The sequence below is a fragment of the Hibiscus syriacus genome, unplaced genomic scaffold (assembly GCF_006381635.1).
Source record: "Hibiscus syriacus cultivar Baekdansim isolate YM2019G1 unplaced genomic scaffold, ASM638163v2 tig00111388_pilon, whole genome shotgun sequence".
In the NCBI taxonomy this organism is placed as follows: Eukaryota; Viridiplantae; Streptophyta; class Magnoliopsida; order Malvales; family Malvaceae; genus Hibiscus; species Hibiscus syriacus.
In genome coordinates this window covers 1,499,427-1,601,068 of record NW_024063076.1, presented here as the reverse complement: position 1 = coordinate 1,601,068, position 101,642 = coordinate 1,499,427, and the positions used below count along the sequence as shown (strand labels likewise).

The window sequence follows — 101,642 nt, the reverse complement described above, 5'->3', positions numbered from 1 at the left end:
AATAATAATAATTTTTATTATTAAATTATTTTTGATTATTTAAATTTTTATTTTTATAAAATTGAGGTAATTGATAAAAATAATAAAGTTTTAATACTTTTATGCTTTTTCTTTTTACTAATATCGTATTTTAATAATTTTCAACAATTAGAAATATATAATATATATTTATCATTCTATATTTTTAATTATTTATTTATTTTCAACTTTTGTACAAAATAAAGTAACTTACTCAACATTAATAATAAATAAAATAACTATGTCAGATTAATATATTCGTGATTTTTTTATCAATTCTTTTAATCTTATAAAGATATTAAAGTTTAAGAGTTAAAAATGTAAAAAATTAAGAGCTAAATCATTTTATTAAAAGTTTGAGAGCAAAAAAAATAAAATCTAAATAAAATTAAAATAATTTTAAAGTATAGTATTTAATCTTCCTATACTTAATATAATTTTATTTTTTTAATTTTATAATTCAATCTCACATTTAGGATATGTATAAATTTAGTCAATACTATTCACTTAATAAATTTAAAGTGTAATTAAAAACTTAAATTATTTTTTAAAACATATTTTTATTATTTAAAGATAATAATTAACATTAGTATTCATGGTGTTGTATAGAGCTGCTGCTGTGTTGTTTTTCCCAGGTTTGCAGAGACATGATGATGCTGTTTTATGTGCATATCTTGTGGTGTTGCCGGTTTTTGTATGCTTTTTATCTGCTACCCATCGTAACTAATTGGGTTGTATGTGTTGATTTTTTTTATGCTGGAATGGGGATGGTTGATGGAATGGTGTATGGATTGTTTTATGTATGAGTGGTATGGTTATTTGATCTTTACTACCTCAAGGTACACTCTTTTTTCTCCATTTAAGATTAAGGAGATTTTTTTAATGAGATCCTTGAGGTGATGTACTTTGTAATTCATATAATACAAAGTACGCTCTTTCAAAAAAAAATAATTAACATTAGTATCAATTTAAATTTACTAATAATATTAGAAAATGAAAATTAAACTATACTAAATTAAAATAGATAGATTAATTTTCAAATTTCAATTCAATAAAAGGACTAAAATAACAATTAGACCGTTTTTAATTATATTTGGTTTGGTGAGTTGTAAACCCGTTCATTGGGATCGTGTGAGTTTGGCACAACACGAAAGGACCAGAAAAGAGGCAGTGCCTAAGAAAACATCATTTAATATTCTTGTATAAAGGGGAGATGCAGTTGTATATTCCACGTGGCATCCAATCAAGAGACTTATTGCCACTAAGACTTTCCATTCATCTACTCAATTTCATTATTCAATCCGTATTATACACAAAATTAGAACTATTCTTTTCTGTCAATCTAATTATATTTAATTCACATCAATCAACTAACAAATTTTAATTATCTGAACTCATATATAATAATAATAATAATAATAGAAAACTTAAAATATGTCAAATTAAAATAGCATTTAAAGAAATTGAATTTTCAAGTTTAAATCTTGTGGAATGAAAACCATTATTTGTATCTTTTTTTCATTTTACAAAAGTTTGCGGGTTAATAATAATCATAATAGACTTAATGGTTCCTAAGATTCTTAAAGTTTTGAAGAAAAAAAGCAATTCAACTCTTGATTTTTTTACTTAATTAAACCTTTAAATTAAAAAAATTAATGTGATTTTTTAATTGATGAAAATTATTATCGACTGATATAACAATAACGTGATAGTTTTTGTAAGAGCTCAAAAATATTAATTAATGTGACCCTTTGATTGTTGAAAATTATTATCGACTGATATAGTATTAACACGATTGTCTATATGTAATGATTGCTTGATAGAATAATTTAATTGATTTTTCTACAATTTTTGAAGATTTTGTTTAATATTTTAAAAAATAAAAAAAATAATTCAAAAATCAAATGTAAAAATTACCAAATTATTATAAATATAAATGTTAGAATTTTACTAAAAATTAAATTACTACTTAAAACTTAAAAAAAATATTAAAATCATATAAATTGTTAAAATTGAGGTGTTCTTCTCAATCGTCTAAATTACCAATGCGAAAATCTTTAAATGATTAGACATTTTCAATTTCAATTCGTCTTAACAACTTAGATAATAGAAAAGAACACCTCAATTTCCTATTACACAATTGAATACTTGCAATCTGTAGTAGGTTTGAAAAAGAATATTTGTTGTTTTACTTATTCGAATAAAAATTATTCAAAAATAATAATAAACTCAAGTTGAAAACTTTTTTTATGGGAGTATTTATTTTTTAATACTTTATAAGTACATTAATTTTTTTATTTCTTAATTATTAATAGTTTAACACTTAAAATTTTTGGGTATTTTTTTTAAAAAGTAACGGTGTTTATTTGTCCTCCTAATTTTAAGGCTTCGCCTTAATTAAAAATTTAAATACTTGTAATATTCTTTTAAAAGATTTCAATACTTTTAAATACTTTTATATTTTTACTTAAAAATTAAATAAACCTCAAAAATTTTAAAATAATCAATAAAGTCTTTTTATGATGTCATTACTTATGGTCAATAACAGTTTTTGTTCCCGAAAGGATCACATTTGTTTTTTTTTTAAATTTTTTTAAAAATAATTAAATAAAAATATATTTTTAAAAAGTTTGAAAGCCTCGAAAAATATTAGCCCGTCGTAATATAAAAAAATTCTAACATGTTAAAGGATTCTATTTGTTTTATGGTAGCATTTTTGTTTGATGAATCTAAATTTGTACTTATAAATGACATTTAGCTGCATATTAATCTTTATATAATTATAGTTCATGGAGAGATCGGTTTGAAAATTTCAACCATCAGAATGAAGTACTATTAAGTTTTATAGAAATGCGAACCTATAATAATAATAATAACATGATTATACAGTTCCATGTAGTATGTATCATAAACCCACGTCAGCTGCCCAAAATATTACGTAAATACATCCATCACTTATTTAAATCTTTATACATTATATGTTCATTTTAGGGTTTCATTTATTAATAAATAAATTACTTTTAAAATATATTAATCAATAAATATAAATATAAATATAAATATAAATATAAATATAAATATAAATATAAATATAAATATAAATAAATATAAATATAAATATAAATATAAATATAAATATAAATATAAATATAAATATAAATATAATATAATAAATATAAATATAAATATAATATAAATATAAATATAAATATAAATATAAATATAAATATAAATATAATATATAAATATAAAATATAAATAAATATAATATAAATATAAATATAAATATAAATATAAATATAAATATAAATATAAATATAAATATAAATATAAATATAAAATAAATATAAATATAAATAAATATAAATATAAATATAATATAAATATAAATATAAATATAAATATAAATATAAATATAATATAAATATAAATATAAATATAAATATAAATATAAATATAAATATAAATAAATATAAATATAAATATAAATAAATATAAATATAAATATAAATATAAATAAATATAAATATAAATATAATATAAATATAAATATAAATATAAATATAAATATAAATATAAATAAATAATATAAATATAAAATATAAATATAAATATAAATATAAATAAAATAAATATAAATATAAATATAATATAAATATAATATAAATATAAATATAAATATAAATATAAATATAAATATAAATTAAATATAAATATAAATATAAAATAAATAAATAAATATAAATATAAAATAAATATAAATATAAATATAAATATAAATATAAATATAATATAAATATAATATAAATATAAATATAAATATAAATATAATATAATATAAATATAAATATAAATATAAATATAAATAAATATAAATATAAATATAAATATAAATATAAATATAAGCACGAACTGATTGACTCAGTGATTAAGGGACTTATAATTCTCTCTAGAGATCACAAGTTAGAGCACTGGTAAGGGTATGAGCGTTCATTGTCAATTGGGTGAGAGTATTTAAACAAATATTGCCTTGTGTTTACCTCAGATGTATATAAAATTATTATTAAATTTTGATAAATAATTAAAAAAATATTGAAAATCGTTTGAATATCTGATAAAGTTGTTAGATCATAATAATAGCCATTAGTACTAAAAGAAATAATTATATTTTATCAATAATCAATTGATTAATGGTATGAGACGTTGGATTTCTTAAAGAAAATTAAATAATTAAATTTTAATATTTATGAATAAATAATTAAGTTAAAATAAACATTACATAATAAATCTATATAAAATTTTATTTAAATTAGTTGATCAATAAGTTAATATGAATAGTAAAAAGATATATTTTAATAGATTATTTAGAGTCATCAAATAGCAAATGAAGACAAAATCTCGTTTATATCGGGAAAATACTTCCATGAAACGGAATATAAAATGATGCATGACAACACAAAATGCTTCCTACTTGAGAAAGTCCAACCAAAATATAATTAAAAATATAAATAAATAATGACGAGATGTGCATAAAATTGGAGGTAATGCCGTCAATGATACAACTGAAAATGATTGACACTAATGTGGGTCACTATTGACCTCCAATTATTTATAGATATTATTACAAAAATTTATATTGTTATCGGCATTTAATTTATTTAATGATATTAATGTTTTTAAAAATTTTACAAGTTTAAATTATAATATTAAGAATTAAATAAATTAATTAAAGATATCGTTTATTTTCACCCACGAATATGTATAACATAATAAAAATATATGATACGAATACGTTGTTTGACCTAATTAAATGATCAGATGACGGGAAAATACAAGGAAATAAACTAGTAATTGTTTCTCATTCAGAGATGCATAAATTACAAGGAAGGTGGTAACGTATTTGGAAAGAAAAAAAAAAGGATTGTTGTCAATATAAATAAAACAAGTCTTTCCCCCTTCAATTATGTTCACCTACCTACAAAGAGTGCCTATCATCACTTTGATTTATTTTAGATTCGGGTGATCTCATGGTAGGAGTAATCTCTAATTTTAAATATAAATAAAACTTTTATATGGGAGATTTAAAATAATTAGAATCTAGAATAATTTAAATTTAAAGGATTTAATATTTAAATCTAAAAACGACATGAAATAAAATTCATTAAACGACTTTAGTGATAAAAGGGAGTGTTGTTTTTCCTAGATATCTCGAATTCGAGTAGCTGTATCTCTAGAGCATGTGTGCATTATCAATAGCTTAGAAAGATTATAAACATATATTATTGTGTAATTAGACTATTAAAAAGAACTACATAAAATTAATTTGATTCAGAGACGACTCAACTTTGTCTATTGATCCATTACTACTTTGTGTTAAACTTCTACCTTTAATAATATGTGTTGAGAGGTTCGAAAGGTGGTATCATGGATTATTATTAATTTTTAAATAGTTTAAGATAATTATAAAATGTTATCTATTAATAATCTTTTTTCTTTTTTTAGTCATTGACAATGCACATATACTTGAAGATTCAGTTACTTAAACCCAAAGTATTCAAGAAAAATTAACATCCACTTTAACCACTAAATCATTAATGAGTTTTGACATCATGGATTGAAATATGGTGCAGTAGTAGTTTTATATTTGAATTGAATTGTGAATTGCTTTCATTAGGTGAAATTTTGGTCGAGTGGGAAAGGGAGATAATCGTATGATTGCTGCATTTTAAAATTATTTGATTTTTTAGTGATGTTAGATTCGAAGTGATTTTAATTCGTGATATTATTAGTTAGGGATTGAGACTTCAAAATTAAATCACATTAAACTAAATTCGAATATGAGATGATTGGATCAAATTTTTATTAGATCGGGTAGATAATGAGAAGGTGAGAAGTGAAAAAGGTGCCTAATTTAGAGGTGTCAAACGGGTTATTCGGATTGGGTTCGGTTGGGTCATTTTGGTTTGAGAATTGATTTGGGTCGGATTTGGATCGGGTCGAGTCGAGTCGTTTTGGGTTCGGTTTTAATTCGAATCAATGGTAAGTTGGGTCGGGTCAATACCAGATCGGTTGATTTCGAGTCGAGTCGATATAGGATCAATCGATTTTCAGGTCGGATCAATATCGGATTGAACAGTCTCGGATTGGGTAAATATTTAGATTTTCAAGTGAATTTAGGTTGATTAAGTATGAGTCCAATTAAGTATATATAAATTATTGATATATTCTTATAAGAAAATATATATTTTTGTTTGTCAATCTTATTATTTAGGTTAAAGTTCAACTTTCAACATTCAATGTTTCAACTAACGCTATCATTTATTGATGACAATTTGACCCGAACCTATAAGACATTAGATTTTGTGACTTGAATTTCATATTGATCTAATCTAAAAAGTTTGTGGTACGACCCATTTGGTGAAGAATTAAGTTTTAAATTATAAATTTTATTCTCAATTAAAATTTTTAATTAGGTTTTTGATGTTTAATTATAAATATAATATTTATTGAATTTAAAAAATAATATAAAAATTATATTTAAATGAATATTGATATAATTTTTAAATAATTTAAAAATTATTAGATCAAATATAAAGTATTTTTTTGAAAAGGGAGTTTGTATTATTGAATGAAATACAAAACACGACAAATAAACAGACCTCCTTAAAAAATCTCCTTAATCCTAACTAGAGGAAAAAGAGTACATCATATAATTGTCAATACAATAACCAATAACCAGAAGACATTACACCAGTCCAAACACTTCGACATCACTGCAAATTGGTAAGCACTAAACCCACCTCACATGGAATTAATGTGCTGCAACCAACAAAAACCATAACAAAATGCAAGTCCCTACATAATATCTTCCTGCAACCTAAAACCTTTAAAATAGATCAAACCAGGGACTACTGCAAACCGACAATCCTTAAATCCACGCTACATAGTTGCAATGGAGAAAATGCTGGTTGTTATTAACAGCTATAACGTTCGGATTCGACGAGGAACTCTACAACAGTACGCTTGCAGAAGGAACAAAACCACTGTCTAAAATTCCCGATTGACACAACAAATTCTAGTCTTCAACCAAAAGCAATTAGATAAAATAGAGTAATCCCACGGTCTACCACTAAGACACAAGACATAATCAGGGTAGAGCACAACCATGCATCACTCAAAAAGGAATTCGAATCAACCCAAACCTCAAAACAGACTCTACATAGAATCTGTTAGGTTAGCAGCACCTAAAGCTCACAAAAACATCCATGCCAACTAACTTCACCCAGAAGAGCAATCAACAACTTCAAGCCTGCAGGATAGAAATGAAACAAAGCTATGGAAACTCACCCAGAAAAAAAAAGCTGCCAATACAAATGCCAGCCCACATTAAACAAATCCTAGAAGCACTGTCAAGAAGATTAACTACACCAAGTTGTTGAAGTTGAAAGTCAAGCAATGCAAATCAAAGTTTGGCACCGGACAATGGGTTGAAAATTCAAAGGTAGGCACCGAATTCGGTGCCCAATTTTGTTGTTGAAAATAGTAATGAAAAAATTACATTTTAGTCCATGTACTTTAGGATATTTACAAGATTAGTCCTTAAGCTTCAACTATAAATACTCTAACCCATTTAGCTTCAAAATCATCCCAACTCATTTCTTTCTCCCAATACTAGAGACGTAGGCATAATTGGCTGAACTCCGTTATCAATTTCGGGTATTATTTTTCCGCTTTATTTCGCATTCTCACTAATCTGGTTATAGGGAAATTACTCGTTTAATTCTCAACAACTGGTATCAAGAGCTTTTGGTGGTGAATTTTTTTTTAGTTTTTACGAGGTACTATTCACGTGAATAGTGAATTTTGTTAATAGTAAAATTTGGTTGGCGATACGAGTTTGTCGATAGAGGTATTCTAATACGCGGTGGTTCGCAAGAATTATCAGAAACAATCCAAAAAAAGCCAGATTCGAGTGGGAATAATGGCTGCAAACCAAGGGAAGATGAAAATTGAGAAGTTTGATGGTGCAGACTTTGGCTTTTGGAAGATGCAGATTGAAGATTTTCTGTACCATAAAAATCTATATCAACATCTCTCAGGAAAGAAACCAGAGAGCATGAAGAATGAAGACTGGACTCTTCTCGATAGACAAGCCCTCAAAGTTATCTGACTGACGTTATCCCGCAATGTTGCTTTCAACATAGCAAAGGAAAAGACCACAACGAGTCTTATGGCGGCTCTCTCCAGTATGTATGAGAAGTCATCGGCCTCAAAAAAATTTACTTGATGATGCAATTATTCAATTTGCGGATGGCGGAAGGGGCATCAGTGGCTCAACACCTAAATGAACTCAACACAATCATAACCCAGTTGAGTTCCGTGGAAATTGAATTCGATGATGAAGTTTGAGCTTTAATTCTCTTATCATCTCTACCATATAGTTGGAATGCTACTGTTACAACAGTTAGCAGCTTTTCGGGAAACAATAAATTAAAATTCGACGATGTTCGAGATCTGGTATTGAATGAAGAAATTCGACGGAGAGAATCGGGTGAAGCATCAAGCTCCTCACCCTTGTATATGGAGTATAGAGATAGAGTTTCAAATCGTGGCAGATCGAAAACCAGAAGGGGAAAATCAAGAAAGGAAAAAGAAATATTATAACTGTTATAATTGTGACAAGAAGGGTCACTTCAAAAGAGATTGTCGAGCACCAAAGAAAGATACCGGCGTACAGGAATATGCCAACATGACAGAGGAGACAGGTGATGCCATGATTCTAAGCATCAACAACCCGATTGAATCATGGATCTTGGATTCAGGGGCATCTTTCCACTTTACCCCATGCCAAGAAATCATGGAGAACTATGTTAGTGGTGATTTTAGGAAGGTTCATCTAGCTGATGATGAAACCTTGAAGATCGTCGGAAAAGAAGACATCTGATTAAAGTTGCCAAACCAGACCACCTGGAAGCTGAAAGAAGTGAGACATATTCCTGGCCTCAAAAGAATTTTGATTTCTGTAGGACAACTTGATGGAAAAGAATAAAGTACAACATTTTCAGACTGTGAATGAAAGATTACCAAATGAGCACTCGTCATTGCTCATGGTAAGAAGACTGATACTCTTTATGTAACCTCAAATTTAGAGAATATCATTGCATTAGCAGATGCTGATGGAAAATCAAACCTATGACACCAAAGGCTTGGCTATATGAGCGAGAAAGGGATGAAGACACTTTTGCCAAAAGGGAAGCTGCCGGATCTAAAGAATATAGATATCGGACAATGTGAGGATTGCATCTTTGGCAAACAAAAGAAAGTCAGTTTTACAAAGATTGGCAAGACACCCAAGGCTGAAAAAGTTAGAGTTGGTTCATACTGATGTATGGGGACCATCTCCCGTTTCATCTCTTGCAGGCTCACTATATTATGTCACATTCATCGATGATTCTACAAGGAAGGTGTCGGCTTATTTTCTGAAGAAGAAATCAGAAGTCTTTGATACCTTCAGAAAATGAAAAGAAATGGTGGAAAATGAGTCTGGTTTGAAAGTCAAGCAGTTGAGGTTTGACAATGGAGGAGAGTACAAAAATAGTAGATTCAGAGAATTTTGCACAAACAATGGGATCAAGATAGAGACAATAGTTCCCATGAAACTGCAACAGAAAGACGTAGCAGAGCGCATGAACAGAACTCTGAATGAACGTGCCAGAATCATGAGGATACATGTTGTCTTTCCCAAATTGCTATGGGCTGAAGCTATCAATACCGCAGCTTACCTGATCAACCGTGGGCCCTCAGTTCCCTTGATAGAATACCAGAGGAAGTTTGGAGCAAGAAAGAAATAAACCTTTCACACTTAAGAGTGTTTGGCTGTATTTCTTATGTACACATAAATTCTGCTGAAAGAAGTAAACTTGATGCCAAGTCCAACAAATGTGTCTTTGTTGGTTATGGTGGTGATGAGTTCGGTTACCGGTTTTGGGACTATAAAAATCGAAAGATCATCAGAAACAGAGATGTCATTTTCAATGAGAATGTGAAGTACAAAGACAGGTGATTACTCCGTAAAAGGTCACACTTTGGGACCTTTTCACTTAAGTTATTAAGTGTCTAATAGCTCATTTAGGACCATGTAGATACATTTAGAAGTATTTAGTTGCATGTGGTGGAATTCAGTTTGCCATGGCATTTTATTTTTAAAGCGGTGTTGCTTTATGGGAAAGGTGTTTGTTTGATGATGTGCATAAATTGAAAGTAATGAGAAAAGGAAAGAAAATGCCGTGACATAAGGAGATTGCTGAGCAAAATAAAATTGCCAAGTTCGACTGGTATTTCGATAGCGCTTAATGTACGAAAAGATATTTTTAAAGCCAGCTATCTCCGACATTCCGAGATCTCTGCCCGAGAAATCTGCCTCGAAAATCCGCCTAGAGGGGTCGGCGCTGCTACAACCGATCCTGCTGACCACGCCGCTTGCTCTGCAGATCCTGTCTGTCCTTGGGTGTCTGCAGCGGGATTATGTCGGGTACTCAATTTGCAACCCAGACTGGATCACTGCTATGCTCTGCCCGACTCCCAAGCACTTTACTATGGTTTTTGGGGTTTTTTAGGATAGTTAACACCAAGTCCTAGGGTTAATTTTCCCCTATAAATAGATGATGAAGCCACAATAAAGAAGACTTTGGTTCTACCCAGATTTGAGCTTAAAAAGTTAGAGAGAAAATGTCTCATCTTTCTCCGTCAATCCTACTTGCCATGGCATTTCTCCGTGACAAGCCTGCGGGAGTGGCGTTCTAGGCATCCGAGAGGAGCTAGTTCGCTAGGGGCAGTTAGTGGTGGCCGAGGGAAGCTTCGACAATGCACGTCAAATGCTTTTTCTCATTCCCTTAGTTCTTTGATTTCATATTTTGTTATTTGGGTTGTAAGGAACGGATAATCTTGCTTTGTGCTTGCTTATTTCGAACCCCACCATGAACTAATCCTATTTGGTCAGAGTTCATTTTGGATGTTTAAGTTTTATTTCAATGAATGGTTGATTTTTCTATGCTATAATCTGTTTTGTTTATGAAATTTAATGCCTTAAGGTTGTAGGAGCTACGAGAGTAGTCATTCCTTAGGAGATTCTTAGGGTTCGAGAAAATACCTAGGTAACATATCCTTAGTGTTCGAGAGAAACTAGTGAGGAACTACATAAACAAGGGGTTCTAGGTAGTAACTAGGCCTAATCCCCCTTAGAGATAAGGCTAGGATTTCATTCGACTAAAAGGAGTTGTGCATGAATGATAGGTTAGATGTTAATGATGTCCCAAAAAGGTATTGTTTAGACATATCCTTTTATCTGGTCCAATAGGATCACTGAAGGGGTTTACGCCAATCGGTTTTGCTAGGACATCTTTAATTTGTCAAGTCCCTTACTAGAGATATCATAGGGCACCTTAGTAGACTCTGTCGGGCAGACTAGGTATAGAAGAAAGACCATTCGGAGAAGTAGACTTAGATTTTCCTTAGTGACTCCTATCACTCACTTCCATAGTTGCTTGTCGTGTGAGAAAGCCAAAGTCTTATTAATCAAATCATATATTTACATTTTATTTTGCCTTAACATTTTTATTTGTTTGCATGCATCACAATTTAATTTGCCACGACATATCCATTTGCTACCTCATTACCATCGTTCCACTTCCACATCAGTCATTCCATTTTGCCCCTGCATTATCATTTGTATATACCATTACTAACTTTACTTAGGTGACAAAGTAAAGTGCCTTAACAAACTTATTTAATTTCCTCCAATTCCCTGTGGAGACGATACTCTACTTATCACTTTATTACTTGTTCGATTGTGTATACTTGCATATATATCCGCACTCATTTATAGTACTCACAAAGAGCGGACAAGTTTTTGGCGCCGTTGCCGGGGAATTGGCAACTATAAGTTAATTTGTTTTATCATGGCATTTGTATTTTACTTGTTTATTTTTTTTGTATAGTTTTACTCGTTATTTTCCTTTCCTTTTTCAGGCTTTTATTTTACATACTCAACGTGCTCAAGCAAAGATGTACTAAATTGGAAATCAAAGAATAGGTCAAGTGGAAGATCAGAATGCCGAGGTAATTCCAAATGTTGGGAATGCAATTAGGCCTCGTACTATTTGAGATCATTTAAACCGTATCATGGATGACCTACATCCTGGAATTGTGGCACCCATGATTCAGACAGCCCACGTCGAGCTCAAACTGGTTATGTTCGACATGTTGGACTTTATTGGACAGTTTGGTGGTACTCCTCATGAGGATGCAAGGCAACATGTTCGAATATTTTTGGAGGTTTTGTGACTGCTTTCGATAACAAGGTGTGCATGAAGATGTACTGAAATTGAAGTTATTTCCATATTCTTTGAAAGATCACGCCAGGGTATGGCTCAATGGATTACCTTCCGACTCGATAAGGTCTTGGGCTGACTTGTGCAAAACAATTTTGTTATGGCATAATCAACCCGATATGAACAACCATCTTATAAATGCCATAGCATCTTTTCACCAAGGCGATGAAGAGTCTATGTATGACTGTTGGGATTGATACAAAAGTTTGCTTCACAAGTGGCCCAATCATGGATTCCACGACTGGACTCAAGTTGTGATGTTCTATAATGGAGTTAAGACACCCACGAGGATGATGCTAGATGCCTCGGCAAATGGGACGTTACTTGACAAATCACCAGCAGAGGCATTTGACATACTGGATAAGATTTCCATTAATGATTATCAGTTTCCATCCACAAGGCTTGGAGTTGGGCGAAAATCTCATGGAGCTTTCGAGCTAGACTCTAAAGATTCGGTTTCCGCCCAACTTACTACTATCACCTACATGTTGAAAAACTTGCAAAGGCCAAGTGAGGTGAGAGAAGTGAAGGCAGCTCATTCAGCTTGTTTATTTTGCCATGGCAATCACAACGAGATTGATTGCCCGACCAATCAAGAATCTATCAACTTTGTAGGCAATTATAATTTAGGCAATAACAACCCCTATTCTAACACATATAATCTTGGATGGCATCAACATCCAGACTTTTTGTGGGAAAATCAAGGAACCATCAACTCTAGTCAGCCCGCTAGGCAGCAGAACTTCAGTGACTCCCAGGGTTTTCAAACGAATATGTCATGGCATAATTCTAACGATGGAGTACCATCTTCATCTGACACAAGCTCTTTGGAGGCTATGATGCAAGATTTTATCGCAACAACGAAGACCATGTTGCATGACCATGCGATTTCTATAAAAAGCCAAGAAGCTTTGCTTCAAAGTCACAGCTCGTCTTTGAGGGCCTTGGAGGGTCAGGTTGGCCGAATTGCCACGGCATTAAATTTTTGCCCATATGGAAGTCTACCTAGTGATACTGAAGTCACTAAGGCTCAAGACAGGGAACATTGTGGTACATTCACCTTAAGGAGTGGCTACAAAGATGTTATGTTTGGGGGAGAGACACTCGGAGAGCCCGGTTATAAGATTGTCACGAAGATCCGAAGGTGCAAGAAGATTTACATTTACTAGAAAACAATGATAAGGGTTCGAAGAGTACAACAATGAAGATAAGAAAAAAATTTCCACTGCAAAAGAAAAGCCCCCATCAGTAGGAGTTGATGACCAAAGGAAAGTTGCAGAATTTTGCCACAACAAATTTTTATGCAGTGATAATCACTTCAATCTTGATGAAGAAGACGAAGAGGAGCTCGAGGATATTCCAAAGGAGATGAGTAAGTATAGCTCACCCATAGCTAGAACGGGTATGAAATTTGAACCTTTGAATTCTATTAAATTTACTCATCCTAAACCCCAAGTAGCTACTCATTTTTCTAGGCTAGAAATTGTGAAAGGGCTAAGGAATGAAATGGATATTAAGAAAAAAATTCCCTAATGAGAAATTATTATTTGCCGCGGTAATTTTTTGGTATGCAGACATTGTCAATTTTCTCGTTAGTGTTGTTTTACTTCCTTACTTGAACAGCCTAGGAAAGAACAAGGTCATACACGATGGTGGCTACTGTCATAGGGATAACCTCAACCTCTCCAACGAATTTGCTGCCCAAATGATTTCAAGTTGCCACAACAAATAGGAGAAAAAAGAGATCTCATTCCACTACCATTCAGCTTCAGGAAAAGAGCATTGTGAAGAAGAGAGGACTACTGCAAAGGTCATACAAATCAGATGTGAAAGACACGAAATGTCAGGGCAAATTATTTTGAAGGCAGAACTATTATATGTGTGGGGCATTTTGGTCTATACTGGTGCTCCGGTCGAGCGCGACAAATCTACACTTCTCTTACACGATGTCAAAACTGGCTAAGCATCTTGAGGATACCGTTACATTTGGGATTTACTCCTATGCATAAATAAATGTTTATTTTATTACTGTTTTTATTCAGCTTCATTTAAATTGATTATTTTGTTTTTGTTTGCAAGGTTAGGGTCTACACAACCTTCAACCGTACCAGCATCTGACTTTGAACACTCCAGCCCCGCCAAACTGAGAAAGCATACTCATCGTGCGACTGCTGCACACCACCTGCATGAAGTCAAGGTACCTTGCATTGCATTACATTTCATATCATATAGTTTTATTTTCATTAGTTTTTAGTAAGCATTGAGGACAATGCTTCTCTCAAGTTTGGGGGAAATAGGGTTCTTGCATCATTGCATGATAGTAGTAGTAAAATAATTATGCCATGACATGAGTAAATGTTTGAATAGTTTTCCGAATTAGTTAAGGATGCCCTATGATGATGAATCTTGATGGCTAGGATAAAATGTACATGACTGGTTGATGATGATAGAACTAACTTTAGGACTTGCTTCTTTAAAATCTTTGAACACACAATTGTATGTTTTCCATGCTTGAGAAACTTAGAAATTTTTTATAAGAGAATTCTTAAAATGTCGTGGCATAAAATTTTGAATGATGAAAAACCCACTTAAAAAATGATGAAAAAATTGGAAAAAAAATTGAAGAAGAAAAGTTAAAAATAAATGCCTCGGCATATCTGTGGAGGGACACTCCGCTATGCTGTGGCATATGAGTGAATAAAAGTAGTCACAGGATGACTATACCTGACTAGCTCGAGGGTGGAAGGTATGCTCCCTTTCACCTAGAGTGTGGGATGGTAAAGTGATAGGCTGAAATAAATAAAAAAACAAAAAAACAAAAAAAAAAACAAGGTGGGAGTAAAAATTTCTAAATGTCATGGCAAATTAAGAAAGCTTACTTAGAAAATTTTTGTGTTTGTTAAGCATGGATTGGATACAAACACGCACTGACTCACACAAAGAATCTTGCCCTAGGGGACAGTACTAGATTTCTCAAACTAGTCAAGCATGTTGAAGCTAAATGTTGAGGGCTGAAATTTTATCCCATAGAACTATTCTGCTTCTGAAATTGTCATGGTATTTTTATTTTGCTTATTATTATAAATTGCTTGAGGACAAGCAATAACTTAAGTTTGGGGGTGTGATAACTCCGTAAAAGGTCACATTTTGGGACCTTTTCACTTAAGTTATTGAGTGTCTAATAGCTCATTTAGGATCATGTAGATGCATTTAGAAGCATTTAGTTGCATGTGGTGGAATTCAGTTTGTCATGGCATTTTATTTTTAAAGCGGTGCTGCTTTATGGGAAAGGTGTTTGTTTAATGATGTGCAGTAATTGAAAGCAATGAGAAAAGGAAATAAAATGCCATGACATAAGGAGATTGCTGAGCAAAATGAAATTGCCAAGTTCGACTGGCATTTCGATAGCGCTTAAAGTACAAAAAGATATTTTTGAAGCCAACTGTCTCCGACTTTCCGAGAAATCTGCCTCGAAGATCCGCCTGGAGGGGTCGGCGCTACTACAGCCGATCCTGCTGACCACGCCGCCTGCTCTGCAGATCCTGCCTATCATTGGGCGTCTACAGTGGGATTATATCGGGTACTCAGTCGGCAACCCAGACTGGATCACTGCTATGCTCTGCACGACTCTCAAGCACTTTATCATGGTTTTTGGGGTTTTCTAGGATAGTTAAAACCAAGTCCTAGGGTTAATTTTCCCCTATAAATAGATGATGAAGACACAATGAAGAAGACTTTGGTTCCACCCAGATTTGAGCTTAAAAAGTTAGAGAGAGAAGGTCTCATATTTCTCCGTCAATCCTACTTGCCATGGCATTTCTCCGTGACAAGCCTGCAGGAGTGGCGTTCTAGGCATCCGAGAGGAGCTAGTTCTCTGGGGGGCAGTTAGTGGTGGCCGAGGGAAGCTCCGACAGTGCACGTCGAATGCTTTTTCTCATTCCCTTAGTTCTTTGCTTTCGTATTTTTTTTATTTGGGTTGTAAGGAACGAATAATCTTGTTTTGTGCTTGCTTATTTCAAACCCCACCATGAACTAATCCTATTTGGTGGGAGTTTATTTTGGATGTTTAAGTTTTATTTCAATGAATGATTGATTTTTTTATGCTATAATATGTTTTGTTTATGGAGTTTAATACCTTAAAGTTGTAGGAGCTACAAGAGTATCCACTCCTTAGGAGATTCTTAGGGTTCGAGAGAATACCTAGGTAACATATCCTTAGTGTTCGAGAGAAACTAGGGAGGAACTATATAAACAAGGGGTTCTATGTAATAACTAGGTCTAATCCCCCTTAGAGATAAGGCTAGGATTTCATTCGACTAAAAAGAGTTGTGCATAAACGATAGGTTAGATGTTAATGCTGCCGCAAAAAGGTATTGCCAAGACATATCCTGTTATCTGGACCAATAGGATCACTGCAGGGGTTTACGCCAATCATTTTTGCCAGGGCATCTTTAATATGTCGAGTCCCTTACTAGAGATAGCATAGGGAACCTTAGTAGACTCTGTCGGGCAGACTAGGTATAGAAGAAAGACCATTCGGAGAAGTAGACTTAGATTTTCCTTAGTGGCTCCTATCACTCACTTCCATAGTTGTTTGTCGTGTGAGAAAGCCAAAGTCCTATTAATCAAATCATATATTTACATTTTATTTTGCCTTGACATTTTTATTTGTTTGCATGCATCACAATTTAATTTGCCACGACATATCCATTTGCTACCTCAATACCATCGTTCCACTTCCACATCAGTCATTCCATTTTGCCCCTGCATTATCATTTGTATATGTCATTACTAACTTTACTTGGGTGACAAAGTAAAGTGCCTTGACAAACTTATTTAATTTCCTCCAATTCCCTGTGGAGACGATACTCTACTTATCACTTTATTACTTGTTTGATTGTGTATACTTGCACATATATCCTGTAACATCCTCAATACCGGGTTAGTGACTAAATTGTAAAGTCTCAGAATTTGGTGGTTAAAATAAAATGAATGAATAATATAAAGATTTACATGTAAATTATTGTGTAGGATAGAATTGAAAGGAAGAAGGAATGAAAGGACAATAGAGTAATTGCAAGGAAAAATAATTAAAGAAGAGATAAGTATGTATATAAGGATACACGTGGGTGGAAGGGGAGAAAACACCCAAGACTTCCAGAGTTCTCTTCTTCTTCTTTCTTCCTTGTGCGTGTGAACCAAAGCAAAGGTAAGATTTCTGATATTGAGTTTCTTGTTAAATTTAATATTGGGTTTTGATTATTAGATGATAACTAAGCTTAAGGAAAAACTTAAGTTATCTTAACATCAAAGGATGATGTAGTTAGGAGAGATTTAAGATTTGAAGTTCTTAAATGAAATCTTGGAATAGAGTTCATAAGTAGAATTGAAAGTTAAATTTGACTTGTCATCAATCTAGTTAAGATATACGAAGTGTTAAAAGTGGAATTCAAACATGTTGAATTATTGATGTAATTCTTAAATTACATATGAAGGATAGAATTTTGGAGGTTTTAGATGAAATAAATGAGTATAAATTGGTTTAAGGATGTGTACTATAGTTAAGAATGAAAAAGAGGATTAAACATGAAGGATTTAATCCAAAATGAATGAATTTTCGGGTTCAAAAAGAGGATTCTGGGCAGAGTGCATCGATGCATATTCATAGTGCATCGATGCATCAAGGTTAAAACCCAGAAAGTGTTTGAAGGTGTATCGATGCACAGGTAGTGCATCGATGCACTCTTTTAAAATAAAAAGATCGAATGCAATTAGTGCATCGATGTATAAGGCATGCATCGATGCATCCCATTAATAATAAAACATCGAATGCATTTTATGCACCGATGCACAAGTAGTGCATCGATGCATACCTTCATTAAAAGAGGAAATTGGCATTTATCTTAATCTAAAGAGTGAACCATTAGAGTATATTAGTTATAATACTGATATAGATCCATGTGTGATTATGTAGATACTAAAAGTAAGCTTATTCCGGAATGATCAATGGATTAGAATCGAATCAAAGCAAAGCTAAGGTGAGTGCATACTATATGTATAGTATAATGGAATAAGACTTGAGATAAGTCTAATTCCTATATTGATTTTCATAGTACAATAGTTGTGAACATGCATACATGATAATTATTGTAATATATGCATAAGGCATATATATGTTCATGTGATTGGATAAATGATGTATATATATGAATAGCTTCAAATACATATGTGATATGATATGTGATATGAGAACATGACATGAGCTACATGATCACAAGAGAAATGACGTGAGCTATATGATCATAAGAGAAATGACATGAGTACATGAACATATGGAATATAAGAATAATGCCCATAGTATACGATATGAGAGCTATAGGTGTAATTGGCATGCCAAGAGTCGAGGGTATAATAGTCATTCGGGACGTAGTGGTCCTACGGGATATATATGACAGTCCTTCGGGATGAATACTGAACTAAGGTTCGGTGCCCCATGAGGGAATTGATACGAGCTGTGGTGACAGCATTAGTGCACAACCTCAATGCACTCACATACCTCTATTCTCAATAATATACATGGCAATTGAAATACAAAGTAAAGTGAAAATGGTACAAGAAGGTAAGTTTTGTACATGCATGATATGATTATATATGTTATTGTGTAGTAGATACATGCATATTGAAATGTCGTGAAGAAAATGGTAATAATGCATATTCATGAAGATATTGTTGCATATTCCTTTATTGCCTCACTAAGTCTATGACTTAGCGTGTAAGTGATTTACACGTAGGTACCGAGAAATAAGAAGATTCAGAATAGCAGTGGCACGAACAACAACATTACTAAGAAATCAGATCATAAGTAATTGAAAAAGTAGGTATTTTGTTGTGTATAAAGTGTTGGTATGTAATAAGTGGTTAATTACGAATGCTCTGATCGATTTTGTATTAAGTGGTCTCTTTTATGTAAATTAAAGTATTTTGTTTTAATGAAAGTTTTAAATTCCCGGGATTTTTCTTTAAGAATCAAAGTTTGAAAAGTCAATGTGATATCTCGGACTTGTATTCGGGTCGAATATGAGTTAGGGGTGTTACATATCCGCACTCATTTATAGTACTCACAAAGAGCGAACAACAGGACAACCATAGAATCAAGTAGCTCCAACATCGAAGTTGAAACAAAGGAATTTACTGAGTTTGAGGAGATTTCTAGAAATGATGTTCAGATCAGTCCTGAAGAAGTTCAAGAAGAACCAGACACATAAGAACTGAGACGCTCCTTCAGAATTCCTAAACCAACCCAACGTTATTCGCCTTCTTTGCACTACTTGTTGCTGACTGACAATGGTGAACTAGAGTGCTATGATGAAGCAATGTAGGTGGAGGATTCAGTCAAGTGGGAGTCTTCCATGAAAGATGAGATGGACTCGCTTAGGTCAAATCAGACATGAGAATTAGCTGAATTACCACCAGGCAAGAAAGCACTCCATAACAAGTGGATTTACAAGATCAAAGAAGAGCACGATGGGAGAAAATGCTACAAAGCAAGATTGGTTGTCAAAGGTTTTCAACAAAAAAAAAGGTATTGGCTACAATGAAATTTTCTCTCCAGTCGTGAAGCTGTCTACAATCAGACTGGTGTTGAAAATTGTAGCTGTAGAGAATCTACATCTTGAGTAGTTAGATGTGAAGACATCTTTCCTTCATGGTGATTTGGAGGAAGAAATCTATATGAGACAGCCAGAAGCCTTCATAGAGGCAGGCAAGAAAAACCTGGTATGTAGGTTGAAGAAGAGCTTGTATGGTTTAAAACAAGCTCTTAGACAGTGGTACAAGAAGTTCAATAGTTTCATGGGTAGCATTGGTTTTACCAGATGTTAAGCAGATCATTGTTACTACATCAAGAAGTTCGACAAAAACTTCATTATTTTATTGTTGTATATTGATGACATGCTCGTTGCAGGCTCATGCATGCAAGAGATTATAAAATTGAAGCAAAAATTGTCGAAGCAGTTTGCAATGAAAGATCTGGGCATTGCAAAGCAGATTCTTGGGATGAGGATTAAGAGAGATACAAAGTCGGGGACTTTGATGTTATCACAGGCTGAGTACATCAACAAAGTACTCTCCAGGGTCAACATGCAAGATGCTAAACCAATAAGTACACCTTTAGGTGTTCATTTTAGACTCTCCAAAGAACAGTCACCAAAGACGGAGGAAGAACGTGCATACATGGTGAAGGTGACGTATGCCTCAGTAATTGGAAGTCTGATATATGCCATGCTTTGTACCAAACCAGATATTACTCAATCAGTGGGAGTTGTTAGCAGGTATATGAATAATCCGGGCAAAGTACACTATGAAGCAGTCAAATGGATCCTCAGATATCTACGGGGTACCACAAACAAATCACTTTATTTCAAAGGTGGAGATACAATACTGACAGGTTATGTAAATACTGACTTAGCCAGAAATATTGACATCAGAAGGAGCACTACAGGTATGTCTATACTCTATGAGGTACTGCAATGAGTTGGGTTTCTCAACTACAGAAGATAGTTGCCCTCTCCACAACTGAAACAGAATATGTCGCTGTTACGGAAGCCAGCAAGGAGATGGTCTGGCTCTAAAGTTTCTTGGAAGAGTTAGGTAATAAACAAGAAAACAATGTCTTGTATTGTGACAGTCAAAGTGCTATCCATCTAGCAAAGAATCCGTCTTTTCATTCCAGGACGAAGCACATACAATTGCGATATCATTTTATCCGGTCTCTTCTGGAAGATGGGATTTTGAAACTTGAAAAGATTAGTGGAGCTCAAAATCGGGCAAACATGTTAACAAAGATGGTGACTACAGACAAACTGAAGTTGTGTTCAGCTTCAGTTGGCATACTAGAGTAATAAGACTAGGAAAGCTGTTGTATTGATCGAGGTGTGAAGACAAATTAAAATCAGTCTTCAAGTGGGAGATTGTTGAAGTTGAAAGTCAAGCAATGTAAATCAAATTTTGGCACCCGCACAATGGGTTGAAAATTCAAACATAAGCACCAAATTCGGTGCCTAATTTCTGTTGCTGAAAATGGTAATGGGGAAATTGCATTTTAGTCCCTACACTTTAGGATATTTATAAGATTAGTCCTTTAGCTTCAACTATAAATACCCTAACCCATTTAGCTTCAAAATCATCCCAAATCATTTCTTTCTCCCAACACTAGAGAGTTTTCTTGTGAGTTTTGAGTGTTTGTAAACACCTGTAAATTTTCTCTCTTTATTAAAATATCTATAGCAGTCCGGAGACGTAGACATCATTGGCTGAACTCTGTTATCAATTTCGGGTATTATTTTTTTGCTTTTATTTTGTGTTCTCACTAATCTGGTTATAGGAAAATTACTCGTTTAATTCCCAATACAAGCAACCAAGCAACACACATAGAAAACTCAAAATATCCAAGGCTAATTCGGCACCAACCACACTACGATAAAAAGATCCGAAGCATTCACACAAACAGCTTAATTTGACATTCTTCATACAGAGTTCACACCCCATTGAAAATCACCTCGAAGGGACACCTAATGAAATCCTGAACAGAGGGTATAAGTGAAGGCCATTTACAATTTGCCCATATTCCTATTTTTAGCAACGCCTGATCGAAAATGATTTCTTCAGAACAGTGACAACCCTTAAAAATTGCTTCGTTCCTGTAGGACCATATTGAACAAGAAAAACTGGAAAAAAAAACTCGAGCGCCAAATCGGTTTCAATGGCCTTCTAATTATTTGGTTATTCCACAGTAAGAACATCGATTTTACTTCTTCTGGAAAGACTATGTAAACCTTCCACGGTGAACAATGCTGCCACACACTCCAAACAATCTCACAGTGACAAAGAAGGTGGTTTGTAGACTCTGGTAGATTATTGCAAAAAACACAGAATCGAATCCATACCATTTGCACCACGTTTTGCCAGTTCTGTTTGAACAAGAATTCTCTGGAGAATCGCCTTCCAAACAAAGGCTTCGGCTTTTGGGGGAGCAAGATTTGCCCACACTAATTTCCTGATTCTTTCTTCATTAGCTCCCACAGAAGTTGTTGTCACGCAGAATTGTTTTGGAGTAAACTCCTCATTCAGGGCAGCTAACCATAACAATGAGTCTTTCCCATTCGGATTACATTGAGCTTTTCTAAGGACATTTACAAATTCACTCCACACCCTTTTTTCCTACTCGAATAGAGGTCTTCGAAGCTCAATGTTCCACTCCCACTGGTCGTTTCTTCTGGAACCAAACTCTTTAACTTTGCTAGTTTTGAGGGTTGCGATCCTGAATATCCTGGGGAAAGCAAGTTTTAAAGATGTGACTTCCGTCCAGTGCTCATCCCAAAAGTCGATCCTATATCCATCACCTAACAAACATTTGCAGTTTGACATGAAGAGGTAATCCTCTTTGGCTAGCGGGTCTGTTATGTTTCTCCAAAGCCAAGACGATTTTCGCCCATGCGGAATTGAGGGAAGAAGCGAATCCCGATGTAAGCCATATTTTGCATAAACCATCTTCTTCCAGAGGCACTCATTCTCAACCCCAAATCTCCTAAACCATTTATTTAGCAAGGAGCGATTCTGACATGGAAGAAACCCAAACCACCGAGAGACTTGGCTTACAAATGCTATCTCATTTGACCTAATGGATTGATCTTCCTTCTTTTGCCCCCAAATAAATTTGGCAATGCTTCTATTAATCCGTTCGGCCACAGCCGAAGGCATCAAGAGGTAGTAAACCGGTAGGTTTGCGAGGACGGATCTTACCAAGGTTAAACGCCCACCAGACGAGAGTAATTTTCCTTTCCATCCATTAAGTTCGAATTGTACTTTATCCAACATGGGATGCCAAAGTTCTATGGAATTCCTTTTCTGACCCAATGGTAGACCCAAGAAGCGAGTCCCAACTACACCGAATATCTGTAGCCCACTCCTTAATCCGATTAGTCTCGGCATTCACCCCGAACAACTTTGTTTTCTTTGAATTCAATTTTAATCCGACAGCCAACTCAAAGATTCTGAGTACTCTTTTAATATTCCTTGCCATCTCTAAATTAGCTTTAGAGAATATGATCAGATCATCCGCAAATTGGATGTGAGTTATGGACAGCTCATTTTTTCCCACGTACACACCAGAGAAAAGGCGCACATTAGTGAACAATCAGTAATTTGTTTTCCGGCAATGAAGGCGAACTGGCATTCCCCCACAACCTCTCCAATGCACGCTGCTAATCTCCTTGCGAGAACTTTTGCCAAAATTTTGTACAGACTACCAACTAACGAGATTGGCCTGAAGTCCTCGAAGTGTGCAGCCTCTTCCTTCTTCGGAATTAAAGTGATGAATGATTTATTGAAAGACCAACCTTAACCCTCCCATTGAAAAAATCAGCGAAAAAGGCCATAACGTCTTCTTTTATGAACCTCCATTTTTTTTTTACATAAAAATCTAGATTAAAACCATCTGGCACAGGAGCTCGAGACCCATCCGCTGAACAAATTGCATGCCAAATTTCCGATTCTGAAAAGGGATCTTCAAGCGATCTTCTAGATTCCAATTTCAGCTTTTTCAGAGGAACATGAAAACTTTGTAATGGTAGTGTGTTCACTTCATTGTACCCACTCTTAAAATAATCATGGAAAGCGGCTTTCAATTCTTCTTGTCCCCTCACCTCAGAATTTCCCACTTTTAGCGACGATATACAATTCGATTTCCCTCTCGCTGTAGCAATAATATGGAAATTTTTTGTATTTTATCTCCTTCTTTGAACCATTTTAGGCGGCTTTTTTGTAACCACTCTCGCTCTTCCCGTCTGTAAACCTTCCAGAGTCTCGCCTTTAACTCTTTAATTCATTAAGCACCAAGTAATTGCTGCCATTTGCAATGATCGACTTCTCCAGAGCATCAATTTTATTTTCCAGGAACTCCACTCATTGCTCCTCCCTCTACTTTCCTTTTCCCATCTTTTCGTAGCAGATCTAATCTCCATTAACCTGGCCATTGCACCTTTTCCTCGTTTTTTGGCACAAATAGATTTAATCAACTCCATGTACTTATTGTCACCCCAGTGATTAAACCATTTGAAGGTTCCATTAACTTTGTCAAGCACCTCCTCCTTTAATAACACAGGGTTGTGATCCGAGAGATTCCTGGCTAAAGATAATTGAGCAAGTTGTGGGAATTTATTAAGCACTTCAACTGAAACGAGAAATCTGTCCAGTCTACTGGCAGATACTGCGGCACCTCCCCTGAACCATGTGAAAGAAAACCCCTTTGGAGGCAAGTCAATGAGATCACCATCCGAACTTTTAAAAGAGGAAATGTTATATTCAACCATTCAATTATTAATAAAGTTGATAGACTAATGATTAATTAGTAGTATAATACAAAATGAGAATAAAATATGAATCATTTTATTATTTATTAAATTATTAAAAATAGATAATAATAATAATAATAAATTATTCATTTACTTACTTTATTATTGGGTTAAAATCGGGTCGAAGAGTGGTTCGGATCAAATATGGGTAAATTAAATTCGGGTTGTTTTCGGTTCGAGTTGCTTTCGATACAGGTCTATTTCGGTTTGGGTTGCTTCCGGTTGGGTTGTTTTCAGTTAAACTAAAATTTGGGTCTTTTTTGCTTTGATTTGGTGCATTTCGGGTTTCATATCAATTTTGGATCATCATATTTAGATCTATATCGAATCTCTAATCGGGTAAATTGATTCGGGTAATTAGGTACGGGTCAACTTTACCAGGTCTACTCTCATCTAACTTGCTGTCATGCAAACAATTATATACCCAAAAGCATATCGGCATCAAACAAGTCATGAGATTTACCAATCTCATCCTTTTCCCCATTTATGTTTCAAAACAATCTTAGAATTGAATGTTAATTAATTATATATAGTTAATTTCGACATAAAAGATTTTTGTTTTGGCTTCAAATTTAAAGCAGAAAAAAGATCTTATACATAATTACCAATTTGGGTTGTTTGAGCTATTTCCTATATTTGGTATCCAACTGTCTTGTTTATAAAAAACATGTTAATTACCTTAATAAAAGACCTGACACAGGACAAATCTTGATTAAGAAAAAAGTAGTTTCTATTCAAACACCAATTTGTAGTGTTTGGGGGGTATTGAGCTATATTTTTGTACGGCCTATGATAGAATATTCCACAATTGATTGAGGTGATGAATTATTATTAGCCTTGCTGGATGGCAATGATTAAAAAAAAATTAAAACTAGATTTAACCCAATCAGCCCAATTAACAGGTCTACTACGAAACCTCCATTATTGTTCATGCCTAACAGTTGTATCAAAAGTATAAATGAACTTGTACTCCAAAAACACCACACTTTCCACGGCCTTGGTTTATAATCCGATTCAGCTGAATCAAAAATATCTTCAAAGCAAAAAGTTTCGGCCAGCCCCGGTCTAGGCCGACTTGGCATTAAATAAACCGAACTTGATCGCCTTATCTATAATTGAAATGACTTAATCAAGCATATGCAACAAGATCGAACTAATGAAACCTTTAGCAAATAAACAAAATCTGCATAATCGAACAAAACATGCAGAAGTGCAATCAAATGGGACTGTTCATGAAATCTCATTCTGTAATGTTGCTTGCGTGCAATCATATATACATACATACATGCATGTCGAAAACTAGCCTAATAATCAAACATAATCACTTTACATATTCGGAAACAAACAGTAAACAAAAATGCATGGAAAACAACGAAAAGGAGCAATGAGAATAGCTGTGTAATACCACAATTTATTACTATCAAATAATATATACAATCCAACTTAAGTTGACTTGAAGACAGAAAGGGAAAAGACAAAGCTAGGGTTACTTCAAAATAATTCCAAAAACAAGTCAATTTTTACATTTTGATTTTAATGTCATTCAAGCCACATTACATGATATATGAACAGACGAGATACTCAGATTTAAGTACTCTCCTCTAGAGCATAAGTGTGGAAAAGTACTGCTCGGATTCTCGATCAATGGTAGGTTTCCTTTTGGTTTGTGGAGCCTCTACAGTACAGTATAAATGAAGGAACCCCAAATCAACAAGTGACCACATGGACATTGTATGAGCAACGCATATATATTTTCGAAGTCTTATGAACTACCTCGGTCGACGCTCCATCGTCCAGATGAAAGAACATAAACGTTTGGATTCCCCCCGTCAGAGTTGAGGATTTCTTCTATTTCCTTATCTTGGTATTGCTCTATGGTGTAATTTCCATATCCTGAGTAGATGTAATCTACGTCGCTAGTCGCTATCGCTACCATACTCGGCAAGCGTCTCCTCGAGATTCTCAGCTAGTCTGGAATCAGCTGTTTCAGGCTCGTCACCAGGAGAAGATAGTACATCCGTTTCCACACTGCTTGATGCAACAGTTGTACCATAAGAATGGGAACCTTGGGAGCTGGATCCCTATTGGATGACGAGGAGGAAGCACTCTTATGTAGCAAATACTTGGCATTGGCATGCATAGACATTGCAGTGTCCAAAACTTCAGCAAAGCTATTGCTATCTTTTGTCGACTCAGTTTCGGATACATCATAAACATTCCCTCCCTTTCCTTTGAAAGTGCAGGGACTTAACCCATCTACTTCTGCAATGCTGCCTAAGGAAGCAGGCTTCGGTGATACGCTTTGCTTCCGATATCGATGCTTCGATAACGGCAAGTCCAATTACTCGTCCTCTAATTTCCTTTTCTTGTTTATGTCTACAACGATGAATGACTGATGCTTCGATAACGGCAAGTCCAATAACTCGGCCTCTAATTTCCTTTTCTTGTTTATGTCTACAACGATGAATGACTTGTCGATAAAGCCGAGAACGATAATAGAAATGGGAATAAGAAAAAGTGAGAAGACAACCTACATAGAAAGATCAATGATCTTTCTCATCAGCTAAACAAAAGTCATAACATAGAAAAAATATCTAAGACGCCTTGGACATTGATTATTTTTTGGCCTCATTGAGGTTTTAAACTAGAGCAACAAATTCAGGTACTTAGAATCCAGTACGATAAACCTCTAAATGATCAGCATGAGCAGAAAGAATACCATCAAAGGACTAATAATATTTTTCCTTTATTTTAAACATAGTTAATTGTTACCTCAAAACATATATTGAATGGACCCGTCGATCATGATCCGAACCAAAAACAAAAACCCGGATCCAAAAATAACCTGAAGAAAATGACTTAACCTGAAATGTCTTGAATAAGTAACTAAAATGACATATACCGGATAATGGAAATGATCTGACCGGAAAAACTGAGCTAGCAACCCCAATTATCCAAACCCAAAATGACCGGTATATGAAATAGCTCAATCTCGAAACAACCCAAACCTGCAACGACCCGACTCAAGTTGGTCTAATCCAGAACCAATCCGGCCCACCTAATCAGGGACTGACTTAATATTTTATACCATGCGATAAACTTATAAAATTTTATAGAAGAAAATAGATTATCAATAATAAATAAATAAAATACGAGAATTTGAAATTGTTTATAACCCCGCCAATACCTTCAGTCCATCCCTACACCTAACTGACAGGTCTAACTGAGAAACTAAGAGTAAAACCCCATCAAGCAAGGAGAAGCCATAGCTGTTAAATGACAGTTGCAGAGCTAATAAACATCAAAGGATGTAACACTAACAGTCATAAATCATTACTTCAATACACAAAACCCTCTCAATTTAGTAAAGATGTTAGCTGATTCACAAACAAAAAGAAAACAACTTGAAAAGAATGCTGTGAGCTCAAAACAGAGATCCCATGAATCGAAAGAAAATTAACTAATAGGTACATGTCACTGAAAAAAAAGGTAATAAAATTAAAGACCCAGAAACCGAACCTCTTAATCCGAGATGGGTTGGGTTTTTTATTATCAATTTCCATTTTCTGACAAACACCGCCGGAAAAAATCTTCGGTTCTCAGGTGAAAGTAAAGAGGAAACTTTAAATAAAGTACTACCTTTTTCTTTCCCTTGTTCCCGGATATCCGATATTAAATCCGCCATTTTTGTTCACTTATCATACAGTTGAAAATTTCACCGATTCTCGGAAACATTAGCCAATCATTTTTCGACACGTTGTCCTTGTTCATCTCATCGTCCAAGCAGCAAATGAACTGATGAATGATGATAACTCAGATAAGGATCATGCTGAGGGCAAGAGAACTTATCGGCGGTGGCACGATGTGAAAAAAATAGGGTAAACTACAATATTAGTCACCCAACTATTAATTCTCTCCTAAAATACTGTGACCTAGCTTCTTATTGAAAAATGAGGAAAATATACGGGTTCGGTAGGGATCTAAATTAAGACCTAGGCGAAGTAAACATATGAGTTTGTATTTATCTCAAATTTATCAAAAGCAAAATTATTAGATCAAATTAAATAATTATTAAAATATTAATAAAAAATATTTAAGTTAAATTTTATTTGAAGTTAATTATATTATTTTTAATCAACTTATAGTAAGTACAAATTAATATTTTTTCAAAGATAACTCTTAAGCCTTTTAATATTAAACGCTCACACCCCTAACATTATTGATGCTCAAGCCCGAGACCTTAAGAAATAACAACAATTCATTTACTATCGAGGTCACAAAGATTCATGCTTGAATAAAACATAAATTATTTTTTATAATTAAAACGGATATTTTAATAAAGCCAATGTTTGATGATTGGTCAAATTATATATTTATTACATTATTAATAAAAAATATTTAAAATAAATTCAAATTGAAACCAATTAACAAGGAAAATATGGATAAAAATAATTAGTTTTTTAATAGTATGAGATGAATATGATTACAAGGTATTATTTATTCACAACTTTTTTAATCAATTGACAATACATACAGTAATGTAGTTGTTCGAACTTAAGACATCTGCAAAAGATAACATTTCATTTTACCGCGACGTCACTTGGTGAATTCTAATGAAAATCAAAATTAAAACATAGAATAACATAATGTTTAACGGCTAGGAGAAATTGAGTTAGGAAGATTGTCGTTACTTTTGCAATACTCGATTCAAATTAATCAATTAATATATCAAAAACCAATAATTATAAAAAAATAATAATATTAAAATAAAATTATCATATTAAAAGGTAAAATCTTATTATTGGTCTATTTAACTTTTTTGAATGTCAACATTTTCTAAAGTAGTTGAAAAATATTAAAAGTTGAAACCGGAGAAAGAGGGGCATAATGGCAGAAATAATACATCTCTACATATTTAATTCCCAAAATAATGTACTTTTCATATTATTTCCCCATATGAGGTGGAAAAAAAAACAGTATTGAGCCAAAGATTCCAAGCTTACTTGGCTTCTTCAAGTCAACTACAAATATTTCAAGCTTATTTGGCGTCTTCATGCAAAATAAAAAGACTCTAAGATTACCTGGCGTTTTCATGCAAAATAAGAAGACTCCAAGATTACCTGGCGTTTTCAGGGTGGTCGGTTACCTCCGACTGGGAAACAAGTAAATAATAATGGCACCATTAATTATCCATTAATAACTCGAGTAGGTTGGTGGTTGGTGATTGAATGAGAAAGTATATTAAATACCCGGTATGTTATAAAATATGGTGTTTTGGTTGAGAATTGGGGAGTAAAGCAGTGGTGAGGAAAGGGGATAAGAGGCAAAATTTGGAGAAGAATTGAAAGAGTGAGCATCCGGGAAGAATATTAGAGAAAATTTTAAACGATTTTTTCTTTCAATTTTTAATATGTAAGTATTACTCGAATAAAATATCTCTATTTTATCTTGTAATATTTAATATTAAAATATTAATTATAATATATTGTTGCAGGTAAAAAAGAAGTGAGTAAAAAATTCGAAAATGTTTTTTTATAACATCAACTTGTCGGAAGAAACACTCAAGTAAGTATAAAAAAAATTTATTTAAAGTATTTTACGATTTTTTGTTAGTTACATATTGACTTAGTAAATATCAGTTTACGATTTATTGTTATGTAAATATCATTATTATAATTTTAACATTATTGATTTAGTATTTGTATTATAAATGTTAAAAATATATTTATAATGAAGAAAAATAATATTTATTACAATGATGAAATATAATGACACCATTAATTATCTATTAATAACTGTGTAGGTTGGTGGTTGAATGGAAAAATATAATGAATAGTCTGAGATGTTATAAAATTGGGTGTTTTGGTTGAGAAATTGGGAGAAATAAATTCGAAATAATCATAAGTAGTTATAAAAAATTCAAAGTAATAAATTTAATCATTATTATATGTAATCATAATATTTAATCATTATTTTTATAAAAATATTGTTAAATATTTATATTTTTTTTGCAAATTTAAATAATATTGTAGTAATTAATTTAATTTAATTTTAATTATAAATTTAATTTTTTACCTTATGAATCATTAGTATAATTTGAATAAGATTGATTTAGTATTTGTAGTAAAAATGTTAAAATAATTAGATCAACATTTGATTTAGTATTTCTAGAAAAATGTTAAAAATATTGTTAATATATTTACATTTTTATAAAAAATATTGTTAATATATTTACATTTTTTTGAAATTTTAATAATATTTATTATAATTAAATTAATAATGTTTTAGTAATTAATTTATTTTCATTTTAATCCTAAATGTAATTTATCGTCATTACTATAATTTATTTTTATTTATTCTAAATGTCTATATTTTGATGTGTAGAAAAATGAGCAACAAAATTTTTACGATTGTCCATTATAATATACATATTATGAAAAATGAGGTTGAAGTTATTTTCAGTCTGAATAACTTATAAATATGATGTTTAAAAGTGACATTACATTTGTAGAAATTAAGGAGATAATAGAAAGGAAAATCCAAACTACAGTTGATGGTTTGAGGTATAGGTTTTGGTATGTCCCAATCTAGTCATATATGCTACAATACCACTTGAAGAAGATGATGATATTACAATTATGATTCAATTACACGACTCAACAAATATTTCAATTATTGAGTTATTTGTTGATGTGTGTAATATATCTGATGTGTCTGAGTCATCAAGAAATATGCTTGACACTTCATGTAACACCCCAACCCGTATCCGATCCGGATTCGAATCCGATGTGTCACATTGACTTTTCAAACATTTTTCTTTACAAAATTACTAAAATTCAAATTCATAATTCAAGAAAATGATTTCTTTGCGTTAATTAAAATCAATTGATTTTACAAAACATATCAGAGTGTATTCAACTCAATTCTATTAGTACATGTCAACTATATTCAATATAACAAAATACATAATCATATCCATTTTATTTCTGATCTAAACTTCGTAAAAGAGATGATGACTTGTCTGGCTCCTCTTACCTTCTCTTCTCACTTTCCGAAACCTACGTGTGAAACACCCACACGCTAAGTCTAGTGAGGCATATAAAACATCTAATATAAACTATAACTTCTAACAATGAATTCATGTTTCATGCTATCATATCATATAACCTCATATCCATTTTCATAAAATAAATTCATACATTCACATATATCATCATATCATATATGAGTGTTTACTATTTCATATTCTTATAATCATTTATTTTACACCACTTAGCTTATATCACATTCTACTGTCATCATTTAAGTCGTTTTATTTACATAATTCCTAATCATATAATTCTTATCACAAATTCACATATCTTATCTCTTATTTTCATATGTTTCTATTTAACATTTAACACATAAATTCTTGTTACATATTCTATATCATATTCTTGTATACTAATTTCTTATATTTTATTAATTAATTTTTCACATAATTTTGTTACATAAACATATATTTGCATAACTTATTGTTATTTGATTCCCCTAATGTTCTCATATGATTTCTTAAATCCTTATACTAATTTCATATCACTTAAGAATTTAACAAGTTTATATCACAGTTCTATTTAAACGTATAGACCTTCTTATACAACTTATCTAAAATACTCTTATACTTATTTAAATACTTGTTTCCTAGTTAATATACTATATATTTTATCTCAATTCTCATTAATCATATAGTCCACCACCTCATTATCTATATATATATACTTATAGAGGTCACTATATTTCTCATGTAATTACTTATAACATATCATATAAGTTTATTATATTCTCTTATATTCAAATATATCAGACAAACATATTTCACATAGAAAATATAACATAAGGCAACTCATATACTCATATCCAAGTGTTCAATCATATATAACAATCATATCATAATTTAGTCATGTCACACATATGATACAATATAAGCAATAATAATATGATAACATATACTCATGTAAATACCTTTGATATCTTTTATAGGCCCATGTTGTAACATCCCGAAATCTGAGTCAGTGACTAAAATGAGAAATTTTTGAAATTTGGTGATAAAAGTAAAATAGTTTAATAGTTTAATGACTTATTGGAAATATAGTTGAAGGTTGTTTGGTAATTATTGAATGAATTAAAGGGCAAATTGGTCATTTGATAAGAAAGATATTTTCCCCTTTTATAAGAATGAAACACGTGGGGGAAAAGAAAGAGTTATCTGGGAAACTCTCTTCTTCTTCTTCTTCCTCCCGTATCTCCAAGCTCAAAGGTAAGTTTGTGAATTCTTGATTATTTGTTGATTTAAAGGTTGGGTTATGATCACTAGATGATAATTAAGTTTAAGGAAAGTTTAATTTGTTCTTAAACAACAAGATGAAAGATATATGAGAGATTAAAGATTTTGAGTTCTTGAATGAAATCTTGGAATAGAGTTCATTACTCATATTGGAAGACAAATTTGACTTGTCATCCACTTAATTAAGGGATATGAAGTGATAGAATTGAATTTAGAACAAGTAGAAAATTTAGTATGATTCTTGGATTTCATATGGAAGATATAATTTTGAGTTTAAAGAAGTGATTATGGAGTAGAAGTGAGTTTAAGTATGTATATGAAAGTTAGGAATATTAAAGGAGGTGAAAGATGAAGAATTAAGCTGAAAGAGAGTGAATTCGTGTTTTAAATGTAAATTCTGGGTTGTGTGCATCGATGCATCTTCAATGTGCACCGATGCACTCTCAAATAAATGAACATCGATGCATAAGGAGTGCATCGATGCACCTTCTTAAAATACAAACATCGAATAGGATTTATGCACCGATGCATGAATAGTGAATCGATGCACCTGTCAAGGGATGTATCGATGCATGGTGTAGTGCATCGATGCATGCCTTCATTAAAAGATAAAAATAGCTTTCTTATTAGCCTAAGGAATGATAGTTTAGAATATATCAATTAGTATACTGATATGTATCAATGTATTAATATGTAGATTTAGAACGTGATCTCGTTCCGGAACAATTGAAGGATTAGAATCAAGTCAAGCCAGACAAAGGTGAATACATATTAGAAGTATGGTACAATGGAATAAGACTTGTGATAAGTCTAATTCCTATGTTGATTTTCATAGCACAATAGTTATGAACATGCATACATGATAATTATTATGATACATGCATAAAGTATATATATGTTCATATGAGTTGATAAATGATATATGTGAAAAGACCCAAATGCACATGTGATATGATAAGTGATATGAGCTATGTGATTACAAGAGAAATGACATGAACACATGAAATATAAGAATAATGCCCATGGTATACGATATGAGAGCTATAGAGTCGAGGGTTCTACGTAGTCATTCGGGACATATATGTATCCTTTGGAACATTTACAGTGTCTTTTGAGACAGATCTGATCCACTGGAATATGTATATGGTTCTTAAGGAGTGTTCATTCGGGACAAATACAATCATAGGTCATTCAGGACAAATTTCATAGCCCCTAATGGGAGACCTATACGAGCTGTGATGACAGCATAGTGCACAACCTCAATGTACTCGAATACCTTGAGTTCTCAAAAATGTACATGGGCCTATAAAAGGTTATCAAAGGTAATTACATTGTTATAGTTATAGGTTATCATATGATTATTGTTTACATTGAATTGTATACGACAGGATTGAATGTATAGATTGCATGTTCATATTCATACTGGATGCATTATTGTTATATTTATATGTCTCACTAAGTCTATGACTTAGCGTGTAAGTGATTTACACGTAGGTACCAAGAATCAAGAAGAGTGGAAATAAGGTTGCAAGAACAGCAGCAATGCTAGAAGATCATATCAGAAGTAACGGATAAAGTATGTATTTTGTCGTGTATATGGTTGGCATGTAAGAAAAGTGTCTGTTACAAATGCTCTGATATGTTTATTCTTGTTTTGGTTAACTTGTGTAAAGTAACAATGTTATTTTAATGAAAGTTGTAAATTTCCTTGATTTTTTTTCGTCAATAGTCAAAGTTTGAAAAGTCAATATGACACCTCAGACTAGTATCCGGGTCGGGTACGGGTTGAAGGTGTTACATTTAACATTACTGAGAACTTAAGGTATGCGAGTATATTGAGGTTGTGCACCTATGCTATCACCACAGCTCGTATAAGGGTCCACTGAGTGGCATGTGAAATATGTCCCGGAGGGCCTATGAATTTATCCCGAATGACTTATGAAACCCTCGACTCTTGGCATGCCAACTATACCTCTAGCTCTCATAACATATAACATGGACATTCTCTTTTATATCATTTCCCATATTCATATAGACATATGGTTCACTTTCACATATCACATATACTTTTCTTCATGTATCTCATGATTCTTTCACATATCTCATTATCACATTTTCATATCATATGTCTTATAATAGATTCTTATATCATCACTTGTATCATTTATACTCATTCACAATTACACTAACATGTACTCACACATATCATTTAACATATGGAATAATCTATAACATACATGTATTAGATCAAACATATGCTCATATTAATGAATTCATGCATTCTACTATAGAAAATAGACTTGTCACAAGTCTTCTTTCCATTACACATCATATAACTAATATGCACTCACCTTGGTCTCACTTAGTTTCCAAATCCACCTCTATGATTTCCTTCTTTGGATCGAAACCTAATTCGGTGATCGTTCCGGAACTTGCTTACATTCGATGTCTACATAATCATACATTTATATATATCAGTATTCCAAATAACATGCTCTAATTTCTCATTTCTTGAACTAAAGGAATGGCTAAATTTCATTTTCTATTTAAAGTAGTATTGGTACCCCCTATAGGGTATCGATACATTCCCTAATTGTGGTATCGGTACCATGCCTAGGAATCGATACCCATATTGCATTCTGTAATTCTCGTTTCAAGATGATATCGATATCGTCCTAAAGGTATCAGTACCATTGGTATCGATACTATTATTCAGGTATCGATACCTCATGAATGTCTTCCTTATTTTTACTCCTGAAGTATCAATACCGATACCCATAGCCCAGAAATCATTTTTTAAGCCCGGAAATTCACTCATTTCAGCTCAACATTCCATGTTTCATCCCCTTTCATATTTTTAACTCACATACACATACTTAAACCCATTTATACTCATTTATCACATCTTTAACCTCAAAATCCTATCATCCATATGTAAATCAAGAATTACACCAAATTTTTAACATGTTATAATTCCAATTATATCATTTTATATCTCTTAATTTAACTATTAACAAGTCGAATTTAGCTTCCAATTCTACTTATCAACTCTTTTCCAAGATTTCATTTAAAAACTCATTCTCTTTAATCTCTCCTAACTTGTTCATCTTTATGTTTAAAGCCCCCTAAAGCTTTCTTTAAACTTTCTTACCATCTCTAGAATCAAAATCAACTTAAAAATGAAAGGAAATCTTAACTTGAGACCAACTTACCTTATTCATGGTGCCACGAGAAGAAGAAGAAAGTTCCACCCATCTCCAGACTTTTGTTTCATTTTTCCTCTTAATCCCCACGTGTTATATAGCCCACAAAGGAAAGATAAAAATCTTTCTTGTCAAATGACCAATTAAATCTCTAAACTTTTAACTTATTTCGAAATTGAGCATAAAGTTTCCAAAATTTACATTTTAGTCACCAACCCTGTATTTGAGATCCTACACTTCATCTCAAATGGCTTTCTAAAGTCAGATTGAGAACCCGACATATAAGTCTATAAACAGTTTCGTGGCGATGTTGGAAAGTGCAAATGAAGTCGGTGGAACATCTGTAGCCGCAGAGTATGGGGCAAAAAGCATACATCATATACATTCGACTATTGATGTTAATGCTAAAATCTGCTAAGGATAAATACTTGATGATTCCAGTGAAGATGAAGAAACTAAATAACCCGTTTTGGCTGAGGATAACAATATTTTCGATGGTGATGAACCTGATATCAATGTTGATGAATATATGACACCGTATCAACCTACCCCTCACATGCACAAGATAGATTATGATGCGATGTGGGCGCCTGAATTCCCAGATATGCCACATTTAACTTCAGGCTACTTGATTGAATCATCCGAAAACTCTGGTGAATTATCAATTATTAAGCAATATAGAGGAAGAAAAGAAGTTACACTGACGGTTAAAGAGTATTGCATAAAAGCCCATGTAGATTGCAAGGTTGTAGAGTCGAACCAGAAAACTCTATAAGCGAAGTGTGTTAAATATGAGCCCGAGTGTAAGTGGTTGATCAGAGTATCCAAAATGTAGAGGAAAGATGCTTGGGTCATCACAAGGTACAATGGTCCATACACATGTTTTTGAAAACTCTATCGAACAAGACCACTGACTACTAGATTTTGATGTAATATGTCAAAATGTGAAGGTGTTGGTTAAACAAAATCCAAAGATCCCTTGCTCGATGTTAGTTACATCTATTCGAGACCAGTTCAGATACAATGTAAAATACAAACTCATTTGACATGCGAATGAGAAGGCAATGAGGTTGATATATAGCGATTGAGATACATCATACAATGAGCTACCTGATTTGTTACAAGCTATGAAATAATTCATACGTAAATCCATCGTGAAGTCTCAGACCATGCCTATATACAACCCAGAAGGTTAACTTGTTAAAGGAAAGAGAATATTCCATAGATTTTTTGGGCATTCAAGTAATGCATATAAGGTTTTCCATTTTGCAAACATATGGTCCAAATAGATAGTACATGGTTATACAGTCAATATAAACCTTGAATTATAAAGCCACATCCTCCAAAGTGATCATACATTCACCACACGGAAGATGAAATATATGAGTTTATTGTCTCCACCGTTCAATTAATGCACTGATCAAACTGGGGACCAACTTATATTCTCTTACAAATGTTACTTCGTAAAATCCCACCTTTTGCAAATTATGGACAATAAGTTTATCTAGCTTATCACAAATGTTCACTCGACTATGAAGGACTCGTTGTTCATCATCCTACAATTTATTAATCAATGTAATTAGAATTAATTCATCGTTCTCAAATAAAATATATAATTCGATCATAATACAAGTGCTCCCAAATGACTATAAATATGTCGATCATTTAGTCTCAAAAGAACGTTTTGTTCTGCCATGCTTCAACAAATCTATAAAAAAAAATTAAATAATTCAATTTATACTATTAATCATAATTAAAGAAAATTTAAACAAAAAATATGTTAAATCAAAATAAATAGTCTAATTAATTTATATTTACAATAAAAACAAAAATAAAACAATAAAATTTAAACTAAACTTACCAAACTACTCAAATTCGATTTAATATGTAAAATAAAAATAAATAGTCCAATAATTTATATTACTCAATAAAAAGATAAAAATATAATTTAAACTAAACATACCAAACTACTCAAATACAACTTAATATGTGAAATCAAAATAAATATTCTAATAATTATAATTTAAATTAAAAACAAAAAACATACTAAAAATTACACAAAAATTATTTTTTAACTTACCAAACCACTCGAATACAATTTAATGTGTAAAGCAAAATAAATAATCTAATTAATTTATATTTACAATAAAAATAAATAAATGTTAAACTAAAGTTACCAAACAACTCAAATACGATTTAATATGTAAAATAAAAATAATTAGTCTAATAATTTATGTTACTCAATAAAAAAAAATGTAATAATTTAAACTACACTAATCAAGATTTACTCAAATACAACTTAATATGTAAAATCAAAATAAATAATCTAATAATTTAAATTTAAATTTAAAAAAATTACACTAAAAATTACACGAAAATTTAAATTAAACTTACTAAACCACTCGAATACAATTTAATATGTAAAATCAAAAATAAATAATCTAATTAATTTATATTTCAAATAAAAATTAAAAATGAAACAATAAAATTTACACTAATTTTATCAAATCGCTTATCAGACCACTCAAATTCTTTCTTCCTTCAATCGAACTCCCTCGCAAATGCTCTCCCGTAAATGCTATCTTTCTCTGAGCCTCACTCTGATTTAACCCAAATGCTCTCCCTCATATTTCACCCAAAATCCAACTCCCCCTTTTATAACATTTCCCGGTGCTCCATTATTGATCTAATAATGACACAATTATTAGATCTGCTCCCCAATGCCATGCATGCACTTCTGTAGATTCCCACGCCATGCAGCAACTTTAGTTTAGAGTCAGGGCTGCAGTTGAAATAAAGTTGAAGATGATACATATTCTCGAAGTCTTTTGCATGGACCGAAGATCCCATGTAAATTTGGAGTCTTCATATTTTGCTAAAGACAAATAAGGTTAGAGTCTTCATGGTTGACTTGAAAACTTAAGGTAAGTTTGGATATTGTAAATTTTACCTTAGATGAAAAATAATCTTGAACCTACATTATTTTGGGAATTGAACACGTGAGAGAATTATTTCGGCCATTTTGCCGAGAAAGAGGATTTAAATGCCACGTCTCGCTTACTTGTTGTATTTGATTTATACATATTCATTCAAATTCAATGCATATTGTCACGGGCCGTGATTGACAATATGCTCTGGTCCACTCCCACGATTTTTTAAAATAGTGAAAATAATAAAATAATTTAATTTAAATATATTTTTTTAATTTCAAGAACTAAAATGTTATTTTAATTTTAAAATATATTTTTAAAATGATAGGAAGGTCACATAAACAAATTTAATAATTATTATGATGTTTTAATTATTAAATGGAAATAAAATAGCTAGAATTCTGAAATAATATTTTTAGAATGATTACAATTGATTAAAATCTGAAGTAATAGGAACTTATCGGGTTAGAGTGAAGCATGTTGAGTTGTCACAAAATAAAAGCAGCTGTTGCTTGCAAGCAAAAACAACTAAACTCCAGTAGTCGTTTACGCATAGATTTCTTCTCTCTTTTAAACGTTTTATATATAGAAAGTTAGTTTCCCAGCGATCAGGATATTATCTTCTCCTTCATTTTGCTTATCTTATTACACACACAATCTTCTCGGACTCTATCCGGAATCTTCGTTCATTTTGGCTGCATTATCTCTTTCACATATCCCAAAAGTTTCGCTTTCTTGTTATATTTAGCTGCTGAAGTATATCATTGCAATAGGGACTTTTCTGCTTTTCTTTTCCCGGGTTTTCCTTTGCGAATGTTGGATTGCCAAAGGAAAAACCCTTGATTTTTTAGTTGGTCATGCAAGTGAAATTTGATATTGCAGTCAAACTTTCAGGCCTTTTTGACTTTCTGGGTTTCGTTTCGTTTAGGTTCTTGATTCTCTTGTGTTGATGGGAATTAGAATTCTGGGTTTTCTTTGATTTTTTCTTTTTTTGTAGATATTAAGAGAATTGGGTTCTTGTTGGTAATTAGAGTCTGACGGTTCTTCTTTGATTTTTTTTCTTTTTCTAGATATTCAGAAAATTTGTCGGAAACCAGGAGCTGAATGATGTTGGGAACTATTACTTTTGTCCCTTTACTGCGTCATACTATGTTAAAATAGAATTGCCTTTTTTCTGCGGACTTTCTATATATTCGAAGAAAAAATCTTCTCCTTCTCCTTTTCCTTTTCCTTAGTTTAAGCTTTAAGCAAGTATACAACGGCAGGAAGTGAAATTAGGCTTATAGGAGGATCAGCTTCTCTTGTTCTTTAGTGATTCTGAATTCAATTTGGTGCAAAACAAAACCAATACTGTCTTCATTGATCTTTAGTGATTCTGAATTCAATTACTTAGATCGACGTTCTCTGTTTCCGTTTTTGTTATCCGGTCCTAGTTCTTGGCTGTTACCAAATAGAAAATCATACCAACACAGAAAAGAATTTCATTGTAAACTAGCTATGGATATAAGTAACGAGGCCAGCGTTGATCCATTTTCAATTGGTCCCTGGACGATCATTGGTCGGACAATTGCTTTTAGGATCCTGTTGTGTAAGTCAATGTCACATTTCAGGTATCGAATATTTCACGTGTTGTTGGATTTGTTCTATAGATGTAAGGACTTCTTTTCACCTATTATATCATGGTTGCATCCACGAAATCCACAGGGGATAATGGCATTGGTGACAATTATTGCTTTTTTGTTGAGACGATACACAAATGTAAAATTGAGGGCTGAAATGGCTTATAGAAGGAAATTTTGGAGAAATATGACGAGAAATGCATTGACATATGAAGAGTGGGCTCATGCTGCTAAGATGCTTGATAAAGAGACCCCAAAGATGAATGAATCGAATCTGTATGATGAGGAACTTGTGAGAAACAAGCTTCAGGAGCTCCAGCGTCGTCGTGAAGACGGATCTCTGAGGGATATAATCTTTTGCATGAGAGCTGATCTTATCCGAAATCTCGGTAATATGTGTAACCCTCAGCTTCATAAAGGAAGGCTTCATGTGCCTAATCTCATCAAGGATTATATTGATGAGGTCTCGACTCAGTTGAGAATGGTTTGCAACTCTGATACAGAGGAGCTCTCCTTGGAAGAGAAACTTGCTTTTATGCATGAAACAAGGCATGCATTTGGTAGAACTGCTTTGCTTTTAAGTGGGGGTGCTTCTCTTGGAGTATTCCATATTGGTGTCATTAAAACACTAGTAGAGCATAAGCTTTTACCCAGGATAATCGCTGGTTCTAGTGTAGGATCCATTATGTGTGCTATTGTTGGCACCAGGTCATGGCCTGAGCTGCAAAGTTTCTTTGAAGACTCTTGGCGCTCGTTGAAGTTATTTGATCAGCTGGGTGGAATATTTGCTGTTGTTAGGAGGGTCATGAGACAAGGGGCTGTTCATGATATCAGGTACATGCAATGGATGTTAAGACACCTCACAAGTAATCTTACATTTCAAGAAGCTTATGATATGACTGGACGGATTATTGGGATAATGGTTTGCTCTCCAAGGAAGCATGAACCACCTAGGTGCCTTAATTACTTGACTTCACCTCATGTTGTCATATGGAGTGCAGTAGGCGCTTCTTGTGCCTTCCCTGGCATTTTTGAAGCTCAGGAGCTAATGGCAAAAGATAGGAGTGGAGAACTTGTTCCTTATCATCCTCCCTTTAATTTGGATCCTGAAGAGGGTTCTGGTGCATCTGCACGTGCACGCCAGTGGAGGGATGGCAGCTTGGAGGTTGATTTACCTATGATGCAACTGAAGGAGCTGTTCAATGTCAATCATTTCATCGTGAGTCAGGCAAACCCTCATATCATACCATGGTTGAGGATGAAGGAGTTTGCAAGAGCCATTGGTGGTAACTTTGCGGCAAAGGTATGTGTATGTGGTTAAGAAAGAAAAAAGAATCCTTTTATCTGGGTTCATATTTTCTTTTCATCATTGTTTTATATACTTATCGTTGTCTATTTCTTTTAGTTGACTATCTTACATGTCTGTGTTCAGAGTTGAGACATGAATGAAAATCTCTGACCTTAACTGCACATGGCCTTCTAGTTTCTCTCTGATGCATAGACATGCACCCACATATAGAAAAGTAACTAATCTTACAGTTTAAATAGTTATATCAGGCAATTTCACTCAAATGCTGTTTTATATGGTTGAGTGGAGCTGTGGAGTCATTCTTAGAATGTCATTTTGTTGTAGTGCATTTTTGTAGGAACAAAATGATCTGAATGTACAGTATTACATTTTATTTTGAGGTTCTGTCATGGTTTAATAAATAGAGCTGAAACAAAGAAGCTTCTGAAAGAATGCTTATGCGTGTATTTAAAATACTTGATCTATTATGAATCTTGCTAGTCATTACAATATCTGTCTGTTTGCTTTTCCTATTATCTGCATGCTGAAATGAAGTAAACTAGTTTTATTGTTTCAAATTGTAGCTTGCACACCTAACTGAGATGGAGGTTAAACATAGATGTGGTCAAATACTCGAACTAGGATTTCGGATGGGGGGACTTGCCAAGATATTTGCTCAAGATTGGGAAGGCGATGTTACTGTTGTTATGCCAGCCACAGTTTCTCAGGTATGTTCAAAATTATTTTAAGGCTTGCCTTTGGTGACATTCAAATTAGAAAATGGTGAAAGCTTGAGCACTGGCATTCAGTGGCATTCAAACCTAGATTTGTAGCAGGGTGACTTCAACTTTTATGTATAATCCGGGTCTATCTATGCTGTTTTTCATATTCACATCATTCAATAATCTTTTCAATGGTGACCGACTGTATTTTTTTAATGGTTTTAACTGTTAACAGTACTTGAAAATTCTTCAAAACCTTACTCTTGTGGAGCTTCAAAAGGCAGTCAACCAAGGGAGTAGATGCACTTGGGAGAAGCTTTCAGCTATGAAAGCAAACTGTGGCATTGAGCTTGCCCTTGACGACTGTGTTTCAATTCTTAACCACATGCGTAGGCTTAAACGGAGTGCTGACAGAGCCGCCGCTGCTTCTGCTTCATCTCATGGCCCCACCAACACAGCCAGATTCAGTGCTTCGAAGAGAATTCCTTCTTGGAATTGCATTGCTAGAGAAAACTCAACAGGTTCCCTCGAAGAAGATCATCTCTCAGATATTACCACATCTTTGCATCATGGAGTAGGGGGTTCGTCAGGAATGCCAACTCCTGGGAGGAGTTTGCGAGCTCACTGCAGTGCATATGATGGAAGAGATAGTGAGTATGAAGGTGTAAACATACATTCTTGGACAAGATCCGGTGGCCCGTTGATGAGGACCACCTCTGCAAATTTGTTAATCAATTTTGTCCAAAATCTAGATGTTGGATCTGAAGTGTGTTGAGACCGTCGGCGCACCCCACGGCGCAGTGGAAATAAAAACTCGACGGTCTCACCAATGATCTAAGAACGTAAAACCGAAATCGGGAGGAAATGATGCAAATAGTTATAATGGATTCCTTGAAAAACAACAAAGACAACAACGACTAGTGGTGATCACAAACGGTTCAAATCGAAAACCTCCACGAAAACACGTCTCGCCATCTACTTAGTTCACATGATTGAGAGTAATTTTTTTTCCCAAAATCAATTTTGAGAAAAAGGGTTGCTAGACCCTATCTCATTTTAAATATATCAGTTACTCTAACATATTAGGAATTTTAAGTTATTTCGAATTAATACTAATAAAAACATATTTAATTAATTCAAATTAAATATACATTAAATACTTATAATCTGAATTAAAATCTTTAATGTTTATTTAAAATCTTATTTAATTATTCCAAAATAAATATTAATTAAAGAGTTATAATCAAAATTACATTCATTTAATGTTTACTTATTATATTTGAGATAATTAAAATCATATATATATCAAATATAAACATATATTAACTCTAGATATATTTTAGAAACATACAACAAATTGTATATCTTTGCTCATTTTAATCTTAGGGTGTGACTTTGTGGGTTCTTTTAACGTTAGTAGTAATTATTAGAACAATTCTAATATTACATACAATGAGTGACATCTAGCAATATACCATTGTCACCTAAGTTACAAAAAATTATTAGAACAAATTGTCACATAATAATTTAAGACATATGCTCATGGTGGGTCAATCCAATACATTGTTCTCCAACCGTATAATCATGTATCAATTCTGACATCTCTATGTCAATGACAAATCGTTGTCATCAATCAATAACATATGTTAGTCTTAAGCGCATTTTATTGTCTATGCACATAATAATACTTGACTAGGGATCTTTTAATAATAACAATTATGTTATTATATGGACTTTATTATCTTCCAGTTTATGTTAAACACATATGTATAACTAAAAATAATAGTGGCAATGTCTTTATTCAATAAAATCGATAAATAAATGTATTATTGCAATCATCATATGATTGATCTTTGGGCATGTTATAACAAAGTGAACAAAGGTCTGATGGCTCATCCTAGTTCTCCTGGATTTCAGATGGCGGTGGGGATCCTTTTAGTCACAGCCCAAGGATGACAACAAATAGAGGTTCAGAACAAGAGTTGGGTCAGAGGAATTTCGTGAACAGGGCACATGTTAATGGTTCAAGCATTATGGTCTCTGAAGGTGATCTCCTGCAGCCTGAAAGGCTCCATAATGGACTTATACTCAACATCGTCAAGAAAGAAGACTTGGCACTCTCAAGTAGAAGCTCCGGTTCAGAAAATTGTAGCACTGAAGTAGCTGAATGTCTGCAACTGGATTGTCCAGAGAAGGATGATAACTCGGTATCCGAATATGGCAACGACGATGATGCTAATGCAGCTAACAGCCTGAGTCAAACAGTTGCTACTGAAAATCCCAATACATACCCTAGTGTCCATGATGGCGATAATCAGGGGGGTGTTGTCGATGGTTAATTTTAAGATGAATCTGATACTTGCCAAGTTGGCAGGGCTATTTTTGGGGGTAACAAGTTGGCTCCTGGCATATTGAATGTCAAGCAGTTGACAACTTTCATTTTGACTTGTTTAGAGAGAAATTTTACTATGATTAATTATTTTTTTATTTACCATTTTAATTTTGTACGACATAAAAGTATTGTCCCCATTATTTTTTGCGTGCTCAATTTCATCCCATTGTGGAGAATATTGTAGGAAGAAATGAACTACTTAATTTTCATTACAATTCTTTTCCTTAGCCTCATATATCCACAATTACTATATAGATGAGTTTGTTATCATTTAAATTGAGAAATTCTGAACTAATTATTTACATAATCTTTATTAAAGAGGTGTCATTTTAATAAATAATATTATTTGAATATTTGTGTACCATTCTGATTAAAAAACGTTGATTCGGTATTATTTCCATAATATTACCTTGAACTGAAGTAAACACGTGGAGTTCCATGCATCCATAAAACGAACGTGCTCTCTCCACTCTCGTACAGCAATGACAAATGAGGATTTATTGTATGAATTTATCTTCTTCTTTTTTTAAAAAAAAAAGGAATCCACACTTCCCTTTGTCGTTGAGGGCAGACCACACAAGCTTTAGCTATTGCCACATATATCTTCTTTTTTTCATGAAGCTCCAAAAATGAGGCATACCTCAATTTTCTCTACATTTCTTCAACTAATTTCCCTGTCTTGGTGAGTCTCTTCTTCTTCTTCTCACTCTTCAATATTCCTTTTCCAGATTCAATGCCTTAAGCTCAATTCTAGCAGTAATGACCTAGAAGTGTATTTTTAAGAAATATTTTTTGGATTTGAGTAAGGCACTTTGTTGGAACTCCATGGATAATTTACTTAGAACTCACAGCAAGCTTGAATTTTCGCGTCTTCTACTCCATGGGTTCTCTGAGAAAGCTTGTAATAAAACCCAGGAGGTTAAGTTTGGTCCCAAGAAATCCTGTTTGAGAAGAGGTATGGATAATAATGGTTGTGTTAAGATTAAGGCAAGTAGAGGTGCTCTTTTGGAGTTGGTTCCTGAAACTAAGAAGGAAAATTTAGAGGTTGAGCTTCCTATATTTGATCCATCAAAAGGTACTGTGGTGGATTTAGCCGTTGTGGGAGGTGGCCCTGCTGGTCTTGCTGTTGCTCAGCAGGTTTCGCAGGCGGGGCTTTCGGTGTGCTCCATCGATCCATCTCCGACTTTGATTTGGCCTAATAACTATGGTGTTTGGGTGGATGAATTCGAAGCTATGGATTTGCTTGATTGCCTCGATACGACTTGGTCCGGTGCCGTTGTGTATATTGATGACCATAAAAAGAAACATCTCGATAGACCTTATGGAAGGGTTAACAGGAAGCAGCTCAAGTCCAAAATGTTGCTAAAGTGCATATCCAACGGTGTAAAATTTCACCAGGCAAAGGTTATTAAGGTTATTCACGAGGAATCAAAATCCATGTTGATTTGCAATGATGGTGCCACGGTTCAGGCTACCGTTGTTCTTGATGCGACTGGATTTTCGAGGTGCCTTGTTCAGTATGATAAGCCTTATAATCCAGGCTATCAAGTGGCCTATGGAATTTTGGCCGAGGTGGAAGGACACCCTTTTGATGTAGAAAAGATGGTTTTTATGGATTGGAGAGACTCGCATCTTGCCAACAGTAAGGAGTTGAGGGAGAGAAATAGTAGAATTCCCACATTTCTATATGCAATGCCCTTCTCGTCGAACAGAATATTTCTCGAGGAAACTTCTCTAGTCGCTCGACCTGGAGTGCCTATGGATGATATCAAGGAGAGAATGGTGGCCAGGTTAAGGCACCTAGGAATAGAAGTTACGAGCATTGAAGAGGACGAGCACTGTGTTATTCCGATGGGCGGTCCCCTTCCAGTGCTACCCCAAAGAGTTGTGGGAATCGGTGGCACAGCTGGGATGGTGCACCCTTCGACAGGGTACATGGTTGCAAGAACTCTTGCAGCTGCTCCAATTGTTGCAGATGCCATAGTTAGATGCCTTGATCCCGGAAGGAACTTGGTGGGAAACAAATTGTCAGCAGAAGCATGGAGGGATTTATGGCCCATAGAAAGGAGGAGACAAAGGGAGTTCTTCTGTTTCGGCATGGATATTTTGCTTAAGCTCGATTTACCAGCAACGAGAAGGTTTTTCGATGCATTTTTTGATCTGGAACCCCATTATTGGCATGGATTCTTGTCATCTAGGTTGTTTCTTCCCGAGCTCATAACATTTGGGCTTTCTCTGTTCTATCATGCCTCAAATACTTCCAGGTTAGAGATTATGGCCAAGGGAACTCTTCCTTTGGTCAGCATGATCAATAATTTAGTGAAGGATAGAGATTAAGATGATCAGGATATATCCATTTATTGCATGCTTAAATTTGTTGGTTGGGTTGCATTTTACTAGTTTTTTCCCTATAAATGTTTATAATAAACTTCGAATTTGTTTCTATATAATTATGATAGTTACATTATGAATTATGAGGAAGAAAGAACACTGTAATTTCTTACAGAACAGAATATTATTAAATTTCTTCATTTTTGTACTCACATACATGTTGGATCAAAGCCATTCATGGTCTCTTGCATGTTGTTCTGAAAACATGAAAAGCCAATTTTTATTTTTGTTTTTAGAAATCGTTTTACAAATTAAATGAAAAAATGAAAATGAGTTACAGCGTGAAACGAAACAACTCTTTAAGACAATAAACCACAGAGGAAAATGTGGCCAACGCTGGGCAACAATGGTGGCAGGACAAAGTATACTATAAAGAACCAGAAGATTATTGGGGGAGAAAACACACAGACAGAGATGACTGAAAGCACACTCTTTTAAAGGACTGGTTTCAAGGAGTTCACTGATTTTAATGTCGGTTCTGCGGCAACGAGAAATAAGCCTGAGTAGCAGAGAAAAGAAGCCCTATAATGGCACCCAAAAAGGCAAGGATACTCCATGAGCTACTAAAATGGGTGTAATAGGCATAAGCCAGGGCAGCCGTCCATGGATTGTTGCAGCACTTATGAATGTCTTTTACCACATCAGAGTACCACTGCTGGTCAGGCACCAAATCCCTGCTCATTTTATTGAAAAGATCAGCCACCTCTTCGTCGCTGCCCAAGTAGTTGTGAAGCATTACCGTAACTCGCTGCTCCTTAACATCGTCCGCTGTATCGATGAGGGAGTTGAGGAAGCATAAGTAAGTGGTAATCCACATCAGAGTACCACTGCTGGTCAGGCACCAAATCCCTGCTCATTTTATTGAAAAGATCAGCCACATCTTCATCGCTGCCCAAGTAGTTGTGAAGCATTCCCGTAACTCACAGCTCCTTAACATCATCCGCTGTATTGATGAGGGAGTTGAGGAAGCATAAGTAAGTGGTAATCTCAAATTCGTTCCTGAAATCCCGGCACGTTTCTAAAGCCACCAAGTTCAGGAACTTGGAGACTGTCGAGTCATCCACCAAGAGGTGTGGCATCATCAGTTTTCCCAGAAACTTACAGTAGAAGTAAATGTTCTTGAGGTTGATCGTCTGGGTGGGCTTCACATGAATCCCTGATTCTCTAAGCTCCTTGATGCTATGAAAGGTTTTCCCGTGTCTTTGACTATCTGCACAATACAGAAGCATATTTCCGATCGTGCTACTCTCCCTCTTAACTTCGTCTCCTACCAGGTGCTCCGCCCGTAACCACTCCAGGAGGTGAGCATAATCTTCCCTATCTGGAACTTTTACTGTACTTCTCTTGTGCTCACCTGGTATGTTTGTTACAAGGTTCTGAGCTATGAAGCCTTTGAGAGACTTTTTCCACTTTTGGGGATCATTGGCTGACTCAATCAGTATCTGGAGGACTCCGTAATGAATTTGGTTTTCTAGCAAAAACAAATCAAGTTGCGCAAATACCAGAAGATCTGGTTTAGTATTCAACTTGTCAAATTCACCTTCCATTCAGCAGTTTACGGCATGCAACACCGCACAACCGTCTATGAAAAGCATCCATGCTAGCTTCTCGTAGTCATAGTCTTTAATGTCGTCCGGCTTAAAACACTTCCTCAAATCTTATATCTCGGCCTTAATCTTACCGAACAGACTATTGTCAGTAGTTCTGTTCTCAAGGGCAAAGAAAGCGGCAAATTGAAGCTTCGAGACCTCTGCACTCTGGAACTTGGGGTCACCATGATGCAAGGGGCCGAGAGATACCAGCCTTGGCTCGAAACATTTCTTAAATTCCAGCGTCATGTGAGTAGGACCGGTGGAACTCTTTGTATTAACGGTTTGGTTCTCTGAGATGACGAACCTCCTCCCTGGTTCTGAAAACCATCCATTGCTGACTTAAATTCCTGGCTCTTTTTCTTAATGAAATCCGATTTCTCAGCCTCGGGAATATTAATTGTATGATCCACCGGCTGGCCCTAGTTGCTCGTCATTTAGTATGTAGGGAAATTTGGAAATCTAATAGCAACAGTGCTTGCTGAAGGTGGCTGAAGGAACAAAGGATGAAAGGATCAATGAGAAAGGTGTGTAGGCTTATTTGTTTCTGGACATAGCTACAAGCTGCTGAATTAAAAGCTCTATAAAATAATAGCTTAATTTGGCTTCGAATTGATCCCATCATCTTTGCACTTTATTATGGTAACAAGTTTGGTATATAGATATATATTTAGTACATGTATGCTTTATACTTCCTGAAACAGTGACTGTTAAGACTTCATCCATGAAACTTGGAATAAATCTTTCTAATTACCATGATTTCTTTTTATCTGTACATCCTAATGTACCACTTTCTAGTCCCCTTTGTTGCTTGGGATGGAAGGTAATAATAACTACGTTCATTAACAAGGATGCAGTAAACGGTGATTTGGATGATGTTTGATCCTATATTAGAGTTTTATCATGTGTAGGTTCGAATTTTTAAATTTCGTGTTGAATTAAAGTTGTATTCTAAATAAGTTTCGTTAAGATTGATCGTGATTTAGGTATGAATCGATGTATATATTTATACTGAATATAGTTGTAAATTATTGCTATGTATGTTTCTTGAAATGCTGTTATGTACTTTAGTTAACTAGAATGTGAAGTTTAGTATATTCGTACCTTTTTCTTACAACGATGTCTTGAGTTGAACATTCCCTTCTCTTACTGGTCGTATGATATTTGGGTTAGGTTAGATTTTAGGATAAATAGGCCTCTGGTGGCAGTTGAGTCAGTTTGGGATTGGGGTGTAATGGTAATGGGTTGACAGAAAGGGGTTTCAGTTAAGTATCGGGCCCATTGATTTAATTTGAACCGGATAAATTAAAAAGCTTAATAAAACTTACTATCCAAAGGGTTGCCATTTGAAATGCTCCAAGTCCAAGCACACATTTAAGCAAATTTATACATATTTGTCTACACAAATAAAACTGAAACATATTAGATCATATCGTAACTATACTTACTTGATCCATTTTTTTTTAAATATCTCGAATCATCAATTTACTTGAAAATCTTTGTTTTTTATTTTCGATTTCAATTTATTCAAACATTATTTTCTTAACAAAATCCACGTTCAAAGACACATCCTTGATGTAAACCCAAATTCAACATAAACATTAAATTGTCCTGAACTCTTACAGATGATTTAGGGTTTAGAAAATAATTTTACATCGATTAACCTTTAGAAAAACGACACCAAATGGAAGAATAAGACTTTAACTCTTGAAATCTCGTTTCGATTTGAATTTAAACCCTTAAATTCTATAATTCTAAATACATTTAGTTTAGGGTTTGATTATTGTAATTCGGAACAAGGAAGGTATGATATCTAAAGACGGGATCTTTTTAAATATGTAATTAATTTGAGAATTTAACTATTAATTTAATTTAATCCTAAATACTGGTCAATCTTTCATTGACATTAATAATTGATGATCAGCATTGACTGACCATTATACAACATGGACCATATATTATATAAATTCAGTTTAGGGCTTTGATTCTTTTAATTCGGAATAAGGAACAAAGAATACTAAATGATATCTGAAAATAGAACCTTTTTAAACATATAATTAATTTGAAGTTTTGACTATTAATTTAATTTAATCTCAAATATTGATCAATCGTTAGTCGATATTAATAATTGATGATTAGCATGGACTGAACATTATATAACATTGATCATGTACCCATATCTCCAATGGATACCAAAGTATAAAAGTTCCGAACGGATATCCCGAAATTCTAAGGGGGCTAGAGTTTTTAAATTGAAATTTTTCTAACGAAATATCAAAATTATGGGCTTGATTGATTTTTTTAGCCTAATTTAAGGGCATAAATAATTTAGTCGAAAGTTGGATAGTATACTTAATTTTAATTGAATGTTCTAGGATCTATTTAATTTAAAAATAAAAATTTATTAAAATAAATAAAAATATTAAAATTTATAAAATAATAAACAATAAATTATTTAAAGAAAAAAGTTTAAAAACATTTATAAATAATTTCATTGAAAATATCTTTAATTGTATTTCTAGTACCATTCTTTAAACATATTTTCAATGAAATCAAACTGCATTATATAATATTTAAAAATATAAAAAATTTTAAAGAAAATTATTTATATTTTAATTATATAATTATTAAAAAAAAATAAAGAATATTATATATAAAATATTCAGACTTTCACTAGAAAAGTCTTCGACTGTCTCGTCAGCATGAGTCTACTATTATTCCTTAAACATATATTTAATAGATTAACATTGTGTTAGAGTAACAATAAAACTCAAATGCTCTTTCGATTTGCTATCGCAAATTATACTCATTTATATTATTTTACCTCATTAATCTTATTTAATATGGAGCAAATTAAAACTCATAAAATGATCTCAGTGGTAAAAAAAAATATTCTCCTTAAAGATTTTGAGTTCAAGTACGAGTGTATTATCAATTGATTAAGAAATTTATGAATAAATATTACCTTATAATCACCTCATACTATTAGAAAAATAGATAAAATCAAGTCATTTTATATTGTTGTATCAATTATATCATAAATTAAGATACAAGATTAATACTAATTTAGTGTAAACTCTATCCATCATTTTTTAACATGGATAGACCCATAAACATACGAAAATTAACGGACCAAGTACTCCACTTAAACTTTTTTAGAAAGAAAATATCTGATAATTTTTATCAAATAAACAAATCAATGAATTCAATATGTCAAATCAAATATTTTTTTTATTAATAATTAATCAATCTAGTGAAATAAGATAATAAATCTCTTAAACAAAATCAAGAGTTCAAATCCTCGTATTTACATAGCAAACAAATTGAATAGGAAGAGTTATCTATAATGAATCTATAAAAAATCTAATTTAAAATAGTTTATCATTATATAGAATTTTGATAGATAAAAAACCAATTACATTCTTATTCATAGAATCATATCCCATTGATGATTAGATTGGTTGTAATTAGGGATGAGCATGGGTCGGTTTGGGTTAGGTTTCAACAAACTCGATCAGGCTCGAAAATTTATATCCTTCGTTTGATCTGATCCAACCAAAAAAATATATATCATCCACCTGATCCAAACTAACCTGACTTTCTGAGATAAATTTCGAACCCGATCCGACCTAACCCGAAATAATAATAAAATATTATTTTTATCCAATAAAAACAATGATTTAATTAAAAATAATAATATATAGAGTAGTATTATTTTAATTATTCATAAATATATAAAGTAAAATTATATTTTTTAGTGGGGTTTGATATGATATTTTCACTCTAAACCCAAACTCGACCAGATCCGAACTTCACATTTAAAAAATCAGACTCGACCCGACCTCAATTTTTTTATTTAAAAAATATGATCATATCGGGTCGGATCGGGTAGGAATACTTCAAGTTTGGGTCCCATACCCCAACCTAGTTGTAATATTATATGTGAGAAAATGCCAATAAATAAATGCTACAGTAAGTGGTATCAAATTTCAGTTAATTGAACTGAGACACAAAAACGGAGTGGGGTACGCCCACTTGTAATGACTATGGGCAGTTATGACTTCTGACATATAAATCCAACTTTTCAATTGTTTAAACATTTTTATTCTTAACTATTAGTTTCTCATTATCTCTATTTTACTTAAATTTTCACTTTGATTTTACATAATTTTCAAATTATCTTTCTTATTATCATTTTATTCTTAGTTAATCATATAACATCGTTCTATTTTATTAGTTATTTCATAATATTTTTCTTAAAAGAAATATCATTTGATGCAATCAATGTTTATGTATTATAAAAAATTCGTAAAATTATAAAAATATAAAATTACTCTATAATTTTCAGAACTTATATTTTGAAATTTATATATTTCAAATTGTATTTAATTTATTTTAAATAAATAAATCGTTAAAATTGTAAAAGAATAATAAAAACTGAAAAAAAAACTTTATAAAATTTATTTATTTATATTTTATATCTTTCGATTCTTTTAAAAATTTAATATATTTTTTTAATTTATCACAAGTGACCATCTCCAATAACATCATGTGATCTTTTAACAAAAAATATTACTAAATGACCAATAAATAATAATACAGGAATAACTGAGGAAATATACAAAAACAAAATAAAAATTAAATTATTATACAAAGATAACAAGATATTAGACATATTTTTAATAAGGAAAACTGTAAAATTTATTTGATGATTAATACATAATTATTATAATTTAAAAGTTAATATAAATGTTTATCATTTCACTTATGATACATTTTAAAAAAAAAAAATTATACTTAATTATGCTTAAAGTATAAGTCTTTTACTATAATTTTAGATTTTTTTTTATTTTTTAATAAGATTAACCACTTCTATTTAACTTAAAACAAATTTATATTTTTTATATATATCGGACAATTAATCATACAACTATATTAATTTTTAAAAATTTAATAAATATATTATTTTAGTTTTTTAATGCTAAGTACAAGTTTATAGATTTATTGTATTTAGTTTTCAACTCACATTTCAATTCTTTAAACGCCAAGGAATTTGAAAAAGATGAGATGCTGTGAATGATGAGAAGGCAGGATTTGATTGCGGAAATCTAGTGCCATTGACCGAGTCGTGGATCTTAGGTTTATCGGAGCATGAGATGGATCATGATGGCTTTAGCAGCGGTACTGCTGTTGCTGCCGCTGTTCTGCCGTCTCTGCCACCTCCGCCGTCGATGCTTCTTTTCGTTCCGCTCCTGATAATGATTCTTCTCCTTTTCTTGGCCTTGTCTCCGTCTCAAGGCCCCACGTCTTCGTTGGTGCAGTTTGAACGTTGCGGGGGAAGCAAAAACGAAAGATAAAATCCAAAATCCGCCGGTGACTGATCAGATGTAAGGTTCTCTCCTTTTGTATGTACTTTCTTCAAGGATGTAAGTTTAATTCATTTTTCTTGTTGAATCTTTGACGGAGCAAGTTTGGATTCTTCTTCCTAATTGTCACTTAGATTTTTCATCTTTTTCCCTCATATTTTCTTTTCTTTCTTAAACAAAGATAGGCCTTCACTCGCACACTAACATTTCCAGTTTCAATATTTGATTGGAGAGAAAGAATAACGAAAGAAAGCAAATTTGATGCCATAGGTAATCATGCGATGCCACGTATTAGTAGTCGAGGGTATACAACTATAGATATAGCCATATAGGTGTTTATTGTTAACGATTGTTAAGCAGGTATCGTTACAAGTTTCACTATGATATTTAGGTACCTTACACAATTCTTCATCTAGATCTTTTTCTTTCTCCCTTTAAACTTTTATCTTATGTAGTATGATAAGAGATTTAAATTGTAATGGCCGTCGTGTTTTCGATTGAATTGTATTTATCGTGATTGCGGACATAGAAAATGCTATTACGGTAATTGTGAGTATCATAATCATATAATAACAGTTTCGAACAACACCACTACCATTATATAACGTATTTAAAAAATGGGCTGCTATTTAAATCTATGACGTAGATCTACTCTGTCCCTCTATTAGGTGCATTCTTCGATTTGTGTTCTAAGTGACCCATCTGTAAATGTGTTTTTCTCACCATATCTTTAGTCAAATCTATTCTTCTTTTTTCAGCCCAAATTCTGCCCCCACATAACAAAGCAAGTTCAATAGTTATTCTATATAATTTTGTTTAAACTCGAAGGTATAGTAAGATGACAAAACTTTATTTGTGTAACATCCTAACTAAATTTGGTAAGTTTGATGGACATGCAAGTGTGACATTGAAATCGTCAAAGTGATTCATAATAAAACTTTTAATTTTTTTGCTTTAAACGAAGTAATTTGAAAATTGAATAAGTTCAAACTAAAGCATAGAAATTTAAAATGCAGTTATTACAAAACGTGGAGTTCTAATATCGAATACTGTAATAATCGGCAAAATACATATAAAAAGATTTATAAACTAAAATTACATGGTAAGAATCCTACGAATACAAATGTATATTAAAATTATATAAATATAGTACCTTGGGATATCTACTATTAGAACTTCTTGATGATGTCGTTCCTCAAACTTAAATCAAAATTCAATAACATGTACACAGAATATAATTATGAACATTGAACTTACAAAGTTCAACTGTACACATATAATAGTCTACTATACTTCATAAATCTCATGAATATATAATCACAATACAAGTAAAAAACAATTGGAGTATATACCTACAATACACGTATCTTAATTATCATTTATCATATTTATACACATGATATAATCCCATCATAATTGTTATCACCAATATGTCTAACTTACTTGCTATCCAAGTAAACCTTAATATAACAGTTCAAATAAATAATAATTAAATATCAAGTATCTGGATAGTTCTTCGTCACTAAAATTAAAAATATAATATTGAGTGTTCAAAAAACTAACTAACCCACAACACTAGATCGACATGCAGTTAAATTAGTGCCTGTAAATCTAAATAGTAATAGCATAGTGATTATGGTCATTCATCATAACATCACACAATGGCAAGTTTATAGTCAATGCAAGCTCATTACAAACTTAATAACAAATAGAATATTTGTATTCACATTTATCTAACTCTAAACGTATTTTAATTATTCTAAGTCTTAGGATCTCATAGTAGATCGGTAGTCATTACATAAGAACATAAATGTAAAGCAGTCAAACTAGGCCTTAAAAAACGGAGAGTATTGATACTCTCATTAAGTATCCATACTTTAATATGGATATTGATACTCATAAAAAAGTAATCGATATTAAAATGACACATTGAATATGTTAAAAACTTAGAATTAAAAACATGTTATAAATTAATTCAAAAAAATTATAAATTACATGTGATAATGGTTTATGCCTAAATTTTTAATTGTATGTGTATTCTTGCTGATGGTGTAAAGATTGATTATTCTTGAACATAAAATATCTTTAAGTAAATCTTGAATCAAGCATAAAATTTTACAATAAGTTTAAAAAAAAATTGGGGTGAATAGAAGATAATATGTGTTTAAAGACTCTTAACACTTTGATAATAAACGCTCATTACTCCTGCATACGTGGTACTCGAATCCGAGTCCTCAAGAGATAACAATAAATTTCTTAACCAATGAGATCACTTGATTTGTGCAAACTTTATAATAGCTTTGATATCGGCCATTATCCCACCAAAACCAGGTGTACAACGCGGGTCAGGTCGAATTAATCAAAACGAAGCTTTGAAGTCGGGAGGGTAAACAAAAAAAATTGAAAAGACTCTTAAAATTTAATGATTACCAATATAATTTACTCTTAATTATGTAATAAAGTCTTTCAAAAATTATTTTTATCTATCTTAGTGGTTATGATATAATTTAGTTAATATTTTCCGGTAGGCTTGAATATCCTTATTTCCTTGAGAGGAAAAAAGTTCCAAAATAAATGAATAGAAGGAATATCTCTTACGCAGCCTGGAGCCATCATTGTCCTTCTCAAAATCCACATTTGATTGCCTTCATTTTCAAACAATGCGCGCTTTAATAAATCTGAAGGCGGTCGCCCATGTACCCATGATTTGGTGCATGACTGCATGTACTTGACATTCCCTTGTTCTTTGGATTTTTTTAATGGTACATTGAATAGTTAGGATTTAATCCCTAACCCTAATTATGTATAATTTGCATTCTAGGCAGTTGAATACAATAAAATTTATAGATATAATTTCATTTATCACGAGTCAACAAATTTAATCATTAAGAAAATTATTGTTATCTTTTAAAATTTCGGATTTGAACGCTGAGTATATAAGAGTACAAGCGTTCATTATTATTTATTGAATAATTCCTATCTAAGAGGAGGATAAAGGAAATTTTGCTCCTAATGACTATTGAAAAATGAGAAAATGTGAATTGAAAACTTTTAACAACTTGTTATATATATTGTTGACTTCTATTTTTAATTATACATGTAATATATTGATTTTTCAATATATACTTTTATATGTTATTATACATGTAATAATCTAAAAGTAGATTGATAACCAAATGAATATAAAATTAGCAAGTAACTAACTTGTGCAATGTACGGACATTTAAACTATTCATTCATACAATACAATAATTAATGAGTTGGTTAATTAATTTTATCATTTAATTATCGTTAAAATATAGCTGATATATTTTTAAAAATATGATTAAACATAATTTAAATGGAAATAATATACCTGTATGACATAATTATTTCTTTAAAAAAATTAAAATAGATAACGGACAATATTTAATATTTGACATTAAAAATCCAGTATTCTACTGATTGTTTGCAGTTTCGTCCGTATCCGATCAGATTTTATCAACTTTAATATAGAAATAATGAACAAGAACAAAAATCATCATAAATTTAGAAAGTGCCCGAAGCAATATTCTAATTGCACCCCCACACATCTTCAACCTAAAGCCCTTATTTTAAATTAATATTTAAACTTTTAAATATTTTAATTTAATTCTTAAATTATGATGTTAATATAAATTAATCTTTAAACTTTTAAATGTTTTAATTTCATCTCAAATTATTAGTATATGTTAGTTGAATTCCATATTAATAGAACTATTATAAAAATTATTAACTTTTATGTAAATAATAATGTATATCATGTAGTAATATAATTCGACATAAATAATAATTAATATTACATTTAAATAAAATTTACTTAATTTTGAAACATAGAAATATTAATAACAAATTGAGAAAACAAAAGTAAAAGTCAAAGAATATTTTGATTTTATTTTAATAACAATTTTGAGGTGCGTTAAATAAATTTAATTAATGTTTATATCACATTATATTATTATATTATACCTCAATACTTTTTTTTAACAACTATACATCAACGCTCACGTGATAATAATAATGTTTTACCATTTATTGACATATAACGTAATTAATATATATATATAGCTAATTTGGAAATAGAATTGAAATGCTTAAAATTTTTCACCAATATAGAGTTACCTATTGTTGATAGAAATCAAATTGATAGTAGAAACCAACAAACATAACTAGCAATGCAGTGTCAAATTTCAACGTTAAATAGTTGCTGTTCTTTTGTCCCTTTAAATTGGTTCATTAAATCAAACTTTGAAACAAGGTGATTAACATATTTACACGTGATACTTTGAAAAAGAAAATCATTCTACACGTGGAAGATAAACTTGTTGAATTTCATTTTTTTGAAAGATTATTGAATTTCATAAATAAAATAAATCGAGACATTTTAAAAAAAAATTACTGCTAAAGCGTAGAATATTATTTCTAATCTTTATATTATTAATTTAAATAAGATTATGTGAACCCAGACATATTAACCTTTTAGTCAAAAATGTGCAGTGATGGTGGTGACCTTTAACAACTCAAAATGTAACACTGAACCCAGCAAGAATTGGTTGCTATTTTGAAAGAGAGGATCGGCCTTGTCTAACACTTGACTTTCATGGTCTTCTCCCTTTTTCTTTTTTGGAAACTCTTCATCGTTATCATCATTTCGTCATACAATTAATTCCCTGTATAAATGCACGAAATTTAACCTATATTGCTTGCTCAGATATTAGCAATGAAGAAGAGGATTTATCGTATAGGATATATCCATATATAACGTGAAGATCCAGAGCGGTGAAGCATTTGATGTTGATCAAGAGATCGTTCATTTTCATGGTTGTATTAACGACGTTGATCTTAGTTTTCCCGTTGGTGATGCCGGAATTGCCGCCGCCGCCATTGATATTTCTCTGGGTTCCTGTATTGTTAATGTCCATTCTCCTTTTCTTAGCTTTATCTCCGGCAGAGTCTCCGAATATCGGCATGTCTTCCGTTTCAGGTAAAGCAAATACCTTTCTTTCTCTTCTTCTTTTTTCTCTTAGCATGGCAAGAATTGGTGGACATGATCAATTTGCAGAACTGAATAAATATCATCTGTGTTTTTATTTCCACTCGGTTCTAATTCCCGGTCGATTTTCCTTTGTGAAGAAAAAATATAAGAAAAATACAGAAGGTTATTATAATGTTTAAACATAATCATCATGTTGTGCATTGGGTACTATTAACATGAGCAATGTTAAAGTTAAGTGATCAAAATGAACTTCTTAAAAGTTTAATGCCCAAAAATGTGATTGATATTAAAGTTGAGTGATTAAATTCGTAGTTTATCTTTGTGATGGTTGGGACAATGCCTTAAAACATATAAAAGCTCGTACCCCTCTACCAGTAACTTCATGGAAGACTCTTGTAAAGCTGAAACAACCTAAGCAGCTATCTTCTGCAAAAGCTTTGAATACAAACCGCTTAGAATATTGCTTAGGAACCACAGCTGATATTAAAGCAGGATGGTAATGGATTGATTTATATGGCTGAATGGTACTGTTATGAAAAAATAAAAAACATGTTTTGCAGTAAATAGACTTAGTGGTGTGAAACACTTTGTTCAAAGATTTCTTTTATGCTTCCTGGATATAACAAAGTCTTAAAACATCCTGAAATAGAATAATAAAAATGGTTAAAGCAAAGTTCATTTTATTAGATCTTAACTTGTGGTGTTCTTATACAACAAAATTCCCACGAAATGCTATGTGTTCCCTTTTCAATAATAATCCTCTCGCGCAATATTTGAGCCAGACCAGCTTGCACCACTCGCGCTCACTAGTTTCCAGTCTAGTGCACTCCCAAGCTTCAAAGATTCTAAAACCTCCATTCTTAAATGATATCAGTTCCGTATTTTTCACTGATCCATCACCTGGCAGCACGGTACCCCTTTTTAGAATAAATTCTCGATAGAAAATAAAAATGATATATCTAAAATACATGAGAATTTAAAAATTTTAAGAGGATCGATATATTTTTCATTACACTAAATCATAGAGTAGAGATATTGCTTATCCACAAACTTCCTAATAATTTCATGTACTAACTTCTCGTTGTTGCTTAATTATCCACAAGCTTTTCGTCGACGGAGGAGCACATTCTTCTCCATTCGAGATCAAAACCCGAGATTGGACCATGATTGTTGGGGAGAACAGCCCCCCGATCAGATGGGAGATAACCGCAAAAAACAAAGGAAACAGGAGACAGTGCCAATAAAAGGAAAGAAAACCTGTGGAGAAGAAAAAGGGGAGACAAAAAGGAAGGTGATGGGTCAATGGTAGATGATCAGCATAAAATTGATGTCGCCACATGCCCACAATGACGGGGAAAAAAGAAGAAAAATTTAGCAATGGCTCATTCTTCTCCACTCATTTCATTTTTCATGTCATGGGAAATGAAATTGCATTATGCATTTCATACTACTTGTACTTTCTCATTGAACTTATAAATAGAATATTGTATTATATTATTTATATTGTAATTTAAAGAAACTAATAGGGAAAAAAAGAATGATCAACTGTACTTTTTATATATAAAAATAATAGAATTACAACCTAACAAGTCGGGAGCTACCCAACCACTTTATATCATTATCAAGTAACTTAAGAATCGGCCTTGGAGGGTTGGTAAAGCTAGTGCAATCAACAACATAACTTGCAGCTAACGTTGCCATTCGATCAGCCACAACATTCCCTTCTCGGTTGGCATGTTGTACTCGTTCATTTCGCAGCTTTTGCGGTAGCATCTTCAAAGAGCGCATAACACCCTAACTACTGTGCTCCAAGACTATGTTTCTAAGAACACGTACTACCGCAAGATTACCAAGCTCCAAAATTACATTACGGGCATCTATATTGCGGGCTTTACACTCACCGTCCACAAATCTGCTTCAAAAAATAAACAGCAACCAATCATACGTCCATAGCACCAATCACCATTAGAGTCACGAAGAACTCCCTGACATAAGCTACTCCCGTCACTGCATTTCTTGCCCCATCAGAATTCGCTTTTATCTACCCTCCTCCACCTCAGACCAAACAATCAATCTCATATCATACTTGAAAAGAATGATAAGAAATACAATTAAAATCAGCCTATCTAAGGAAACCAAATCCGTACATAAATAAATATAATCCCCAAAAGAAATCAGCTTTGGTAAGCTGTCGACAGTCAACAATTTATTATGCAGCATGGATGCATTGACTATTGCAATTGCCTTCTGTTATGAGTAACACGGGTTGGTGAATGATTTCTATTGTTTCTCAACTCTATTACTTGAGGCTCTAGGTTAGTTAGTGCTGGACCATTCCTCTGCACTCTTTATTACGAACGCTATTATATAACATAGGATAAATATTTCAAACTGTAGACCAAAAGCAGGACGATGATAGTTTCTTTTGGGTTGTTTGATCCAATTACCTTTTGCTTTTGCTTGTATAAATGTTTAAACACTTCAATTGGTGTAATGTAATTGATCATACTCCCATCCTATGTATAGTAATGATAATAATCATCCAACACTAGATTTTGGTTTGTATAGATAGTCAAGCAAATCACCCCGTCATGGGAATTGTTATCTAAGAGATTTTGGTTGCAAATGAGTGGAAAAGATGGCAAATAACAAGTTATGCCAATAAAATCAGTGGCTTGAGGAAAGAAGATTTCTTCAGGCATGTTATGTTTTCTATACCAACTGTTGTACCACGTTGCTTCCTGGTCTGACTGAGAGTTCAAGAACCTGGAGTCTTTGATTGATTGAATAATGCCGAATGAAAGCTCTGGCATTTTATATCAACAATTTGTCAATTTCTAAATTCTAATGATATCATCAGCTGACATATCCATCAACTTGGAAACGAAACAAAAAATCTGAAATATTTGAACAAAATTCAGGAAATTGGATTTGTATTCGAGATTAGAAGGAGCCGGCCTTGGCCCCCTAAAATTTGAAAAAAATACTATATCCTTGAATTTTAAAAAAATTTCCCTTTAGACCCCAAAAAGCTAGAAATTTACCTTGGCTCTTAAAAATGTTGATTTTTTTTTTACAATTTTATAATTGACCCCTCAAAATTTAGTGCCATGAACACTTGTACACGGTAAGACTTGATTTTCATGACGTTGTGCTGGAAGGGATCTGCCATCAACTTCTCAAACCTCCCTCGGACGGAGACCTATCCTCTAGCATATGGAAAAGACATTGCTGCTAAATACAGTTCAATATCAGGAGCAAGGTACTTCAATGAAAATAAAATGATCAACACATTGTTGACTCGGTATGTTTAATTTGTAGCCATTGTTGTAATGAATCCTGTTGAGTGCTAATTGCAGGAGTTGCTATCCCGGATCCTTAGATCCAGCAAAGGTGAAAGGAGAAGTGATTGTTTGTTTGGACAGTTTCCCAGTGGTATCAAGGGAAACCAAGAAATTAGTAGCCGAAGATGCTGGATCCAAGGGATTGATTTTGATCGATGAAAATGATAGAAGTGCTCCTTTTGATTCTGGACCATTTCCATTTGCCGAAGTTGGAAGTACCATAGGATCAAGTACTTCAACTCTAACAAGTAAGACCACCTACCTATATATACATATTTATTATTTTTCGAGTTTGTATTTGATGTACTTCCCGTATACAAATCTACACAGATAGTAAACAGTGCATAAACTTATACACTGTCAGTTTCGATATGATTTAAGTTTTCCGTTTATGTTGTGATAGGAATCCAATTGCGACTATCCTTCCTACAGATGAAATTCCAAGGCATAAACCAGAACCAGTGATGGCATATTTTCATCAAGAGGTCCCAACCTGCTAACAGAACATTCTCAAGGTAATATTTTCTCCATCACACAAATACCTACAAACTTACTGGTATTTTACTTTCCTTCCTTTAGCCTGATATAATGGCTCCAGGGGTGGCCATTTTAGCTGCGGTGATTCCAAAAGTTGAAGAAGGGAGTACCTCGATTTGTAAGAAGCCGCCCGGATATGCCATAAAATCCGGAACATCGATGGCCTGTCCACATGTAACAGGGGCTTCTGCATCGTAATGTCTGTCCATCCTAAATGGACTGCTTCCATGATCAGATCGGCACTCATGACAACCGGTAAAGTTACCAACTTTATCAGTAAATGAAATCCATGATTTGGACTAATGTTGGCCCTTCCTTTTACCTAATGCATCAACGGTGTATGATAACATGGAGAAAACATTGATGGACAGTTTGGGATCCTTTGCCATCTCACGAGACGGGAGCCGGAGAAATCAGCCCACTCAAAGCCCTTAATCCAGGACTAGTCTTCGAAACAACAAGCAAAGATTATCTTAGATTGCCTTGTTACAACGGATCCCCCATTTCGATCCATGTAGAAGACAAACTTCAAATGCCCGAGAAAACCTCCAGCAATTTCATTTCCGGCATCAATTATCCATCAATCTTCATAAGCAGACTAACCAAAATTGAAGGTTATCGAAATATTAAAAGAAGTGTTACAAATGTTGGACTCCCAAATGTGACATACACTTTCATTGTGCAAGCTCCCTTGGGGATGGAAGTCAAGGAATATAATAGGATTATATCTGGACCCAAATATGAACAATTACAATCACGATATAATAGGAATATATTTGTACCCAAATATGAAACGGATAATGGTTATTGTTTTATTATTTATAACTATGTCTGCATGACACACACATATATGAGTAGAAACTATGCTACCTTCAACAATATAGTTTGCTTATAAAATTTCAAGATTTCTCAAGTTTGTCAAAAAGGTTTCTCCAACTGTGGAACCAACCTTAACAAACACAGCTGGATAACCAAATGGAGCTTCAATCCGAGCTTCAGAACCATGTTTTGGTATAACTTTCCAGTCCAAATGTGTTTCCAAGCACAAGTTTCTCCAACTGGAAATAAGCTTTTACATTTTTCTTCCCTTTGTAAAGGACAGGAACTACTAGGATCACTGCCTACCAAGAACTGCTGGTAACTCAAGCTTTGAACCCGCTCATCGTCCGGGTAGTGAAGAAACAGGTGACGACAGACAGGTAATCCCTTTTGAGCTGCTTCCTGTTTGTTTTGTGTAAAAAAAAAACCCATCAAGTTTGTCAGATCATTAGAAATATGTTGCTTGAATTATCGTTGCATATGTAACTGCATGTTTCTCGCATTACCTTTACGAGTTGGACTCTGTAGAACTTCCATGCTTTGTAAACTTTAGCAAAGCGTGCAAAATGGGATAGAGTTTTTTCATTAGAGTAAAACTGGCTGTTGCACCGAGGCTTGTTCCCTGCCAGACGAAACATTGATATTAGTAACAATATCACACCACAGTACCAAATATAGTTATCTTTAAAAGAATTCAATTTTGTAAAGAATGGTGATTTCGGCTTCCTATGACCAAATCTATGATTCCTTCTTTCAATATCTCGTAATCTTGAAAACATACTTCACTATGCCTAAACCTGCGTATCATGTTTCTATAAAGCTCCTGAATTATGTTAGGGACATACTTAACATTAAACCTAAAATTAGTGCAGTAACTTGTGTTCTAGGTAACAATTAAAAGCTTTGTTGATGTTTGAGGAGTGTTCGTCTAATTTTAACCAAACTAAAATGATGATATCGAAAGTAACTGTATGTTTGATTGTTAGGATCTTTCGGAATGAAGGACTTTGACTTGCCTCAGTCCGGAAAACTATGGTGAACGCGTTGAGCTCCATCCATCTCAAAGCAACTCTTCACTTCGACAGTACTTAATAACAGGTAAGTTTATGGTACAGTAGCCTCCAATATCACTATGGTTAAAGCAAAACCCGAAAGTCCACTGCATAAGGCAACGACAGAACTTTTTATCCCATCATTAACTTGCCAGCTTACCATTTGGTCCCCTTCCCAAAACAGCATCCCCATCTAGGACTATCCCTGAAACCAGCCCTCATGAAGAAGACCAAGTCTCCTAGATCTTCTCTCTCCTTTCCCGCATGATTATTTTTCCATTCTTCCACAAATTCGCGATTTATTTGAGCCCATAGTTCTGGGTATTTGTTATGGGCAGAAATAGGATCTTCACCTGAAACGATGAGTATATATTCATTGATATAGTTTTAACAGAAAAACAGTAGGCATAAAGGAGACGAGGGGGCTAAGAAACAGGAAATAATTATCATGTAATCATTTGATCTGCAAAGGAGATTATACAAATGTCTCCTACCAAGAAACTCTCTAGTTTACTGCACGTGGCAAGAAAGGCTGCAATTAATTTGAGGATGTTGAACCACAGAATGGCTATAACACACTTCGCAAAAGGACTATTTACTATGCTTGTTACTAAATTGAAGGGAAATTTACTAGGGTAATAAATTCAGAAAATAACATGTTAAATGATCTAAGCATTTCGGAAGACAGCATGGGAATGATAGCCGATTGAAATCTTGAAATTTGTAGTTTAGTTATGAGATGGCAAACTAGTTTGGAGATGATTGAAACCAGTGCCAGCAAAATGAGAGAACATTAATAGTGCATCAGTAAATGTATGGTTCACATATGAACCTGAATAGAGCACAGCATCCACAGGCAGACCTTCACCAAAATCAGCCATCCAACCTCTCACGCCATCAACCACCATTTCCTGTAAAATCTGCTTAAACCAACTTGCTGTCAGTGGGTGTGTCAAATCTAACATTCCCACATCAAATGCTGTATTTGGAACCATGTATAGTTCTCCATGCTTATCTTTCACCAATGTCCAGCTCTTTTGCTTCCTCGAAGAGATTTCTCCTTTTGTTAGGCTTCTCATCCACCTGTAAAGAGAAGTTGAAATTCCAATAAGGGTTCAAGCTTACATCATTATCAAACTAAAGTGCAGTGGTTCATAAAAGATTGTTTGGAAAACCTGTACTCAAAAAATATCTTCAATAACTGGGTAAAGAGAAATAATTGCAACACCCTATATTGGTTAGACAAGTGCATATATTTAGCTTGTTCATTGCTATGGATCTAACAAGACATCAAAGAAGCAGCAGCACAGGAAGAAAAGTACCAGTGCCAAACAAGGGTTGCAGTATGTCATCACTTTAATGTAGTTTGTGCCAAGATCTTTAACCAGCTGTTGCCATTCGGGGTATCTTGTTACGTCAACTTCCCAGTTCCACCATAGTTGTGATCCAATCAATGTTTCCCTTTGCCCCACCCAATCCTACATCATAATGGCTTCAACATCAAAGTGACAGAAAACTTGTATCTGGATTTCTTAGTTTATTATGTTTGCTTAAACATACTAAAATTTATTTTGAAACATCTCATACTAGCTGATAGATCACAAGTTGCAGCCCAACTCCTCTAAACTTATCAACAAACAAAACTAGCTTTACTATGTTTCAAGTTTTTCTGAAACTAAAACACAAACTTGTTGATTTCTATCAGTTTCAGTATTGAGCAAACCTGCAACCAAATGCGGAAATGGGAACCTTATAGGTTTTCAATTTATCCCAAACAGAGCGTACAGTTTCCGTGCCCCCTTGCATGCCAACCACTGCTCCTGATATTACCCATTCAGGGAGCTCAGGAGGCCTCCCAATGGTTTCCGTGAAGTGTTCAATGATCTCCAAAGGTGAGTTTCCATGCAGTATCCTCCCTTGCATTGCTTTTCCATGTATCTGCAAGCTCCAGCATACAAAAAATAAAACTGCAAGTTTTAAATCTGATTGAGCCTCAAACAACCTAGTTCCTTACGAGCTTTATGACATTCATTAATCTTAAGTATACATATGTTTCAACGGACTACAATTAATAACTCTAGGATATAAAAAAGATACAACTTTGCATCACTTTCATAACCAAATTCAGTAGTCTTATGATTTGTTTTAAATCTGAAATTCAGTTTTATGCGACCTGTATCTAAAAATACCTGTACTTGGACCCTATCATATCGAGTCAGATCAAATATGGAATAGTTGTATCCTTCCAAGTAAAGAGACCTCATCTTGGATGTCATATAGAAGGGGGAAGGAGCATAAGTAGTACTCCAGTCTCCCCCAGCTCTGCAACAACGAAATTTCGTCTTGTGATCAAACTTCAAAGCCATCAAATTCACGCTTAAGCAGCCTAAACCTCTAACGATATTGCAAAGTAACCTTACCTGTAGCTAACCAAGTTGGCAGCAAAGTAATAGGTTGATCTCCTCTTCCAATGCCTTGTTCTTGAACAAAAATGGGCACCCTTCTACCCTTAAAATTCATGTGAGAAAACTGCTCTCCAAAACCAAAAATATCTCATTTCTTCACTTGCATAGGTTAAACAAACCCTGTTGAACTCTGTTATAGTTTCCGCGACATTCGATTCTCCTAGTTCCTCCTCGATGAAGAATTTGCGGTCAACCCTTTTTCCTTGAAAGGAACCAGCACCATCCCACATTCCATTTTCGGCGCCGTCTTAGTTTCCTCCTTAAGCGGCGGTAACTTTCCGATGCTGTTTGAAGGTGAAGCTTTGTGGCGATGAAGCTGAAATTTAGGTTGTCCAATTTTCACTTGGAATCCAATTTGGTTATTTTCCTTCTGATCAAACAATACCCAATACCTAGCTGAAGCAGAAGATATCTTTGCCTCGGATTTTATGCAACTTCGAGGCCCTTTCATTTTCCTTCTGCTGAAAATGTGACCTGTTAACCAAACAGGGCAATCTGCGAACTTGGGGTTTCTTTCGAGATGATCCAAATCCAAATAATCAGGCAGAAAGCCATGATGTTCATCGAAAAATCGATTGATAAAAATTATATCTTCATACTCTGGTGATGGCAGACCAGTTGAATATATCTGCTTTTGATAGCAAAAGAACCCCTGCTTTCTTCCACCTCGGTCTCAGCCACGGCTGCAGATATAAATGCCTCTCCAGGGATGGTGGACCATAATGACTTTGAAGGCTGAGAAAGGTGAGAAATTGAGAGACATCCACCATTTTCGGTGCTCCAAAGAAGCTGAAAATCCTTCCCAACTTGGAAACTTTGGTTGGGAGGCAGTGTCTGGGAAGTGGTGAAGAGATACCTTGAATGAAGGGGATAGATCTTGGGGGAAGGGAAAGGGTTGTTTAGATGTTTATGGTGCTTTTAGTGATCTTAAAGGTTGACATATTGTGTTCATGGACAGATTCTTGTTTGTAGTGATTTCTTAACGTTCTATATATAAAATATAAAAATGCCAGTGTTGGTCTTACCAAAATAAATTGCAAGGGGTAACGTTTATTGTAATTTCAATAATAATTTCATGTAATAAATAAAAATTAATGTACTAGGAATTTTATTAGTTACTAATTCATTTTTTTTTGTGATGCTTTATGTAATTTTTTATTTATTAATCAATTTATGTGATTTATATTATGAATTTCATTCAAGTAGTTAAGGGATCGATTATTTCTCTCAAGAGGTTAATTTTTATTGGTAAATTAAAGAATTATTGTAACACCTCAACCCGTATCCGATCCGGATACGAGTCCGAAGTGTCACATTGACTTTTCAAACATTTATTCATATAAAATAGTTAGTAATTTAAAAACTTTGATAACATTTAACTTATTCAAAACGTTTACAAAATATATATCAGAGTTCATACAATTTATGTCTTAGACTACATGCCAACTACACTCTATATACAATACCTATATTTTCTGATCTGACATTTGGTAAGGAAAACTGACCTGTCTTGCTCCGCATTACTCTTTACTCTTCTCGAAACCTACGTATGAAACAATCACACGCTAAGTCGAAGACTTAGTGAGGCATAACAACTTATAATGCACTTTATAACATATCAATACATGCATGTTCTGTTCTATCATGTTATATCAATTCCATGCATTCTTCGTATCATATAAAATCATATCAGATCAATTGCAGAAATTCATACATACACATAATTCATCATTAACAGTTTATCATGTAATCACATACTTTATGGTTAACCTTTTCAATCAAACACTATACACACAACATCATATCATTTCTATAACATTTATCATACCACTAACATATATTTGTTCATGTCTCTGGATTAGCCCATGTACATATGTGAGAAACTATCGATATGTGAGTCTATAGAGGTTGTGCACTAATGCTGTCACCACAGCTCGTATAAATTGCACCGAAGTGCCGCGTAGAATTGCGCCGTAGTGCCATATAAAATGTCCATAAGGACCACATATTATTCCTTAAGAATCATACATATATTAGGGATAAGTATGTGTCTTTCAAGACTTCACACATGTTCCACAGAATATATATCCCGAAGGACGCGTAGAATTGCACCGTAGTGCCATATAATGATGTCCATAAGGACCACATATTATTCCTTAAGAATCATATACATATACTAGGGATCAAGTATATGTCTTTCAAGACTTCACACATGTTCCAAAGAATATACATATGTCCCGAAGGACCGCGTAGACCCTCGACTCTTGGCATGCCAACTATACCCCTAGCTCTCATGACACATAACATGGGCGTTATTATTTATTTCATTTCAATATTCACATAAACTTGTAATTCACGTATCATATCACGTATCACATAGCTTCTTTTCATATTATCACATAGTCACGTAGTTCACTTACACGTAGATCATTTCCATATAATTCACATGTCACATATATCATGTTATCATATAATTTCTATCATTTCTCACCCAATCACATTTATTCATGTAAACATACTTATCATATCTTGTTCACATAAGATCATATACTTCATATAACATATAGAAAACACCTAGAACACCTTCACGTAGCTTAGTCATAGGTCTTATCTCATAACACATACTGTTTTCCATATATTTCATATATTTCTTATACCCTCACATAATTCATTTAACATACATAACATATCATGTAACATTATAATAGAAATACCTATAAGTCATATCACTTAGAGCACATATACTTATAGTCCACATTGCTTATATCTTAATCTTATGCCTTCTCTTAGACATATATATATATTCACATGTTCAGGTAATCCACCATTTCATCACATAATTATGTATTCATATAACTCATTTCATTTCATATCTATATATATAATATATATTCTCAAGATTTATCCTAATATAATCATATAGCACGCTTATAATTCATATTCATATTCATCTAGTCAGACTTATAAACACATCTCACTTCTATTATTTCTTTATATTATAATCTAATCTGTTTACTTAATTCAATTTCATATAACTCTTATAATCTTCTCATATAGCTTCATAATTTCTATCATATAACCCCTGTGTTATAGTTTTATTAAACATATGAATCTTTCCCATCTAGCTATTTATGCTCATATTATCATTTATGTTCAAATCTCCTTAGTGTACTATTCTCACATTAGCCTATAGATCAATATTATCTAGTTTATTTCACTTATCATTTAATAATAATAATTATTTTACTATGATCACATAGCTTATATCTCATATAATTCATAACCTTTCTTATGTAATCACTTATACTTTATCACCTAACACATAAAAGAACAGATCAATCCATATAATCAAGCATACATACATGCATATTCAACTCATGCCTTTAATCATGCATTCATGTGTAACACTTAAGGAAATAGACTCATCGCAAGTCTTATTCCCATCGCACATCATATATTATTGAATATGCACTCACCTGGCCTCACTAGTCAATTCCAATCTCTTATCTTTCCCTTGATCGATCTTACTTGCCAAACGTTCCGGAATGCTTTATGCGTAGAATCTACATAAATGTACATTTTGAGGCAATCATTAGATACCTACACCTTGTAATTGAGAAAATGGTGTTAAAATGATTTTTTAATTATTTAGGTGAGTTTTAAATAAAATTGTCATAACATAAATAGAGGAAGGAAAAAATAGAGAATCAATCAAAATAGAGAGATCAAGGGATATTCAAACAAAAAAACGAGAGATCGAGTAAAAAGAACAGAAGAACATAGAAAAACACCTTCTACTCGAATGGTCGATCATCATTCTTCATCGGATCCAAAGTCTTCATTTTCAAGGGTAATCATTCGAACCCTTAGACTTAGAGCGAGGGTTTAGTTTTAGAGTGTTGAACTCCATCTTTTGGCCTTTGTGAATGCATTGCACTATATCATACGAAAATGAGGGGACCTACATCTTTTGATTGGGTAAATGTCATGTTAAACCTTTTTAAGTGTTCTAAATTGTCATTTTGGTCACTAATCGTAGCTTATATTACTTTTAATTTTGATCTTGCATTTTTTCATGCTTACGATTCAATCCTTGCCTGTTTTAGGTTATTATTTAGTTAATATTTTAAATTTGATCTCGAATTTATGATATGTTCGTTTTGACTCTTCATTTTTTTGCTTACATGTGAAAATGGATAATATGCTTTTGGGGTTTTGGATTTAATATTTCTATTCGATATAGTCACCAACTTTTAATTGATATATGGAATTTTGTGGTTTTATTACACGAAGCACTTAATATTTTCTTCTTCTTTAATTTATTCATTAATAAGGTTATTATATCCCTTGTATACAATTCTTGCATTTCATTTTATGAATGGTATAACTCATCATATCATTCGTATTTGTACATTTTTACCTATATGTTTATATCGCACATTGTGTTGTATATATATATGTTTTATTTCTATGATGCATAAATTACGTTCTACTATATATGTGTATATTTATTTAATATATTAATTCTCGTATATTTATATATTACTATTATTTATTTATTTTATTTGTCATATTTTATTTGATCTTTCACCCATCATGTATACAGCATTTATTAATGTTGCATTTAAAGTATGTCGTAACCGGTTTTCGTCCGGGCACGAAATATTTATTTGGCGGGAAAAGTGATGTGAATAAATGGTTTTGAAAATAATTTGGAGTCGCCATCGGCCTTTTGGGTCAGTAGGTCGAATACCTAAAAAAAATCTTTTAAAGAATTTTTAAGAAAACATCAATTAAAAGATAAACTGATCTGCGTTTTTAACCAAAATTCGTTCTTTTAATAATAAAAAGGGATTCGTGGTAGGTTACGTTTAGGGAAGGATTAGCACCCTACACGCCCAAAATTGGTACTTTTTAATTATAATTGTCTCTATTTAGAAATTTAAAAATTCAAAATTATTTATTTATAATCCTATTATTTCAAAATTATAATTATGAGAAAAAAAAATTATATATATTTATAAATAAAATATTTATTTAGTTAGAAATATCAGAAAAGGACTTCTAGGTGCCTTAAGACAGCTCTTTTCTTCGATATTAATAAATATTAATATAATAATTTAAATAAAATTAAATTATAATTTTTTATAATATTTAATTTTAAAATACCAGAATAGGACATCCAGTTGTATTAAGACTACCATTTTCTTTGATATTGAAAAATAAATAAATAAATATTAAAATAATTTATATATAAAAAAATATAAATTATTATTTATTATATATATATTTATATGACTATATAATAATAATAAAAATAATATTTAAATATATAAACAAGTAAAATTAAAACAATAAAAATACAATTAGAACTATATATTTAAAAGCAAAAAATAAATGAAAATATTTAAAATTAGTGACTAAATTATAATAAAATTAAAATTAAATACCTAATTCATAATTAATTATTTAAAATTATAGGGATTAAACATGTCATTTTCCTTATTTATTAATTGGTGACTAAAATAAAATTATAAAATTCGAATATCATATAAATAAATTAAAAATATATACTTAGGATTAAAATATATTTATTAAAATTAAAGGATTAAATCAGTAATTTATCTAAAATATTATAATTACGGTTAAGGGCTAAAATATAAATAAATAAAATTTAGAGACCAAATTAAAAGGATTATAATTTGATTTAGTGACTAAATGTAAGGATTACAAGTTAGGATGACTGCGGACGGGATTTAACCCTTAGTTAATTACAAAAATAGCCCTCCCCGAAACGACGTCATTTGGGAAGGGCTATTTAAAGCCCGAAACGGCTGGCCCGAAGGGCCAGCTCTCATTCCTTTCTTCCCTCTCTCTCTTCTCTGAGAGAATTCAAAATTCTCTCGCTTCTCTCTAAACCAGAGAGAAGCGACCGGCCGACAGCCGTTCGGTGAAATTTTTTTTTTTTACACTAAAACGTAGATCGGACCGTCCTAATGACGGTTCCGGTGTTCTTTTCTCCTAAATAGCTCCCGATCGGAGCAAATCTAAGAAAGTACCTTCGATTTTCGAAGGTTTTGGTGACGTTTGAAGAGGTCCGGCGGTCGTGGCTTCCTCGGTAAGCTTCTCTCCTTTCTTTTCTTTTGTTTTTGGTTGCTGTGTTGTGGGTTTTTTTTCTGTTCTCCGTTCTTTCTCTCCTTTTCTTTTGTTGGCAGGGGCTCGGTGGCTTTTATAGCCACCACCGGTGATGGCTTCGGACCGGTCCAAAAGGGGTTCTTCGGTGAGTCACCAGACTTCCAGTGGTGACTCACCGTTTGGGGGAGACGTGTGCGGCTGGAGTGGCTCTTCTAGAAGCCTTCGACGAGACGTGGCAGCGGTGGAGATGGTGGGAGCAGCTGCGGCGGCCGCGTGGCCCTAGGGTATCATACCCTAGGGTTTGTATCTGTAGGAGTGTGGACCGTTGGATCTCTCAGATCCAACGGCTGAGATTGGGGCGGCGGCTAGAGCTAGGGTTTAGAAACTCTAGCTGAAACTATAAATGTTTAGGGTTTCCTTTTGGGTTTGGGCCGGTTCTGGTTGGGCCTGGATTTGGGCTTGTAACTATTATTTTTTAATAATAATATATATATAATTATTATTATTATTATAATAATAATTATAATAATAATAATAAATAAAAATGGGTAAAAAAGTTAGTATCTTCAGCTGCCCCTCTTTGCTCATTCTTGTGTTAATAAGAATAGGGCAAAGACGAAAAGATAATAAATTTTTTATCCATTTGGCTTCACTTGATTATGATGGAGATGTTGAATAAATTCTTCTCTTTCTTCAGATGAGTTCTTCTCATTATGAACTTTCCGCTGGGGATGATGTTGACCTATTTCCTTCTGTGATAGAGTCATTCAAAAGGTTGAATAAGCTCTTCTCATTATGAACTTTTTTTTAGATGAGTTCTTCTCATTATGAACTTTCTCTGGAAAAGCTGATCCATCAAGTGATGGATTTGAGCAAAAGGTTGAACAAATTCTTCTCATTATGAATTTCTTCTTCTTCAGATGACGAGTTCTTCTCATTATGAACTCTACCTGGCAATGTTAATCCATCAAATGATGAATTTAAACAAAAGGTTGAACAAGTTCTTCTCCTTATGAACTTTTTCTGCCTTCTTCAGATGAGTTCTTCTCATTATGAACTTTCTCTGGAAAGCTGATGCTAATCTATCTGCTTCTGTGATAGAATTATGCAAAAGGTTGAAATAAGCTCTTCTCATTGTAAACTTTTTCTTCTCCTTCAGATGAGTTGTTCTCATTATGAACTTTTTCTTCTTCAGATGAGTTCTTCTCATTATGAACCTCTCTGGAAAAGTTGATCCATCAAGTGATAGATTTGAGTAAAAATTTGAACAAATTCTTCTCATTATGAATTTCTTCTTCCTTCTTCAGATGACGAGTTCTTCTCATTATGAACTCTACCTGGCAATGTTAATCCATCAAATGATGAATTTAAACAAAAGGTTGAACAAGTTCTTCTCCTTATGAACTTTTTATGCCTTCTTCATATGAGTTCTTCTCATATGAACTCGAACTGGTAATGTTGATCCATTGAATGATGAATTCAAGCAAAAAGTTGAACAAGTTCTTCTCATTATGAACTTCTTCTTCCTTCTTTAGGTGAGTTCTTCTTATTATGAACTCTAACTGGTACTACTGTTCCACTGAGTGATGAATTTAAGCAAAAAGTTGAACAAGTTCTTCTCATTATGAACTTTGTTCTGGAAAAGCTGATCCATCAAATGATGGATTTGAATTTTTGCTAAAATCTTTGAAATTCCTGTCAAAATTCAACATGGATGAGAATGAATGAAAATGCACCTATTTTTGCAAATGCTTAAATATGATGCATGAATGTTAAGTTATTTGATTTCAGATTGGTGAACTGAGTATTTCTTCCGTTGTAGAAACCCAATAAATCTTTCTTCTTCAAATCAGAGAATCTATCATCTTTGACAAATCTAGATGTAGATATAATGTCACAAAATCTATTGAGAATAAAACTCAATAGTATAGGCTCTTGAAAAGCTTGCATTCATGCAACATGTTGATTCTAATAACAACTCATCTGATTATGAAGTGATCTTTCAAGATGATTTCGCAGATATCGATAGTTCTTTTAATACCGAGAAAATCTTGAATTCTGATTCTGATGAGGAGAGTAAACTGTTATACTTGAAAACAAATGGGATTCTCAGAAGCTGAGGTTTCAATAGCCATAAAGAGATGGTTCAGATTCATCAATTACAAAATTGACAGATTTTATATGTGCTGCTCAAATGGCTAAGGCTGACGCACTTCTTCTGGTAAAAGGTAGGAAGCCATTATGCAATGATCCCAATTACAAGAAAAGGCAAAACTTGGGCTATGATTTTTGGGAAAGGAATAAGCAGAAGAAGCTTGAAAAGAAGCTTCTTAATGAAGACGATCATGCAGTTCATCTTTTAATTCCAATGATTGGTTCTGTGGTTCCTACCGAACCAGATCAGATAACTCAAAGAACACTTCCAGAAGATGCTATTGGGTCTTCTTATCTCTACTATGAGCACATTCATCTTTCAAATCCAATGATTGGTTTTTGGGGTTCATATCAAACTAGATCAGATAACTCAAAGAACACTTCCAGAAAATGCTATTGGGTCTTCTTATTTCTACTATGAGCACATTCATCTTTCAAATCCAATGATTGGTTTTTGGGGTTCATACCAAACCAGATCAGATAACTCAAAGAACACTTCCAAAAGATGCTATGAGCACATTCATCTTTCAAATCCAATGATGGGTTTTTAGGGTTCATACCAAACCAGATCAGATAACTCAAAGAACACTTCCAGAAGATGCTATGAGCACATTCATCTTTCAAATCCAATGATGGGTTTTTGGGGTTCATACCAAACCAGATCAGATAACTCAAAGAACACTTCCAGAAGATGCTATGAGCACATGGCACTTGTTCCACTTGAATCTGATGAGGTGGAAATGCTTCTAGGTTTCCCTAAAAAACCATATACAAGGATCTGTATAGAGACATGTTCCATGGTGGTATCAAAGTCCTGTCTCTTTTCTCTGGGATCAATGATGCAGAGGTTGCCTTTTACTGTCTTGGCATATTTTTGAAAACAGATGTGCAAGAACTGAATGATGATCGCTTGGAGCAATTGATGAGTAGTTTTAACGGTCTTGATCTTGTTGTCGGTGGCATCCAGCGTAACAACCTTACTGGAAGAAATAAACATCATTCATGGGCTTGAAGATTTTTGTTGGTGCATTTACTTGCAATGATTGCTACAACAAAATGTCTCTTCTGCTGTTCCAATATATCCCATTCTTTTCGAATCATGGAACGGTTTAGTTGACAGTAAAACTTGTCATCTTCAACTTTTGGAATACTGTAACCAATATTACCCTATATAACCAGAGTGCAAATAATGACTTGTTCATGGCTTTATGATGGTGATGATTTGCTTACTTTGTATTCCATGCCTTTAAAAGTATTAACATAAAGTGATATTCAGAAATCTTTAACTTATTTCAAAATTATGTTAATCCATAAAAGAATAAATTGAATTTTTGAAAATAAATTGAACTTGGAATTTATTAATAAATAGATAGAATTGTATTCAAAGTTATGGCAAGCATAAGAATGATAAAAATTCAAATGACTCAACAAATTATTAGCATAAGTATTTCTAAATTAATCAAATTGACACAATTTAGAGTAATGATGTAAGCTTTTGTCTGGAAGATCTCAAACGTTGTCAAAATGCTTGTAGATGTGAAGTTTCTCCCAAACTGTCAAAAATCTTAAGAGGGTTCAATTGCCAGATGCCTAATATCAATATGCATTTGAGCCGCCCATTCAGGTTTTCAACTCAAATCCTTCCTTTGGTTACAAGATGCCCTTTGCGGGTTTTCATCTTGACCCCCTTTTTTTCTTTTTTTCTTTTCTCTTTTTTTTCTTTCTCTTTTTTCCTTTTTTTTTCTTTTTCTTGTTCTTTTTTCTTTCTTCAAGAATAATATTTCTTGACAGAATCCGAGTTTATTGGATTTCTCAGAATTTTTCCATCAATTTCTGCCAAGATCAACGCTCCTCCGGAAAAGGCCTTTTTTACAACGTATGGCCCTTCCCAATTAGGCATCCATTTCCCACGGAAATATTTATGTATAGGCAAGATCTTTTTTAGTACTAGATCACCCTCTTGGAATTCTCTTGGATGTACTTTTTTGTCATGAGACTTCATCATCCGTTTCTGATACATCTGTCAATGGCAAATAGCTTTTAATCTTTTCTCCTCAATAAGGTTCAATTGATCAAATCTAGCTTGGATCCATTCGGATTCATCCAATTTTGTTTCTCTCAACATTCGAAGCGATGGAATCTCAACTTCAATTGGTAAGACTGCTTCCATCCCGTAGACTAAAGAAAAAGGTGTTGCCCCAGTAGATGTTCGAACAGTAGTTCGGTATGCATATAAAGCAAAAGGTAACTTCTCGTGCCAATCTTTGTAAGTTTCAGTAGTCTTTGTAATGATTCTCTTGATGTTCTTATTTGCTGCTTCAACTGCCCCATTCATCTTTGGACGATATGCCACTGAGTTTGCATGTTTGATCTTAAACTGTGCACAAAGTTCGGTCATCATTTTGTTGTTCAGGTTCAGAGCATTATCTGTAATGATCCTTTCTGGTAGGCCATACCGGCAAACTATCTCTTTCTTTATGAATTTGCAGACTGTGGACCTCTTAATATTGGCATATGAAGCAGCTTTAACCCATTTGGTAAAATAATCAATTGCCACAAGGATGAAGCAATGTCCATTCGATGCTTTTGGTGTGATTGCACCAATGACATCTATTCCCACATAGAAAATGGCCAGGGTGATGTCATTACGTGTAAAGGAGATGGGGTACATGAATCTTATCTGCATATATCTGGCATTTATAACATTTCCTTGCATAATCAATGCAATCTGTGTGCATGGTAGCCCAATAGTATCCATATCTCATTATTTTTCTGGCCATGGAAAGACCATTTGCATGTGTTCCACATATTCCACTGTGTACTTCTTCAATGATGCTTCTGGCTTCGCTGGTATTTAAACATCTCAATAGCATTTGATCATTGCTTCTTCTATACATAATCTCGCCATCAAGAAAATATCCAGCAGCCATTCTTCTCAAGGTTCTTTTATCAATTTCAGATGCATTTTGTGGATAACTTTGATTTTTGATATATTGCAGGATATCATGATACCATGGTTTACCATCTACCTTTTCTTCCATACTATAACAATGTGCAGGAATTTCATATACTTGCATTTTGATTGGCATCATATCAACTTTCTCAGTTGCCTGAAACATAGCAGCTAATGTAGCCAAAGCATCTGCCATTTGATTTTCTTCTCGAGGGAGATAATTGAAGGTGACTTTCTCAAATTCTTTCACTAATTTTAGGGTAAAATTTTGGTATTCCAATAATTTGGGATCTTTTGTTTCCCATTTTCCTCGTAATTGATACACCACTAACGATGAATCTCCATATATTTTGAGACATTTGATTTTTCTTTCTATAGCTGCTTTCAATCCCATGACACAAGCTTCGTATTCCGCCATGTTATTGGTGCAAAAGAACTCCAGTCTACTTGTAAAGGGATAATAAATATTTTCTGGAGAAATTAACACTGCCCCGATTCCTCGTCCCAAGGCGTTGGATGCTCCGTCAAAGTAAAGCTTCCAAGATGCTGATGCATCATTTGTTCTGACTTCTTCATTCATGGATATGCACAACAAATCTTCATCGGGAAAATTGAAACTCAAAGGCTGATAATCATTTGATACACGACTGGCCAGAAAATCAGCTATGACACTTCCTTTATCACTTTTTGGTTGACTTATACAATATCAAACTCAGATAATAACATTTTTCATCTAGCCATTCTGCCTGTCAAAGCTGGTGATTCCATTAAGAATTTCAAAGGATCAAGTTTGGATATCAACCAAGTAGTATGGTATAACATATATTGTCTGAGTCTTCGAGTAGCCCACACCAAGGCACAACATAATTTTTGTATTGGTGGATATCGAATTTCACAATCAGTAAATTTCTTGCTCAGATAATAAATATCTTTTTCTTTTCTTCCAGATTCATCATGCTGTCCTAGTACACATCCCATCGAATTTTCAAAGACCGTCAAGTAGAGAATTAATGGTCTATCAGGCATTGGTGATACTAAAATGGGGGCATTGGATAAATATTTCTTAATAATATCCAAAGTTTCTTGACATTCATCATTCTAGACTTCAGGATTGTTCTTTCGAAGTAATTTGAACATTGGATCACATTTGTCAGTTAATTGAGAAATGAACCGAGATATAATTTAATCTTCCCAAAAAGCCTCGAACTTCTTTTTTTGTATTGGGTGGTGGAAGATCTTGAATTGCTTTTACTTTATCTGGATCAATCTCGATTCTTTTTTTGCTAACCATAAATCCCAAAAGTTTCCCGAAAGTTACCCCAAAAGTGCATTTAACGGGGTTGAGCTTTAATTGATACTTCCTCAATCTCTGGAAAAGTTTTCTCAGATTTTGAATATGTTCTTCTTCAGTTCGGGATTTGGCAATCATGTCATCTACATATACTTCAATCTCTTTGTGCATCATGTCATGAAACAAAGTTACCATGGCTCTTTGATACGTTGCCCCTGCATTTTTCAATCCAAATGGCATCACTTTATAGCAGAATGTGCCCCACATGGTTACAAATGTTGTTTTTTCCATGTCTTCAGGATTCATTTTTATCTGATTATATCCTGAAAAGCCATCCATGAATGAAAACCATGCGTGTCCTACAGTATTGTCTACCAAGGTGTCTATGTGGGGTAATGGAAAGCTATCTTTCAGACTAGCTTTGTTGAGATCTCTGTAATCCACACACATTCAAACTTTCCCATTTTTCTTTGGTACGGGAACAATGTTGGCTACCCATTCTGGTATTTGGCTGCCTGTAGGAAACCTGCATTAATCTGTTTCATCACTTCCTCTTTGATCTGTAACAACATTTCTGGCCTCATTCGCCTGAGCTTTTGTTGGACCGGTTTATATTCTGGATTGATTGGAAGCTTGTGCATTACTATATCTGTACTCAAACCAGACATATCTTGATAAGACCAGGCGAAGATATCTTTGAACTCTTGAAGAAGATTTATCAATTCTTGTTTTATCTGGATTGTCATAATAGTACCCATTTTCACCTCTTTCATTTCTTCATCTGTTCCTAGATTTACAGTTTCAATCTCTTCTTTGTGAGGTAGAATTTGTTTATCTTATTTTTCTACCAGTCTTAATAATTCAGCAGGAACATCACATTCTAGTTCATCCTATCACCCATTGATTTCTTCCAGACATATGGGCTTCTCTAAATTTATCTCTTGATTAAATTTAGGAATAAACATGCTATTAACATTGTGACACCTGCAAATTTAAGTCGGACATATTTCTGAAAGAAATATAGTAAATTTATGAAATAAATAAATGTAAAAATGTAAGAAAATGTAAAGAATGATTGCCATCTGAAAATTTTAAAGAAAATTTCTTATATTTCCTTTACAAGATAACAAAAAGTTTTCATACTTTTGGGCTAAACATAAAGATTAGTTCTGAATATTACTCTGCGTTAATATTAAAAACTATAGGAAGGTCTTCAGTGGTCCAATTGTTGAGTGTTTCTCCAGGAAAACATGGGCTAATCCTATCCAAGTATTTGCCAGTCTTGTTGTTATTCATGATCATGTTGATAAATAATCCATTCATAGCTTCTTCAACTATGCTTTGATCTTTCGTCAACTTTTCTTCTTTAAAGGCCTCAACAAGCTGTTGTTCTACATTAATTGTTCCCCTGATCTGAATGTGGTCTTCAATTGTGGGAAAGACATGTGTTCCCAAAGGATTTCTTCCCCTTTCAACCTTGCCTTTCTATATTCACACCTTCTTTTCATCTCTTTGTTCTTTTGCTGAAAATTGGGCTTAAATCCAAGCCCAAAACGATCTTTCTTCATCTTTATACTTACAGGAACTGAAATCCCTTGAAGATTCTTTCCTAAACCTTCCCCAGCTTTAGCTCTGATGCCTAAAGTTTGTCGTACCGTCATTTTGGTACAATCAGATAATCTGGGATATGGAATTTTGCTTCCTTCTGCAATAAAGGTTGCATTGACAAATTCAAGAGCTCGGAAAGAGCATTCAAGAGTATCATCATTGGTTTCAATATATGGAACATCACTTGTTATAGACGCAATGATTTCTTCTTCAGCTCCTACGCATATTAGTTGTCCATCAACAACAAATTTCAATTTCTGATGTAATGAAGAAGGAACGGCTCCTGCTGAATAATCCATGGCCTCCCTAATAAACAATTATATGTAGGGTGGATGTCCATCACCACAAAGTCAATATTGTACACGACTGGTCCGATTAACAACGGTATTTCCATTTTCCCAAGCACCTCTTTTTGAGTACCATCAAAGGCTCGTACTACATTCTGATAACTCTTCATGTGTGATTTATCCACAGGCATTCTTTGAAGTGTGACTAGAGGCATCAAGTTGAGAGCAGATCCATTGTCAATCAATACTCCTGGCAAAACATGACCATGACAATGTGTAGTGATATTCAAAGCTTTTACTGACCCCATTCCGCCTTCAGGTATTTCATCATCCGTGAATGTTATGTAATTGTCAGCGGCTATATGTCCCACAATTCTGTCAAGTTTATTGAGGGATATATCTTCAGGGATAAATGTTTGATTAAGCATTCTCATCAAAGCATTTCTATGTGCTTCTGAATTCATCAATAGATCAAGAATAGAAATTCTCGCTTGTTGTTTATGTAGTTGTTCAACCACACTATACTCACTATGTTTCAGGAATTTCAAAAATTCTTGCGCTTGTTTTTCTGTTACAGGCTCATTAAATGATGGAGGGGATTCATCATCAAATACCTTTTGGGGTACTAACATGGCTTTTCCTTTTGCTTTCACTTGTTCCGAGGCATTGGATGTTTCGGGAGAGTAACATCTCCCACTTCTTGTAAAGAATCCGACTTCACTCACTGCTTCAGATGTCGAACCCATACTCTGTATTTTCTCTTCTGTTTTTTCTAGAGAAACAGATCCTCCTACCATTGAAACATTGGTAGTATAATTCCAAGGTACCCTGCGAGTATCCTTGTATGGAAATGGTAAAGGAGTTGTGATAACTACTTTCGGCTTTGTTGGTGCAGGAATCATCGTAGATGATTTCACATTAATGATCACAGGATCACTTGTTCTCTGACTAGGTTTAGAATCTTCTGATGAGCAAACATCATCTTCTTTTTTCCTTGGTTCTTCTTCAAAGAATTCTATCTCTCCGCTATTCATCAATTCTTGCAACAAATCCCTAAACTCAGGACATATTTGAATTTCATGCCCCTTCTCTTGATGATATTCACAATAATTCTTGCCTTCATTATGCTTTGGCCTGAATTGTTGTGGAATTATACCGGCTAAAGAGAGTTGTTGAAATATCCAAACAAAAGGAGATTTAATTTCAGAAATGTCAGTTTTTGCTTTCTTTATGTTCTCTTCCTGAATTGCATTCACGTTTTTATCTCCATGATTTGGCAATGGATGATTTGATGTAGATGGTGAATTGAATTCCAACTTTCCAGTGTTGATCAAATTTTGAACCACCCTTTTAAATGCCAAACAGTTTTCAATAGAATGACCCGTAATTCCTTCATGGTAAACACAGTGTGCCTTTACATCATACCATGTAGGGAATGGTGGTTGCATGGGAACCAAAGGATAAGGCCGTATGACATTTGCTTTTATCAACGAATCATAGATTTCTGCATAGGGTACTGGTAAAGGTGTAAAAGACGACATTTCATTTTCCTTTTGAGATCCTCTGAACTCTGCTCGATTAGTGTTTGTTTCCTCTTTCTTAACCCTTGGTTGGGTTATTGTAACACTTTTTGATGAATCCTTGTTGTAAGAGTTTGCATTGTTGACTTCATTCACTTTTTTTCGGTACATAGGTCTTTTGGAACTAGACCCTTCATTTGATTTAATTTTGCCACTTTTCAAGACATTTTCAATGAGTTCTCCAGAAATGACCAAATCTGCAAAATTGCTGGTTGCATTCCCCATTAGATGATTTAAATAAGGAGCTTTCAATGTATGGACAAATATTATTGTGGCCTCTTTTTCTGACAAAGGTGGTTGAACCTGGGCTGCCGTGTCACTCCATCTCTGAGCATACTGTCTGAACGTTTCGTTATTCTTTTTCTCCAAATTTTGGAGAGTCCATCTATCAGGGACCATGTCTGTTACGTGGCGGTATTGCTCTAGGAATGCTTTAGCCAGATCTTTCCAAGATCTAATGTTTGCTTTGGTCAATTGTGTATACCATTTTAAGGCTGGTCCTGTCAAACTATCTTGAAAACAATGAATTAACAATTTCTCGTCTTTCACATATCCTGCCATTCTGCGACAAAACATAGTAATGTGGGATGAAGGGCATGTGGTACCGTCATATCTATCAAATTCGGGAGCTTTGAACTTGATGGGGAGGATTAGGTCTGGAACCAAACTCAACTCACTAGCGTCAAATCCATAGAATGATTCAGTTATTTCCACGGATTTCATTCGTTCTTCTAAGCTTTTGATCTGTCTGGTCAATTCTTCATTTACTTTTTTTTTCATTCAGCTCATTCAAATCTGGGATTAAATGCTCAGTATTAAAATCCCCTATTTTCACATCTGATATAAGTGGATTTTTGCTTGAAGATGCAGGATCCACTTGTCGATTTTCATGTGGTTTGGCTTCTTGAAATGCTGATGTGCGAGCATTGATTTGTATAGGTGTAGTACCAGAGTGATAAATTGGTTCTGGTGGAAAACCTAAAGGATACATAGGTTCTTGGTCGAAAGATACAGGATTTTCATGCATTTTTCCAATGATAGCCTGCCTTTTAAACATGTCTTCTATTTTATGCATCATGTTGTCTTGTGAATTTGCAATATTGGCTTCAATTTTCTCCAGCTTCATTCTCATTTCTGCTTGTTCTTTATTATGTTGTTCCTCAATACGTTGTATTTTATCCTCCATAATTCTCTTAGTAGCTTGTCTAGTACCGTAGTGATGTTGTATTTCTCTTTTGGCCAGAATAACTTCGATTGAAAAATCTTCTGATATTATTACATTTTTTTTCAAATTTTAATTAATGAATTTTATCTTAATAATAAAAATTATACATAAAGAAAATCATGAAATGAATAATGAATGTATGCAAAATGTATGTATGCAAAGAGGTATTGATCCCAAAAAGTTAACTGTCATAGAACAACTTTCATCGGCATACAAAAGTTTCTTTATAATAGTTCATAACTACAGATAAGGCGTAGCTTTCCTATTAAGCTCTATAATTTCTTTCATTAACCATGACACCTTCTTTCCGAACTTAGAAACTGGATCAACGTGATGCTAAATTATTTTAGCTTCAACAGCTAGTTCCCCAACATATCTAGCAACTTCGCTCATTTGTACCATGGCCTCGAATACCATATTACTTCTTTCTTCACTTCTTTCTACATAGAAATCAGTTGACTTTTGCCATTGTTCATTAGTTCCTTTAAGAGTTTGCTCTAACTCAGTGATTCTGACTTGACAATTGTACAGAGTTTTTTCAAGATCTCTAATGCGTCTTCGCAGTAAAGCACTTTCCTCATTACTTTCTTTGAGATCATTAGGTTCTAGACGAACCTTTTCTTGAAATAATGACTCTTCAAGTTGCAAAATGTAAGCATTAAACTCTGCATTTTTGTTTCTAGACTGATCCAGATCTTCTTCAAGTTTTATTCGTGCTTCTTGCGTTCTTTGATTAAGCTTCTGGATTTGAACATTCTTGTTTCTGCATCTTTGCATCCAATTGCTAACCATTTCTTGCTCTACCTCAAGTTTGGTGTTGAAATTCTTTCTTTCCAACTCCCATTTTTCTTTTTCAATATTGAACTCTTCAATCTTTTGGCCTCTGACTTCAAGTTCGGCAATCAGCTGGTTCATTTAAGATTCAAATCCCTTGAACATGATATTTTTCTCATCTTCAAATTTATCAAAGATGTCATTCTTCATCTCTTCTAAATCTTTGGCTCGATCCCTTTCTCTTTGCATTTCATTCATGATCTCACGGTGTTCAGCTTTGTATTTTATAATTCGCTCTCTTCTGTCAACCTCAAAATCTTCCATTTTTTGCTTTCCTTTCTCAAGGCTTTTGAGTAGACTGTTATTCTTTCCTTTCAGATCTTCAACTCAACTTTTCTCGATGTTCAATTCTCTGGTCATCTGTATTATTGATTGGCTTGGTCCTGATGCTTTCCGGGATTTATATAACTCCTGGTAATTTTTCTTTAATGCTCTAAATACACCATCAACTTTTTCTTTGTTTTCTCTCAACATTGCACATTGTGATGAATGAAAGTCAATGTCAACACCCAACATAGCTTTATCTCGTCTCATTTGCTCTAATTCTTTCGACCAGCCTTCTCTTTCTGCTTCAAACTCAGCTCTCAGGATTTCAATCTCTGATGGAACCACCTTAATGCGATCTTCCATAGATATATCCTCATTTTGATCTGGTAGAGGAATATTTTCATTTTTCCTGACAGATCTCCATTCCTCATAATTAGGAGTTAGCATTTCTTTTGCTGCTTTAGCTCGGATACAAAAAGTTGTTTTCCAAGCTGTAAAGGCTTCCATGATATTTCTTTTATAATTTTTGCTGTGGAATGCGAACTCAGATGAATGTAATCCAGCGGTGACAGGTACAAATTGACGACCTTCATACTGTCTTATGACCAAAAGTGGTGCATATCCAATTCCTCCCCACAATCCGAGCAGCATTATCCAATTGTAATCACCACATTTGTAAAAGAATTCTCTTTGGATTTGCCACGGGGCTCGCCAAACAATGTCATTACTTTGCAGATTTCGAAAGGCATCCACATATCTTTCTTAATTTCTTTCAGCCATTCTTGCTCCAGAAATTCTTTTAATGGTGAGTAATCCGTATTAAAGCACCGGTATGAAACCTTTTCTGTCCTCCAGAAATGGCTACGGATCCAAACATATAACAATTGGGTACACCCTGAGAATCTTCCACCTCCTAGCTTTCTACAAGCATTTAACGATCTGAAAGTCTCTGCTAGAATTACAGAAGCAGGATTAATCTTTTTTGGTAGCTGCTCAAACAAATCTACTACTGCAGCTTCAATATATCCCAATACTTTTGGGAAGATGACCATACCATACATACCCAGAGCAAATAGATCGAATCGTACTTTAGTGTCTGGATGACTCTGAATAAGTTCTTTAATGTTAGTCCAAGCAATGCCTTCGCTTTTGCCTTTTTGTTTTGTACGGGATGCCACCCATTCTTCTCGTACTCCGGCAATCTTTGCTAATTTAACTCGAAAGGGTTGAGTTTTAATTGACTTTGAATAAATTCGATTCTCCAAAGCCCCTTCTATATGTAGCAAAGTGTGTACTCTTCAATAGTAGGGACCAAGTCCTCCTTATTGAGAGTGAAGCAATTGTACCCTGGATTCCAGAATTGAATTAGGGCTCGAAGTAAGTCATCATCAACTTCGACATAGAGCAAATATGAGATGTCTCCGTAAGTCTGATAAAACTGTAATTTTTTGTTTGAGTCCCAACTTTCCCAAATGCTTCGCAAATCTTGCATGTCATTTCTTTTTAGCGAAACTGGAGCATAACTGGCCAAGTCCGATACATAGTCATCTTGCAGACTGTCTCCTCCTTGTCTTTGTAAGTCCTCAGCCCACTGTCTTACTTCTGAGTTTAAAATTATTTGATTTGAACACTTTTTATCCATGGATGAAGGCTTTCCAATGAGACAATTAACACGAGGATCAATGCCTTTTATCCTGTATGATGCTATGTAAACAGAAGAAATAAAGAACACACAAAAAGAAATGAATTAGTTTACATAATAAAGAAATTTAATAATAATATCTACCTAAATATCTTTATTTAAACATGCTTTTTCATAATTTAAATAATTTAAATTTACATGTAATTTAATCAGTAATAAATAAATTAAAAAGAAAGTTAGAATTAATTTCTCCTGTGTGTACACCTATTTTGGACAAGATTTTGGCATGGCTTCAGATCGGAAGGATTTCTAGGGTTTATTATATGCAAGGTTTCAGATCTAAGAATAAAGGTACTCGAATTGTCCTTGTTAGTGCCCCCTTGGGTTGCTAACCCTCAATCCTAGTCCATCACAGACTAAAGTGGATCGAGTTCAATTCGAGGGGATACATTTATCTATGCCTGACACGGAGAATAAATTCTCACGAAGACATAGAACATGTGAACCCCGAAAGTTACTTGCTAGGTCTGACACGGAGAATAAATTCTCACGAAGACGTCGCTTTCACTCCCACTTAAAAGGGACAAACTCAATTATAGAGCTTTATGTTATGCAATGCAAGTGTTGTGTGTGAGGAGAAATGTTCAAACCTCTGACAGAAAAAATAAATAATGAAATAAAATACTTGTAAATAAAATGAAATATAAATAAAAAAATATAAATGCTATGAAAATAATAAGTATATAAAAAATTTGAAAAGAAAGAATTATAAATCAAATATATGAATTTTTAATTTATAATTAATATAGACAATTTATAATTGATTTTAAAAGTTTGACGGGTCCCCAGCGGAGTCGCCAAGCTGTCGTAACCGGTTTTCGTCCGGGCACGAAGTATTTATTTGGCGGGAAAAGTGATGTGAATAAATGGTTTTGAAAATAATTTGGGAGTCGCCATCGGCCTTTTGGGTCAAGTAGGTCGAATACCTAAAAAAAAATCTTTTAAAAGAATTTTTAAGAAAACATCAATTAAAATATAAACTGATCTGCGTTTTAACCAAAAATTCGTTCTTTTTAATAATAAAAAAGGATTCGTGGTCGGTTACGTTTAGGGAAGGATTAGCACCCCTACAAGGCCCAAAATTGGTACTTTTTAATTATAAATTGTCTCTATTATTAGAAATTTAAAAATTCAAAATATATTTAATTTATAATCCTATTATTTCAAAATTATAATTATGAGAAAAAAAAATAATTTATATATATTTATAAATAAAATATTTATTTAGTTAGAAATATCAGAAAAGGACTTCTAGGTGCCTTAAGACAACTCTTTTCTTCGATATTAATAAATATTAATATAATAATTTAAATAAAATTAAATTATAATTTTTTATAATATTTAATTTTAAAATACCAGAATAGGACATCCAGTTGTATTAAGACTTCCCTTTTCTTTGATATTGAAAAATAAATAAATAAATATTAAAATAATTTATATATAAAAAAATATAAATTATTATTTATTAAATATATATTTATATGACTATATAATAATAATAAAAATAATATTTAAATAAATAAACAAGTAAAATTAAAACAATAAAAATACAATTAGAACTATATATTTAAAAGAAGTAAAATAAATGAAAATATTTAAAATTAGTGACTAAATTATAATAAAATTAAAATTAAATACCTAATTCATAATTAATTATTTAAAATTATAGGGATTAAACATGTCATTTTCCTTATTTATTAATTTGGTGACTAAAATAAAATTATATAAAATTCGAATATCAGATTAAAAAAAAATTAAAAATATATACTCAGGATTAAAATATTATTTATTTAAATTAAAGGATTAAATCAGTAATTTATCTAAAATATTTATAATTACAGTTAAGGGCTAAAATATAAATAAATAAAATTTAGAGACCAAATTAAAAGGATTATAAATTTGATTTAGTGACTAAAATGTAAGGATTACAAGTTAGGATGACTGCGGACGGGATTTAACCCTTAGTTAATTACACAAATAGCCCTCCCCGAAACGACGTCGTTTGGGAAGGGCTATTTAAAGCCCGAAACCGGCTGGCCCGAAGGGCCAGCTCTCATTTCCTTTCTTCCCTCTCTCTCTCTTCTCTGAGAGAATTCAAAATTCTCTCGCTTCTCTCTAAAACAGAGAAGCGACCGGCCGGCAGCCGTTCACCGGCGTAGATCGGACCGTCCTAATGACGGTTCCGGTGTTCTTTTCTCCTAAATAGCTCCCGATCGGAGCAAATCTAAGAAAGTACCTTCGATTTTCGAAGGTTTTGGTGACGTTTGAAGAGGTCCGGCGGTCGTGGCTTCCTCGGTAAGCTTCTCTCCTTTCTTTTCTTTTGTTTTTGATTGCTGTGTTGTGGGTTTTTTTTCTGTTCTCCGTTCTTCCTCTCCTTTTCTTTTGTTGGCAGGGGCTCAGTGGCTTTTATAGCCACCACCGGTGATGGCTTCAGACCGGTCCAAAAGGGGTTCTTCGGTGAGTCACCGGACTTCCAGTGGTGACTCACCGTTTGGGGGAGACGTGTGCGGCTGGAGTGGCTCTTCTAGAAGCCTTCGACGAGACGTGGCAGCAGTGGAGATGGTGGGAGCAGCTGCGGCGGCCGCGTGGCCCTAGGGTATCATACCCTAGGGTTTGCATCTGGAGGAGTGTGGACCGTTGGATCTCTCAGATACAACGGTTGAGATTGAGGCGGCGGCTAGAGCTAGGGTTTAGAAACCCTAGTTGAAACCATAAATGTTTAGGGTTTCCTTTTGGGTTTGGGCCGGTTCTGGTTGGGCCTGGGATTTGGGCTTGTAACTATTATTTTTTTAATAATAATAATATATATATTATAATAATAATAATTATAATTATAATAATTATAATAATAATAATAATAAATAAAAATGGGTAAAAAGTTAGTATCTTCAAAATATGCATTTATTTTCGTGTTTTTAATTATTCCAAGGCAATGTCGTCTTGCGTCGTGGACTAATGAAATTACGTCCAATAAAATTGGATTTCAATTTATGTTAATTCGCGCAACAAGATGACATCATTTTAAATAAAGCATAGTGAATTAAATCATTTTTATTGTTTTGAAAAAAAATTCACTCATTTTCAAAATCCATCAAAATAAAAAAGATTGTAATTTAAATTTTAAATTTAATTATATAAAGTTCTACTACTTAGACAACGTATAATCGAGAGGTACCAATTTTGGAAGTTGTGGGGTGCTAATCATTCCCCTAATGTAATCGACTCCCGAATCTTTAAAAAAATGAATTTCGGTGACACACAGACCAATTTTTATCTTTAAAATGATTTTCCTTAAAATTATTTTAAAAGATATTTTTAAGTATTCGACCTACTTAACACAAAGATCAACGACGAATCCAAAATTTAAACTAAATACAAATTCACATTTTATAAAATAAATGATAACTATTATTTTTAAATTAATTTTTTTATTAAAAGTATGATATTGTAGTTGTAGACTACTCGTGATTATTTATATTTGGTTATTAATTCGCTTCATTAATTTTTATTGACATGTCTAATTAACATGTTATCATTTGATTTAATAGGATAAGACGCTATATTTTTTTTAGTAAAATTAGGAGTTTAAATTATGATATTATGAATAAAGTAAAATAGATCGAAAGAATCGTCTTCAAAATAAACTCTTTAATATCCAATATGAATTAATCGACCAATATTTGTTGTTATAAAAAGGTATAATGTTAAAAATACCTTAATGTTTGACTAAATAATCATTTTGGCCTATAATTTTTTGCGGAGCATTTTGGTCATAAATATTTCATTTAGAACAAAACAATCCTTAGCGTTTGATTAAATAGTCACTTTAATTTTCTTTTTCTTTTTAGATTATTTTAGTCCCAAGGATTCATTTTAGGGAAAAACCCTCTTTTAAAGGTAAAATAGTCACAATAGTTTGTTCACTAATGATATGCCTAATTGGACCAATTTTATTGATTTGGCTGAGTGGTTTGTGATTAGTTTTTGGCATGACAAGTTATGGTGCTTGATATACAAAATTGTTGAGCTCAAAGCCCATTTTGTAAGAAGAGCCCAGAAACATAAACCTCATCAATTTTTGAGCCCAATCCATTGTAGTCTCTCAAATTAGTAAATTACAGAAGCATCCCTCCTCCGCTTCTCATGTTTCCTAAGGTTAAGTATTAAGCTGGGAAAACCCTAGCTATTTTCTCTCTTCTCTGTACACTCCACTCTTTGAAAGCCCTCGCCGCCATATTTCTTCTGTCAAAATGCCGCCCAAGTTTGATCCCACCCAAGTCGTCGACGTCTTCGTCCGCGTTACAGGCGGCGAAGTCGGAGCAGCTAGTTCCCTCGCTCCTAAGATCGGTCCGCTCGGTCTCTCTCCCAAGAAGATCGGAGAAGATATCGCCAAAGAAACTGCCAAGGACTGGAAGGGACTCCGTGTAACCGTCAAGCTTACCGTACAGAACCGTCAGGCCAAAGTCACAGTGGTTCCGTCGGCGGCCGCGCTTGTAATCAAGGCGTTGAAGGAACCGGAGAGGGATAGGAAGAAGACCAAGAACATCAAACATAACGGGAACATCGCGCTCGATGACGTTATCGAGATTGCTAGGGTAATGAGGCCTAGGTCAATGGCTAAGGATTTGAGATGTACGGTGAAGGAGATTCTGGGCACCTGTGTTTCCGTTGGCTGTACGGTTGATGGGAAAGATCCTAAGGATTTGCAGCAGGAGATCTATGATGGTGATGTTGCTGTTCCTTTGGAGTGAGTAAACTTTATTACATTTTAAAATCATATCCTTGTTTTCCTTTTTTTTCTTAATTTTTTTTAATTGTAAGGTTTTGGATTTTTTAGGCTAATTTAGATGGTTATGATGAATGTTGAACTTGTTTGATTCTTTTGGATATTGCTTGTAAGACATGCAGTTTGAGTGTTTTGTTATTGCCATACGATTACATACTTTGTTAGTTGTAGCATTCAGGTCTAGTTGATCCAGCTCGACTTTACAATAAAAGTCAACAATCCGAACCTAAACTAAGCCGAACCCAAGGTGACTTGAACTTGAAACAACCCCTAATTCTGACCCAAATCTGAATTTATCTGAACAAATAACTGGAAATGACCCAGACTTGAAGTGATAAACCCCAAAATGATTTAATGACCCGACTTGAAAAACCTTTAAAACCCAAATATATCCAATCTAAGACCCACATGATTCCTCCAATTTACGGGTCTATTGTGTGCAGCAATCAGCCATTTTTTATGTGCACACCATCTGTTATATGTTTAGTAGGTTTTGGTTCATTGCTAGATGTTTGGTTTATGACAATGGTTATGGGAATGAGGCGGCCCACTTTATTTTTTCAGAAGCATATCAGTGGATTCCTTGATTCATGATTGCTATGAATATAGTTTGTTAGCATTTGGTTAAATACATGTGCGTGGAAGACTTTCTTTAGTATATTTTTTGTCATGTAATTTCCTCTTCTCTTTTACCATTACTTTGAAATGGAATATCTGGTGACTGTGCGAAACGCATTTGTTGCCTTAAAACTTTGGTGTAACTAGTAATACCTTACTATTATCTGTTATCAATTGTTCTTCACAATTGCATGTTCTTCATTGTGTCACATCTTTCTTTCGATACCCTATCTACACAATGTTTGACTTGTAAGGACATATCATGGTTACATTTTTTTTCCCGAGCGAATAGGTGTCATTTTGCTCTATGGACAGTTTTATGCATTAGAAACTGGTAAATATATAATCTTGGGATGCTAGGATTTGCTTCTTTTCGCTTAGTTTGCACCTAGAATATCTCCATTTCCTTTTTGTTTTGTTTTTCATGTGTTAGGGGTGAGGAGTTGGGATTAATTTCTCCATTACTTTTCATTTGGAAGGGAGAATTATACTTAATAGTAAATATGAAAAATGCATATGGAAAAGGGCTATGAAAATAAAAATTGAAGGTAATAGTTGAAGAAAACTCATTGAGTGGTCTCGGTGGTAAATGATAGTATTGTTTTCTTTAGAGGATTTGGGTCCAAATAGTTGTATTTGTAGAGTGTGTTTTATTAATAACTAAGGCATATTTTTAACGGATATTACCTTGTAATATCTTTAAAAAATTTAATTTATAATTATTTGATAATCAATAATGAATAGAATTTTACAAATTATATTTTAAAAAAATTACCCTTAAGGATAAGGTAAAGTTTTTACAAATGGCAAATTATGAGTGTTGATAATATTAACACTTAAAACTATAGCAACATATTCACAAATAATTAATATAATTTACCTAAGAAACACAAATATATTAGATTACATTCACATTATCAAATTTTTGACAGGTTTTGAATATCACATTACACACTTAAATGTAAGCCGCTGACCATTATAATCTGATAATTCTTGTTATTTTTATTGTTAGGAGAGGGTACAAAGTTAGGACTTGGAATGTCAATGCCATTTCATTATTAAGACCAATTATATTTTAACTTTAGACCAATTGATCAAACTAATGACTCAAGATCATATCTTTCTTGAAACAAAATAAAAACCTTAACCAACTAGGCTAAAACAAACTCTTTAAAACAAGTTTTACTTGTATATATTTATTGTATTATTTCTTGACTTTCTTCGTAGATCATATTTTCATTGTTGATGGTATCAGTTAATCTATAAATAATCATCATCATCTTAAGTATGATATCAACATACAGAGTTAATATATAACCATTGTATACAGTTACAAAAGTGACCTTAAACGTTTTCTCTTTCAATCTCCCCCACGAGCGCCAAGTGTATCCACATTATTTAAAAAAATAGTTAAATTTAATTTATCGTGTCATGGAAAAAATAAAAAATAAAAAAATTTGTGTACCCATTAATTTTAAGGAAAAAAATTTAAATTTTAAACTTATTTTTAAATTTTTAGATCCATCATATATATATTTTTTCTATCACTGTTGCTTCAAACTCAGAAGAATAACCCATGAACAATCATGACAATTATAATATTTTTTCATCAACAATATTTATAAATATAAATTCCAGTGTAAACGTTGCTTGAAATTTCCTACCCACCGCCCACCCGATGGGTCACTATTAACCCATAGATGGATAGAATTGAGTCGAATTTGATTTTGTAATGGGGCATGAGATGGAGACACGTGGTGTGTTTCCAGCCATAACTCAAATTCAAGAAGGCAACAAGATCAAAGTTCAACCACGAGAGACACCGAATGCAGTTTGATTAAGTTTGAATGATTAGAAATTATTTTATAAATGTACTACGATGATGAGAATTTTGATGATAACGTTTGGGAAGTATATATTTATATGTAAAATTGAGGTGGCATGTCGGTCCATTTATACAATAATGTCAGTATTATTGTTAGTCTAATTGGTTGGTATCCTTAAGTTGTTTATTTATTAATCTTATAATAGACAGAAATCATTAGCCTGATAGCTTAATATTTTTTAATTAATAATTATTATTAATTTTATTAAATAAACAATATAATAAAATTATAAAGCGAATGTACAAAAACTAGAATATATCAAACGTTTTAATCAGTTTTTTTTTTAAGAATTAGACAAACTAAACCACTTCAATATGTTAAATGGAGAGTTGTTATCATTAAAAGTTTCAGATTCAAGTGAATCGTATATTAGGGGTGTTAGAACGTTTATTATCAAATAGATCGAGAATCTTTCGAATAATTATTATCTTGTAATCACTCTAAGATTAATAAAAAAAAATCATAGTGCACAAATATCATTAGTGAACGATAAACATCACTAATACTAATAAAATATACATATAATAATAATGACAAATGAATTTTATCAAACTCAAGTAAAATATATAGATGATACTGTAAATATCCATGGATGGGAGAGAATCAATGTAAAGGTCTAAATCAAATAAAAACTAATAAAATATTAAATTAACATTACACAACTCCATTATTTGCATGAATTAAATTAATATTAGCAGTTAAAAACAAGTTAAAGAAGATGTAAAAATAATTGGCATATGCCATGTTTTCTCACGTATGTTTCTTCACTAAAATTTGGTATACATGCACATCTGTGGTTGTCTCTTATAAACATCAATGATTAGAGAAGAAGCACAAAACATCCACCACCACACATATATTTGGAGAAAAGTAAACAGGGTTTTAGGTACATACGCCCGTTTTGCCTCTTTAAGGAATCTGGCCTACTTATCTTCATAGTTTAAAACAAGATAATGTACTCTTATTTTATATTATCATATTTTCATGTAGTTTTGAAATCTACATAATTTATACATTAAAAAATTATTATTATTACTTTGGGGTATTTAGCAGGTGATTGTAGAATTTGTATTTCTAAACAAAATGTTTGATTGTGATGTAATAAAAGGCTGTTGCAATGATTCTTTTGGTGGAAAGGAACCAAAGTAAGTGAATTAAAGTGTCTTGTCTTTCTTACCTTTTTGCAACTTGTTGGTGTTGTTTTGCTTGTAAAATTATCAAGGCATCACTTGAATAAAATTATATAAAATGAAGGAATTTATTGAATAATTTTTAATAATAAAAAGAAATATTTTTTTAAAAGATTGGATTTAAAGAATTATATTATTAATGTATAAAGTAGAATTTTAAATATATATGATCCTGAGAATAAAATGGATTATAATCACACATTACTTGAATAAATATTTTTTTTAAAACTAGTGGTTGCATAGATAAGGGTGGGACCATGCAAACAAAGAAAATGGAGATGAAAGGTGAATTGGACGGCTGAGAATAAATGTTAAAATAATGTTATTACACATTATCAACTCCTTAATCATTCATCACTATTTCCCCCTTATATACCGCTTCTCTCACCTCTCTTCACCCACAGCTTAGATCTCTTCCTTTCTCCTTTTCAGTTTTAGCAAAAGGGAACACATGGCCAAGGATATCGAGACGACGGCGGAGCAAGGCGGAGGCGAGTTTTCTGCCAAGGACTACCACGATCCTCCGCCGGCACCACTGATCGACTTCGACGAGCTCACCAAATGGTCGTTTTATAGGGCTTGTATAGCCGAGTTCATTGCCACTCTTCTTTTCTTGTATGTCACGGTGTTGACCGTGATCGGCCACAAAGTCCAAACCGACCCGGCCAAGAACACCGTTGACCCGGACTGCGGTAGCGTCGGCATTCTCGGTATTGCTTGGGCTTTCGGTGGCATGATCTTCATCCTCGTTTACTGCACCGCCGGTATCTCAGGAGGACACATCAACCCGGCGGTGACGCTTGGACTTTTCTTGGGGCGTAAGGTATCACTGATCCGAGCCATCATGTACATGGTGGCTCAGTGCTTGGGTGCAATCTGCGGCTGTGGGTTGGTCAAGGCTTTCCAAAAGACTTACTACAACAGCTACGGCGGCGGTGCCAACGAACTCCAACCGGGCTTCAACAAGGGCACCGGCTTGGGCGCTGAAATCATCGGCACCTTCGTTCTCGTCTACACAGTCTTCTCGGCCACCGATCCCAAGAGGAGCGCCAGGGACTCCCATGTTCCTGTATGTACAAAATAATATTTGCTATATTAGTCCCTCTTGATTTTCTTTTTCTTTTTTTGGCTTTCCCACCTAATAAAGATTAAACCTTGAAGGTGTTGGCACCGCTCCCCATTGGATTCGCCGTGTTCATGGTTCACCTTGCCACAATCCCGATCACCGGAACCGGCATCAACCCTGCAAGGAGCTTTGGAGCTGCTGTGATTTACAACAAAGAAAAGGCTTGGGACGATCAAGTAAAATTTATTCACTTTTCCTCTATAAATTTCCATTTCAATTTGAAAACACGAAGAGTGTTCATTAATGGTTTAATTTTTGCAGTGGATGTTCTGGGTTGGACCCTTCATCGGAGCTGCCATTGCTGCCTTCTACCACCAATTCATCCTAAGAGCAGCAGCCATTAAAGCCCTCGGATCTTTCAGGAGCAATGCTTAATTTCACTTCCATTTTCATAGCTAATCACAGCAACAACAAATGTTCATCAATTATGGGGATGCAAAAATGAATGCAAATTAGTGCATGTTTGTGTGGGGGAGGTGAAGTGTAAATAAGAAAAAAATATTCTATGGATAAGGGTGTCTTTTTAATCCCTGTTTGTATTTTTATTTTTGTTGCTTTTTGATGTATTTTGTAATGATTGTCATCTTTGTTTTTAATCTTATCATCTCCACCCCCTCTCCCAAAACAAAAATGTTGTGTATTTCCTAAAATTATTGTAAGTATCAACCACTATCTTTTTAATTAATTGTCATCAATCCATTTGTATTTCATAAAAATGTTGCAAGTGTCAACTACTATATTTTTTAATGGTAAGGTATATAAATAGTACTTGATTGTAAGATATTGTTTTAATCTTGATTATTAAAAGTTATAAAATAATCTTTTAATTATAAAATTATAAAAAGTATTTTAACTATAAAATTACAAAATACGGACTATTTATATGTTTTATACTCGTTATTTTTATTAAAAAAATTGGTGATTGTTCGAGCTGGAGATTAACATGCTCATTAGGATATGATAAAATATGATTCCAAAGTTATTTAAGTTGTATTTTCTGAAATTGAATCCATGTTTACATTATGTCACAACTTAGTGAAATTGAATCCATGTTTACATTATGTCGTCAACAGTAACGAATTCAAAAATATTTTTCAAGGTGGAAACATGTATTAATAATGAAAAAATTTCGTAAGAGGTAGACACAAATAAGATTTTAGGGTGGGAACCTTTAGTAAAATGTACAACATAAAAAAATTCAGATTTTAGGGTGAACACAGATAAATTTTCAGGATGGACACTTTTTATAACCCTAAACCTAAAATAGAAGAAATTAGGTCGAATATAGAAAGTTTACATTGAAACTTATTCCTTACAAAATTCTTATTTGATTTAAATCATAAAAATTAGTTCTAAAGTTATGGAAACATGCCACTGGTTCAAACTTCAAAATCTTATTAAAAAGAATTATTCAAAGAAAACTCAACATAAATGATAAATATATGAAAAATCAAGCACGAATTTATAATTTCTAAAGTATCAAATTGCATAAATAATAATAATAATAATAATAATAATAATAATAATAATAATTTCAAAATAAAGCTACAAATATAAATTCGAATTATATTCCATACTCAAAAGAGAAACTATTGTAAGCAATTAAGTTTATTTAGTCTCTAAAGTGTAATAAGACAAACATATTCATAGTTTAAGTCATATTATTCATGGTCTGAATGAAATGTGAATGTAAATGCACTCGTACTCCTTTCATGCCATTTGAATCCGACTACAATTATACAATCTGAAGTGGGATTTGCTACAAAAGCAAAGGCTATTGAATTCGAAGTGACATTCATCCCGTCGAGTGAATGCACTAAACTTCTCCCATAAATCCTAATCCAGTATGATATGACAACATGATGTACATATCTAAATTCTAATCCGATCAAAATGTAAAAATCACATAATCAAATATTTCAAAGCATATATTTCTATTTCGAAAGTTCAACACAATTGAATGTTCTAAATGTACAACATATATTCTGATAGATCAATATGCATCATATGATATTTTTTCGAATTACATTTAATATAATTTTTTATAATTAGACATGCTTTCAATTAAATTTCCGATCAACCAAGCAAACAAGCAACCAATTAAAATAAATATAGCACTGAATAGAGACACACATCGATAAAATAACTTTAACGACGAACATAATATTTTCCAAGGTCAATTCGAACAGCGAGTCAGACCGAATCAGCTCCTACATCGAAAATAATAATAATTACTATTTTATCAAAGTAATAAAGCCAAAATAAATTTGCTATTTTTCCACTAACCCACGATCAATTCTCATAATTCGAGTCAATTCAAAATTAGCGTGCAACGACGGAGAGCGATAATTTCATTTTTGATTCGATGTTCTCTGCAAAATTCAACGCTTGTATTAAAATACCAAATCACTAATTCTTCCCACTACGTTACGATAATATAACGTAAAATAATTTTTGGTTCGAATCGAAGGTACCGAAAATAGGGGTTTGGTTCAAATGTGGGGGTTATCGAATCGAGTGGAACGGGACGGCCAACGACGAGAGCACATCGACAACAGTCTCTAAGGGCCGGCGACAGAGACCTAACGGGCCACCTAGTGAGGGCAGCCATGAGGGAGAAGCGGCAATAAGCTTTTCATGGTCTGCCAAGGTCGGCCAGTCAAGAAACTCGGCTGTAAAGGCCTTCTCCGGCGAGGGTGCGACCAACCGAGCACCTCAACAGTCGTGAATGGATGGGACGACGATTGTGCAACGACAAGGAAATTGATGTTGGTTCTGTTAAACTAGAGAGAGAACCAGTGTTGCTCTTTTCGAACTCACCTAGAAGGGCTCACGACGGAAAGAGGGTTCTTACTGATGACCTAACTTCAACGACCGACGGCGGGGAATGACGATGGTGGAGAGCAGCGACGATGTGAAGAAGAAATAAGGGAAAAGAATATAATGAAGCGATCGTTCGTGTTTTATTTGCTAGAGTTATGATTGAAATCAAATAAAAATTGTTCAAATATAGAGTTAATCCTTGAATTTTATAAGGTTTACGGAATGAGCTACAACCTTACAATTTTTTCAATTTGGTCACTATGTTCGATTTAGGGATTTATGAAGTTGAGTTTTCCCCAAATTTTAGGATTTTTAATTATAAAAAATTTCGGGTGTTATAATTCTTCCATCCTTAAATAATATTTAGACCTCAAAATTTACTAGAATGAAAATGAAACAAATAAAGAAAATACTCGCAATATTATCTGGTTTATCTTGATCCCCAATTCCCCATGTCTTTGAGTAAAATATACTAAATTTGGCTGCCACACCGTTGATCCAGCTGAACCTATACTCTAAGTTGGTATACCCTTACTAGTAGACTCAGAGCCAATAGGTCTATCTTATTCACTACATCCGATCGATGTCTAAACTGACATTGACTTTGGTCGATCGCTATTTGGGAGCTTTTTACGTGGTGGCATATTAGACTATCTACGGAAAGACAAAATCCTAAGATTAAAATTGGTACTTTGAGTTCCAAATAAAAATATTTATTTACCTTTTCAAAATAGGAAAAAGAAGAAGAAATAATTTTTATTTCAAAAATTTTTATTTTTACCCAAAAATATTTATATGCATGCAAAAGTCGTTTTAGATTAAAAATTTTGCGGTGAAGCTCCATATTCCGAGGATTGAATCGGACTTTGATACCACTAAATTAAAACCCCTAAACCTGATCTAGAAAAATTATATCGAATCCAAAGAGCATACATTGAAACTTATCCCTCACGAAATTTGTAATTGATTTAAAACTTAAAAAATAGTTTTAAAATTATGTAAATATTCCACTAGTTCAAACTTCAAATATCTTATAAAAGATAATTATCCGAATAAAACTCCATAAATGATAAATATTTGAAAAGTCATGCATGAACAATCCAAAACTAATTGTGATTTCTAAAGTACCAAATTACACAAATAATAATAATAATCCCAACATAAAGTTACAAATATAAACCCAAAATAATAAATCCGAATAACATTCCATACTCAAAATAATGTTTTTTCTTAAAATAAATTATGTAAACCTCCAAATATCAGATCACCTAAATATGGGTATCTGAAAGAGAAATTATTAGGGTGT

General features: G+C 33.2%; 3 protein-coding genes and 4 pseudogenes across 3 annotated transcripts; 5 read left to right on the top strand and 2 right to left on the bottom strand.

The window, feature by feature from the left end:
- Positions 1-26,302: 26,302 nt before the first annotated feature.
- LOC120159998 lies at positions 26,303-28,436 on the bottom strand (annotated as a pseudogene).
- Positions 28,437-40,046: 11,610 nt separating this feature from the next.
- LOC120160049 lies at positions 40,047-45,330 on the top strand (annotated as a pseudogene).
- Positions 45,331-45,833: 503 nt separating this feature from the next.
- On the top strand, positions 45,834-47,833 carry LOC120160040 (lycopene beta cyclase, chloroplastic/chromoplastic-like). The gene has a single exon (XM_039170506.1). It carries the CDS (start codon positions 46,120-46,122, stop codon positions 47,629-47,631), a length of 1,512 nt encoding a protein of 503 aa, XP_039026437.1. The 5' UTR covers positions 45,834-46,119; the 3' UTR covers positions 47,632-47,833.
- A 14,964-nt stretch (positions 47,834-62,797) lies between these two features.
- On the top strand, positions 62,798-64,419 carry LOC120159985 (annotated as a pseudogene).
- LOC120160017 lies at positions 64,406-68,812 on the bottom strand (annotated as a pseudogene).
- A 23,278-nt stretch (positions 68,813-92,090) lies between these two features.
- LOC120159991 (60S ribosomal protein L12-like) lies at positions 92,091-92,669 on the top strand. Its single transcript, XM_039170463.1, has one exon. The coding sequence runs from the start codon at positions 92,158-92,160 to the stop codon at positions 92,656-92,658; it is 501 nt and encodes a 166-aa protein (XP_039026394.1). The 5' UTR covers positions 92,091-92,157; the 3' UTR covers positions 92,659-92,669.
- Positions 92,670-96,777: 4,108 nt separating this feature from the next.
- LOC120160008 (probable aquaporin PIP2-2) lies at positions 96,778-98,198 on the top strand. The gene is made up of 3 exons (XM_039170479.1): positions 96,778-97,456; positions 97,549-97,689; positions 97,775-98,198. The coding sequence occupies exons 1-3, from the start codon at positions 96,839-96,841 to the stop codon at positions 97,886-97,888; spliced, it is 873 nt and encodes a 290-aa protein (XP_039026410.1). The 5' UTR covers positions 96,778-96,838; the 3' UTR covers positions 97,889-98,198.
- Positions 98,199-101,642: the final 3,444 nt, after the last annotated feature.

Excerpts from the sequence above, each read along its gene's own strand:
- LOC120160040 (XM_039170506.1), top strand. The coding sequence starts at position 46,120 with ATGGATAATTTACTTAGAACTCACAGCAAGCTTGAATTTTCGCGTCTT.
- LOC120159991 (XM_039170463.1), top strand. The coding sequence starts at position 92,158 with ATGCCGCCCAAGTTTGATCCCACCCAAGTCGTCGACGTCTTCGTCCGC.
- LOC120160008 (XM_039170479.1), top strand. The coding sequence starts at position 96,839 with ATGGCCAAGGATATCGAGACGACGGCGGAGCAAGGCGGAGGCGAGTTT. Across the intron at positions 97,457-97,548 it reads CCAGGGACTCCCATGTTCCT|GTGTTGGCACCGCTCCCCAT; the intron begins GTATGTACAAAA and ends TAAACCTTGAAG. Across the intron at positions 97,690-97,774 it reads AAAAGGCTTGGGACGATCAA|TGGATGTTCTGGGTTGGACC; the intron begins GTAAAATTTATT and ends TAATTTTTGCAG.